The 126,791-nt window shown below is 42.0% G+C and overlaps 8 protein-coding genes, 1 long non-coding RNA gene and 1 other non-coding gene across 16 annotated transcripts; 5 read left to right on the forward strand and 5 right to left on the reverse strand.

Annotated features, from left to right (window-relative positions):
• The first annotated feature begins 2,060 nt into the window (after positions 1–2,060).
• On the forward strand, positions 2,061–2,796 carry LOC117184147 (uncharacterized). The gene is made up of 3 exons (XR_004469385.1): positions 2,061–2,241; positions 2,325–2,608; positions 2,667–2,796. It is a non-coding gene; the product is annotated as an uncharacterized lncRNA (long non-coding RNA).
• LOC26532522 (uncharacterized) lies at positions 2,740–3,679 on the reverse strand. Of its 2 annotated transcripts, none has more exons than XR_001451441.2 (4): positions 3,473–3,677; positions 3,194–3,392; positions 3,017–3,125; positions 2,740–2,970 (listed from the first exon to the last, which is right to left on the reverse strand). XR_001451441.2 is itself a non-coding variant. In XM_033380545.1 (4 exons), exons 2-4 carry the CDS (start codon positions 3,295–3,297, stop codon positions 2,815–2,817), a joined length of 357 nt encoding a protein of 118 aa, XP_033236436.1. In that variant the 5' UTR covers positions 3,298–3,392; positions 3,473–3,679; the 3' UTR covers positions 2,740–2,814. The 2 variants fall into 2 exon arrangements, 1 of the variants encoding a protein (XP_033236436.1); XM_033380545.1 differs by having other exon boundaries at positions 2,740–2,958; positions 3,473–3,679.
• Positions 3,680–6,247: 2,568 nt separating this feature from the next.
• TRNAQ-CUG (transfer RNA glutamine (anticodon CUG)) lies at positions 6,248–6,319 on the reverse strand. Its single transcript has one exon. It is a non-coding gene; the product is annotated as a tRNA-Gln (tRNA).
• A 3,997-nt stretch (positions 6,320–10,316) lies between these two features.
• On the forward strand, positions 10,317–16,022 carry bgm (acyl-CoA synthetase bubblegum family member 1). Its single transcript, XM_001356182.4, has 6 exons — positions 10,317–10,492; positions 12,628–12,878; positions 12,984–13,329; positions 13,398–13,897; positions 14,659–15,250; positions 15,310–16,022. The coding sequence occupies exons 2-6, from the start codon at positions 12,640–12,642 to the stop codon at positions 15,631–15,633; spliced, it is 2,001 nt and encodes a 666-aa protein (XP_001356218.2). The 5' UTR covers positions 10,317–10,492; positions 12,628–12,639; the 3' UTR covers positions 15,634–16,022.
• A 441-nt stretch (positions 16,023–16,463) lies between these two features.
• Positions 16,464–17,514, reverse strand: NimC3 (Nimrod C3). Its single transcript, XM_001356179.4, has one exon. The coding sequence runs from the start codon at positions 17,391–17,393 to the stop codon at positions 16,722–16,724; it is 672 nt and encodes a 223-aa protein (XP_001356215.3). The 5' UTR covers positions 17,394–17,514; the 3' UTR covers positions 16,464–16,721.
• A 7,273-nt stretch (positions 17,515–24,787) lies between these two features.
• On the forward strand, positions 24,788–27,236 carry hll (heimdall). The gene is made up of 2 exons (XM_001356178.4): positions 24,788–26,073; positions 26,137–27,236. Exons 1-2 carry the CDS (start codon positions 24,980–24,982, stop codon positions 27,110–27,112), a joined length of 2,070 nt encoding a protein of 689 aa, XP_001356214.3. The 5' UTR covers positions 24,788–24,979; the 3' UTR covers positions 27,113–27,236.
• LOC4816300 (leucine-rich repeats and immunoglobulin-like domains protein 2) lies at positions 27,174–29,712 on the reverse strand. Its single transcript, XM_001356177.4, has 4 exons — positions 28,364–29,712; positions 27,634–28,218; positions 27,374–27,571; positions 27,174–27,316 (listed from the first exon to the last, which is right to left on the reverse strand). Exons 1-4 carry the CDS (start codon positions 29,216–29,218, stop codon positions 27,263–27,265), a joined length of 1,692 nt encoding a protein of 563 aa, XP_001356213.4. The 5' UTR covers positions 29,219–29,712; the 3' UTR covers positions 27,174–27,262.
• Positions 29,713–37,571: 7,859 nt separating this feature from the next.
• Positions 37,572–40,803, reverse strand: LOC6902699 (uncharacterized). Of its 2 annotated transcripts, XM_015181311.2 has the most exons (2): positions 40,082–40,803; positions 37,572–37,692 (listed from the first exon to the last, which is right to left on the reverse strand). In XM_015181311.2, exons 1-2 carry the CDS (start codon positions 40,737–40,739, stop codon positions 37,646–37,648), a joined length of 705 nt encoding a protein of 234 aa, XP_015036797.2. In that variant the 5' UTR covers positions 40,740–40,803; the 3' UTR covers positions 37,572–37,645. The 2 variants fall into 2 exon arrangements, with proteins under 2 accessions (XP_015036797.2, XP_033236173.1); XM_033380282.1 differs by lacking the exon at positions 40,082–40,803 and having other exon boundaries at positions 37,620–38,315.
• A 10,679-nt stretch (positions 40,804–51,482) lies between these two features.
• nAChRalpha5 (nicotinic Acetylcholine Receptor alpha5) lies at positions 51,483–113,780 on the forward strand. 5 transcript variants are annotated; one of them, XM_001356174.4, is made up of 13 exons: positions 51,488–51,944; positions 52,816–53,745; positions 77,474–79,183; positions 85,928–86,067; positions 95,692–96,027; positions 96,244–96,319; positions 99,805–99,999; positions 101,029–101,115; positions 102,945–103,054; positions 108,057–108,208; positions 108,462–108,584; positions 108,711–108,849; positions 109,161–113,780. In XM_001356174.4, exons 3-13 carry the CDS (start codon positions 78,238–78,240, stop codon positions 109,311–109,313), a joined length of 2,457 nt encoding a protein of 818 aa, XP_001356210.3. In that variant the 5' UTR covers positions 51,488–51,944; positions 52,816–53,745; positions 77,474–78,237; the 3' UTR covers positions 109,314–113,780. The 5 variants fall into 5 exon arrangements, with proteins under 5 accessions (XP_033235303.1, XP_015036793.2, XP_033235302.1 ...); XM_033379412.1 differs by lacking the exon at positions 109,161–113,780 and having other exon boundaries at positions 51,483–51,564; positions 108,711–109,143; XM_015181307.2 differs by lacking the exon at positions 109,161–113,780 and having other exon boundaries at positions 51,487–51,944; positions 108,711–109,143.
• On the forward strand, positions 59,877–61,195 carry NimC4 (Nimrod C4). Its single transcript, XM_001356175.4, has one exon. It carries the CDS (start codon positions 59,933–59,935, stop codon positions 61,082–61,084), a length of 1,152 nt encoding a protein of 383 aa, XP_001356211.2. The 5' UTR covers positions 59,877–59,932; the 3' UTR covers positions 61,085–61,195.
• Positions 113,781–126,791: the final 13,011 nt, after the last annotated feature.

Consider the following 126,791-nt stretch of genomic DNA (forward strand, 5'->3'; position numbering starts at 1 on the left):
CGGAGAGCATGTGCCATGGTGCTCACTGACACTCGGCGGAGTGGTGTCCTTGTGTCGTGTCGCTCTTCCTCCGCATTCCGGGGGCAATTAAAGCGTCAAAAATGCTGTGACAGGACTCGTCCTCTGTATCACTTTACTGCTTTTAATTGTCCCTGGCAATTCAGCTTGTTTATCTTATACTCGAGAGCAAAAACAGCGAAGAATGTGAGTGTGCGAGGAGCAATAAGTTCACTGGCCAGCAGGATGTGACTGATGGGGGGACACAGTGCGGTTTTTTCCAGGAGGGCGCACACTTTAGATAAACAACAACAGTTTTCAAGTTTTACTTAAGACATACTTTGGCATAAGAATTGAATAAGATCCAAGTACATTCAAGATGAAAGGCCCCCTGAGGAGCTAAAATTGTTAACAGCAACATCGCAGTGCTTTGGATAATATCAATCTACTAATACATCCATGTATTTCATATATTAGACATGTGGGAATCATGTAGGTTAAATCAAACCCCTGAATATTAATTATCAATTAGCTTGGGTATCTAACAATTTCCTAATGGTTCATTAGCATCGTCAAAAACTGACTTTTGCATTGCAACTCTTCAAATTTATTTCCGCTGAAGCAATATATGTTTCGCTCTATTGTTGCTGTTGCTGCAAGATCATAAAGTATTTGTCAAATAAAAGCGGAATCCATTTGAAAGTCGATTCTTTGCGGTCCCCATTCCCCGCCACCGCTCTGACCCGAGCTCCCCTCCGCCTCGTGTTAAGACCTTTTTCGTTGGCCAACGATATCCACAAATTTGCTGTAATTCGAGTTTTATGCAGCACTCGACATGCAATTCTGTGTGCGCCATGCTCATCGTGGTCGTCGTCTTTGGTTACAGCTCTCGGCTACCCAAGCCCCATTCTTCCTTCCTGCCTTCGCAGTCCCTGCATAGTCCTCAGTCAGCTGTCGCACAGACATAACGAATGGGAGCTAAATGCTGCTCTCTTGGATATTTTTCCTGGCCATCAATATGCCAAGGTTCCTAAGTAGGTCGATGTGCGGTAGGACATGCAGAGACATGCCGAGGGGCGTGGGATAGAAAGCTGGCTGCTGCTTTCTGCGGCATGTTTATTGTTTAGACATGGATCCCATACCCCCAAATGAACATGAAGCAAACGAGTGTGGACAGTAATGTCTCCTCTACACCACCATTGGGGGCTAGTGACGAGAGATAGCATCCGAAGTCTAAACTTGTTCACTATAGGCAGCTCTCCGCACAAGTGCCACGTGAGTAAGCATCCAGCTCATGGACCCTAGAGCTTTTTTTTCATAATCAACTAACGCCAATCCTCCCGTAACAGTGACACTGGTGATCGATATCAGAATACTTTGAAAAAAGGCACTCCGCGAGTGAGTTTTCTGGGTGAAGGAGCAGTGGACCAAAATCACAAATTAGCCGCTGCGATCCCCAATAGTCAGCATAAAATAAAATTACTACGATATGCATATTCAACCAGGCTCCGTTTTTCGCAATAACAAAAGTTTTCCGATTTACTTTTGAATACACATTTATTGGGGCTACCGCTTTCACATTCCGCAAGATTTATTCGTTTGCAAAAAGAAAACATTTCCGTTGACGAATTGAAAAGTAAACGGCATTTTATACAACGAAACGAACCTTGAATGAAAAAGGAAAAAAATAGAAAACAATTTTCGTTTTGGTGCAAACAGCAAAAATATGTGAAAACTGGAGAACCTTAAAACGAAAACGAAACGTTTTGGCTGAAAACGTAATCCGCAAAAAATAATGAAAAACGGAGCCTGTCTGTTATATTTTAAAATATACTGCTTCTAGTCTGGGACTTGAGTACGTCGCTCGATCCATAACTAAACTAAATCTTATTCTATACGCTCTCTGCAAGGAGAGTATATTGACATATGTGTAGGTACTGAGAGTTCTGCGCAGTGGGCTTAAGAAGCAATTACAGCAGTCTTGAGAACTAATAGTATATGTACAGTGGTACCTGTACATATGTACAGTGTTATTAGGGGATAGTACATGCTACAATATCAATGATTGTAGTTGGTCATGGCGTATGGCTCAAAAGAATTGCTTTTCCGAAATAAAAAACTACTATCAAACCCTAGAGCTAAGGAGTGTGCCCAGGCCCAGGAGCTGCATGCTGGCAGGTGCGATGCCTTGAAGATATGGACGGGTGGGTTCCATCGCAGGCAACACCAGCAAGGCCATACAGGGTAAGAAATTGAACAGCGATTACTCCTTTTCGGATTAAGTCCTCTACACCACTGGATTCGCATGTTTGAATTTATTTTACAAGACGGATACAAGCTCAATCTTAAAATGTGAAATATGCAAGCAAAAGAGAAGTCTATGAAGCCAATTTACTCGAAGGGATTGTAGTCCGGAATCTGGCAGATTTGACAGTACAAATGATGACAGTACAGCTCGTCGTACGTTTTGTGAGCCAAAAATATTTTCTAAAATCAGTAACATTGAAGAGCTGCTCATTGAAACAATTTAGCAATTCTGCTGTCCTCTTCTGCCTGTCAGCCCTGGAATCCTCCTAATTTTGTGCACTGTTGCACTCATTGTAAACCAAGAGTATTTGTCATTGAATGGTATTTATATTGATCGCATATTCACTTATTGCCACCACCAGGCCCTGTGCTTATCATACGTAAAAACAGCTGAGCACTTGTGATGTGCCACAAAATAACCACAAGAAACACTCATTAGTGGGGAAATATGTTTAGGTTTATTATTTAATATACATATGTAGTAATATGTCCACCAATAATTTGTTGTCGCTACCTTGGCCTGCTCAACAAGCGGCCCAAGTCGTACTCCAGCGATCTTCTAGTAAATATTATTCTGAAGTAATCTGTTTTCGATGTCGGAGGTGGTGTTATAAATGAAGGAAGTATACGAAGAGGAAGATCTTCTGGCAGTATCTAAGTAATAGACTATACGGAGGAGGATTGAAGAGAAGAACAAAAACCAAATACAAACCGACAGTAAAGTAAGTGAACTGTTGGCCTGATATAATCCGTTCATGATGTCCGTGGTGGTTTTGCAGTTGAAGGAAGTTCTGACGCAGAGGAAGATCTTCTGGCGGTATCTAAGTAGTAGACGAGAACGAATGATTCGAGGGAGGATTGAAGAGGAGAACAACAACCAAATACAAACCGATAGTAAAACATGGAATCTGCATAGCAACAAAATGTGTATGGATAGTGTCGACACTGTGCTGCATAAAGGGTGGCGGGTGGCGGGTGGCCGCCCCTTGCCATCTTCGTCGATTCTAGCACGGTTTCTTGCACTGCATCATACCTGCAGCACAGTATCCGGGAAACTGGACGCACTTCAGGAAAAATTCAGCAATACCCTGGAATGGATTGTGAAGTTGAATTTTCTGGTTATAGCAAGACTGCAGCTGTGGCTGTGCCTGTGCCTGGATGTACTCACTTCGCAGCAGTCACTGCATTGAGAGAACATATAAGACCAGATATAGAAGAAGGCCCCGAAAAAGGCCACAAAGAACGACAGCCAGAGCAAGACAATGAGCCAGAAAAGGAAATACAGGGGATTCTTCATTCTCAATTTTGTGGGTATATTTGCTTTTGATTTTTGATTTGCTATTTTGATTGTTTCGATTACTGAATTACTGAAATTCTGACACAAGTAATTTGTAACAGATCAAACAAGAGCTACTTGATTGGATAACTTGGAAAAATTAGTTATTTACATTTTATTTTAAAATATTGTAGCCTGGAAAAACTAATCTCGCTCTCGATTTTATTCCTTGTTTTTCCTCTTTGTTATTCTACGCGCTCTTTGCAAGGAGAGTAAATTTACATACACACAGTGGGCTTAAGAACTAATAGAATACATATACAGTGGTATTAGGGGATAACACTTCCGCAGTCTTCAAATGTTTGACAAATCTTTTGTTTCATTCGACTTCCATAAGGGTCTGCTATATATTTCATTATATATTCAATAATTCCTTACAGAATTTAGCAGCAGTTTAAGAAGTGCAAGAACAAAGGCTTGCCTTTAATAACCTTTTTGCTCTACAACTATTAAATTTGTTTATTGAAAAGCCCGAAATGGTTCGTGGTGTATATAGAACAGGATAACTTCCACGGCTCCAACCTTAACCTAACAGAACGAAGGTCCCGCTTTGAAGACTGGTGCGTCTTACTGCATTTTGTGCTAAGAGGACTCCCCATTCCAGGTCCCATAAAACTCCGTAAACTGGAGAATCAATCTCATTCCCCCGCCGATTAGCCCCCGCCGATTAGCCCCCGCCTTCGTACTCGTAAATCCGTTCGAACATTATGTGCAACTGTCGCGCTGAGACATTAGCGATTAAATTTAATAATCCATGTGATGCTCGACCTATCCTGGCTTTAATGGGGACCGCGAATGTGCGTTTTCATTGCATAATCCTCCTCATGGGGAGAAGGGGAAGGAGAAGGCGGAGGGCCATAACAGTCCCACCTCGCCACATTAAGTGCAATCAACAACATTTTCGGGGGAATTTTTATGGGAGCAAACCAACGGAGCGCATTAAATAAACGCCACGAGACGAATCTCGTTTAGTTTTACTCCAGCAGTTTTCCACCTAGCACCAGTACCCAGCACCCATCCCCCGAGCCCCCGAGCTCCCGAGCCCCCCTCCAGCTCCCATCGTGAGCAACGATATCTGGCAGAACAAGTCCGCTTCAGTTGTTGGTGCTGTGGCCGGCCAAGGGGTTAAGAAAATTTGTTGGGAAATGTTCGTCTTTGTTGGTTGTCGTCGTCGTCTGGCTTATCGTTGACAGCCACTGTCTGTCTGGGACAGTTCTAGTGCTAAATTATTGAAATTTGACAAGAGAACCCATGGCTGGAGGGGTCAGGCGGAGAGCAGTGATGGCTGCTGGTCAAGTGGCTGCTGTTCACGGAGCCGGACCGGACAGTGTCCGAGGGGCCACTTCTCAAGTTTAACAAATCCAATTAATTAGCTTCTGACGTTGCGACACTCGAGGACTGAAATTAAAGCCAGGCATGTTGCAATTGCTGCTCAATTTGTCAAATATCGATTATTGATTGTAGCAGCCCGTTGCGGAATTGCGTCGCCTGTTCTATTATTAGCTCGTGACGAGGACGTCCGCCCATTCATATTGCTCGACGATGCCTTGATTGCTTGTAGGGGTTCTGTTTTGATGGAGCCCAAGGCCAAAGGTCGATTGAGGGGGTGAAATGATAAAAGGTTCAATTAAATTGGTCGCAGCTTAAGGTGTCCCAAATTGTCTTCAGTGTCCCTTATATGTACCAACCAGTTCCAACCCATGCTTGTATCTATTAGTCCGTATATCCCTCTCTAAATATATCAACTCCCTACGAAAATCGACTATCTCCTCGTGCACATTAATCGCCCCAAAGCTATCCAAATCTCCCCAACTGCATCCCACAGATACGCATTTGTCGGGCTGGCTTACTGGCGACTGGCGACTGCCTTCTGGTTAAACACTCATAACGGTCAGATTAGTGTCGGCCATAGTCGACTTGCCTGCTTGTATCTGGCAGATGGACTCTCCCGCCGCTGCCACTGCTCGTCTATGCGTCCATGTATCCAAGAGATGGCTCTGATGTTTGCAAAAACTTTAAGCGGACGAATTAATCAAAACAATGTTGCGGGGCAAAGTTTCCAGCCAAAGTGGCTAATGAAAAAGCACAGAGTTTCCAATTGTTTGGCTTTGGTGCATTTCGTATCTTTCAGCGCGAAATGAGTTGCTGCTTTTTATGGCCAATGCCGCCGTTTTATTGGAGACCCAAAACTATTTTCTGCAGTTAAAGTTGTAGGAAATAACTGAAACTGTGGCTCAAACTGAAATCAGACGCTCCTCTCATACATATGCAAATGCAGCTGTCTGTCTGTCTATCTGTCTTCCTGTCCGTCTGTATCTGTGTTTGTTTGCTGGATTTTGCGTTGAATGAAAGCCGAGCCGTGCTGGAAAATTGAAAAAGGAAATTGAAAGAGCCAAACACAACAATACGAGTCGAGTCGAGTAGCAATCTGTAGCCAAGGGCTGGCTGATTGGAAGGATAATACAAAAGGATAACTGCCCTTTCGGCAACAGAGGCGCTCCAACTATATAATTGCGCAGGAGAAATTCTTTGGTGAGAGTGAGAAATAACATCAGGGTAAACAGAAAGCAAAAAAAAAAGAAAAACTAAAAAGTTTGCATCGACATCAGGTTCTACCGAGATTTGAACTCGGATCGCTGGATTCAGAGTCCAAAGTGCTAACCATTACACCATAGAACCAGTTGAGTGGCGCCCAGAAAATGGCCCAAAAGACAGCTTGTCGGTGTGTGTGTGCGTGAGAAAGCCAAAGAGAAAGGCGTGCTCGTTCGGGCTAAAAATAGAACGATTAACAATAAATATGTATCTACATATGTATGTGTGCATGCTCTCCAGTGTGCGTGCGTTTTCTTTGGTACATTTCAGAAACTGTTGGAATATTTTGATTACTATTTATTCAATATGGAATTTAAATTAAATCAATCTTTATCTAAATGGTATTCAATACAATTAATTTAATATATCATAAAATGTAGCACTTATTTTGTGAGAATAAGCTAATAATAATAAAAAAAAACCATTAAGAATTGTTCTATTTATGAGCATTACCTATCTTTAATCTGAGTTTAATTATTATTGTATATTATACAAATTTTCTATTACATTACAAACAAAAAAATATATATATATTGCATATCTACTCGCAGTTTATAAAATCTACGAAACATGCAAAAGTTTCTGAATTTTTCGCGAGATTTAAGTACTCTTCATTCCGGCCAAGCCATCCCCATAAGCACTGCCATTTCAGCTGCCATTATCAACGCAATGACTGCACTGCATTCGAATAGCCAAATATTAGCCCTGGCCCATTCTTCTGGGATTTCTTTGGAGATTCTTTGTTTGGCTCTCTGGGGGCGTGACGTGTCAATTAAATGCAGCTCTGCTCACTTTCATTCGTCCGACTGTGTCTCTCACTTTGTGTTTGTGTCGCACAATTAAACTGAGCTAATTAGCCAAACACTTGTTATCCTTGCCCCCTCGTTGTCCTCCCCCGACCCAGGGAGACTTGTTGGAATGCCAGGACACGTTCATTGCTTTGCTTACCTCCAGTTTAGATGGGTTTAATCGTTTATTTTTATACTTACCGGTGGGATACAAGTATACAATTATACGTACATACTTACGTACCCATGTACATATATGTTTGTACATACATATATATGTATATACTCATTCTCCTACAGACATTATTATCACATCATTTGCATGCGTTTAGCGGGGGTCGGGTCGGGTGGTGGCAAATAAGTGGAACTTTTTGCAGCTCAGGCGAACGTAATTCGATGCCAACTTTGACGATGACAATCTCATTAACATGGCATCGAAATCAGAGCATCCCAGCAGGGTAATGGTGTCATATAAATTGGAGTAAAATCCAACAGACAATGCAATGATAGATGCTCGCTTTATGTTCGATTCCTGTCTGCTGACAATATGAAAAACATTTGCAGGCGAATTGCATTTGTCCATTTGCGGAGCTCGAATCTGTGGCTTTGGATTCAGATTCGAGCATGTAGATAGATCCACGATACAGTAATTCTACATCTTCTTGTGTCATTTACATGTCGAGCAGCAAAAGCTTTTGGATTTCCTTGGAAAGCTTTCAGGTGGTTGCAATCTTCGCTTCGGAATTTGTGAATAGCTTTTACAGTCTGAATGAAATGTATTCGTCTTTTGCTAATTCATAGACTTATTTTAACTAGAATAATCCTACTTATACTATGACTAACTTTTCTTAATTGGAGGCTGGGTGAATATTGCTATTACGACGTAGTAGAATGCAGGCTTTTAAAATTTTAACTGTGTTTCCGCTTATCTCTTTTTGCGTATTTATAAACGAGCCAGCATTTTTTTCAATCACCAGGGGAGGGGATGCGACTAAGCACTGCGCGATTCGGAATGGAATCTGGAAGTAGGTTGACCAATAGGTGAAAGCCTGATCTCGGTAACACGGGAATCTGTGGACACGCTTTAGCTGGCTGATAAGAGAAAATATGTAGCAGCGACCACATACAGGAATTCACATCATTATTCCCAACGTTCGTTTTGGGAATGTTTTAAAAATAATTCATAAATACTATCGCCCAAGCAATTACGGCCCATTGCGGGAGCATGTTTACAGATAAGGCTGCACTCAAGAGTCAATTTTTCAGATAATCTATGGGAGTACGCTCCCGTTAATCGACTGGGATTATATGTATTATTTGGAACTGCATTTTGCGATTAGCTGGAATTGATTTGTGTGCAGATAATCGGAACAGCTATGGACATTTTAATCGCAGAGATCATGGCAAATTGTGATTTATTCGAAACATGGACTATCTTATCTAATCGGACCTTCGAAGATACGCTGCCGCCAATCGAATGGGATAATCGCTGTATTCCATGGCGGGCACGGGCCCGAACACATTCTTGAATCGCAGTTGAACCCATGGACATGCGGAACTGTGTTCATACATCTGCGGCATAAATTTTAAAAGAAATTGCCGAACTATATACAGTAAGCATTTTTATTGGCCTTGTGGTCAAGTGTTCGATGTTTATCAGATCATAAAGTGTTGGCAACTTGTACTTAGATAAGCGGCGAAACAGCCCAAAACTGCTAACCAGACTAAGAAATAATAAGAAATAAACGATTGGCAACAGTGCAAATCGACTGGAGAATAGCCAACATTTTTGTCTACTTTAAGGTGATGATAGGGCTTATCAATCGCCAAAATATTTCCATAATATTTGGATAGTATTTGTGAATCATAGGGCTATTATCATTCCATGGTTCATAGAAATTCTGCTTACTTTTCGACCACCAGGTGTCCTGAACAACTTTTCTTATTTGCTGTTTTAATTTAATTAATTTCCATAAATAAATCATATTTATTTTTATTGATTTGTGCTTCCCGGAATGTCGTTTATCTCTTTTTACTCCACCTATAACGCTGGGCTTGGATGAATATTTAATCAGACGCCTTTTGTTCGTATACTTGCTCGGAGTAATATTTAACTTTTGACAGTGAATCTTTGAGTGGTAGTCCTCCAAAGGATCTCAAGCTAATCCCGCATATCCCGCGTAATTAATTATACAAATTAAAAATGGTCGCAGCGGTAAGTGTTAATCAGCATTTGTTTTAGCTGATAATATAGTTTGTCTCGAGGTCTCGGCTGTGAGTAACAATCGAAACGCTTGATCAAACGAGTGCATTCACCAGATCGAAATCGCACTAGAACTCACCATAGAAGCTTGTAGTTTGAGACGTTATCAGTATATTCGTTGCAAAATTAAACTGATTTTTCTAATGATTCAGATGCTAATCAGATTCAATCTTTTCCTGCCTTTGGAACATGAACAATGGTGCATATTTATTTTGATTTTTGTGTCCGCTTGATGCACACCTTAAACATCCCTAGGTCCTTGGAGTTCCTTGGAGTACTGAGACTTTGCCCTGAATTATTATCTGATTCTACTTCAAATTTTTGAAGATTCTTTTCAGAAAATCCCCATATACAAATACAAAGATTAATTTCAGTATATCTTACATACATATGTGTATAAAGAGCATATGTACATATCTATTTCATCTATATCAGTCAAAATTTTAGTTTTTTCCAAAATAAAATAGAATATGTTGTAGCAAAAATATCATTCGATATTAATATCATTTATATGTATTTAAGAACAAATTTAACAACAATCCTTATAAATACTCGTACATACATACATACATACATATGTACATATGTATGTGCTTGTATATACATACATATATACAGAAAATATGAATATGGAATCCCCGTCCATTGCATTGATGCGATAATACTTTTTACTGCCACTTCCCCTCACTGCACTCCCGCATCCGTTTCAGGACGCCCGACCCAATCCCAATAGAAGGCACTGCCACAAATAATGCCGGTACCGATCCCCTCCTCACGGCTCCCACTGATAAGAGCCCATACAGTTATTTCAGTGTCATGCAAAGAGCAAATATTTTGTTGTAGCGGAGCGTGCGTAACATCGCTTGGGTTCTAATCCGACGCATGGGTGCGAGCGAGCGCGGGGATCGAGTTTCAGCCAGAGCTGATAAGAGCGACCCAGCGCGAGCAGGTAGCAGCCCCCATATCGACATCGACGTCGACATTGACTCTCTAACATCGGCGTCGACGTTGAACCAGAAGCGGCAACTTTTCTATAGCATCAGATCCTGAACGGCGTTCATTTCTCGCTTTGCCTTCGCTGTCTGCGGTCGTGTGTGCTGTCTGTCGCGTCTCAAAAAAGAGTGTGAGAATCGAAAGCGTTTTTGCGTGCTTCGAGAATTCCGAAAGAATCAATATTATCAACTCCAAAAAACCACAAAAGTGAATTATGTAAGTTTAGCAACTCAAAAGCGAATGAAATATTGAATTTGAGTGCGTGACTTCCTCGTAACACGTGCGAGAGATCCGATCCGTGGTGTTTGTTTGATTTGCCTCCATCGTAGCCTTGCCAACATTTGTTTCGTCTAATTCTGCTTAGTGGGTCAGTGCACTGCTGGCGAGAGTTCATTGTCACCTCGGAGAAGATCGCTCTCCGAAATCGTCCATATCCTCCATTCCCCACTTCGCTCGCCCTCTCTTTCGGCCCATTGCTTTGATCGAGCCTCCTTTACATCAGACGACGGAACTCTTTCCTTGGTCTCTAGTTTCGGATACCCTACATTTATTCCTTTTGCACAAGGGTATATTTAGATTAGTGGCTGACTATAAATAGAATATATAAAACATTAATACATATCGTCAATACCGATTGGCAATATTCGTCTCATTGTCTCATTGTTTTTCTCGCTTCTATTGGGATGTAAATCGCAGTAGAGGGTATCCTACGTACCACCACGGCCAGAACATCTTGTTGTTGCTCTTTGCGCCTACCTCTCATTCTCGTTCCACGCTTTCGGAATGTCTTCGGGTTGTGCGTTGTCATTGGTGGTGGGAATCGAAGAACGGAATAGTTGCCAAATATTTTTAGATGCTGGCCTATTATCAGTTTTGTTTTCATACGCAGCTTCTTGCTCTTCTCTTACATTTGTCGCTCTCCCCGGCGAAACACTCGCTGCGGGAAACATTCTCGATCACAAATGCGTAATTCTGCTTGAGTCTCAAACATTCGCACATAACAATCGCCTGGCGACAAAGGTTTCGACGTTCCCCTTATCGGAAAGCCGGTTTCCCCTACATACTCGTATTTGTAGTTCTTACAGTTGCTGTAGGCTGCGGCTCAAAATGTTCTATAAAATATGTATTATTTCTTATGTACCGACAAACAAACATGCCTTGCCCGCGTGCCACTTTCATTACTATTCATTTTTATGATTTGCGAGTCAACTGCCATAATCTCAGGGCACGGAGCACCTAACCTAAGCAGGTTTTCCATCATATGGGCCAAAAACAGAAGAGACACTTCCATTAGCCTGATAGTAGGGTGCCTTTGGGGCATTTAACTTGCAACAATTTCAACTGCCAATCATTCAATGTGTGGAATGTGTACTTCGAAGCCCGCCAATCAATCTTAAATAATCGCAGGCGGAACTCGGTAAAAACCTTACATATAAAATATAGCCAATAATAATGGGGTTTTCACTCATCGGAAATTCATACATACATATGTATGTATTCATACTATGTCTATGCCTATGAATGCGCTGACCCTTTGGACTCTCCTGATTGCCGAGTCAGCTGTTTTAGCTGTTTCATTCTGGACTGAATTCTTCATTAGCTTGTTATTTATTTTGGGTCTTATCTCCCCTTAGTTTTTCGTATGCACCGCTAACTGGCCAACATTTATTGATTAATAAAGGAAAAACAAAACCTGGAAATAGACTTGTAGGTGGTTTTGGTATGCTTTGCAGATACCACCAATTACGAGTCTTGGCCTTTGTACCGGGCCAAATAAAACCCATTGAAAAAAACTTACCACTGTCGGGGCCAATGCCTTCGTGCCACCATATTCCGATTTGATAACTCTCAACGAGATAAGTGGTGTGCATAATAGCCGAAATTCTGTAAGATTGAAGCGATTGTGCGAAAGCGTTTCCTTTGATATTTAATACGAGTATTCCTTTATCGAGCAGTAACTCCTAGTCAATCCACAATACCAGTTTTAACATTCAAATATGTACATAAATATACATATGTATGACACGTTAAAGTTTTGATATGAGTACCACCCCATAATCAGGTGTTAAGTCATATTATTCGAGCGAATGATAAGAGGCTTCATATGAAACGGAAGCCTTGACATTGGCCAACCCAAAGAACAGCTCGAGTGGTGGTCTTATCGGGGATGGAAGAAAAGGCAAGAACCAAGAACCTGTGTACATTCGCACTTTAGTCATAGATCGTATGATTTCTCGAGCCGCCGCTCTATTTCCACCCACCTGCAAGTCAATTTGCTTAAAACTAAATTAGCCGCGCAGGTGAAAGTGAAAAACTAATCTCGCTTTTGCTTAACTCAAACTCGATTTCAGACCGCCAACGTCATGTCCGCCAACGAAGCGCTCTTTAATCGTCCCGGCCCCAATCGCCTGAGGCAGGCGGAGGTCTATCGCACCACCAATCCGAAGGATGCCGTGAAGATACGCATGCAGAAGGAGGGAATTGGCGCCGAGGAGCCCATCTCCATTCCCGGCCTGCTCAAGCGTACGGTCAACAACTTCCCCGACTACCCCGCCCTGCGTACCAAGACCGGAAAGACTGGCTATCAGACAGTCACCTACAAGTGAGTACAGTACGGAGGACGCTGGCTGGCTAATCCGATTCCGAATTTTTGCAATTTACTTACCTCCGCTAATTGCATTACCACGCCACGCCATCCCCCACCCAGACAATATGAGGAGAAGGTGCACCAGGTGGCCAAGGCGTTCATTAAGATCGGCCTGGAGGAGCACCACTCGGTGGGAGTGCTGGCCTTCAACTGCGCCGAGTGGTTCTACTCGGCGATGGGCGCCATCCACGCCCGTGGCATCATCGCCGGCATCTACACCACGAACTCCGCCGACGCAGTGCTCCACGTGCTGGAGAACTCCCAGGCCCAGATCGTGGTCGTTGACGATTCCAAGCAGATGGACAAGATTCACTCCATCCGGGATAAGTTGCCCCACCTCAAGGCGGCCATACAGATCCAGGAGCCCTACGCGCCGTACCTCAAGAAGGAGGATGGCTACTATCGGGTGAGTGGGGCTTACTATACCTACTGTAATTCGATTTAATTAACAGCTCTCCCCTCCTCTCGTTCCAGTGGTCGGAAATTGAGTCGATGAACGTGAGCGACGTGGAGGATCAGTACAAGACCCGCTTGGAGAACATTGCGATCAACGAGTGCTGCTGTCTGGTGTACACTTCCGGCACCGTCGGCATGCCCAAAGGCGTGATGCTATCCCACGACAACATCAGCTTCGACACCCGGGGCATCGCCAAGTCGATGGAGCGCGTTGTGGCCGGCTCGGAGTCGATTGTCTCCTATCTGCCCCTCTCCCACGTGGCCGCCCAGACGGTGGACATCTACACGTGCGCCTCGATCGCCGGCTGCATTTGGTTCGCCGACAAGGACGCGCTGAAGGGCACTCTGGTAAAGACGCTGCAGGATGCAAGGCCCACGCGGTTCATGGGCGTTCCGCGCGTCTACGAGAAGTTCCAGGAGCGCATGGTGGCCGTGGCCAGCTCCAGCGGTAGCTTCAAGAAGATGATCGCCGGCTGGGCCAAGGGCATCACTCTGAAGCACTACATGGCGAGTCAAGGGTAAGTATTCCCCAAACCGGACGAAACGGCGGCCACCAAATACTTCAACTTCTGCTTTGTGTGCCCATAATGCAAAAAGGATGCACAGTTAAAGTGGCTGCAGCGCCGACCCGACCCTTTCCTATCCTCCACTTATAAACTCCATTCCATGCCTGCATTTTTCATGCCCCAGCCTCCTGGCCAGCCAGCTCAAGGGCCGAGGAGCAGAGTGTCCTGGCTGCCCGGGAAGACGTGTTTCGGTTCTGCTAAATTATGCAAGCCGAGCGCCAACGCTCTGTGCCTGGGCCGTGCACTGGTTTAAGCGAGAATCACTGACAACAACATTACTCATACGTCTCGTGCAGCACGCGGGCACGGCTCCCTCCTGCTGCCGGCAATCGCCAGGACATGCCATGCGGGCACGTCCTCGAAAGCGGGGACAGAGCCGGCAACCAGCCACCAGCAGATATTTCGGCCATCGTGAGAAGCTTCCACCTGAAAATACTTGAGCAGTGATTGGAGCATTAGAAAACCCATCATCCCTGCCCTTTAAGAGCAAAGGAACATCCGCAACGAGAATGAAGGCTTTCTAAGCAACAGCTTAAATATATATTTTCCTAATAGTTTTTCTGTCTATAAAGAGGAGCAGGCTTCTATTAAAAATTCAAAAGCCGACTGTAGGAGTATGAAGACCCCTCTTAGCTCCCTGTTGTATTGGTGGCAGCCTCGAAAAACTCATCAGCAAACAATACTAATTAAAGTTTTGTCCAACGTTCTTGCAGTAAGAGCTCCGGAGGCTTCCGCTACAAGATTGCCAAGTCGCTCATTATGTCCAAGGTGAAGCAGGCCCTGGGTTTCGATCGGGTGATTACCCTGGTCAGTGCAGCGGCCCCCATGTCGCCGGAGACGAAGAAGTACTTCCTCAGTCTGGATCTGAAGATCCTTGATGCCTTTGGCATGTCGGAGACAGCCGGTTGCCACACCATTTGCCTTCCCGACTCGCTCTCGCTGAACTCCATTGGCAAGACCCTGCCCGGCTGCGAGTCGAAGTTCATCAACAAGGACAGCAACGGCCATGGCGAGCTGTGCATCCGCGGACGCCACGTGTTCATGGGATACATTGACAACAAGGAGAAAACTGAGGAATCGCTGGACGATGACTGCTGGCTGCACTCTGGAGATTTGGGCTTTGTTGACGATAGGGGCTACGTCAGCTTAACTGGCCGCTCTAAGGAGATCATCATTACGGCTGGCGGCGAGAACATTCCGCCCGTTCACATCGAGAATATGATCAAGAAGGAGCTTGATGGCATCTCCAATGCCTTCCTGGTGGGAGAGCAGCGCAAGTATCTGACAGTTCTGGTCACTATTAAGGTGGGTTCATCCTAAGAATTTGCTGAATGTACTGCATACTAACTCCTTCTTTCCTTCAGACCGAAATGGACAAGGACTCTGGCGAACCTTTGGACGAGTTGAGCCACGAGTCTTCTGTGTGGGTGAAGTCGCTGGGAGTGGAGCACAAAACAGTCTCGGACATCCTCAAGGCCGGTCCCTGCCCCAAGGTGTGGAAGTCCATCGAGGATGGCATCAAGCGAGCCAACAAAGTCTCCATCTCCAATGCCCAAAAGGTCCAGAAATTCAGCATTTTACCGCATGACTTCTCCATACCCACCGGCGAGCTGGGACCCACACTGAAGGTCAAGCGCAACGTGGTGTCCAAGATGTATGCCGATGAGATCGAGAAACTCTATGCATAGACCATTAATCCCAATCCCAAGGAACACACTAAAAAACAAAGAAAAAGAGAGCTATGAAAGAGCGGAACCTGAGCTTTAATGTGAAATTGAATTTAACGGACTTTCAAGCCAACAGAGTGCCACTTTATATAGATAGGATATAGGCTGATGTTAACTATTGGATATTATACTTAACCTACACACGCGCTCTAGAAGAATGCAGTTGGGACCACTACTCGTATGCCTGCTGTCCTGGGCTCTAGCCCAACTTCCGCCAACTGGATCCACAGATCTTCTATTTAGTACCTAAGTTTTAAATTTGTATATGCTAACTTGTTTTACCAACTGAAACGCAATGAATTGATTATTGTCTGAAGTGCCAAAATAAATTTATATAAATATGTACGTAACTCTTGCTTTGGCAATCAGCATATCGCACTTAAAGGATGGATAAGGTGCCAAAGCTGAGGAACAAGCAGCAGGAATGACAATTTCAAACATAATGCAGAACAGAGAAGAGAGCGACAGTTCAAAATATACAGAACACAACATGGAAATGAAACCCGCACGTTGGTCACCAAAGTAATGGAAGCTGACGAGCTTTTTCGACAAGTCTGTCTTCACATTTGGGAATAAGATTTCTCCGTTGTTCGATTGTCATCCATGGTTTTATTGTTCCATGTTTAAGTGTACAAAGTAATGTATAAGTTTATTGGATGGCCGTGAACGAAGTAGTGTTTAAAACTGTACATAAGGCAATGAGGATGAGGCAGTATATTTGTGCGTGTTCAAGTTGCAAGTTGTACCTCTGCTTGTAGTGCTCTCCCTTCTCTAGAAGATGGAATGACAAATAAACCAAAATGTATCTGCATTTTATTCAACATTTTCATATTACATCTGCATGTCGGTTAGACTATACATAGGTTCAATCTCGTAATCTCTATAAAAAGAGTCGAAACCGAATAGTTATGTTTATTCGTAGATTTAGAAAATTTACAATCGATTTCCATCACATTTTATGGTACTGTTTTCAAGATTGTCATTTTCGTATGTTACTTGATTTGCTTCAGGCAGCGTCTTACTCTCATTGAGAGCATGGAGCAACCAAACTAAGGCTCACTGTTGTCCTCTCCATCTGACTGGGTGGTCGACTCTAGGCCCTGGGCTAGGCGCTCGGCCACGCGCTGCATTAGCTCCTCCATGCTCATCTCGATCTTGACGCAGGTGTGACGGGCGGGGTCATAGCGCTGCTCCTGTCCGCACTGGACCCGCTCGCAGATGAGGCTGAGGCTGAACCACCTGCTCACGTCCTTGTAGCCGGCCCGGCACTCGCACTCGTTGTGCGCCACGCAGTGGCTGTGCTCCGGACAGCCCCCCTGGCAGATGGGGCGGCAGATGAGCTGGTGCTGCTTGTTCGGGTGGTGGGAGTGCTCGTAACCACGCATGCAGTGACACTTGTTGGGCTCCACGCAGTAGCTGTAGGCGGGGCAGGCCTCTAGGCAGATGGGCTCGCAGAAGCCAAACAAAATGGCGCGATACCCGGGGCAGCACACCTGCACGTTGTCCCAGCGGATCCGCTCCTCGTAGACCACGTACTGCTCCGCGTGCGACTCCGCGCTGGCGTTGGCGGGCATGCGTGTCCTGGTCACCGGCACCTGGTACTTGACGCTGATGTTCTTCTGGCAATGCCCGTTGGTGATGGTCAGGGCCAATACCTGCAGCTGCTCTTCCGCCAGCAGCAGCATCAGCCCCAGGCCGAGGGTCAGCAGTTGGACCAGCATCTTTTTGGGCGTGGAAGATTGTACGCATGTACGGTACGTCGCTCCGAGTGCACTAAACGCAGCCAGTCTTTCCGATTAAAGTGAAGTCCGCCGAGCCGATGCAGTTGCTGCCGCTGTGCATCAGGCTCTTCGGGTCTGCCTATATGTAGGCTTCTGTCGTACGATAACTGACTGTCGGTCTCTTATTATTATTCATATTATTTTCGCAGCCCTTATCGGCAGCGTTCAGTACCATGGAGTCGCGCCACAGCATTGGAAATGTACCGATACGGCCGTTGGAGAGTGGAGACCTTTCCAATTCGATTGAATCTTTTCGAAGCCGAGCGTGAGGAGAGTAAGGTCTTGAGGTTGTTGAGGAACTCATTTCGAAATGATCGGATCAATATTTTTCATTTTATTCTGTTACACCTTTTTTATGAACTCGATTTATCACAACTCCATAAAATCCATAAAATAAAAAAAAACCCCTAATTCATTAAATATTTATTTAATTTCCACCTAAAAAAAAGTTTTCAATTTTGTTGTCTTGTAACTAGACTGGTATCTGGAATCTAGACTGGAAACTAAAATCATTTACTCTCTGAAAACTTTCAGAAAATATACAATTGATGCAATATGCACTAAAATAGAACGAATCAGTAATTCAAGACCTAAAGTGTCAAAGCAAACGTTAGAACTGAATGATGTGTATAATAATTCTAAGTTGATATAAGGCTCGGGATTACAAGATATAAAATCAGTTTTTATCTTTCATAAAAGGTTTTCCATTTTATCCATCAGGAAGGGGAAATTTGTACAACTTATGTCTCCAAATGTGCCATTCAACTCAAGTCGTGTTTAGCTAAAGTTGAGTGTTGTTAGTGATAATATTTCCCAGTTTTACTGGTCTTTTATAAGATAAGCGTGTGACTATCTATACGGGGACTATTATCTGAGTCATCGTAATAACCTACATAAAGCCAACTGAGCAATTATGTTTGACTGTCCCTATCTACCGAGTCACATTGTTCCACAGGGATCTTCTCATCGATATCCTATCATCGTGAATCAAAATCAAATGTGGAAACATTCTTCTTTGATTTTTCAATAAACATTTATCAGGTTTCAGATTATTCCAAGCTATTAGTTAATATATAGATTTAAGAAGATCATGCTGGCATGAAGGTGATTTTGTATTATTGCAGGAAGGAATGTGATCCTTTATTAATATTCCCTCTCTATAACATACATATATCCTTCAAGGTCATCAGCGCCTTATTCATCCCTTCCACTGGTTTGTCGTTCTTCAACCTTTCCACCTTTAAAGCTACATTCATACATAAATACTCCTCTGTGCGCTAACATGTGTTGGGTATGTTACAGCTATCTGCATAAATACAGACACAGATGTTCAAATGCTGGCTGTGACGGATACTCGGGAGGGTATTGTAGTATCGTCGTATAGTCGTATCGTTGTATGTACGCGAAGAGCGGGGGCTTTGCATATGAGTCGCCGAGTGCGTTTGTGTGCTCGATATATACAAATAAACATAAGCAGTGAGCAGGCGAGCAGGAATGATTAGCAGAGGCTGGCAGAAAAACGTAGAGTCATCGACATAGGCAGCGGCAGAAGCAGAAGCAGCGGCAGCGGAGTGTGTGTGTGTGTGTATATGTGGAGACGGGTGGAGTGTGCGACGGATGTTAATGTTACCCCATGAAAGCTAAAAACGGTAACAGACGACGCGACTGCGACGTTCTCACAAATTTGTACGTACATATGTTTGTATGTACAAACGTTCGTACGTACGAGTATGTAACATGTAGACATCTACATCTACAGATGTACATATGTAATCTTGTCTGTAATGAGCAATAACAGAAAAAAGGCAGTGACGCTGGCAGAGCGAAAGCCAAAACCAGAAATGGTATGAAAATGAAATGTAATAGGCAGCAGCAGCAGCACCAACGTCAACAGCGGAGGCCAGAGGGAAACGATATTTAAATATGTACAGGTACAAGCAACACACATATGTACATACATATTTACAAACATAGATACGTACGTTTCTCTCGCGTGCATGAAAACATATGTAACCGTAAGTATGCTGTCTGACGACTCGTTCATACACGTAAATATATACATACATACATAAGTTTGGTTGTATGAAAATAGCATGTGCATGATGATGACGACGTACCAACAACAACAGCAACAACTTAATTTTTTGTGACTATCAACATCATTCGGGCGGCGTTTAGTGATTTACCTACACTGGCCGCCAATAAAGTTGGGAAGGCAGTGTATTGGTTTCACAGGCGAGGTCAAAAATGTGGTTACGTACGAAGAAGATTGCGTAGGGTAATTCTCCTAGACTCATGGACGTACACTGGTCTCACAAAAAGTTAGGCAGCCCGCGTACTGATTTTACAGGCGAGGTCAGAAAAAATGGTCATGTCGACAGAGATTTCTTATAAAATTTAAGGCTATACTATACGTGCATACATTGTTTTTCATCCCTTCTTAAACACATCGTTAAATATATTCAAAGAAATGCACTCCGTTTTGTTTACTTGATCTAGGGATTATCAGTTACGAGTCTGAAATCAAAAATCAAATGACGGGACCAATCAGAGACCCATTTAAACTAATCTCTCACGTCGTGGAAGTTTTGTTTTGATTCGGCGACTGTTGTTTTCCATTGTCTTAAAATCTTACCCATATCCCGTATTATCGTGAAAAAGTCTGTTAGCAATGAGACGATCCGGTTGGAAATATCGGGGTAGTCCTGGTCATGTTATCGTGACGAGGCACAATTCACGGACAATCGCATTCATTTAATCTGGAAATGTTTCCAGAATTTTCCACTGATCAGCGGTGGCAGTAGAGAAAATTGCAGCATCATTGAAAACAAGCACTGTCAGACGTGTGAAGAACGAGAGGGGGAAACCACTATCGGGGTACGTGCGTGGCCAAAAGCTGATAAGTGAGTGCGACAAGGACTATGGAAAGCTGTCACCGATGACAGCGACAGTAATGACAATCACGAGTGCTGCACAGATGCAACAGTCGAGTCAAACGAACCGATTAAGTTATGAAAATGATCAGTTTCACTGACGCTGTGCCGACGTCAGAATTGAAAAAAGGGGTACAATTTGCCTTGTATTTTTCCGTCAGTCTCTCTCCCCGTCCTGTGATTTCAATAGCCTACATATAGTGTACACCCGACAATTGTGTCAATAGTGAGTTGGTCAAAGTGAATTAAAACTGGTTTTTTTTAGCTATGTTCACATTTGCTGAAGTTTCATCTGAAGCATACATAAAAAAAACCGTGTACAGCATAACTTTTTGGAATATTCTGTCACCTGCACAACTGAATTTCAGTACGCTCCGTTCTCTTACCCTTGTAATAAAGTAGGTATTAAACAGCTTTAAATTCAGGTTATTATTGTACTAGTAATTGTTATTTATGCGGCCAACAACTGGCCACAGAGACTGAGAGAAGAACACACTTTCTTATCCGCTGATTCTGAGAGAACCACAAGTTAGGCTAACATACATATGCACCGACATTCATTCCCCTCTGACCGTGCTAGTGTTGATGTACATACGAGTATGCTGTGTGAGTGTGTAGAAATGAGTTTGAATGAGTTGCTGCAAGTGTTTCGTTTTGAATGAACGGGTGTATCGGGAGGGAGAACTGCATGAACATACATATGTACATATGTATGTACTTGTATGTAAGTACGGTTGTATGTCGCTTGTTTGTCGATATGTACGTACACGTGTTATTTGATTTTCGTTTCGCTTTTTATGTCCGTCTCTATCTCTGTCGGTGGTGTCTCTGCTGTGCTATTGGCGTTGTTGTTGGTACATGAATATAAAATGTTGTTTATCTGTCCCCGCCACCCCACATCTCCCCCTTTCGATTGGAACATTGCTTCGTGCCCGCCCCGCCTCTGCTCTGCCTCTTTTAGTAGTTTTCTGTGAGCGAGAGTGCGAGTGTGTGTGCGTGTGTGGGTTTTGTATCGTTTTTGTATGTCGTGTGTGTATGTTTCCTTATTGTTGTGTGTACTTGTTTGCTGGCTCTGCTTTCCCTCTGCCTCTGCCACTGCCTCTGCCACTGCCACTGCCACTGTTTCTGCCGCTGCCTGGTTGTCTGGCTCACTTCTCACTTGTTCGCATGAACTTTTTGCTTTGGCTCTGTGCTGACGCCTGCTAATCAATGCTGAGCGCCGGGTTATTTCGCTATATCTATATGTACACAAACAAATCTACAAAAGTCACCGACGACATGCACATGCTCATGCTCTTTTGTTGCTCTCTCCCCCACCCCGTTCTCGAACAATCAGTGAGAACACACATTAGGTCATGCATACACACATACGTTGTGGTGCGTGTAAATATGTACAAAACATATTGTTACACATGCCGAAACCGATGTACCCTGTCTGGTGTGGCAGCAGTGTGGGTATGCATATTAGGATTCTTATGACCACAGCCCAACATATGGCAAATCGCATTTTACACGTATCAGACTCTTCTAGTGCGTGTCAATTGGGTTTATCATGTGAACATGTACAGTGGAAGACCAAAGTTTAAACAAAGACACTCATTTGACTACCGAGCAAAGAAGCATTATGAAAATATTGATGTGAGGATCTGATGACTCGTATAATGGGTAGCAGGTTGGTTCATATGTTTCTTGCATTGTTATTATGGCATGGACACTTGGAACGAATTGGTGTAGTATTTATTCCGTTATTATACATGATAAATTGTGTCCCACTCACACTTGACACCACTTGAAGTCTTTTGATCTCAGCCCTTTCAGTAAGGTGTCGTATTTAGACTTCAGTCGTCCACTGTAATTGCATGACGTGTGCTTTCTTAGTGGCCGACCATTCATTGAGAGCCAGATCAAACAAGCCCCAACAATGTAGGTCTTTAGGGTGGACCTTTATAGTTCTTGTGGTGTGAATGAGCCGTGGGATGATGGGCGGTAGTAGACTTGAGTTGCTTTCAAATTATATTGGTGGGTAATACATCCACACAATTGGTCTTTGCTATGTAATAATAATTCCCTCCAGTATCAAAAAATTATCATATATGTATACTATGTGAATAATAAACTTATATTTTAAGAACCACCCTAACCTTATTCGATGCAGGTTCAATGTCCATTTTATTGTTAGCTTTATTGCTAGTTCGCATTTGAGGTGAGCTCTTCTTTTCCACATGCCTATGTGTTCCACATGTATTTCGAATTTTTATATGCTTTCTTTACGCTACCCGATATAATTCTCATGTACCGTTACACTTGTCGCACTCACACTCGCCCGAGCAGCAGAACATACAACAACTTAAAGTATATGTACATACGTGCACATATTCATATGTATATATTATGTGTAGCTACATAGTTACATATGTATTTATAGTTGAGGAAGTGAGAAAAAAAAGAAAGCTCAATATTGCAACTATTTGTGTTGTAGTTTTGATGCAATAAAAGCCCCATTCCACTCGGAACCGCACGCCGTACACCAGTCGACCCATAGACAAGGTTTACACTTGTTACCGATTCATGAGCTGCTGTTCTTTGGTAAATAATTTCATAATAATGTTGTTGTTGCGCGCATAACAAAAGATAAGCTGCAAAATACAAATTGCAACAATTACAATTGGGTTAATAATATATCGTTTTATCGCTTATCAGAAGGCGGTCCCCAACATATGAGTATGTAAGCTCCCCACTGCGCCCCAGCCCAGCTCGCTCGAAAGCAACACACAAACGCAGTTCTAACTGCTGCACGCACACGCAGAAATACACTCACACACACACAGTGTGGCGAGAGGCAGGAACGCTTTTGACATTTTGCAATAAAATAAATTAAACAATAAATTATAAATTTGTACAAAAAATGACTGTTGGAGGACCAGGCGCACAGCAAGGCGCAGCCGAATGAAAACGAACAAACGTACGGCCGACAGCAGCTGAGACGCTGACGGCGACTGAGACTGCGACTGCTACTGCTACTGCGATTTGTTGCTGGCCTGTGTGAAAGTTTTTTTCTCTGTCCTCTCTCTCTCTGCTCCGCCTATTTCCAATTCTCTTTATGCGACGCCGAAGTGCGTGCCCATGTGTGCGGGCTCCGGCCCCCGCGCCTAATCCGCCCGACTGCGAGTGAGTGACCAACTGGGAAGCCCGGTTCGGCTAAGGTGGGGTTAAAACCCTCATGTACGATGTTTTATGAGCTACAAAGAGCACACATGTCCCGGTATGCGCTACCTGGAAGGTATCTCGGCTGCATGGGGTTTATCTGTATATGGGCGGGAATGTCCACTGCCATTCGATCGATTCGATCTCCCAGCTGCTTGTCTAAGGTCAGTTTCGGATTAAATGAAAGAACTTACTATTAAGAACGCAGCAATTGATTGTAATTGTTTTGAAGAAGACACCAGACTATGCTTGGAGTCTGAATACAAAAGTAGATTAAATATACTTAATAATATTATTATATTTCTTAATTGATATCTCCTGGACCACGTCGGTAATAAACATTTGCCAGATACATGAATACATACATACATACATACATATGTGTGCATATGTACATTTAAAGTACATATTTATACCACCAATTATTTGTATATGTGCCAATCTTATACCCTCAGATCAAGGCAATAAATTGAATTGGTTTGTTGTTAGGTTAGGTTCAGGCGGTAGCCTGGGAGAGTGATGAAACCCTCCCAAGCTCACTTGGACCTATAGAAGGTCCGTTGTGGTGTGGTTTGTTGTTGCTCTGAAAAAATAATAATATTCAAGTTACGTATTATTTGGCTTGGCAAAATGATATTGTTTTTTTAATCTCCTCTTGAGAATTTCTATCACTTTAAAAGTTTGATATTATTTTTATTATATTATTCTTAAAGTGAAAAACGGAGTATTTTCATTATAAAAGGGGTTATAAAGATACATATGTAATGTTATCTTAATATATGAATTTAAATGAATAATAAAAAATAATGATTAAATTAAAAAATATCCTTGACTGGGGTTCTATTATGTTTGAAAGTCTTTAATGAATCTTTTAATCAATGAAACATATTCCTTGTTTTATTCTGTTTTTTTTGAGGTTAGCTCATTAAACGCTGCCTGACATCAGAAAATACATATGGAAACAAGACAATTTTGTTTAACCTATGACACTTATAATCTGCAACAGAATTTTGGTCTGTTGGCAAAGACGCGTGTGTCCCGCCTAGACGGAACCAAGATCATACACACCAAGACGCAATACTACATTTTAGGCTTATCTGCCAGAACAAACCGGAGCAAACATGTGTCTAAAGGTCAGTCAATGAAATCGAAGAACATACCAGATCAAAGACCGAGTTGTTGACTAATCGTCGGCTTGGCTTCTCGAGAGATTACTGGAGCCGGTAACCTATTTATTGCCCTTGTTCGCCCGATGTTCGAAACCACAACGTCATTGCCTGCTAAGCGATCCGAACCGATGCTGGGCAGTCTTATCAACGTCATGGACCGATGCTTTAAATAGCGGCCGCTCTAGGAGCCCGGAGTTTATTTGACGAGCACGCCTTCAGGATGAACGACATGGACTTGGAGCGGAGAAACCTTAAGCCTGCCACCAGCTACACCAGTACCTCGCTTCATGGGGCTGTCAAGCTGTGTCTGGATGTGGGTGGGACCAGTGCCTTGTCCCAGCTGCCACCACAGACCATACCCCGACGCTTCCAGGATGTGTGTCAGCAGTACGCGCAGCATCCAGCCCTTGTCTGGGAGACGCCCGGAACGGGGGAGGACGGGTGGACCACCTTAACCTATGCCGATTATCAGCGGAGAGTGGAACAGACTGCTCTGATGCTGATTAATGTCGGATTGGAGGAACGCAGCTCGCTTGGCGTCTTGGCTTTCAATTGCCCCGAGTGGTTCTTTGCCGAGCTGGGAGCCCTGCGAGCTGGTGCCGTGGTGGCTGGTATCTATCCCAGCAACTCGGCGGAGGCTGTGCGTCATGTGCTGGCCACCAGCGAGGCCACGGTCTGTGTTGTGGACGATTCCCAGCAGATGGCCAAGCTGAGAGCCATCAAGGACACACTGCCACGCCTGAAGACAGTCATTCAACTGCACGGACCTTATGAAGCCTTCGTCGACAAAGAGGAGGGCTACTACAGCTGGAAGCAGCTTGAGGAGAAGACTTACTCGAACGATCTAAAGAAGGAGCTACTAGAAAGAGAGAGTCGGGTGTATGCCAACGAATGCGCCATGCTGATCTTCACCTCCGGGACTGTGGGTCTCCCCAAGGCGGTGATGCTCACCCACGACAGCATTGTCTTCAATGCGAAGTCCGCATCTGCCAGCATGAAGGACGTACAAGATGGCGAGGAGCGCATGGTCAGCTTTCTACCCCTCAGTCACATCGCTGCCCAAATATTCGATGTCTTCCTTGGCCTCGAACACGGAGGTTGTGTGACATTTGCCGACAAGGATGCGCTCAAGGGAACTCTGGTGCGAACGTTCCAGAAGGCCAAGCCGACGCGTATGTTCGGTGTGCCGCGGGTCTTCGAAAAGTTCCAGGAGCGTCTGGTGGCCGCGGAGGCCAAGGCCAAGCCCTATTCGAGACTGCTGCTGTCCAAGGCCCGTGCGGCGGTGGCTGAATACCAATTGGCCGTGATGGCTGGGTGAGTTTTGGAACTTCAATTCGAAGTGGATCCGAAGGGTTACTAACTTTCGCCATTTTGCAGAGAGAAGCCTTCGATCTACGCCATTACCAAATACTGGTTAGCCTCACGCATGATCCGACCCATTCGGCAGATGATGGGCTTGGATCACTGCCGAAGCTTTTTGACTGGCGGGGCCCCCACCTCCGATGAGATGAAGAACTTCTTCCTGGGCCTGGACATAGCGCTGGGCGAGTGCTACGGAATGTCAGAGAGCGGCGGAGCCATCACCCTGAACACGGAGATCTCGAATCTTTTCAGCTCAGGTCAGCCGATTGCTGGGGTGGCGGTGAAGGTCCAAGAGCCCGATGCTAGTGGGAAGGGGGAGATTATCATACGGGGACGCAGTACCTTCATGGGCTACCTGGGCCAGCCGGAGAAGACCAAGGAAACCATCAATGCGGACGGTTGGCTGCTCTCTGGTGATCTCGGCTACTTCGATCAGCATGGCAATTTGGTGATCTCTGGCCGACTCAAGGAACTGATCATCACGGCTGGCGGCGAGAACATTCCGCCCGTGCACATCGAAGAGCTGATTAAAAAGGAGCTGCCCTGCGTAAGTAATGCCCTGCTGGTCGGCGACCATCGCAAGTATCTCACAGTTCTGCTCTCGCTGAAAACGAAATCTGATCCCACGACGGGCATCCCGCTGGACGACCTACGGGAGGAGACTATCGAGTGGCTGCAAGAATTGGGCCTCAATCAGACCCGTCTCTCTGAGCTTCTGAGCATTCCTGCGGACCTGCAATTGCCCAACGACACGGCTGCCATGTCGGCGGCTCTGCAGATAACGGCGGAGCCAAAGCTCCTGGAGGCCATCGAGGCGGGCATCAAGCGGGCAAACAAGAATTCCATTTCGAGTGCCCAACGGGTGCAGAAGTTCGCCCTCATGCCGCACGAGTTCTCCCTGGCCACCGGCGAGCTGGGACCCACACTCAAGATTAGGCGCAACATAGTCCATGCCAAGTACGCCCAGATTATTGAGCGTTTGTATAACTGAAAGTTCGCTTTTAAGACGATTTCTTAGTTTAGGTTTATATATATTAATGAACTTTGGCACATGTAGTTGTGTAGACTGTGTCTTCTAGACACTAATATTTATATTATATATTGGCTTTGTTGAATTGAAGTTGTTGCTACGGACTGTGGACTATGATCTCTCGCGATCATGTCTGATGGGCTGCGATTCCATTTTGCTGATGTACTGAAGTATAGAAGCGGTTAAGTGTGGGCTCAAAAGAGATCCGGTATATCAACTGACCACTTCATTGATGGCCTTCAGTTTCCGTTTACTCTGCTCCTTGCGATCCACAAAGCGCCTAAGCCAACGCAGACAGGCAAAGGTGATTGCTATGGCCACCAGCATCCAAATGATCACCGATCGCGAGTCAAAGCGGTCTGTGGGAATCTTGGGCCATGTCAGTGGCGGTGGCGCTGGATTTAGCTCGTCAAACGATTTCTATTCACCCAAAGTAATTTTTTATAGATGTGATCTACTTATGGGATCTCGATTGGACTTACCGCACACTGAACTTTGCTATGGATAACCTCGCCGATACTCAGGAGTACAATCGAACGGTTGCGTGCGTCTTCGATACAGTCTATGCCCTGAACCTTAGTCAAGTCCTCGCTCCAATCGCTCAAGAGGCTCCAGTTCCGAGCAAAGTTGAGGGAAGGAGGAGCTCTAAGTAGCAAATTCTTCACCAACCAGGCACAACTCCAGTGGTTATCCGCCAGATTGATGTGCCCGAAATGAAGCAGACTGTTCAAATTGACCGATTGAAGGCGATTCGAGCTGAGATCCACAATCAGGGACAGACGGTTTAGGGCTGGCGGCAGTCTTTGAAGAAAAGAGGCTTCGATAAGAGCATTTCCGTCCAGTTTTAGATGCCTCAAATGCGTCTGATATTGCATCAGCTTGGGCGATATATCTCTGATTCGATTGTGGGAGAGAATTATCTCCTCCAGTTGGGTGTTGGCATGGAACAAACTTTCCGATACGGATGTCAGTTGATTAAAGCTGGCGTCGACTTGGAGCAGGCTGGCAAGCGATTCCAGACTGCCATCCTCGATATGGGAGAGAATATTGTGGCTGATGTTGAGTCGCTGTGGATGGAGGATCAGGCATAAAGGATGTACAAGATTTTTACAATCGGACAGAGGCTTAGAGGTAATAACAAGTTTTACAACTTTCGTACTGGAACAAAGAACAATCTGTAGTCTATTTTATTGACCGTTCATAACCACTCACCTCTAGGGAATCCAATCCCACTAAGCTTTCCTTCGTTAGTTCAGTAAAATTGTTGCGACTCAAGTCCAGGACCTGGAGCTCAACGTTTGTCACAAATCCCTGCGGCTCCAACTTATTCAGTAGGTTGTTCGCTAGATTCAGATGAACCAACCGAGCAAGACCGCTTTGGGTGAGGAACTGAAGACAGTTTAATAAATTCCCGTCCAGACGGAGACTTCGTAGATGTGTATTGCTCTCAAAGGCGCCTGGATCTACGCCTTCGATCAGATTATGTTGAAGCGTCAGACTAGAAAGACGATGCAGGCCGTGAAACTGGCTGCCATCGATGAGCATCATTCGATTTCCATTGAGCTGGAGATGCTTCAAGTGCGAGAGGCCATAGAAGGCATCATCTGCGATCTGATTGATCTGATTGGAGCCCAAGTCGAGCATTTGCAGTTGGGGGTAGAGCACGAAGCTGTGGGCGTCCAGGCTGGACAGCCTGTTGTGACTGAGATCCAGGGATACAAGTGCTTCCAAGGGCTCGCTGGACCATGATCTCAGTTTGCTCAGGCTGTTGTGGGCGAACGAGAGGGACTGCAGCCGCGGCAGACCATGCAGGGAGAAGTCCTCCAAGCTACTCAGACCACTATGTTGCAGCTCCAGGTGCAGGAGGTGGCCGAATCGCATGAAGAAAGCGTTCTCAAGGTGCGGCAGGCTGCAGTTGCTGAGAGTCAGTGATGTCAGGAGCTCCATTCCCCGGATCATCGTCACCTCTGTTTTGTTGCAATTACTCATTTGCAGGCAGCTGACCCTGGAGCCGCTGTAAAGCAGCATCCAGAGCCAGAATAATATTTGGTACACCGCGTGGCACATTTCGCTGGAGACTAACCCAATGGCTCGGCGCTTCTGTAACTACAGGGCCTTATCTCATTGCAGCTGCTTGTGGAGCCAGTTGACAACCCGTCAAGATAGTGAATCTGTTGATCAACTACCCGACGTTTGCCCGAAGACAATATTTACTCCGCTTCCAGTAAAAAAGAAAAACATACATGAGTACCGTCTCAAGATCTCGCCAAATGCATCAGGTCGGAAAATGTGGGTTATGGCAATGAACTAAAGAACTTCTAGGGAAACTCAGATTGTGTAGAGCAATGTAATATCTAAGTTCAAAGATAAGGATCCAGGTAAAAAAAAGAGATTTACTACATAAAAGATATCATGTTTTTGTCATATCATAGGTCTCGTAGCTCCCAACTCTTCGTATAGTATTTATACTCGCACACTCATATAATGCTTTAGAAGTAAAAGTGTGTAGACGTAACTAGATCAATACTATCGCTACTATCCTTTACTTCAATTCCAGCTTATTAAGGTAAATTATTTTTATAAATTGTCCAATGTATGTATTTGGAAGTAATTTTTGCGAAATTGAATATATGCATTTTACTCTAATACATAAGTGTGGTAAGAATATACCATATACTTGTCTTTGAAACGTATGGATGGATGTGCTCAGGCATGCGTAGGTGTATTGCATGTACGAGTATTCTTTGCAATGACACCTGCATTTATTATTAAACAAAACAACAACATTTACAAACCAAATATAAATACTCAAAATTAATGCAGACTCATAGTGCTTCCTACAGACCTATGAATATTTCAATTAAAATATGCAATTTCCACAATTGAAATCTCCTCCACTGCCAGCCCCCAGGCCCACTCTTGGCTCTGTTTCTGTCTCTTTCATGCCGTCCTGTCCTATGTCGGTTTGGTTTATTTGTATATTTGCTTTTCACCTGCATTTCAACTTTTACTTTATCCTATTTGCCTGCGGATTTTGACGGCATTACGAGAATGTCTGTGTGGCAGCACCAGTAGCAGCTTCGAGCTGTCCAAGAGAGAGAGAGAGAGAGAAATAGCAAGAGATTTAAAGAGTGAGAGGGCTGTAGCGGAAAAGCCGCAACAAGCAATGCACTTAACCAATGGACAGGACAGAGGCATCCACACAAAGCCCGGACAGAACCACCAAAACCACCTGGCAAGTAAAACGATTATGACTGTACAAATTTTCCCGTTGCCACAATTGTTGTTATGTATCATATTAATTTGAGTTTTGAGCCTCGGCCAAAAAATGTTGTTGCTGTGGCACGAGCTACAAATTGATATTGAAGTGTGGCAAGTACTGGATCCAGGGCAGCGAACCCAAAGGCTTACCATTGGCACATACTTGTTACTGCATTAGCGCTGCTATCGGATAATGTTTGCATTGTGGTAGACCCGATGAGCCCGAACAAACCGTCGACGATTGCAACAAAAGAGTGGGAACGTATCGATAGGTCCTGGTTGCCGTATATGACTGCGAGTCACGCAATTGCGACATGCTCACACGCACATTTTTGCATCATTTTTGGATTCTTTGGATTGTTCGCCTCTTCTTTCTGCTCTACAATTTTGAATATTTGTTGGTTTATACGTTGGACGGTACAACTGGGTTGCCTTGCATGTTACTACTGCTTACTGTTGCTTACTGTTACACTTGCACAAAAATTGATCCAAGCAATTATTCAGAAAAGATTATTCATATTCATTAGGAAATGTTCGACGGAAATGTGGGACGGAAGCAACTCCACTCTTATCTGTAATACATTTCACATGCTTATATGTACATAAATATGTGCATTTCAAGTGAATGTTTAGTGGAAATCCTTATGTAATTCACACAGCCTGAGCATTATTTTTTATATTTTCATCCATTCATCTGATCAGCAATTCAAAAATGTTTAATATCATATGGAGATAATTTGCAAGCGTGCGGGCTATTATTTGTTTAATCGAACCTTAAATTGTATTCGTATTTCTTCTATCTATAACGATGTGGTATTCAATAGAATAATTAAATATCAAGCTCTGATTTGGGGCCTCTTTCATCTTTTATAGTTAACTTAAGACTCTTAAGTCTAAAGACTTTTACACATGATTTGACTGCTCCGAAAGGTTCCGAACAGTTGATCACAATTGGTATCTATTGCATAATTTTATTCGTACTTTTTCATCATACTAAATATAGGTTATTGTGTTGATTAGGTGATGGAAAGGCAATAATTAAATATCAAAATAGTACCTCAGTCCTCCAACGCTGATAGCAACTTTAAAAACTAATATGGTATTAATATTTGGTTGATTTTTAATACTAATGACCAGCTTCAAGAAGGTTTCCGTTGCACACTTTCGCGCTGTAAGTGATATTGATTAATTGATAGCCCTGTGACACCTTCACTAGCAGACCGATTAAAAATGTTCCCTCTCCTTTGTAGTCGAAGCTTAATTCGATTTCCATGGGCAAATGCGCTTTTCAACTGCCACTGCCACTGCAACGACTGCAATTGAGTTGAACTTTGGCTGGCGCGCCCCCGCGGCCGGACCCAGCCACTGTGCTAAAATGACAAATTTAATATGTACTTCTTGTCTGCCCTGCCGCTTGCTTGTTTGCCTTCCCGACGCTTTAGCTGCGCTCCAGTTTCCTTTGGCCAATAGACAAAAAAGCTGAAATTACGAAGACTTGGCCCAATGCCAGCGGAGCCGTAGTCGTGGAGGAAGGCAGAACAGAACAGAACAGCCAACATATTTGCCAGAAGCACTGCAGATGGTCTGGAGGAATAGTTGGGAAAGGCAAAACTGTTTTTATTTGCAAGCAAGTCTGGGACGGTACTCTCGGCTCCATTTCAGGGACTCCATCTCCTTCCATCTTTGTGTGTGTGCCTGGTATTAAAATATTTTTGTACACATTTCAGCTGCCAAAATTATTTCAATTTAGTTCCGCAAAATAAATTTTCCTCCATATTTTTGCTCTAGTCTTTTTTGGAGCTTCTCTGATTTGCTTCGTTTTTATGCTGGAGCTCGCCCATTTGGCTCGCGTAATGAACAGGAAAGTGCCATATGATTTACTTATACGATATGAGTGATAGTTACGCGAAATGAAGTTGCAGGATTGCCGGAGATTTGGCTCAAGTCGGATGCAGGACATGATAAATGGAATATATCATCTAACAGTAGTTCAACGTGAACTTGAAGTGCAATTTGAGAGGAAACTGTGGCAGGTACAGGGGCTGGGGCTGATTGATATAGAGCATCGCTCAAGTTAAGGAAGGCATACGTTTTACAGCTTTAAAGAAACTGTTTCGAGGAGATACATACATACTATTATTTTACAGTTATTAAGTACCTTTCTTTTCGCTCTAATTATTTTGGCCATTTCACAATAATTTCCCTTGAAATCAGCTTCATTTGAAACTCCTCGCCTTCTTTGCTATCACTATAAATATTTCAATAGGTGCATTGTCCGTCCTCTATACGGTTTATTCTTGTTCCAGCCCTCATCCGGCATGAATGGCCCTTGGCCCGTGGATCCCTCTTCACAGCTCCTTCTGCGCTACCCTTGCCTCATTGTAATTGCAATTCTGACCGGTGGCGAAGTCCAAACAACGGCCAGAAAAATACTCGTAGAGGCTAAGCTCGCTTCGTGACTGTTTGTTGCCGAATCCCTGCCCTTTCAATTTTAATAGAATTTTTACTTTATTTGCTGGAGCAACAATTGCACTGCAACACAATGCGAATTTCTCAATCTCTTTTTTCCTCTTTTTTAAGCCAAAACAAAACTAAAGAAGACAAGAAACCAAGTAGGATTGCTTTTTTTTGGGCCCGAATCGTAAGATACTCTGGAGATCTATTGGTTCAAAAACGTAATGGTCTGTAAACTAAGGTCTGCAAGGGTATGAAAAAGTGACAGAAGAGCAAAAGTTCTAAAGTTTTCATTACAGGAAACACAGGACTGCATTTAGCTTGGGTTTCCTTTTTCGCCTTTGATGTTGCAACCATTCCTTCTGCACATGTGTGCGTGTGTATCTATGTGTTTATTTATTTTGTGTGCAGTTAAAATTTTGGCATGCGGACAATAAACGAGGGAAACGACACGGACACGAATGCGGATGCGGATGCGGATACGGACAAGGACAGGACCTGAAATAGCTCTGCCACGGACTGACTTTCAGGCAAATTCCGCTTTATATGTACAGCCTGCTTGCTGGTCGGCTGACGCTTTTCCGCCCTCATGCTTTTCCGTATTTAATTTCATTTTCCCTTCGCTTCCCCGACCACGCCCACTTCCACTCCCAGTCCCAGTTCTTCGTCCAGCCATAGGTCAGTCTAGTTTCAGTCTCAGTCCCAGTCGTAGGTCTAGTCCCAGGGCCAGTCGAACATATTCCATCGGTGGTGTGGGAAGCCAGGCTTCAATTTGGTTTTTGTTTGCAGTTTTCCGTTTTTGTGTTGGCTTTTAGTGCTGCACAACTCTCGTAATTTCTGTGCATTTTTTAGTGGGCTTCCTGGGAGTGGGAGCAGGGGGCGGGCGTAGGCGTTGTTGTTTTAATTGCTGCTGACAACGAAACTTTCAACAAATCAGAGTCATGTCTGTCTGCATTTGCAGCCCCCGGTGGCTGCGCCAACTGCTGAAAGCGAATTGCAAAAAGGATGATAGCAAAATGATTGAATAATCGACGTAATTTTCTGGGGATTTGTGGTGTGGGGCTTAACAAAAACCAGAAACCAAACAAAATGAAAATAAAGTGAGTGAAAAGTTTTGCATGTGCATCATTTCCATTCCAAATGAAGTTACGATTAAAAGCTCTAAATGAATTTTGAGAGATGCTCGAATCACGTGGAATTTAATAATTTATTAAGGGCTATAATAAAAGGTGGAAAATGGTTTCTAAAATTTTCGAATCAGTAAGAAACTCACGCTTAAGAGTTTGAGTAGTGAATAGTTTATCATCTAACAATAGATTTAATCTTTCGTGCGTTTGGAATTGAATAGAAAGTTTCGATAAAGAAAGATGCATAGATATCATATGTAGGTCCAAAAATCTATAATGTATATCTGGTAAACTTTTAGCTTTATTCTAGCTACTCGTTTGGGCTAATTAGTATCCAATGGCTGGTATTTGGCATTGTATTTTCATATTTTGAATATTAATATTTTATAGGGCAGTAAATTACTTCTGCCCCTCAAAACACACCGTTCAGCCATGACAGAAAACTTCCTTCCAATCTCCATGACGACCGTTCGTTCAGCAATTAACCCAACACAGACGCCAACGGGGAATGCTTCCTAGTGTGGCATTGCAGATGGATGGAGATGCAAATTTGTTGACAGTCGTTTGCAAAGGCAATCCGTACCGTACCGAACCAAACCGAGTGGTATCTGAGCTCATGGTTGCAACAGCGACAACTGGCTGCTACAGTGCCTCCGGGCTGCCGCAGTCAACCCTCTTTCGCATCAAAATGGCTGACTGCACACACATTTCCGGGAGAGAGCTCCGTGTTGCATGCCAATAAATCATAACGCTCCAGCTGCAGACTGCAGGCCAAAATATATACATACGTACATATATATCAAAACGAGTCAAATTGCAATAGTCGAGGGTTCCGAATGTATGATACCCCTAAGAGTTTGTTTTTTTTTATAGTGAGTGTATACACCATGGATCAGCACAACGATATATATGCTTCTTGATCTTATAATTATCGATAAGTGCAGATCATGCTGAAGAACACAGTATACCCTTGACATCCACGAGTACCAGGTGTAAATGGATGAAATATAAGGACAAAGGAGCAGAGCTGCAGAGGGACTCGAGAGTGTTCGTAGCGGTAATGGTGCAATCGGCCATGTTATTATTATTGCAGTTGTTGCAGTTGTTGCATTTGTTGCACCTTTTGCAGTTGCAGTTGCTGGTGTTGTTGTTGTTGCCATTATTCTTATTCTCCGCCATTGGCACGATTGAGCCCTTTTCGTTTGGCCGCTATGTTGCTGGCGGCTGGAAAGGTTGACTTGTCATAAAAATTGAAATTCTTATCAACTCGTTCGTGCGTCCGACATTCAAGGATTATTGCATTAAAGCAACCAGAACGCCACAGACAGAGCAGTTCCCGGGTATGGGTAAACGAGAGTCGGAGCGAGTGAGAAGGACCTTTCCGAGCGTAATGGAAAATTCGCGTAAAGGTGCCATGTCCCTGCCCCTGTAGTTGCAGTTGGTCAAACTTCCGCTGACCAGTGCGCCTGCCATTGCCTTCCTTTGAAGCCATCGAAGGGAATAAAATTCCGATAAAGTGTTTGTCCTTGTTGGGCCTGGTTCTGCCAGACTGCTTCGGTCTTCTCCCCATCGCCTGATAAGCCCTTATCCACGTGCCCTGAATTAAAATGGCAGCCTCGGCCATCGCGGGTCCAATAGCATAAGTCCCTTCAGTCGCATATCATTTATCATATTTACTCGATTCGCTATGAGTAATGTGACCGTCAAGTGCGAGTGCAATTGCGACACTCATGTTCTCGTATGTATGCCACAAGGATTTCATTTCCATTCCATTTTCTCGGAGTCGAGGAATGTGTATTGCAATGGCACGACTGTCGACTATCGACAAAAAATAGAACATTCTTGGCTTCCATGCAATAATATGCAGTGCAGATAACTTCAAAAATCACATTTTTCTTGATTTACTCGTATACTAAAATTCTTTCTCACTTGATCAATTACAATCTAATATTGTTGAGCCGAAATTACAAACACCCGAAACAGCCGCTAGAATAAGCTCACAGCGTCAGGGATTTGCTGCTCATGAAAGAGCATCTTTTCTTTAGAGAACTGACCAAATTCATTTATGGAGCCAATTTGGAATTTTGAATCAAAACACAGGAAAGAAATTTGATTATCCGGAACTGGGTGCCATCGGAAGTCGTCTGGATGAGCAACCTTTTGTCGTTCCTACTTTCTGGTGCAGTCTTCTGTTGGTTCCTTTTGAAGGGTACCTTCTGTTATTTAAATACTTTGTAAAACAAAAGCACACAACCACACTAGACTTCTCTTGTCAACTTTATTGTATAAATAACACAACATCGATACACCTTCCTAATGTACATTGTAAAACAGCTCTCCACAACTATAACAAAACTAACCAGAAACTAAAGAAAGGTCTCCCAAGTTGTCACCGTCATCCAAATCATCGTCACTCGAATTATTTATGGCATACAGCATTTTTATACCCGATACTCAAAATGGGTATTGGGGTATATTAGATTTGTGGTAAAAGTGGATGTGTGTAACGTCCAGAAGGAATCGTTTCCGACCCCATAAAGTATATATATTCTTGATCAGCATCAATAGCCGAGTCGATTGAGCCTGTCTGTCTGTCCGTCCCCTTCAGCGCCTAGTGCTCAAAGACTATAAGAGCTAGAGCAACGATGTTTTGGATTCAGACTTCTGTGATATGTCACTGCTACAAGAATATTTCAAAACTTTGCCCCGCCCACTTCCGCCCTCACAAAGACCGAAAATCTGTGGCATCCACAATTTCGACGATACGCAGAATCGTAGAAGATGACTATATCTTCTCGAGTGCAAAATCTGAACCAGATCGTATAATTATTATAGCCAGAATCAAGAAAACAATTTCATTCTTTCTCGCTCTGTCTCTCTCTAACACATAGGTTTCATGGTCGGTTTTGCCAATTGCAAAATATGAGTTCAAGGATCTCAATACCCATAAGAGCTAGAGCAACCAAATTTGGTATCCACACTCCTGTGTTATCGGATCTAGACCGTTTTGTGTAAAAATTTCGACACACTCCCTTCCGCCCCCGCAAAGGACGAAAATCTGGGGCAACCACAAATCTCAGAGACTATTAACGCTAGAGTAACCAAATTTGGTATCCGCACTTCTGTAAGATCTTTTAGTACATCTCGCCCCACCCCCATCCGCCCCCACCAAGGACGAAAATCTTTTGCATCCACAATATTGAGGATACGAGAAAACTAAAAACGCAGAATCATAGATAACGACCATATCTATCAGATTGCTGAATCTGGATCAGATCAGATCATTTTTATAGCCAAAAGGAACAAATCAATTTGCAGTGGTTACGCAGCGCCCGACGTCACGCTCAGAGTGATTTTCTGTCTCTATCGCACGCACTCTTTGTCGTTTCGTTTAATATTAGCGGCGTCTGCCGGAGGAGAGCCATACTGACTTAGTATCGGGTATAAATGTAGAGTTGCGGTGTCCGCAGCAACTCATAACGTTCCCCCTCTTTTAGTTTGATTAGCTGTTTCTCATTACTGACAATGGCCTGTTAGACGCGGTTGACCAACCGCTCGTAGATTCTCAGACACGTCAGTATTCATATAGTATTCATATTCATATTCCAAACTTCTTTGTGGTGGAATAAATGTATAAGCCTCTCAAGTTTAATTAGTCTTTATATATATCTGTAATAATTGCTTGTATTTCCTCGCAATCTTTATCCTTTTTCTTGTTATGCGATGGTCTCCTACAATTAAAATTTGAGAATGAACAGCACAATGCATCAATCTTCTTTTTGAGCTTTCTTGCTTTTACCCTATCACAGAGTAGGGCATTCCAAACGCGACTGGCTAAACTACCGAATAAACCCAGTCCCGAGAAGATCGAAAAAATGCTCGTCTCGAATAGTAATGTAAATATTGTGCGTTTCTGCACAGGAAACTTTTCTGTCAACTCGGTGGTGCTGTCGGCGTCTGATTCCAGCTCTGGGTTCTGCCGAACACCATAGACCTTCTCGTAGTTGTTGTAAGCCATGATTTTTTCATCCAGCTGGAGGAATGGCAGCTCGGAAGCCTCCTTGAGACTCAGGTAGCTTTCCTTAGCCTTTAAAATGCTGGAATCTTCAAGCTCCTCCATCGACCTTTTGATCTTTTTTGTCACAACGTCGTTTAGATTCGTGAGAAACTCTAAGCCCCACACTGGATCGGAGCTGGACGGGACTGGAAGTCCTTGAAAAACTAGTAGGATTACTGGTAAAACCGCCATTAGATTCCACATGGTGACGGAGATCTTTTTGGGGCTTCTTACTTGCTGGCACTCGTGAATAGAAATGATTGATGGCTGTGTCTGACAGGCATTTAATATTTAATAGAGAGTGTTCAAGGTCAGAGTTTAATGTTTGATTAGTCACAGAATATCTTTAATGAGTTGTGCAATGTTTTCAACTTGGATTTCAAATTGATTATCCACAGTTTTCGTTCCTATAAAGCAAAGGTGGTCAACGTCATAGCTCTCATCAATCTTATAAGTCATATTCAGGCTTGACTCGAGATGCACAAACGCATGATGGAAAAGAAAATGAACGAGAATTGCAAAAAGGCAATACATGTCGTGTGCAGGATTTCGCTGATAAGGGTTGTAATACCCTATACTCAAAAGGAGTATAGAGGTGAGATGAGATTTGTGGATAGAGCACTGTACATATATCTGCCTGTCGGTTTGTCCGTCTGTCCGTCCGTCCGTCCGTCTTGTTTGACGCCTCGGTCTCAAAGCAACGAAATGTTGTATCCAGACACCTGTGATATCACACTGAATCAAATTTATTTCAAAATTTTTCTGCTCCCCTCTCCGAAAAATACGGAAAAAACCAAAACCATAGAATCGTGGAGAATGACCATATCTAGCAGACCGCCGAATCTGGATCTAATCGGACTATTATTATAGCCAGAAGGAACAAATCAATTTGCAGTGGCTACGGGACGCCGTCCACTGGGTAACCTGTTTTCTGGCTTTCTCTCGCACACGCTTTGTCGTGCATTATATTAGCTCTCAGGCGCAGGGGAGCCATACTCACTGAGTGTCGGGTATAAATGTAGAGTCGCGGCCGTAGCAGCGACTCACAACGTTCCTCCTCGTTTTGTTAGTGTTCTTGGAGTGCTCAAAATTCCAAAAGCGGCTGTTTTTGAGTTTGCTTTCTTTTAAGTTTACTTATCGAATATATACTCTGATAATGCAGAAATTTCCTTTTTTCTAAATACATAAAGTTTTTGCGGTTCCTCAAGTTCTATCTGTTCAGCTTTTTGTTTCTGGAAAAAAAGAAACAAACCTTTAAAACTTCAATCCTTCAATAAATACCACCCAAACACAAAGCTTTTTTTTGTTCGAGGGTAGTCAATATTCAGGCCAGGAAAAATTTCTCTGCCTAGATTATATGCACAATTGGTTATATGGGAACTGGGTGCCATCGGAATTCGTCTGGAGGAGCAACCTTCTGTTGTTTCCACTTTCTGGTGAAGTCTTTTGAAGGGTACCTTCTGTTATTAAAATACTTTGTAAAACGCATGCACACAACCACACTATACTTCTCTTGTCAACTTTAATGTATAAATAACACAACATCGATACACCTTCCTAATGTACATTATAGAGCACACCTTGCAAGCCCTCCCCACAACTATAAAAAAAAATCGATCGCAACAGTTACATCAACCATTTAATCAGTCCATCAACAATAAAATCCTGCATAAAAGCCCTGCAATTATCTGGGCATTCCAGCTTCATCGTCTTGCGACCACTCAATTCGCTCGAAAAGCGGTCAAATACAAAAAAAGAAAACAAAATAATTATATAGAAATGTTTAGAAATTTACGCTAGAAACTAAAGAAAGGTCTCCCAAGTTGTCACCGTCATTCAAATCATCAAACCGCTCGTAGAGTCTCAGACACGGTCAAATGATTATCTTTAATGGATTGCGAATTGATTGAATGGATTGAATTTTCCACAGTGTTTTACCAAACTTCTTTGTAGTGAAATAAATGAAAAAGTCTCTCAAGTTTAATTAGTCTTTATATATATCTGTAATAATTGCTTGTATTTCCTCGCAATCTTTATCCTTTTTCTTCTTACCTTTCTTCTTTTTCTTATAAGAAGGAGAAGAAGAAGAATAGAAAAAAATATCAAAAATACCATAGTAAGAAGAAGAAGAAGAAGAAGAAGACTTATGCGATGGTCTCTTACACGTAAACTTTGAGAGCGAACAGGACAATGCTTCAATCTTCTTTTTGAGCTTTCTTGCTTTTTTCTTATCACAGAGTAGGGCATTCCAAACGCGACTGGCTAAACTACCGAATATACCCAGTCCCGAGAAGATCGCAAAAACGCTCGTCTCGAATAGTAATGTAAATATTGTGCGTTTCTTCACAGGAAACTTTTCTGTCAACTCGGTGGTGCTGTCGGCGTCTGATTCCAGCTCTGGGTTCTGCCGAACACCATAGACCTTCTCGTAGTTGTTGTAAGCCATGATTTTTTCATCCAGCTGGAGGAATGGCAGCTCGGCAGCCTCCTTGAGAGTCAGGTAGCTTTCCTTAGCCTCTAAAATGCTTGAATCTTCAAGCTCCTCCATCGACCTTTTGATCTTTTTTGTCACAACATCGTTTAGATTCGTGAGAAACTCTAAGCCCCACACTGGATCGGAGCTGGACGGGACTGGAAGTCCTTGAAAAACTAGTAGGATTACTGGTAGAACCGCCAATAGATTCCACATGGCGACGGAGATCTTTTGGGGGCTTCTTACTTGCTGGCACTCGTGAATAGAAATGATTGATGGCTGTGTCTGACAGGCATTTAATATTTAATAGAGTGTTCAAGGTCAGAGTTTAATGTTTAATTAGTCACGGAATATCTTTAATGAGTTGTGCAATGTTTTCAACTTGGATTTCAAATTGATTGTCCACAGTTTTCCTTCCTGTAAGGCAAAGGTACCCAGATAAGGGTTGTAATACCCGATACTCAAAAGGAGTATAGAGGTGAGATGAGATTTGTGGATAGAGCACTGTACATATATCTGCCTGTCGGTTTGTCCGTCTGTCCGTCCGTCCGTCCGTCCGTCTTGTTTGACGCCTCGGTCTCAAAGCAACGAAATGTTGTATCCAGACACCTGTGATATCACACTGAATCAAATTTATTTCAAAATTTTTCTGCTCCCCTCTCCGAAAAATACGGAAAAAACCAAAACCATAGAATCGTGGAGAATGACCATATCTAGCAGACCGCCGAATCTGGATCTAATCGGACTATTATTATAGCCAGAAGGAACAAATCAATTTGCAGTGGCTACGGGACGCCGTCCACTGGGTAACCTGTTTTCTGGCTTTCTCTCGCACACGCTTTGTCGTGCATTATATTAGCTCTCAGGCGCAGGGGAGCCATACTCACTGAGTGTCGGGTATAAATGTAGAGTCGCGGCCGTAGCAGCGACTCACAACGTTCCTCCTCGTTTTGTTAGTGTTCTTGGAGTGCTCAAAATTCCAAAAGCGGCTGTTTTTGAGTTTGCTTTCTTTTAAGTTTACTTATCGAATATATACTCTGATAATGCAGAAATTTCCTTTTTTCTAAATACATAAAGTTTTTGCGGTTCCTCAAGTTCCATCTGTTCAGCTTTTTGTTTCTGGAAAAAAAAGAAACAAACCTTTAAAACTTCAATCCTTCAATAAATACCACCAAAACACAAAGCTTTTTTTGTTCGAGGGTAGTCAATATTCAGGCATGAACAACACCTAGAGGCCAGGAAAAATGTCTCTGCCTAGATTATATGCACAATTGATTATATGGGAACTGGGTGCCATCGGAATTCGTCTGGAGGAGCAACCTTCTGTTGTTTCCACTTTCTGGTGAAGTCTTTTGAAGGGTACCTTCTGTTATTAAAATACTTTGTAAAACGCATGCACACAACCACACTAGACTTCTCTTGTCAACTTTATTGTATAAATAACACAACATCGATACACCTTCCTAATGTACATTATAGAGCACACCTTGCAAGCCCTCCACAACTATAAAAAAACATCGATCGCAACAGTTACATCAATCAATTAATCAGTCCACCTTTCTACAACAACAAAATAATGCAGCATTAACCAATCTTACCCCGAGCACTTCTGGTACTATTGAAGCACCTTAAAAATATAAAACAATAAATAATAATACAAATAAATAAACTCAGTGCGGTCACAGGGAAAGCATAATTTGAGTGTTTTAAAATCGATAGCGAATAGCGCTAATCGAGTTAATTTGGATAATTTTCATTTATGAGAGTTTTTGCGTTTTGCACCTGATAATATCAATAGTTTGGTCAGTTTCGCAGTTTTTTTACGTTTTAAGATTATTATTTTCTTTATTCCTCACCAACCTGTCCCTCTTGTCGATACAGCAAAAGTGGCTCTTGAACCCAACTCCGATCTCTAGTTCTCTTCCGATCTAGTTTTCGCATAGTTCTAGGTCGCAGAACTAGAACTATCGGACGATAATTCATGTCGATACTTATTCGGATACTTTCGATATTCCGTACAACATTCAAATAAATACAATTGTAGATTAACTCTAATAATCATAAGCTAGCAGCAAGATAAATACAAATGTAGGGTTATAATACTAAAACAACCTAACAGCTCGACCATCCTGACAATTAGATCGCCCTCGATCGTAAATATGTAATTAAGAGTAATTGTAATTATATGTGTGTATATATAAATTGTTAACTATTTAAGTAGGAGCCACTTTCAGACTGATTACGCCAATCTGCCCATTTCCTTAATCGGCATGCCTCTATAATACCCTTATACGGGTTGGCCTTATTTGGAAATTTTCAATAACACATACACACTTGATCATAATAATACATAGGTACATCTACGTACACTTTAACATAACAAAAAGCAGTTGTATTCAATATTTGAAACTTAAAATTAGTTCTCAATTATACCAACAGTATTTGTTTTCAATAAAATAAACTTTATTATATTATAGGATAATGTTATAAAAGAAAAGCGATCAATTTGTACTTCAGAGTCAATGTCAGGCTGCTCAAAATAATAGGTACTCTTCAAATTTTGTTATGAAAAAAGTTTGTTAACTGATTATTATCATTTTTTTTGTTGCCTAAATGGGATTTAATAGTTAATATCCGATGTATCCACCTTTATTTTTTGTCACCTTTATAATTATTTTTGGCGTACTTGTAATAAGCGTCTGGCAGGTGTCTCATACCACAATTTTTGGACGCCCTCGCATAATTTTGGATTATTTGAAAATGAAAACTTAGCTAATTTTGTTTCGTAAATCTCCCCACAAGTTTTCGATTGGATTTAAGTCGGAAAATTTAGGAAGCCACTTTAAAACGTCTATTGTTTGGTCCTCAAAAAAGTTGGTCAAAAGCTTAGATGTGTGCCTTGGGTCGTTATATTACTTAAATACCCAATGGAAACTCATGTTTTCTTCAGCATGAGGTAGCATAACTGTCTGCAATCTGGGTTTGTATTGCTCAGCGTCCATTCTGTTCGTTGTCAGGAAAAATTGACCTACGCCGTACCAGGATGAGCAGCCCCATATCTTTAACTGGCACCTCCATGTTTGAGAAATTTTTTTTTTAAACATGGATCAAAATTCTTTCGTTTAGGGCTTCCTACCTTACTTTCACATTGATTCCCTAATAAATTTATTTTAGTTTCGTCGCTCCATAAAAGGCTTCTCCACTTTTTCTCTCCGGCGCATCCTGCGCAGTATTTATGATCTTTAGCAAAAGTTTGCCCCATGGCTAAATTTTTTTTACGCGTAAGTGGGACCTTTCTTTCTATTCTCCTTGGAAGGCTGGCTTGTTGTAGCCGTCTGTCGTTCGGCAATACCTTTTTGATGATGTACGGACCCCTGTATTTGTCAATGTGTTGTCAATGTTTCGCATTACATTGAAATCGCCTTCCAAGAACTCAATCAGCCAGGCTCCGTTTTTCACATTCACAAAAGTTTTCCGATTTACTTTTGAAATCACATAAATTGGGGCTCTCTTTTTCCCATTCCGCAAGATTTCTTCGTTTTCAAAACGAAAACATTTTCGTTGACGAAATGAAAAGTAAACGGCTTTTTATACAACAAAACGAACCTTAATTGCAAAAGGAAAAAAATAGATGACTTATTGATGCATTAACATAAACTTGATACCTATATCAGGGTAATTTAACTTGTGCTTTCTTTATAAATAATTTTATTTTAACCCAACCTAAAATTTGACTCGGAAAAAATTGGCCACAGCAACAACAAATTTCGTTTTGGTGTAAGCAGCTGACGCATTCCGATTTGGTTATCGGAACGTTGGCAATAAATAAATTTTTGCGTATAACAGCACAAATGTGCTTGTAACATGCGCTCAACAGAAAATCTGGGTGAGCACAGCTGTTTCCCGCCCAATTTAATTCGGACTTCAAAATGTAACATATCGATAAAAAAAATATGTGAAAAATGGAACACCTTAAAACGAAAACGAAACGTTTTGGCTGAAAACGTAATCCGCAAAAGTAAATGAAAAACGGAGCCTGCCTGAATATGATTTTTGTGATTCCTTTCAAAATAATTTTCACTCTTCTGCTGACAATGCTCGATTTTATCCAAAGATTTCTTTCGTACTGATTCTAACTCGCTTTGAGTTCGCTCTTGTTTATCATCTAAGTATTCTGTTAACGCGTCAATATTACAACCCCTCTGTTGGACTCCGGATAACAGAACTGAAGGCAATTCTTTCGTGGTCGAATGGACTGAGTTATTAATTGCATATTCAGCCTTTATTAAAAGTTTGCTCCAATCTTCGTGATTTATTGGCTCAGTTATTTTGGCGAGCATAGCTTTCATGGTTCTACCTGACCATTCGCTTGGGGTGAAGCAGTTGCCACTTTCACATGTTCTATATTATTTTCTAACAAAAATGTACTAAATTCGAATGATGTAAAACACGTTCCTCTAACGCTAATAATTCTACGTGGACGACTATAAAATTGAAAATACTTTGAAAAAGATGTGTTGACTTCTTTAGTGCTTGTCGTATTTACAGAAAGAAATTTTACAAATTTCGTAAAGGCGTCAATGATAACTAATACATACATGCTTCTTCTTTGATATAACAGCGGGAAGTGGTCGATTATTCGCATGTGTGGGGACTGAAAACATGATACAATTTAAACAATTTCTTATAAACGAATCGATTTTAGATCTTATATTCGGGAACCAATAATGTCTTAAGATTTCTTTCATACATTTCTCAGTTCCGAAGTGACATAAGTTTTCGTGAACTCTTCTGATTATTTGCGTTTCCATTTCAGCTGGGACATAAAACAACTCAACGTCACTCTCACCTATTTTATAAACAATTCTATCACTGAATGAAAATTTCTTAACAGGTCCATGCTAAAATTGTTCTTTTAATTTTCCTATATAGTTGTCCCTGTTTTGTGCTATCTGAAGCTGAAGATTAATGTCGTCACACTCAATCACGGAAACTATTCGGTCTTTGTTATCACTTTCCTGAATTGTCACTATTGGTTCATATTCAAAATCTTGATTAAGCGCTGAAGGATATCTACTTAAGGTGTCAACATGGGGTATATATTTTCCACTACGATGTTTTAAAGTATAATTATAATTTGCTAGTTCTATGGCCCATCTGGCGATATTTGAATGAAGACGTCCCTTTCCTAAACATAAAACTTCTGAGTTACAATCTGTTATAATTCTAAACGGGATCCCTTCTAAATAAATTCGAAATTTCCTCAATTAATAGATCACAGCCAACGTTTCCAATTTGAAACTTTCGTATCTTGCCTCTACTTTTGTCGATCTCTGTGAAAAATATGCTGTTGGGTGAAACTTATTGTCATCTTATTTCTGCAAAAAAATTCCACCAAAGCCTTCACTACTTGCATCACAATGCAATTCTGTTTGGGTTTGGATTATACAGAGCTAATACTGGGAACGAAATCAGTTTTTCTCGAAGATATTCAAAAACTTGTATGCATTTGTCTTGAAGCTCAAACTTCGTTCCAGGTTTTGTAAGTTCTTGTAATGGTTTTGCTATTTTCGAGTAAGCAGGAATGAAACGCCTAAAATAAGAGACTAATCCTAAAACCTTTTCCATTTCATGGCGATCTTTTGGGAATGGCAGATGCTTAATGGTTGCTGTGTGTTCACAGTTTGGGCTTATTCCTTTACCAGAAATGGTATATCCCAAGAACTTAATACTTTCATAACCAAATTGACATTTACTAACCTTAATTTCCAGTCGATATTCTGCGAAAATTCTTAAAAGTCTACCTACTGTTATAAGATGTTCGTTCAACGACCTGGAACCTATAGCGATATCGCACCATATAAACTACTACATTACCTTCGCGAATTAATGATTGTAAAATGAAATTAATAAATCCCATAAATACTGCTGGTGCATTCATAAGTCCAAAAGGCATTCTTGTGTATTCATATTGTCCGCTAGGTATGACAAATGCTGTATACTGCACCGAACTTTCTGCTACTTTTACTTGGTGATAACTGTGTTTCAAATCTAAAAGTGTTAAAATTGTGTTCCCTTCTAATCTCTCTAAGCAGTCGTCTATTAGTGGCATTGGATATCCATCTCGAATGCAAATCTTATTAAGCTGTTTGTAGTCTACAAAAATTATTTTTTCACCTGATTTTTTTTTAAATAATACTATTGCAGAGCTGTAAGGCGATTTACTTTCTCTTATGAATCCTTTTTTCAAAAGTTCATCTATTTGGGTATCTACTTCTTTTTTCTCTGATATGAAAGTCTTCTCGGAGCAGTGCGTACAGGTTCTTCTGATTTAAGTTTGAGATTCATTTCGTAGTTATGTTGAATTGCTGGAATGTTAGTTAAGTCTGAATAGTTAAGTTTTATCAATGCCATGAACTTACTACGTTCTTTATCCGTTCGCTTTGGATCGATATTAAAGCTGTTATTTCAATACTATATACATATATACGGTATATCTATGTCGGTTCTTTCTAATGATTCACTTGCCATATGCTTTTGCTTGTTATCTTTCAATAAATAGTCAATGTTATTACAATTCAATTGGTCACTAATCTTATTCTCATAATTTTCATCCTTCAATAATCCATTATTATTGATATCTGATAACATCATCTCACTATCTTTATTTGTCAATACTACATTTTCAATTTGGTCACTGTCAATGTTCACTTTTCAATTGAGACAATATTGCTTTGCGTCACTCGCTTTCCATTTTCAAAAACTAATTTTATTCCATAATTTTCAAGGAAAAAGTCCCTATACTTTAGCAAAACTTAAACAGAACAGAATACCCTCTTCCCTTCCCCTTGCAGTTTCGAAGTGAATCAGCGTGGCTTTCGACTTGGGTTTGTTCTGCCGCTTCCTGCCGCTCTTATCGATGCCAACTAGGAGAGAATACCAAATTCCCCGAGTATCGGAACGCCTAATTTTCAACGCCAATGTCCTCGAAACAGTTTTCGGATAGGAGTAGAGTGCTGCCTTTGCCTGGCGACAATTCATTTGACAGTCACGAAATCAATTGGAAAAGTGAACAAGCAGAAAGTGAGAGGTGAAATCAAGCTGCATAAATTATCGGCAAATCAGAGAGGAAAATTGAAACAATGAAGTGCCCGAGGACGAGGACTGAAACTGCCAATTTGGCAGGGCCACAAATGCAGTTCCTGTTCGGCCTTGCCGGCAAGACTCTGCTCTCCATAAAATTTGTCGCCTCTTGTTGCCAATTTCTTAACAAGGAAATGCAACCAAAAACTGGCTTGTGTTGTCTGAGGAAAGGAGTCTTGCGGATGGTTTGAGCAAGAGACCTATACGCCTGCCTCTGCGTGGTGCGGTGCGGTGCGGTGCGGTGCGGCGTTTGTCGTATATAAGGGTGCAATGAAAAGCCTTTTCCTTCTGCTTTCCGTTTTTCCTTTTTTCCGTTTGCTGCCTTTCGTAGTCTCTGCTCTAAATTGCACTTTATTTGCGGTTTGTTGATTTTATTGCAGAACTTTGTTTGCGAATCTGCTTAAATTTCATTACCCGATCCCAACCGAAGCGAACTGGGACACGGGCCAGTGGGTTCGGGTTCGAGTTCGTTTTGGGGTTGGGGTTGGGGTTGGGGCTTGGGTTGAGGATGTTGGATTGAAAATGAATGCCAAAACCTTGATATGAATTAATATTTGAGCAGGCTGCCAAGTGGAGCAGACATCCAATGGACATCCAATGGGGGGAGCAAAAGTGTAAGAGTTTTGGAATGGGCATGGAATGGACATTGGTTAAATGGGTCAATACAACGCGATTGATGGTTCGGTTTTGGTTTGGATCGTATAATATACAAATATTAGATGACAGCTTTAAGTGGGGAAGCTTATGCCACTGCTAGAAGGCCACTGCCAAAGAACGAGTCCCTACTCAAAGCAAAGTTCGCTGAACTCTCGCGTCGTATGTCTGATACTTCCATTATCTGATCTCTCTGATACCTCTCGAAGGACTGACAGACCAGACTCTCCATCGAAGCCGATGCCGAAACCGAAGCGGAGGCCAAAGCCAAGTCAAAGCCAAGGCAAAGGTTAACATAACTAAAAATCAACTACAAACCCTGGGAAAACAGAACTGAACTGAAAAACGAAACATGAAAAATCAAAACAAATAAGCAAACAGGCAGACAAACAAAGTGCCAGGAAAATTAAATAAAATCCGCACAAACAAAGAGCTGTGGTCGGGCAGGAGAGAGAGCCAACAGGGGGCGAGGCTGTGGGCCGGCGGAATCATCTGAAAAGCTTCGCACGGAAAAGAGATATACAAAGATACTGGAGCAGGCCACTTAGATTGCGGCTGGGACAGCCACAACAAATGTGTATCTTTGTGTGAGAGAGTATCTGTGTGTGGGCTTTGTGTTTGTGATAAAAATAAAGCAATTGAAGGAGCAGGCGACAAAGGCCAACAGCAAAAAGATACAGAAACAAGAGAGAGGGATAGAGCGATAGAGATTGAGATGGTGCAAGGATGAAGCGTGGCAGTGAAAACGGAGTGGGAAAATTAATTACCCTTCCTTTTGGCTTCAGTTTTGTTTTGTTTACCATTTTCATTTAATTACCGCCAGCGCACTAATCTGAATGCTTTAGTTCTACGTAACTTACAACTGTCATTTGCGAAGCCTACACTTTTCGTAGAACAATTGCTATAAATGCTTTGACAGACTCAATTTGTATGAGTCTCAAGTGCGACAAATAAGCTGATTTTTATCCGGTGTAAATGTTAATAGGAATGGGAAAAGTAGCACACAAGGAAAATATTTCGACGATTCAGATCTTGTATCGAACTCTTGTATTCAGTAGTATCAATAGTCAATAGTATATACATACGTGTCTTTAAACCATCCAATGGTTTCTCAGATTCTGTGTATTGAAAAAAGCATTGGAAAAGTATGTGAACAAAATCATTAATATCTAATAAAATAAAAAAATACTGAAGAAATTAGTCTAAAAACAAAAATGAAAAAATCCTTCTTTAAGCTTATCGAACTCCCCAACAAATTCGAACGGAGAAATGCGGCGCTGGAAAGTATGCAACAAAAGACGACAACCATTTTGTGTATACGTGTGCGTATACGCAATCAAGGACGGCCAGCAACTGCTGCTATGGGCTATGTTGGATAATCAAAAATGTTAATTCACCAACCCGAAACATTCAGCAGTCTAAAGATCCTGGATGGATGCCGATGGCATTTGCATGTCCTGCAGTCTCGGCCTGTCTGCACCTCGCTGCGTGCCAGGCGCGAATGCCTCGACTGTCGGCCAGTCTGCCTGCCTGCCTGCCTGGCTGACATTATCAGAAGCCTTCATTCATGGATACCACACGAGGGAAAAACAAAAAGGAATACAAAACAAGCAAAAAAAGCCGAGCAGGAGCAGCTCCTACTTTTTGATTCGTGCAGCTGCGCGTCGGGTGCGCGAGGTAGAGAGGTTTGGAAGCCACTGGAAGGACAAACAGGGATAACTGCAATGGAAGGCAGGTATTCTGGCAAGCCAAAGTAATTTGAGAGTGAGTTAAAAGCTCTCAAAGAGAGACTCTTAAGAGAAAACTGTCTACAAGTGTCCAAAACCAAAGAGAACACCGAAAGGACAGGACACAGGACTCTCTGCAGCATCTCTCTCACTCTCTCTCTTTCCCTATGGGTTTCTTTAAGGGCGCTCTCGCCCTCGCTCTCGCTCTGAGGGAGCCTTGTAGTTTTTTGTTTGTGAAAGCCATTTTTCATTCATGCGAATTTACTTTAAATTAATTTTTTTGTGGGGTCATAAATCATTTTTGGCTCTGGACCTTACGCATGCTGAGTCTCTATGTGCGAGGGAGTATTGAAGTGTCCGTGTGTGAGCTCATGTTAGTGTGCGTGTAAGGTCTTGAAACCTGTATTCGTGGTGAGTGCATGAATGAATGTGTCATGTGTACTTTAAATACTTTCAAATTAGTTTCGATTGCACTGAATGATCGCGTTTGCAGTAGAGTAGGTCAAGTAATGCGGTGTACAGCGGAAAAAGGGGTACATGAAAATAGTTGACCTTTGTGAAGCATGATTAGAGCTGGCTATCAGTACGGATCGTATAATATTAATAATCTATACATAAGTAAATATGTACATATATTGGCGTTCGGCTTAAGTTGGGAAATTAATGTTGGTGTTCCTTGTGGTTTCTTTACCTGTTGTATGTCTTCTCATTATCTAAGCTATCTATTTGTATTTGTTGGTTTAACAATTAACATTTATTACATACATATGTATTTGTGAATAGCGCTCTCAGCTCGGTGGGAGTATGCACTTGATCGAATGGATCGTGTTGCACTGACATAGCAATCAATACGTTTACTGTCCTTTAGTTATCTCAACTGAATAACCTATTTCTCATGGAAAGTGCCCAACATCTGGAGGTGACCATACACAACTACCAACGCAATGCGAATCGACAGGAGCACGTCTCTATTGACAGCACCCCCACTCCCACCGCTACCCTCTCTAGAAGCATTTATCTTTAGGTTAACTAACACCATGAAAGCTCGGCTCAGCATTCAGAGAGAGAGGTTCAGGGAGTTGAGGAGATTCTCTCTTGAGAGAGAGAGAGAGAGAGAGAGAGAGAGAGTGGGACTATTTGCGCACCTCCAGCACTCTCTTACAGCCTCCACAAGGTAAGCGACAGGAACGAGCTTTGAGGGAAGAGCTTTTAAGCTTCTTCCAGGCACAGGAGTCACGAGTCCTGACGACTCGCTAGGACTCGTGTATGGTCACATCTTCCAGCCTTGGCTCTAGCAAAAAATCACCTCCCCCCACCAATCGCCGAGCCCCGAACCCCGAGCAGGAGCCAGAGCCAGAGCAAGAGCCATCGCTCGTTTTCTGCACAAGGATGTTTCGTTGGATGCTCGGGCAGGGCTCGCTGGCATTCGTCGCCTCTGCAGTCACTTCCAGGGTTGCCTGGCTGGCACTGTTGGACGAGCATCGGATTCAGTTGGTGTTCCGGTTTCGGGTTGTGCTGTCAGTTGCCTTTTTCTCTGTGCACAGCCACCGAGAGATTGAGTTCCATCAGCGTAGTGTCGCGTCGCGTTGGTTGTGGTCTGTGTCCGTGTCAGTGTCCGTATCTGTGTGTGCTGCTCGAGCGTGTGCGTGAGTGCGTGCGAGCGTGTGTGTGTGTGCCTCTGCCTGTGCCTGTTGTCTGTCGCTAACGGTGCGCGCGCGTGTATCGGCGAGAGTGTGTGCGTGCGTGTACTGTGCACTAAAATGCCATGTACATAGATACTAATACATGCCTACCACACACATACAGACATGGGAATAAATTAGAAAACGTTGCTCGAATACTCCTGTGTACCACCAGACCATCAGACCATCAGACCATCATACCATCAGACAAGCAGGTAAAACAGCCAAACTGTTCATGAATATATATGGTATATATCGTTTACACGCGTGCGTGTCTGTATGTAATCTAGAGATGGAACTGCGTGAGCGAGTGTGTGCGTAGAAACTCAACGTGCGTGAGTGAGTTCGTATGTGTGTGTGTGCCTTCCAAGAGGAGGAAATTGATATTCTTATTTCTTCTTGGGCAAAATATATAGACTTTGCTTATTTGTATGTGTGAGCTTGCGAAAATTCCATCAGCAGCAGCATCAAAATCATCGTTATCATAATCATCATCAGCATCAGGATGATTGTCACCGTCGCAACATTGTTGTACACACACATTTTGCATTCCCATCCCATTCCACATCCTTCCTTCATCTATTTTTTATTTTTATTTTTCCCTATCTTCCATTTTGATTTTTATTATTATTTCGATTCAATTCGATTCGATTTGATGGCGCCCGCAAATGTTCTGCCAAATTTCTAATTGACCATCAAGGCGATGCTGTTTCAAAATGGAAAGTATCTTGCGGATACATGTCAAGTGCAACTCTCTCTCTGTCTCTCTTCCTTTTGTTCGCTCTTTCACTCCTTGTGTGCAGGTGTATGTATGTGTGCGTGTATGTCTGTGTGTGTATAACAGGTGCCAAAAAATAAATGGCAATGGTTACTTTTATGTTCAAATTGTGTATTGTGTGTGGGAGGATGTCGGGATGGTGGATGGTGGATGGAGGATGGTGGGAGTAAAAGCGAAAGATATTCTGGGGCATTGGCATTGTCAACAAGTGAGAAACTCGTGATGATTGCCTGCTGAATAATTGGTGGCTTTTGAAATTAACTAAATTCCAATTCGTTTCCTTTCTTTCCCTTTTTTCCGCTTTGCAGCCTCGAGCTATGGATGACAGAACTAAAACAAACCGAAAACTATATAAATAAAATGAAAAATATACACATAATTTAAGGCTAAGCAATATTTATTCTGATTGAGTGAGAGGAATTACAAAAATCCAACAGTGCGCGCACAAAACCGAAAATCGAAAACTGCGTGAAAAATCTTTTATCGTTCGACACTAAAAACCCGAAACCAATATTACCGAAGCAATGGAAAAAGGCTTAACATATAGACTAAAACAAAGAAAACTGCACAAAACCTAAACAAAAGAAACCATAAGCATTAAACATTAACGATGACAAAGAGAGATATTTTAAACATATTGTATATACTGTAAAATTTATTCGAACAATATACAAAAAAAGAAGAAGTATTTGTGCACACAAGGAGGCGACAAATGGATTTTAATACCTATCATTTGTACTCAGCAACAACCGAAACAAGAAGAAATCACTTTGAATGCAAATTTTCTGTTATATAGAAAATTGTTATAAAAACGCAGAGATTGCTGCTTTAATTTTCAATAAGCAGGCGAAACACGCACAAGATTGATAAAGTAAATACCAAAGAAAACATAAGATCTACTGTGGAAATTTGTTCACTTTAAATTGAATTAAATCATTCGATCCACTCGATACATAGTCGTACATATGCATATTCCGATAATCGCATATAACTCGCATCTAAGATATAATCATTATTGAGATAAAATTACTGGCATTACACTCATGAAATCTCAAGAGGTCGCGGCAGACAAATTTGATAAAGTATTTGTAAACAAAAAAATAAAACAAATTTAATGAATAAAACAATAAATGGAGCATTTCTAATAACAACTATTCACCTAAATCAACTAAATATTTATATACCAATCGGATCGCCTAGTTATATTGATTGCAAAATCAAACAGGAACACAGAAGAGGTGAGTGCTAAGTGCAAGTATATGGCTTGTTGTGCGAGTATTTATTCAAAAGAGATAAACCATCACCTCCAATGCTTTTAATTTGAAATAAAAATAATTCGAAATATTAAGTAGAGCCAAGTTTTAAATTATTTATTTAAAATTGCGGGCCAAATAATTCTTTGAACTAATTAAGTTTGAACGTATATGAATATACCAACAAATATGTAAAGTTATTTCCAAGAAAAATTAAATATATCTCCAGCTCTTTGAAAACTCTAATATGTCTTCGCATATTTTTTCTTTATCAAATTTTGTACTAAACAAATTTAATATGAATAATTTGGTTGAATTATTTGTGTCGAACTAAATTTCAAGTCGTCAGGCGAATGCATAAATTGTAAAAGAAAGATACATTCCTTACTCAATGATTCGAAATATTTTATATTTATTGTACAAAATTTAGTTCTGACATTAGCTGCTGTTAATTTAGATAGATACATTTTCGAACATTGTTGCCAAAGAAGAGTATAACGAAAATGAAGTTTGTGAAAAAAAGACTGATCCACGCCCTAAAAACTCATCACACTCGAAAGCTGCAAGGAGCAGCTCTCTCACACAGCAACGGCCATAACCACAGGCATAATTTAGGTATTTTTTCTGCTCAGGCTATGGCTCCCTGGCTCTGGATGCTCCCCTCCGTCAAGCTCCGTTCCGGATACCCTTGAGGTTGCAGTGCCTGTCCCCGTATACGGATTCCAGCTTGATTTTCTTTTGGTTTATTTCTCGGGCAAGCATTTTAAAATTGTTCCATTGACCTTTGAAGACCACACAGACACATTTAAATACACAGCTGGCACAGCTGGTGGGTGGTTGGATGGTTCGGTGGTGCTGAGTGGGTGTTCCGAGAGCCAACAGAGAGTGTCGCAGCAGCAGCGGTGTCGGAGGGGGCAGTGGCAGTGGCTGTGGCAGCCTCTCCGAGGACAATAAAAGCCAGCGAACAATTGCCAAATAAATAACTTGACGCACGCTCCGCTCCGCTCCGTCCGTCCGTTTGTTTGCTCTAGTGCCGTGGTTTTTGGGCTTTGCTTGATTTTCATTTTCATTCTCATTTTCATTTCGCAGAGAACACACACAAACGCACGCACATGGACACATTTGCTATCATGTTGCATATTAAAAGTGCTCCGGCATCCTGTTTTTGTTTCCATCTTCTACAGGCGCTGCTCATTTTGGCCAGCCGCCGTCTAGTACATCCCTGCACTTGGCTCTTTTTCATTAATAACATGACACAATTCGTGCTGCATTGTTCTAAGCCGACTGCGCCTGAGAGCACTTTTGGCTTCGTCGCCTTCTTATGCTCATTATGCTCATTTGAGGCTTTGTCTTTTGGCCAGACCCAGACCCAGACCCACCATACAGGCTGCCGTTCGTGCTTCAAGCTTGTGTTAACGGCTCGCTCTCTCTCTGGCTCCAGCTCCGGCTCCTGCTCCGTCTCCGGCTCGGGCTCGGGCCCTGGCAGCTTTTTTAGTCATTTCTTTTCATCATTCATTCAGGCAGACTCCGGCATTCCCTCACTATACCCACACCCACACCTACAGCCACACGCCAGGTGTGCGGGGCGTACACCATAGCACCCCAGCACTCATCAGAAAATTCAAATGCAAACAGCCAGGCGGCAGAGAGAAGACAGCAGAAACAAAAGTGCAACTGTGAGTGTGTTTATAGATATGTATACGCCTATACGCATACCCTTGAAAGCTCGTCGGGGCATACGAAGTGCGTAGGGTTGTTTGTTAAGCCAGTGCAAATCTTTTTAATGTCAGTCAATAATTATGTGCAAAAGAAGATTAAGGGAGGAAGTATAGTTAGTAGTTAGTGACTGCAGTGCTTTAGCTAAATAAATTTAGTTATCAAGAGGAATAATTTAGGAATAAAGATTTATTATCCCACTCTCTGAAAATTATGCATTCTCCTTAATATTTTAGATATAGTACTTATGATTGAGCTCTTAGAATATAATTATAATGATTAAAAACCTAAAATGTATAGATTCTAGTAATTTATTTGATTATTTGCATCTTTAAAAAATTCCATTCAGTAAGAGTATCTCAAAATGTAATTCCATTCCCGTTGTTGTTCACGTTGCCTTCGCTTTGGCCGACGATGTCCTTAATTATGTGCCAGCAGCCCTGACTGACTGCCACAGTGCCACAGTGCCACACTGCCACACTGCCACACTGACTGCTGAAAGGACACTCGCACACATACTGCCAAACGTCTGCCACACGTTGGCGTTGGCATAGGCGTTGTCAGGCTCGGTACTCGCGGCTGTTCGGCTCGTGGCGGACTCGCGGCTGAGGACGATGTGTCGTGATGCTCCTGTCGCGCTTCTTCTCATGTTGCAGAGTTCTTGTTGCGCTTGTTTTATCGCTCTTGTTGGGCCGTTGTTGATGAGTGTCGCTGTTGCTGTTGTTGCTGTTATTGCTGTTGTTGTTGTTGTTGTTGGTCCTCTCTGAAGTGCGCTCTTGTGGAGGGTGTCATGTCCGCTTAGTTGTTGCCGCACTGTCGTGCCCTCTGCTGTTTGCCGCTGTTCTTTGAGGCGACACCGCCGACGCCGTCGCCGCTTACTTACTGCTTATTTATGTATGAAGGACCTTAAACTTTCTAGCAAATGAAAATGGCCGTAGCTAACCTGAAGAGACACCAGAGATGGTGGAGGGGCGTACGAAAAATACGAGTATATCTACAACAAATGGCGTAGCTGCTTTTTAATCACAGTCGGCGACGCAGTTTTCAGTTTTCACCTTTCAGTTTCTCTTTTCCATTTGCAAAGTTTCTCACGTGTGTCCTCCTGCCCTACTCCTCCACAGCATCAGCATCCTTGTAGTCCGACACACAAAGGATGACACACAATGCTCACTTTTTTCTACTCTGCTCTACCTTCCCCTTCCCTTCAGCTGACTGCGCTTCTTCTATTAACCTTCCCTTCGCGAATGAAAAATGAATTTAAGGTTAACAGTTCTCAGAGTTCTGTTCTTTTCTTTGCTTTGTTTTGTTTAGGCCACTTAATTTAAGTCGAAACTAGGCCAGGTCAGAGGTGGTCCTGGTAAATATATGCGGATAGTGGGCACAGCTGAATGGTCAGCCAGGCTGACGGAAGTTGAAAAATCTTTTTTCTTGCAAGCTTATAGCCAACAGGATCAGATCTTTGAGATGAGTTTACGGATGACTATGTCAGGTGGATGGCAGAATGGTTATAAACGAAAGAACCTCGGAATAAATACTAGTTATTAATTCAATTTTGAATACAAGTTAGCATAATTTAAAAAGTAGGAATGATAAAAAAGAATTGGAAAAACCTAATGACCTTTGCAGCAAAAAAGCTGAAAAATGTGCGAATCTTAACTTGTATTTTCAAGGAATATAAAAAAGGAGGAATACTTAATACGAGGAAACGAGGAACGAGGAAAACATAACATGTACCTGCAGTGCAACTCCTGGGGGAAAACTGAAAGTTTGTTGGAAAATTGTATTTCAACAGAAAGTCAATTTACTTCGTACTGAGCACGAGAACAAATTTTGTTGTAGGGTTGAAGCACTGCTGTAACTCGATTTGAAAGTCATCCAACGCATATCTAACGAAAACTATTGCCTCATTGGATCACGGTGTATAATCCATGCTGTGCCTAGTACTGGTACTGGTATACAAAGTCCACGGTCGTGTCAGCAGACAGCATCACGACGCAGAGGCACCCCTTGCTCCGACGCCATAATTTAGGCAATTTTATTGCTCATTCGAGGCTGTGTCTGCTAATCTATAATTAAAATTATTGTCATATCATTTGGGAACTGAAAACTTTTGCGTGGCCGAAACTTTTCGCTGCACAAGCGAGGGGAGGGAGTGAAGGCTAAGCCATGAAACAGCTTAACATGCTACCAGTTAACCTGTCCATGACCAAGCTCTCTACCTCTGCCTCCGACTTCCATCCAATCAAATCCGATTCCGGGGCGTAGCAGAAGCGGCTACGTGCCTGTGCATTTGAGCAGCAGATGTCACATGGCCAGGCCCAGGCCGAAACTTTTTGGCCGAAAGCAACTTAGATAATTTAACAGAGTGGGGAGCAAAGAAAGGTGCAAAGGACTTCCTTAACCGACTTTTTGGGGTCTCGGGGCCGGTTCCCTACGTGAGATAATGCAAATTTATAGCTGGCAATTAGCGGGTCGCGAATCGCAACCTCAGTCGAGGCCATAACTTAGGCACAAGAACTTTGACTAGTCCCCAACACCGAGCCTAATTGCAGTTGGCAACATGAGAAATCTCGGGCAGAGCTGCGAGTGGATGGATTTTTCGACTGCGTGGAGGAGCGCTGCACGGGGTGCTGTGACAAACCAAAATCCAGTTAGCGTAACCCTCTAAACCATTAATTATCTTGGGAGGCGCTGCGCATACATACGTGCTGTATATGTATATGTCTGATGTGGGCTGCCAAATAGATACAGATACAAGCAAAGGGGCCTGCAGATACAGATACAAATACAGATACGGGCTGCTGCTGACTGTCACTGGCACTGGCACAGGCACAGGCACATGCCGAGCAGCGACGAGTTTGCCGTTTATCTGTTATCCAACAGTTACACTTTTCACACACCAACAAGCACCCACAAAAGATGCCCGTCGTGCCGTATCTGTATCTGGGAGATACACACACACACACACACACACACATACACACACGCGCTCGGAGCGAGAACAAGGCATCAGTTGCAATCTGACTTCAATTCAATTATTTTAGATTAGAATGTGACTGTGTCACACACACTTTTGTCTCTCTGTCAGCTGTCATTCATCCGTTCATATGTTCCATAAAGGGAGGACCAGACCGGGACGCAGTCCGGGAGCCCGAAGCTGGTAAAAGGGGGAGGGGACTTCTGGGTGCCAGGATACGTGCCCTATACGACGCCTGTTCTGTCTTGCATTGACAGTTGCGTACTACACATGTGTGGGCGTGCGCCCCTTTTGGGTTCACAGTGAATGTTCTCTACAAAACATTGTCCCAGGGATCCTGACTTGAAACGAGCGTGACAAAAGTTACAAATGCCACAGGCCCAATGACGTCAGACCTACTGTGGCTAGAAAATACTCAATTCATCTAAAAAGAAGCATACAAAAACCAAGAGAATTGATTTGTTTGAGGGAAGAGTTGGGCTTTCATTATTGACCTTCAACATCTTTGGAGAATATTTCTCCATCCAGATGATTGTCTAGTGTTTTCTGGGCAGTTACTGGGCACTATCGCTATTTCAAAAACCATACATAAAGATGTCCTTAATTTCAATATACATACACACCGAACATTTAACATTGATCCCTTACATACACGAATTAAATATATTCCACTACTCTTTGCGTATCGAGCGACAATCATTAATCCCTTATTAGCATAGTTTCTGTCATATATTTTCTGCCCAAAAGAAGGACGTTGTATCTCAAAGATTCCCTGGTTCGATTTCCAAAGTTAAAAGGTTACCAAAAGGCAGGTAAGATCGCAGAATCAGGTAGAAGACCAGACATGTTGATAAAAGTAAGATGAAAAGTGAGAATATTAACCGGTTTTAGGCTTGGAAAATTTGACCTGCCCTTCCATGAGAGCCAAAGAGTATTGAAAATACTCGTAGATTGTGATAAAACGTCTGGTCTTAGACTGGAGGTTAGCTAAAAAGGAAATCCTATCGCACTTGCCATAGTTCCGCTCTTTCTGACTCATGTATTCAATGAACAACAAATGTATCTTAACGATATTTCCACCTTATCAGTGTCAGTAAGCGAATGCGGGCGACTTATTAAGCGGGCATTATGATAGCAACATAAAAGAGGAATTCTGAAAGAGAGATATAGCTATGAGAGAGTGAGAGCCATCAAAGCCATTGTCTGCCAGTCGGGGGTGACCTTTGGCAGCGCCTCCGATATGCAGCAACCCTCTGAGATTGCCAGAACAAACTTATCTATAGCTATGGCTATTGCTACGGCAGCGGCTGCGGCTGCGGATGTTGTTGTTTCCCTCAGCCTCAGCCTGCGTCTGGCTGCCTGCTCTCCCTCCGTACCATCGTCCCGCAGTCCCGTCGTTCCGCCCGGCTTAGGTCTCAAGCGATCGGCCATTGTCAGGCCAATTTAGTTCTGAGCCGAACGTCGACGCGATCAGTAATAATGAAGATCATCTGGGGCCTCGTACTGTTGCTGAGTACCGTGCTCACAATGGGCACCTCCCTGCGGGAGAACTACTGCGAACGGAATGTGACCGTGCGGTCCGTGCAGCCCGTGACCAAGCAGCGAACCATTGTCAAGCCACCGTCCAAGTGGAAGTTCTGGAAGAAGCCCGAGAAGAAGACCGAGTTCTACAACGCCGAGGAGGAGCAGGTCACCTACAAGCTGGTCAGCGAGTGCTGCCAGGGCTTCATCCAGGTCGAATCGGGTCTCTGCGAACCCGTCTGCGATCGCGGCTGTCCCGCCCATGCCAGTTGCGTAGCGCCGCAACGGTGTCAGTGCATTAGCGGTTACATCTCCGCCCTGAACCACCAGGACGGAACCCACTACTGCGAGCCCATCTGCGAGAGGGGCTGTGCCAGTGGCTCCCAATGCGTGTCGCCCAACACTTGTGCCTGTCGCGAGGGTTACCAGCAGCTGGCCCCCTCTGGCGACGGAGTCAGTGGCGACTGCGTGCCCACCTGTCAGCTGGGCGACGGATGTTCCAACGGCAAGTGCGTCGACGTGGAGCGCTGCTCCTGCAATCCAGGCTATTTGTGGGACAAGGAGGAGGACAGATGCACGGAGGTCAGTGCCGAGTCGATCGCCGATGAGCTGGAAACAACTGAATACAGTGCAATGGAAGCAGCCACCGCAACTGCCACCGCTACTGCCGCCACCGACTGCCCGGAGGACTTTATACTCTTCCGCGGCGAGTGTCGGGAGAAGCAGTTCAACAGCAACGAGTCGGGCTGTCTCCAGGGCGGCTGCGGTCCACACCAGACCTGCAACGAGTCGGGCCTCTGCCAGTGCGCGGACGGCTATGTTCCGGAGGAGGGCGCCGATCAGAACGCCAATCTCAGCTGTCGCCGCACCCTGCTCGATCAGATACTCAGCCTCGACGCAGCTACCGATGACGAGGACGAGTTGAATCCCTGGACCATTCCCATCATCGGTGTGGCCAGCGGTGCGCTCTTCGTGCTGCTGCTGGTTGGTCTGCTCGGCGGAATGCGCCTCCGCCAGAGACGATCTGGTCCCAATCCCAAGCCCAAGGAGGGGGAGCTGCAGTGTCAGTTCTCGCAGAAGAGCTACGACGTGGACGAGTGGGTGCCATGAGGTGAATCTGGTCAGGTGGGTCTCATGAGTTCGGCTGTGTTAGATCATCTTTGATTTGTTTTATATTATAAATATTATTTGAGAATAAAGCTTACGGATTTTAATTGTGAATGTTTGAATGTAGTCTGAAATGATTTTTACCTTTTAGGGTGGTAGTTATTTCAGACAGAATCTTTTCTGTATATGTACATAAGTCGGAGCCTGGAGGATTGGTTTACGAATTACAATTAATTAAGCTTTCATTGAGAAACAATAATTTAAAATGTTGTACATTTTTTCTTCCTAATAACTAAGTACAATGTCACTGGCTAATCACTTTCCACGTACTATATTTAGATTTATGATAAAAGAAACTCCCCTCCACCCGCAGAAACTCATCAATGACTAAGGCTCTTATTTCGTCTCATTCATTTATTATGTGTCTAAATGATTAATGAATGTTCAACTGAGTGCATTTCTTGCACTTTGGCTGCTTCTTATCAGCCTGAGCTTCTGTTCAGGGAAACTCAATAGAATAAATGCCCAAATTGTACGAATTACTTCAAAGAGCATTGAAAATAACTCTGAATGCATTTTCAAGGGGACTGACGTTCAGCAAACAGATAAACTGATTGAGAAAATGCTCGTGGAATCTTTTAATCGTTCGAAGTTAGTATCTGTTAGTATGCTGTGTTTTGTGTGTTTTGCTAGTGGATTCAAACTGTTTACAGCGCCATTCCGCCATTAGGTTGCTCATACTGATTGTAAGTCCCTCAGCTGCCATGTGCGCTCATATGCCGATTACACGGATATATAAATAAAAAATTCATAAATACGGGCATGTGAGGAAGGAGAGCCACAAGCGAGGCAACAAAATGTCTAAAAATACTCATACATACATGTACATACATATAGTACCTACATACATATATACACAAATACCCCTAATACTTGGCGCTGGGAGAGTGCGGAAAAGCAGCGGAAACATAATATACAATATATATGTACAATAGAAGTGAAAAATATTGGGGTTTTGTTTTACTCTACATATTTTTGAATCTTAAAAGTAAATTTTCGTCCATTGCTTACACATCCGCATCAATGGACCAGCATTTTTGTGTATCTGTGTCTGTATCTGTATAAATGTATCTCGCAGCGGCACAAAGATCTTTTAGCCATAATCGCTGCACATTTGTATATATTTCGCATAGAACTAACACACAGAGAGCTGAGCTTTAAGGTAAACAGGGAGAGAAGAGAGAGTTATCACAGAGAGACGACTCTCAAACGGATAAAAAGAGTGGGAGTGTATGTGTGTGTACAGCAGAGAGAGACAGGGAGAGAGACACAGAGAGAGGGACCAAAGTGCGTGAGAGCGCATAAACATTGACAGCGTGCAAATTCTTAGAAAAATTCTCGTATAGCAGGAACAACCGACGCACAAAAGACCGCTCTCTCTAGCCCCCCTCTCCACTTCTAAACGCTTCACCCCCAGGACCTCGACCAGGACCAGGACCCTCTGACAGGAGCAGCATCAGAGGCAGAAGGAGAAACACCAACGACAACAACAGCAACGAGAATACTTAAAGCTTCTTTAATTTTTATGTTGTTTTTTCTTCTCTTTGTCGGTGCCTTGAGTGCGTCCGCGTCTGTGTGTGTGTGTGTGTTTGTGTGTGAATATCTGTGTGGGCCTCAGCCATTCTCTTTGATTGCTTTTGTGCGTGCCTCTGTGTGTGTGTGTGTTGGTGTAACCTTTGCTGGTGAACATTTTTGCGTGGGAAGTTGCCCAAGGACATGGACTCGGCTCAACTCAACTTGACTCGACTCGACTCGTTGCTCGCTTTTGCCTTTGCCTTTGCCTTTGCCTTGGCTCTTGCTCTGTTTCCTCCCCATCGCCTTTTCCTCCTCCTCCTTCCTGTCTTGGTCTTCCTCGAGCTCGGCAGTTTTCCTGCTCATTTTTCTACTCTCTGGTTTTTGCCCAGCTTGCTCTTTTGCTGCTTAGTTATTTATTTATTATTTGTTGTTTGCAAAATTTATTTTAGTCCAGCAAACGAACAAAATGTGCCAAGTACTCTGCGAAATTTTTAACTAAAATTCAGAGCAACTATATATGTACGTACATATGTACGTATGTACATGTATGTATGTGATTTATAAGTGAAAAGTAAAAATAGTTACCATAAAGATTCCGCGCTGCTGGTTGACTTTTCCCTAGTTTTGAGCAAAGCATTTTCACGGCTCGTTTGGCCACAAAATGACAGCGTTATGGTGCGGGGCATTAGGATGGGGGAGGGGCAGTAGGCGGCTGGAAGTAAAAGTTGCCGCAGTTCAAGCTTTAACCTTGGCAGCGAGTCAAGGTATTCATTCATGGGATAGGGCTGGGCGCTTATATTTTCATACAATACTCGCATATGGACAGTTCCACGGGTCGCGACGTACTTTCGCACGCTTTGATGTACAAAAAAAAAATATAATACAAAAAAGTACGTACGCGAGCAAGAACTTAACTTTGGCTTGAACTAGTAAAATAGAAATATCTGAAAAACGAAACAGAATATTCTAAGGCAGTTAATATATTTTAAAAGAGGATTAATGTTGGTTTCTATCGAGAATTTATACAATTAATAATCTGTATTTGTGTGTTTTTAAATTAATTTAAGTTCCGTTTTTCCATGTGTTTTTTTTAAACTTTATCGCCTTACATTTCTTCCTAAATCATTTCATATTTCCTTAACAACCAACTTAGTTGGCTTTTTAGAGAAAATTTACGGAAAAACTTTCATCAAGAATCATCTTTCTTATAGGAGAAAATAAAAATACCAAAAAAACCGAAAACTTACCGCACTTTTGATTATTTTAATAGGCTTTTCAGATCAAAGTTAATGGAATTATATGCCATTTGGTTAAAATAATTAGTTAAATTTATGTAAATTTGGAAAATAATATCGTGGTAAAAGTTTATGGGAATGGGCTTATATTAGCTTTTGGTTATTTGATCTCTGTGGACTTTTCCACGGTAATGCCAATTTACGACGTTGAGGAGATTAAATTGGGAAAGAGAAAAAAGGGAAATGAGGATTCTGTAGAATCCATTTTATCTTAAATAAAAATATTCAATAATATATATAAAATAGTATTTAAACAAAATGTGGCTTACAGAAATTATAGACTGATGCTCTGTCATACACTTTTTAGTCAAAGTTTAGTAACTATCCTATTAGAATGATAATAGAAAGAACCCACTATTTTGTGACTTTTCCATTAAAAATTCACATCTTCCTCGTTTCTTCGTCTTGCATATTCCGCTCATCTGAAAGTACTGATTGGTGCTATGGAGAAAGTATGTCCGCATTGTCCTGCGCTCGAATTTGAAGCTGAGTTGGATGGTATGAATCATTAGGAAAAGTGCAGCTGGCTATAATTGAGAATAATATAATAGTATAGGAAAAACTTTTCACATTTTCACAACAACATTTTTTGTACATACCTCGTAAAGATTTGTCCAATCAGTCCAATATATCTTACGATTATATCTACCGAAGTTGCAAAATATGTTATAGATGGTTGGGGGTTGCATCGGGTCCTGCTGGCAGTCTAGATTTATTGGTCGTTTATCTTCAAGGTTAAATATATTACTTATATGGATCCATGAGTTGGGAAAATCGACTGGAAGCCCCTTTCGTATGCATATCTTGTGCTGTATTTTACGGCTTATTTTCATGCGCATTCAACAGATTGATTTACAATGGTACAGGGAGTGGGGGGATAAATTCCCTCAAGTAAAACTGGTGATTCCTCACTGCCTGCCGAGAGAGTTGGAGTTGCTATCCTTGCAGTACGAGAGTTCCATTTATTATCGTTTCCCTCTTAATGGGGAACTTCAATTCTTCCACCAAAGATGCAGAAATAAAGTAAAATCAAGCAGCCACTCCTCTCTTCTCTGCTCACTTTCCCGTTCTTCCCTCTCGACTGTGCGGGAAATTATTCAGTGTGTACTTGTTGATGCAGCCCTCGAATAACACTTACTACCGATGGCCCCAGCCCCAGCCCCAGCCCCAGACCCACCATCTGCCATCTTCCAGCTTCCATCACTTTCTTTCTCTTTCTCTCTCTGCTTACCCCTGCGTGGCTGTGGCCCACTGCAGCTTCTGCAAAAATGCATTGTCGGAAAGTAGGTCGCTGCAGTTAAGCCAGCTCTGTGTGAGTGGCAGTGGCAGGTGGCAGGTGGCTGGTGGCAGGAGGGACCCACTGCAGCTGCAATGGGAAATACCAGTGGCAGCCATCAAATATTAACCACCAGTTGATCCTGTGCAACATGCTTATATAAGTATATCCCTCTGACACGCCCACTCCCACGCCCACGCCCTCCTGCAGCCCAATTAACTTGTAGAAGGCTGAGAAATATGTATGTGGAAATTCGGCGCTTTTTTGTGGGCCGGCCACTTTATGGTCGAAAGCTTCTAAGCCCCGGTCGAGGGGGGGTGGGGGGAGGATGAGGGCTTAGGGGAGAGTTGAAGATCTAGGGGCGTGGCAAATGCAACTTCAGCTTGCCACTTTTGCCGTCACGCCCAGTTAAATAGCAGCTGCAGCAGCGCCAGCAGTGGCAGCAACAAACACAGTTGACCTATTTTTGCGAACGTACGCAGACTTTGAAATTATTTACAGCACCAAAGAGAGAGGCACGCAAAGCGAAAGAGAGAGGGAGTGAGAGAGAGAGAGAGAGAGAGAGGGAGAGAGGGAGAGAGTGAGAGGTGCCACAGTGCGTGGCACATATGCATGGTGCAAGAGCAGGGCGGGGGGTAATGGGTTTCAATAATAACAGAACGTCGCCTGCTTCCTCCTTATTCTGCACCAATTTTGCTTCTTCATAATTTTGCAAGCCGATGTTTGCTGCATGTTTATTGTCAAGCTGTAGCAAGGCCACGCCCTACTAGCAGTACACTAAACAAAACATTATGGCGGCAAGGACTGGAAGCGTAGCTCAGCGAAAATTCTATACCTTATTCTCAAACAACAAATAATTTACCCACAGACTTTCAGCTCTAATCAGGAATCTAATGTTTTCTCTCAATTCATACGTTTTTCAGGCAGTGCTTCTTGGATATTTTTCTGAGTGCAGCCGCTGCAATTAGAGAGCTCACGAACACACGTAAACACACAGAGACATACTCCTAATGCACATCCTGAAGTATGTTAATAAGTTTCGCATTACAAGAAGCGAAGTTCCAAGAGGATATCCTCATAAACTGCACTCTATATTGAAGGGTTTCTATGTGTGTGTGTGTCTGACATTCATGGAGTTGAGCTAAGGGAAAAAGTTATGCATTCTCGTACGTACACGCACACATCCCTGTAAATATTTGTTTGTATATTCGTATTTTTATGCTAAAATATTTGTGCTCGTGGCTGACCTAAAAAATCGTTAAATGTTTGAAAAAGCGTTTTTTACCCGTCTCAACATCCCACTCTGGCTGCTCCTCCACCTCCTCCGCCTCCGCCTCCTCCTCCACTTTCTTTCTGGTCTTCGCATTTTTTTATATTATTTTACTTTATTTTATTTTTGCCTTTTAGAAAGCAAAGTGCCCAGCCCGCAAAGCATTTAAGTTAATGCACATGGAATCACTTACAAACTCGTACATATGGATATGGATGTGCATGTACATACCATACACATATGTACGTATTCATCGGTTGTTCTCATATACCTCAGACGGGTGTACATACATATACGGCTATACCTATGTATGTTCTGCTGAAATGCGGCTTGACAGCTCTGCCATAGGAACCAGAGGGTTCGCAGGCGAGCTGCGAAACTTTGTGGCTGGCTTTAACTTTATGCGGGGTTCATACATCGCTCCATTGAAAATATAATTAGGTCTGCCACAGGCCAAAGGAAATTAGAAGTCGCTGACCCAATTCACTGGGGCTATGCATATTCCCAGAAAGGTTCTTTGCTTAATCTAAATTTTTGCAATTACTTGCAAAGGACTATCTTTTAAAACCAGTATTCCAGAAACTATTCCAGAAACTCTGAGAAAGCTTTTCAAATATTTCTAGATCTACCATCATTGAATTCCCAAGTGAAAGGAAAACTATCATGAAAGAGTTTTATTTCTGGTTAAGTGAAATTCTGAAATTATCAACTATCTAGCTAATTGTGAGTGGGCTGTGGGTTGATTATATGTACCTGTCATAAAGCTCCTGGAAAGGAGCCCAGATGTGTGATCCCATCTCTTTAGTCGTCAAATCCACAGGACTAGGACTCCATGGTTTTGTCTTTGGGTAGCTGCCTTCAATTAAAATTATAAGATAAATTTCGTAGCAGCTGATCGGAGGGTTATGGCAAAAAAAAGGTTAACGAGTTGCCATATATAAACTTTTACTGCAATATTTTGTGGCACGATTCTCCCTCTGCCACACTAGGGCCACACTTCAGAGGGGGCTGGGTTGCCTTTGGCCGACAGCTGCGCTTCGAATAACTCAACTGTGCGTTAAGGCCGGGCCCAAGAGAAGTTTAGCCGGTGGAATATCAGCCAGGGGGTATGTAAAGTGTTTGAGGTGGGGGTCGCGGGGGAAAATGGGTGGAGCACGGCGACACTGACACAAGCCTCCCTCCAACTGGCAGTGGCAGCGTCGCCGTCGTCGTCGTCGTCGTCGCCGCCACGTAACGTTAGGCAGCCTGATTATTGGAGCAAGAATTAATTGAAAATGTTGGTCAATTGCCTTGTAGGCAGCGGCACGGCAGTCCGGGGGAGGCGGCTGTACGCAATCTGCTTTGGCTTTGGCTGTGGTGCGACTGCACTACCGCCCGCTGTGCAATTTATGGCGATGATAATGATGATAATGATGGCAATGATCATCTGCGCCAGCATTAGTAATTATTATTTACTCCATGGTGCAGCGAACTTCGCTGCAGCTCCTGGCCCATCCTCATGGCAACTATTTTTAAATGCCCCAACATTAATTAGTTTTAATGGAGTTTGGGGTTAGTTCCCGTTTCCTCAGACTGAGTGAAGGATATTGGAAAACGGTCTGGCCACGAACAAAGGACTAAGCAGGGCCGGCAGCTGCTTGCTTCTGGCTGCTTGTCCAACAGCTTAAATAATCTTAAATGCATTTAAGATGCGCAGCGATCGACCATCATCAGATTGTGAAAGATGAGCTTCTTAAGTACTTACTCGTGCTTGCTTTTGTTCCGAGTACTCGGAGCCAGAGTTAATTGTTTTCTTCCAAGTGCTGGAGGGGCGAATTGGCGAATGGGCGAATGTGGCTCAGAGATTTATGACTTTCATAATTTTGGCTCGCTGTAGGGAAGGTTTTTTCTCAAATTGATTGATTTCGTTTTAAGTATTGGTGGGGCTTGTCTAGATAATGCAGATGTAACAAGAACTGATAAATTAAGCTTAATTGGGATGTTGTTCAAAGCTGTTAGTTATGGCTCCCTGTGCACCATATAAAGATGTTAATATCATCGACATTTAATTAATTTCAACGGCAATAGTGGTATTGTCGCCGGCGTACATTCAGGAAATATACATAGTTGTTGGACTAATGTTCAAGATAAATTATAACTAATTTGACTGAAAGAACTAAGCATGCAATCAAAGTACAAATACAAATATAGTGGGGAATACCGAACAGTTTAAGATTGCTGACACTCTTGGGCGTTGAAACACTTCAAGATATTCGTAAACGGATAGAAATTCCATAGCTGGATTCCATTTAATTTGCAACGCTGTGGTTCAATAATTCGAATTGCCTCTGGCAAGGCCTCAAATTAAGTTGTCATCCTCGTAGTTTTGCTTCACTCCAGATCCCCTGGAACTGGACACCCCGACCACGAGCTGAAGAGACAAACACGTACATGGGTAGAATCCTTTGGCAGACAATCGACCAATCGTGATTACAATTGCCACAAATTAAAGTCGGTTTTGCATTACTTCCCCACTCCATGCCCATTCCGAGACGACGGTATTGCATTCGAGAGCAGAGCTATCTAAGGCATTCTATCTACATATATGCATTTTACCGGAGAACAACTGCCCAAGCAGTGAAAATCAAAATGAAATTGCGTGCAGCCTTCCGCCTCGCATGGCCCAGCCCCAGCCAGCTGCTGGCCCACCCCCTCTGCCCATCTTCGCATTCACCGTCTTTCCATCTTTCCGTCTCTCCCTTTGTCCCGCTATGCCTATTTCTTTTACTGTGGCACGAGGATAACATTAAGAAGGAAACAGCATTCTTCCAGCAGCATCCAGGGATACCATTTCAGCAGAAACGAGCTTAAGAGAGTGGCCAGCGCGAAAGAGCAAGCGTGTGGCTCCTCTCTTGACTGCGTGAGCTGGTGTGCGTGTGTGTGCCGGACTTAATTTGATTTTGAGACCGAAGCACCCTGTATACGCTCTTTAAGTGTTTGTTTATGCGTGGCTTGGGAGTGGAGGCTTAGAGAGGGTGGAACGTGAACGAGGAGCCCCAAGGAAATGGAGAAGCCGAGGGCAGCCTGCACATCTGCCTAATAAAATTCATTAAAAAGGCAAAGGAAACGTTGAGAGTTCTCAATGCTCTCAATACTCTTGTTATCGTTGGTGTTGCTGGTGTGACATTAATTTTTACTTAATTTATTTTTGCGCCGTCGCAGGACTAGCTCTTCATCCCCTCCGCCCCTCCGCCCCACATCCCACATCCCCTTCGGCTCCTTCTGCTGCTGTTTCCGCTCTTGCCCCTTCTCTACAGATTTCTATTGCCTGTGAGTCAGTTTTCGCTCTTGCTTTCGTTTTTCGTTTATTTGTAATACACACACACAAACACACACACACCCGAATATATATACGTATATATGTATAAACATATATTTATATCTACACCTATACAAATATATATTTTTCGCATTCACCGACATTGCTCCGGCTCCTGCCCCTGCCTTTTGCCCATCTTCCAGCTCATTTGCCGCTTCGACGACAAAATTTCAGTTTTCAGTACGTTAATGTGCAGTGGGTTAGGATAAGGTGACTGAGGGGTTGAGGAGGTTGGGAGGTTGGGTGGTGTTAGAGGACGGATGGGAGGTATGAGGTGGATGTGCTTTAAGTGCCACTGAGATTGTGTGTGGGAGGACAGGCGGAGGGCCTGAGCGGGGTGTCAGCTCATTGGAAATATGGGTCAAGTTGTTGCCGTCTGTGCTAAAAATGCAGTCGCCGTCGCAGTCAGCGTCCGGGTGAGCGTGAGCGTCGTCCAAATGGCAATAATTGCTGTGGCGCATTAAGGGTTAATCCTATCGCCTCGTTCCGGGCAGGATATCGTATATTGGAATGGAATGCTCGTACAGCTCCTTTGTTCTGTTTGCTCTGGAGTGGCCCCCAAGTTAATCGCCCCAAAATGATTCTTATTTATTGTTGAAGCTCATTGGAATTTATATTGTATTAAAAATGTTTAATGGCTGCTGTGTTCTATAAGCGACCGTCTGAGTATGTGTGCGTATAAGTGTTGGTCAGTGGGTCGGTCTTTAATCCGCATACAGCCACAAATAAAATAGCTCTATTTATGCCGATGCGATTGCTGCTCAGTTTCGGTTTACAATTTGATTGCTTATTAAACGAACCGATGAAAAAATGTGGGAAAATTGCAAAATGTAATTACCTAAATAAATAATTCTCTGTTCCAATTGAAAAATTAATTAGCTATTTAATTTGGGTTAATTTTGATCAGGCTGGTTTTTTATTTAATTAAATCAATTCAGATCAAATATTTCACTATGGACGGTTACAAAATAGTTTATTTGTTCTTTAAAAAAAATTTAAATTTGGTTAAAAATGTTTGTTGTTTTGTTTTTTTTTTGTTAATAAATATTGTTCATGTAAATAATAAAATATAGCTAGAAACTTACTTTTTGAGATATACGTTTTATAGTGAGGTTACTCTAGCGTTAATAGTCTCTGAGATTTGTGGATGCCCCAGATTTTCGTCCTTTGCGGGGGCGGAAAGGGGTGTGGCGAAATTTTGAAACAAAACGGTCAAGGTCCGATATCACAGGAGTGTGGATAAAAAATTTGGTTGCTCTAGTTCTTATGGGTTCTGAGATCCTTGAACTCATATTTTGCAATTGGCAAATCCGACCATGAAACCTGTGTGTTAGAGAGAGACAGAGCGAGAACGAATGAAATTGTTTTCTTGATTCTATAATAATTATACGATCTGGCTTAGAGTTTGCGGACAGACAGACAGGGCTCAATCGACTCGGCTATTGATGCTGATCAAAAATATATATACCTTATGGGGTCGGAAACGACTCCTTCTGGACGTTACACACATCCATTTTCACCACAAATCTAATATACCCCAATACTCATTTTGAGTATCGGGTATAAAAAAACGAGGGGAACGTTGTGAGTTGCTGCGGAGACCGCAACTCTACATTGATTTTCTGTCGACTCTTTGTCGTGTCGTTTAATATTCGCGGCGTCTGCCGGAGGAGAGCCATACTGACTACGTATCGGGAATAAATGCAGAGTAACTCACAACGATCCCCCTCGTTCTATCTGCATTTATGTATATCTCAACCCATCCATGGTCTACAATTATCTTTTTAAAGCTGGCCAAGTGATGGGTGAGAAATGGGAACCTCCTCTTTTGATTTTGTCGGGCTATCGAATGGACTATTAAGGATTGTATTAGCCATATTTTATGGGGATTCGGTTACGGCAAACGCCGTTGGACCTGCAGCAACACTAATTTGGTAAATCACAATCTGGCGAAGTGTTTCTTGGGGGTTGCTGTGATGAAAGGGGTGGAAGAGCTAACCGTTTCGTAGTCGTGGCCGTCTTTGTATGTGAGAACGAGTATGAGTGTGCGTGTTGTGTTGTACGGACTTCTGGCCATAATGGGCATGTAATTTATTTTTGGTTCTGGACATTCTATATTTCGTCGAATGGGCCATGTTAAATGCCAAGCTGTGTTGTTGTTCACGCAGTTTCCGAACGCTCCAAAAGGGATGTTGAGACAACCTTTTGTTGGTCTTTTCTTTTATTTTATTGTTAAAAAATCGCTTGCTTTATTATATTTCGGTCGCCTTTTTCTATTTTTCTGGCCTGTCCGTGGTCGTGTTGGTCAGAAAAGTTGGGCTTTTATGATTTTTATGTAGTTTCATCTGAGATGCCCTGGTGCGTGGAAAGGGTGCTGTGCTCTGCTGTAGTTGCTCCTGCTCCTGTTCATCCAGTGATGTGTCCTGTGGAATGGGTTAGTTGTCTTCGGGTCGGGTTCGCTAGGTTCATACTACTATGGTATGGTATGGCCCATTAAATTGGCCATATTTTCTGCTCATAAGCAGACGCTGGCATAGCATAGTTTATGTTTCGATTGCAGATCCTTTGGGTCCTTCCCCTCCTCCTCATTCCAACATATACATTCTGTTATGTTGAAAATTCTTGCTCAATGAGTTGGAAGCATATATGTACTAGGGTGTGGCTTTCTTTTGGGTGGAACTTCTTTTGTGGAAGGGTTAAAGGAACTTTAACAAATGAAAGAGATATTCGCATCATATCCAGAAACATACAATTTTTGTTTACCTATTTATAAGAGTTGTTAATCTTGATTAAGACGTCAAAAATAACGTTACTTATATTTTAGCTGCTCCGTCTGCGATACCACATTTCTGTAATTTCTTTATCGATTACTTTGGAGTCTCTTGAAAGTGGGACTAACCCTGTTTTAATCTTTTAGCCCCACCATTTTTCGACTTGCTTTAAGTTAATCCTTCTGTATTGCCGCTTGGCATGCCTGCTCCCAAAAGATTCCTGATTCTTTTTTAACACTCAGGGAGTCCAGGGACTTGCTCTGCATCTGCTTCGATTCCAATTCAATTTCCTTTCCGAAGAGGAACATTTTAAAGTGATGAATTGCATTGCCAGTCCCAGTGGCAGTTGCAAGTGCTGGCCGCTTGGAAAAGAAATAGTCTATTGAACTTTGACTTCGGCCCATGGTAATGTGGCGATGGTAAAGGGGATGGAGATCGGTATGGCATTTCTAGCGATCCTGGTCATGTTTGGCTTCGGTTTGCATTGTAAGTGCATATAAATTATTGTTTGAGCGGCAGGCAAAGGAAGTATGTTACAGTCGGGGCGGGATGCCGATGCCCCAACCAAGGCGTGGCACAACACGAGTGGGGCACCGGCATGTTCGAACGCCCTTACATGAACATATCTCGCATCTCCTAGCAACCTCATGAATATTTGTTGTTGTCGTTGTCGTTGTCGTTGTCGATGGTGTTCCCTGTCGTTGTTTGGTCCTCCCTTGTTGGTCCTCGCCCTCGCCTGGACAGCTCTCCCTATATGGTTCCCTATATGGCATTGTTGGTTGCATATTTATACATATATATTAAAAACTGGTAAACACTTTTGCCAAGCACATGCAGAGTGCCTTTGTCTGTGCTCCTCTGTCTCTCTCCATGTGTCGCCTGTCGGCAGGCAAACATAAATCATCCGTAGCCGGCGCATAAATAATAAATGCACACAGGCACTCTTATGCGTGGGATTCTCTATACATAGGTACTCGAGCATGCATATACATATGTGTATAAGTGTCTGGTGTAAGTTTATAATTATTTTCATTTTTGGCTTTAAAGTTTTATTCGCTCTCAGCGTTGTTCAACCATTATTCATTGGAAGGGACAAGTGATTTCCTAAGAAATTAAATACAAATTGGTCAGAAAATTCCCCAAACTTCGTAAATGGAGCTCAGAATCAATAAACTTGGGCATAGCCTTTTCTTTGCCAATTAATTATTGACTCCTGTGGTGGAAGATAAATCTTGCTCAAACAAAGGATTTTCAAATTAAAATATTATTGATAAAACGGACAATAAAGGTTAGGTCCCAGCTTACATTCAAATAATTTGCTTGTTACTTAAGCCATGTCAGTGGTTATGTGAGTTATTTCTGCATTGAAGGGTTTTAAATCTTGTAATCATTTAACGTTGGAATACTCTTTTGTGTTCATGGGAAAGCCTGTGAAAGCTGTTTTAAGACTTTGCGAAAAACATTGTCATGCCCGAGAATCCTTTATCGAAAATAAATACGGCCACTTCACAGTCGCTGGCTTAGCCGAGCGAAATGGGCACTAAATTCTTGTCACATGCAAAAGAAACCACTTGCAAACTCCTTCTCTCATCTCCTTGTTCCCTCAGAAAGAGCTCGCAGTTTGTCCTCAACTTTCAGCGGTTAGCCGGGAACGGGAAAAAAGAAAAGAGAATGCTGAAAAATGTTTCTCAAAATCCACTTGTACAAATATTAATTTTCCGGCATGGCGAAAACTGTCGCCAGCTCTCTCTCGGTCGCTGGCTCTGAAACAACACCAAACAGCATCCGAGGCAATGGCAGAGGAAGAGGCAGCCGAGAAAAAGTCTGGCCGAAACATGGCTGGGAACATTTTAGCACATTATTCTTATTTCCAGCCGCAGAATAAAAACTGCAATGGAATGGCTAGGAAGAGGGCAGCCAAGGCCGGGCAATGCTGGAAAAAAACAAATTCTTCTTTTCGCAAAACGAATTCATAATTCATTGAGCCAGCTGTGGGGCGATTTGGGGAGATGTGGGGAGGAGCTCGCTAGACCAAACCACACCAGGCGTTTGGTATCATTTACACCATTTCCATCTCTGGGCTCTTGCCCCAAACCCAAACGCAAGCCTAGCTCCACCTCCCTCCCTCCCGCTAGCAGGCAAAAACCATTTTTTGCTCTGTGCGCTGAAAATTAATTTGCTCACGCGCCAAACGGAAAAACTCCCCGGAACGGAATGGAACAGTCTCTCGAGTCCGAAAAAATGGTTTCATCTGCAATGCGACGCAAACAGTTGCCCATTTTCGCCCGTCCACCATTCGGCCACGCTTTGCCTCCATTTAAGCTGAACCCGCGTCTGAACTCGCTGGTCGTTCATTTTATGCGACGACCATCGCATAAATTTCATAAAATTTCATACATCAATACTGGCGGATGGCGTGTCGGATGGTGAGCGATGGGAAACGAGTGGGAAGCGGCCAAAATTGGTAAGGAAAATGCGAGAGAATTCTGCGGCTGGCTGGCACTTCAGATGATTAGACGGACCACAACTCGTCGAATATTTTACTGCGATTGCAATAAAAATCATTCGTTTGCCGTTGCCATTGTCCAAGTGGCGTACGCCCAATATTTCCATCAGGCAGCGAGCCAAGAAATAAACTTTCACCTACACTTGTACATTTGGGACCCTCGCCTTGCACCTCCTCGCATGTTGCAAGCATCATTTTTGAGTGGATTCGTTGTTGTGGCTGAAGCAAGTGACCCATAAAATGCCCCCCAATGCGCCGCCGACAACAGGCGCAACCTTCCTGTTGCTCCAGTCCCAGCATCTGTCCCTCGTCATCGCTTTATGCACACCATTTCTACATTTCTATACATTTTCCGGGCAGGGCTGGTTCAATTGCAGCTTAAACGCTGTTTTGTGCACTCCCTCGGACATTTTTGACAGCGATTTGTTTCAATGGGGAGCTATTTTTACCGACTGCTTTCTTGCCGAGAAATAGAAATTCAAATGGTGCATTTGCAGGAGTTGATAAAATAAACAAGAAAGGACATCCCTACATCTGGAAAAATATCATGCTACATGTACATGTATTGATATTACCATTTCAATTATTTTCTGAGTCAACAAATATTTTTGGAATGAAGGGATAAGATTTCTTGTTTAGCAAACGAATTTATGTGGCGTACTCGTGTGTTGGCAATGCTTTAAATGCAAAACATTTTTCCCGATTACATGTCAAAACAGCAAACCCTTGCCAGCAGCCAGGACAAAATGCAGAAAAACTATTTCAATTTTTTCACTTCAAATGGCACTGACAGCTGAGAACTGAACTTTGACAGGAAAGCAAACAAACCCAGAGGGAAGCAGCGCACAGAGGCAGGGCTTGAATGGGGATCAGATATGGGAATGGTTCCATTCGAATTCTCGTATTCTGTGCATTTATTGTCTCCCTCTCGGACAGGCAGGAGGCCAGGCAGGCAGGCAGACAGGCGTATTTTTAGAGAGTTACCAAAAACGGTTGCAATATCAAAGGCAGCAAAACCAATTGACATTCGGACTGCTCTCAGACTTGGTCCTCTGCCACTTGTGCCCGGAGCTTGGCAAAAGTAATTGCGTGGCACCAGTTTGATTGTCTTTTTCTGAGGGACACTTTTCTTATGCAAAAACTTTCGAATGCAAAATGCACAGAACCAGAATCGAACAACTTTTGACATAAATATGCATAACCCTCTTTGGTCTGGTCTGAGGTCTCGTCTGTGGTCCGAAACTTAACAGGACATGCCATAAATGTCCCGCACATGTCCGTCAACGTCAGAAGTGGAGGCTCAAACCCTGTCTTTCTTGGCATTTGCATTTTGCATCCTGTAGTCCTGCAGCTGCTCGGCCACAAGCAGGGATACACTTGTGTATTTATCGTTTTGCATACGCATTACTTATTAAGGCTGCCAGAGAGCGTTGGCCGGGGAACTTGCTGCGGAGTGGAGAGGGAGAGGCTGTGGAATCACTGCAGCATTGTGTCTGGCATTAAGTAGGCCTCTCGGCCATTCAGGACTTCGAACAACAGAACGGAACAACGGCAGGAGCAACAGCCTCCTCACTGTTCCGGCAGCTGGGCAAATTCCTACGAGTGATTAGCATGCAAAATGTTTGGGGTTTACTGTTGCAGCAAAACTAATTAGTTTGAGTAATTGAAACTTGAATTCGTACAGTTGCCTTGTGGATCTTCCTCCTTTTCGCCCATATACTTCCAGTGGCTTACTGCAGTTGCATTTCGTAATTGTTGATTCAGACTTTGGTTTCCTTCCTTGTGATGGTGGGATGGCGATATAATCTGATGGAGATAAATTGAGATAGCAGATGCTCGGGGGCAAATGCTCGATGAGAGAAGTTAAAGAGCTGCAGAAAATGACAATAGAGATTGAACTGCTAATGAAGCTGGGCCTGGGATTAAACATTCAATAAATATTCATATTGAATGTCTGTAATCTGTGAATCTTCCACGATGTGGGATGCTTTAAGGTCCATTTAATTGAATTTTGTCAGACTGAGAGATGAAACACGTAGTTAAAGTTTGATTAATGTTACTAACTATTTCTGTTTGTCTGCTTTTAAATTTAAAAAGGAAGGAGTAACTAATAAATAGGGATGTGAATTGAGTTAAGAGACATTTCGGTAGCAGATAATCACTTCTGGCACACTAAGAAAAGATAATAAAGATATCGATGGGTATATCAACAGGGTTCAATTTAAAATAACACAATAAATAATAAGAGCCTATGCTGAATTGCTTTTGATTATAAATGAATATATATTCCTGAAGAAGCAATGGTTTTAACATTTCACCTTTCATCTTTTGCTCGTTGCAGCCACAAATTTTGGGACACAGCACAGAGGAGCAACAGAGGAATAAAAGCAGTAAACCAAATGCTACGAAGCACTGCCATATACAAATACAAATACAAATACAACTGCAAGTGATTGCACGGCGAGGACTACCATTTGAATCGCTCGTCATTTATAACTAAGGACATACACAACTGTAGAATAAGAAGCAAATGAAGGAGAGGAAATTTTACAAAATCAGAGACTACAGACAAATGAGACGGAAAAAGTAACATTGGAAGAATAGAAACGGAAACAGCAACAAATTAGGAACTTGTTTTTAGAAAAATTCACAAAAAACACGAACAGATATGAAATAATAATAAACAAGACTCTCTGTCTACCACTTTTCCAGCCAAAGGAAAAGCAGAAGCACAAGCAAAAGCAAAAGCACGAAAACCGAAGCTGAAGTGTAAACTTTTATTATAGGCAAACAAAAGAAAAGAAAAGCAAAGAAAACGCTCTTAGGGTTGTAAAGGAAACGAGCAAACAAAAGGAGAGCCGTAATAAAATTGCAGTGGATGGCAAACAATAAAACGCATACTCGCCATATTGATAAAAGTGAAACGTTGAAAATCTCATAGTATTAGGTAGTGTTAAGGACAACCAAAGCGAACAAAGTCGGGGAAAATGTAAGCTGCAGCAGCTGGATAAGGCAGAAAATCCTAAAATTTAATTATTACAATCTAGCAGAAGGCAGTGGAAGGCAGACACATATCCGCTGGCAACAACCAACACGAGAGAGACTATGAAAAATGCACAACTGAAGCTGAGTGACGTTGACGATGACGAGCTGTGGCTGGCAGTTAGATTAGCACAGTGCAGCAGCAGCAGCACCACCAGCAGCAGCAGCAGCACCAGCAGCAGCAGCAGCACCAGCAGCAGCAGCAGCAGTAGCAGCATCAGCAGAAGCAGCAAGAACAACCAGCAACTTTCCCAACTGCAACTAAGGAGCTTAAGTACAAAACACTACAGCAATATTGCAGAGCAGCAGACGCGAGCAGCAGCACGGCAGCAGCAAAATGTAGCCTGCAACGCGAGCAACAATGGACAGCAACAGTCGCTAGGCAGCAACATGTTGTCGCCACAGGCAGCAGCTGCAGCGCCAGCAGTGGCAGCAGCATCAGGAGCATCAACAAAAGAAACAGTTTCTAGCGGCAATCATGCAACAACACAACAACAGACAAACATAAGACTGTGCGCACGCAAGCGACAAAGGATGCGTCGGCGACGAAAAAGAAAACCAGAAACAGCAGCAGCAGCGTCAGCAGCAGCAGTTGCAACGGAATTCGAAACAGAAATAGTAGAAACATCTAGCAATATCAATATTAGCAACAATCTATGGCCGACAGAGACCTATATGCAGTACCGAAGCAGCAACAATCCATCAATAATACAGGACTTCTCGCCAGCAACATTCAGCTGCCTGCTGCAAGTGTGGCTCATGTCGCTGCAACAGAGAGCAGATGTGCTGCTCAGAGGGATCGTGACCAGCACCACCGCCATCATTTCCTACTTAAGCAGGATTGCACCACTGTTGAGAAGAAGAGGCAGACAGGGCAGCAACCAAAGCACCAGCACCAGCAGCAGCAGTAGCAGCAGCCACAGCCACAGCAGCAGCACGCAAATAATTAACGGACTTAATAAACACTCATGGATATTTTTATTGATATATTTGAATTTATCTGCTAAAGGTGAGTGCACTGGAAAAACCTATTCAATTTACAACAAGTGCTAGCACTTAAGTGAGTGGCATGCAACAGCAACATACCCACCCGTTCACCCGCCTGCAGTGGCAAGCAACAGTTGCCTCACAAGTCATTAACGTCGTCATTGTTTGGCAGCAGGAGCAACAGAGGCAGGCCCATAATGCACGCCGGCAACATATTGTCACTTTGACACATAAAACCACTCATGAGTGGGATGTGGGATATTTTGCGGGCCTACGAAGCTGTTGTCGCTGTCGTTGTCGTTGTCGTTGTCGTTCCTCTTGTTGATGCCATTGTTGCTTGTTAGTTGTGACATTTACGACAGCCTCAAGTGAAGCAACAACAGCCATCTCAGACCAGTCTATGCCACTTGAAAGCATTGAAGCGTCGTCTGTGCCTTAGGATGTTGTCGCTTTTTTGTCTCCCCCACTTTTGAAGTCCTTGTTCGGGGTTACCGCGTGGCGGTCCGTATTTGAAATGCTTCAAAGACCGTGTTGAACAAATGGGTTTGCATAAATGGTTTATGAAAAAGTAAACTCTCATTGACGCCAACGCCTACCACTTCAAATGTAAAACTAGCAACATAAAGCCTTAAATTGCCATCCATGTCATTTCCTGGCTAATTGAATAATATTTCTATTGTTAGTCGACCTACATTTTCAAGCCAAAACTATTTTTGATAACCAAGCAAAGCCATATTCCACAATGTGTGGCTGGGGCAAATGTTGCCATGCCATAAATACTTCCAGCAGGCATTTGATCCCCAGAAATTTCCCATCTCAAGTATCTGCAGTGCACCGCTCCGTGCATGCATGTGTGTGGCTTGGAAAATCTTTTCAATGGTTTCGTGTTTTTCCCTGCTCCAGGAGCTTACAAATTCTTTGTCACGGCAACAATACTTTAAGCAAGACAAGGACCAAGTTTGGCTACCGGCTCGAATGACTGCCATGCCATTAGAGAAACCAGCACCTGCCGAGGCTAGAGAGAGTTGTGAGAAGAGTGACTGCCACTTACACATATTGAGGTTATTAATGGCTGCCCATATGACTGGGGGAGAGAGAACGAGATTGAAAGTGTTGCCAATGTTTCAGCGCCTGCTTGGCACAAAGGCTGGCACCAAATAGCCGCTTGTGCGTGTCACGGCTTGCGTGCCAAGCTATGAAATCATAAATGCATACTGGCCACAGTGACTCCAGTGACAGCGACATGTGATTTACCCTATTCAGAGAGACGTTCTGTTAGGTTTTCAAATACATTTCGTTTTCTCTCCTTAGCGGCCAAAGTTTTTCTATCAGAAAGTATTTTTTGAACCACTGTGCTGAATGCATGTGGGGTCTTTGTGTGCGGTCTGGCAACGTCTTTGTCTTTACAGTCGAAGTCGTTTCATTCCCCCTCCTTTGGCTGTCTGTCGCTTTGGCTTTGAGTTCATGTTTCATGCAGCACTAACAGCCATAGCCACAGCAACAGCAAAAGCAACAGAAGTTTCAACAACAATTGCCGTCGGTCCGAATGCGTGTGCATGTTTATGATTTTATGGCAGCACTTCCGTTTCCGCCCTGGCAATATTGTACAGACTGCTTTTCCCTCTCTCCCCCCATGGCTGCCATCGCTAATCAGATTTAAACTTTGAACAACGTCAACGTTGCTTACACCAGCAGCATGTGTGACTGTGTGTCCGTACCGTATCCGTGTGGTTGTTAGTGTACTTGTATTCATGAGTGTGTTGAGTATGCGCTTGGTCCTATGACATCGTTCATACGCCCGGTTGGCCAGCCAAGTGCCCCTCTGCATTCCCTTGTTTCCCCCGCTCTCTCCCTCTCTGATTCTCTTTTTTGCTCTCTGGTCATGTTTTGTAAGTATGACATTTATTGCTACGGAAAGGCTTTTGGCATGCTTCAAGAATTCAAGACTTTTGCGTATTTGACAGGGTTTCGGCCCCACTCCTTGGCCCCATGCCATACGTTGCCATCCCATCAACGGGAGATGACTAAGTTGATTTTATTTCTGTTTCGATAACGAACAAGGGCATGATGAAGTCGGCGAAAGTAGTCAGTTTATAAAAAGAAAATATTAATAATCCCAAACGTACTCATACGTTAAAGGTAAAAAGTCGTATTTTCAGGTTGTGTGCTCAACGAAAATAGACAAAGAGTCCACACCCACTTCAGGCGATTTATATTTATATGTTTGCAGGGGCCCTCAGTGCCTCTATCGAGGACTAGGAAAAGCCTACGACGAACCCACTCCGTGAGATATTCTCATGGATTATTGAAAAACTTTCGCAAATGTCAACTCCCCCTCAGATCTATCAATCTATATATCCAGACATGTCGGCTCGCATACGATAAATGTCACAAGTTCCCTTCCATCATTAGCTAAAGGGTTGTACAAGAAAGAAAAACACAATGTCATGCCTGCCATTTGCATTATGGAGCACACGCACTCGGCCACACGAGCCCGAGCGTGAGACAGATGATGGGCCCATCATCCAAATACAAATAATCCCCCAGCCCATCCCCACTCCACCTCAAACGCATTACAAAGGATCCGGATCAGGGGTGGGATGATAAAGGGGGAGGAATGTTGCCTGGACTAAAATCAATCATCAAATACGATAGCATTCATAATTTTCAATAGTGGACACAAGGAATTTTGATTGATGGCTCTGCCGGAGTTGCCGGCAATGCCAGGGCCTGTTGGAAAGCTTCTCTATGTGAGAAGTATCCACTCTCCTATCCGTCCATCTCTTCATCGATTTGTTTCATTTTTTAAGCCTACTCTTGTCTCAGGTTATACTCCATCTTCTTCATCCCTATAGCAAAATAAAAAAAAAAAGAAAAACTGGAAAGAGGAAAGAGGAAAACAAGAAAGTCATAAGCAATTAAATGCTTTCCCAGCAGCCAGACCCCATCCAATTAAGGGCAGCTATACCGGTACGGGTGTGGGTTATGGGGATGTATAGGATGGAATGCTGTAGAGCGAGAGATTTGTGGGGGAGGGTTAGAGCAGTAACCCGTTTCCCTTGTTGTTGTTGGAATTTTTATTGCATAATTTAAGCTTTGAATGGTTAGGCGTCACCTTGGAGCTATTAAAATGTTCGCTTCTCCGGTTTCTGGTCCGTGCCCTCTGTCTCGTGCTCTATACTCCCTCTACGGCCATTAGCAGGTGCGGCGCCCCAACCAAAGTGGGTTCCAGCAGGAATAAAAGTCAGGGCAGACAGCCGTCAGGCTTCATATTTTTCCCCATCTCTTTATCTCTTTGGCTGCTTTTCTCCGAGCATCATTTTGTATTGGCTTTTGCGGGCTTAAGTGGTTTGGCGCCGCGTCAGTTTCCGTTTTGCTTTCAATTTTTAATATCGGCGGCCAGCCCGAGCCGAAATATTTCTCCAGTAGGTATATACTCGTATGCCTACTCTCACGTGGTATGCTTCGGATATGGCTTATGAGGAGAATACTGATATAGAGTAGAGTAGAGAAGGGAAATGGGCGAAGGGATGCCTATACGTCCGTTTGGTTGCCATTCGATGTTGTGGTCGTTCAAAGGAGAGTGTATGCCTTTTGAAAACGTGAAAAACTCTCATACAAATTTTTAGGAAATAGTTTTGTACAGAGTGTGTAATTTTTCAGTTTGCTCTTATACAAAGATTACCTATAACTTAAGAAATTTCTTGGCATTTACGAGGGGTTTTTTTTGCTCAATTCGATTTGGAATAAAACTCACTCTTTAGCGATTCCAAATATAAACTTTGTATAGACAGCTGCTTATGCTAAAAATATGTACATATACCACAAGTTATTCACGATTAGGAAGAATAACAATCTTTATGCTATAAAGATGGGGTTCAATGCGCTGTAATATGTCGGTTATCCCTAAGTTGAAGTCCGAATTGGAGAGTATCAGCATTTCTGATATCTACGAAGCCAAGAAATAACACACTACTTATTTCTCTCTTTCGGCAATTTGAACTTTTCTTCGTTTCGTGGAGAAGTCGGCCAATTTCAGGTCCTTGTTATTGCTATTTTCGTTGCTGACGTTGCTGTTGCTCTGCGTGTGTATTCGGGCAGCTGCATTTTCTAACCAATTTTGGTCGGTTTTTATTTTGAACATTAAATTTCACGCCACCCCATGCCATGCGGTGGCTTTGGCATAGTCCGCGTCGACGTCGGAGTCCAAAGCTTCAGCTGTTGCCGTGCTTCCCACTAGCTGTTTCTCTCTGTCGTCCCTGCGGCTGTCTCTGTCTGGCCCAGGACTTGACTTGGCTTTGTGAAATAGCAATTACTTTTTCATGCTCCACTGCAATAAAATTGCAATTTTATGCGGCCTGCCGACAACAACAGCAGCAGCACCACCAGCGGCAGCGGCAGCGGCAACGGCAACGGTAAAAAAGCGAAGAAAAATAACGAAACGGAAGTGCAGCCATTGAAAAGGCATTTCGAAATGTCAGAAGTCTACCCCGAAACGGAGGGAGGTAGATAGAGAGACAGAGAGAAGCGAGAATGATAGGTTGAGGTGGAGGCCAAGTTGAAGATGATGGCCACAAAAATGGAAAGTTAATGACTCCCGACATTGTCCATGTGAGCTATTAACGAGCGTCCTTCAGAGGAGGCGGTAAGGAGGCACACTTTAAGGGACCATTTTCGGGTGACTTCGGTATGTTTATTTATCAACGAAGTTTCCTGAAAACTGTGGCAGTACGAAAAAGTTAGTCCGTTTGCTTTTGGATGGTCCATGGGATGTTTCTAGATTTTTTTTATGGTTTTCGATGGTGCACACAACAAAGAAATATTGAAACAAAAGTCTCGTCTTGGGCTGACGCAACCAAAAGTCGGCAAAAGTGTCCTTTGTGCTCAGCTACAATGAAAGTGCCCCAGAGCTCCTGATTCTCTATCCGTATCTTCCCCGCCTTCCTCGCCTTCCTCGCCTTCCTCGCCTTCCTCGCCTTCCTCGCCTTCCCCGCTTTCCTCGCTTTCCCCGCTTTCTCTGTTCTCTCGCTCATCCTCATATTTGTTTTATTATCACATTCATTTTGACACTTCATCAGACGTTGCCCTGTTTTTTTGTGTGTGTTCTGTTTTTTTGTCTCTTTCTGGGTCCTCTGTTGCACTCCTGTTGCTTTGTGCTCGCATCTCATTCATTTTTCCTTTCGCTATGCGTTGGTGTCAATGCTTTGCCTTCAAGGCCCAGTTAGGTGCCCTGCCCCTGTCCCTGCCGCTGCCCCTCCCCCTACCTCATTGTTGGCCCGTGCTCGTTAGCTGCAGTTTTTCTCTACTTTTCCTTTTGCCTGCAGGCTCGTCATTTTGTTTTAATATTAAATGAACAAGGAAGAGAGCGTGAAAAGCGAATGAAATATGCAAAAACGTAGAAGAAAGTAGGCAAGCAGTAACAGAAGCAGCAGGGAGAGGGGGAGATAGAGAGAGAGAGAAAAGACTAAAGACAAATTAAAACTAAAAAATTCATGTGCATAATTCTTAAATGCTGCTCATTTTGTATGCAAATCTTTTGGGTTAAGCGAGGTTAAGCTTCTAAAAAAAAGGGAAAAGTTTTCCATGTAAAACAGAAACTTTGCTGTCAGCAGAAAGGAAGCCCCTGGAAGACAAGAGCACCCCACCAAAAGCTGGAATTGAATTAAACCTCACTTCAGTTTAATGAAATGTTCTATGCAGGAGAGTAAATCAATCTGCGATCAATTCAATTTTCAAGAACTTCCAGAATTGCAATTGTCCGAGACTATTTTCCCATCGGAAGCTATTTTCACATGAACTGCATTCGTGCATTCCCAATCGCACAGTTCAATAAATCCTCGAACTTATAGCTACTTAGTGTCTGCTTATTGTGTGGGCTGAAAGGGAGGTGGCAGGATGGCAGCATTGGTGGGGATGGGGAGCACCCTTAAGAAATTATTAAATTGAGAGGCAAAGAGCAAGCAAGCAAGCAAGTTTGCTCCTTCTTCTCATCTACTTTCATGTGTTGTTGTAGTTGGCGTTGTAGTTTCTTCTGTAGTCCACATTCATGCATAAATAATTCTCCGATAACGATGCGCATATGTCTTTCTCTACTCCTACAATTGTGCATATACATACATATGAATATATGTGTATATGTATTCCTCTATGTGCGTATCTGTGTGAGGCAATCTATTATCGCCAGGGAAAAACGCTCCAAGAAAATTTGTATGTGAAAAACTTTTGCTCAATAAAAGTTTCCTTTTGTTATGCGACTGCCAGAGAACAATAGAGTCACATAGAGAGAAAAATAGGGGACAGGGACATGACCTGGCAAAGGGAGAGAGAAGGACATCTTACATATGTATGTCTGCTGGCAAAAAGGACAACCGAAACGCAAACTTTCTGCCATCCTTTCAGAATTCTGGTTCTACTGTTGCCTTTCCAATTCAACGCCGAATGCGCAACCCGCATGCACACACAAGACCAGAATCCACACTCAAGCCCAGGACCAATACCAGAACCATGAACGGGTCCGAGACACAGACGTCAAGCGATCCAAGACCATGGATCCAGACCAAGGAACAAGTTGCAAAAACCAAGAACTCGTAAACTTTCGCATATCAATAAATTTAGTTTCTGCAACTCCTGCCCTGCCGTGGCCTCCCCCACATGAATTATTGATGTTGATTTGCGGCGCTTCTATGAAATGGCAAACATTTGCAGTGATCCTTTTTCCTTGTCCTGAAAAGTTTCATATACTAATTCCTTTTTTATTTACTTACAGTTTGCCTAGCAGGATATCATGAAAAGAGACTGTTACATGATCTTTTGGATCCTTATAATACACTAGAACGTCCCGTTCTCAATGAATCGGACCCGTTACAATTAAGCTTTGGTTTAACTTTAATGCAAATTATTGATGTGGTAAGTAGCAAATATAATTGTCTATATCTATAACATGTTTTAAATGTTTGTTCGAGTATAACTAACTCATTCATAAATATAATTCCGAAGGAAACCGCACCAAGTACGAGTTATCTGCCCCGGGCAATATGCTTTGGCATCATTATTTGAAACTCGTCTGAACGCTAACAATATTCGGTTCGTTCTGTGAAACCTAAGGGTACACAAGACCTGTCAAGATGTTATCATTCAGTGTTGTCTGCACAAAGTAATATGATTGAATTGAGTAAGAAATAATTATTCTTTAAAAACTTTAACTCGGCACGGGAAGGACTGTGTACATAACTCGTATATGTTCCCATCCAAAGTACAAATATCCAGAGGAATTGCTACAGTATAGCAGCAGGACGTTTAAATTACTCAATGCATTTTAGGACTTAATTTCCACTCTCAGTTTCAGTGTGTACCCGCTTTTTAAGAATACGCCTTAAAGTATGCACCAAGTTTTCACAAAACAGAATCCCTGATGACACAATTTCTTTTTGTATAAAAAGTGAATTGCCAAGAAAGTGAAATTTTAATTATTTGCCCGAGAGAAACCCACACCACCCACAGGCACACACTGCCACACAGCCACACATTGCCACATGCACCTGCACCTGCACCTGCATATACGCTTGCACCTGTGTCCTGTCTGTTGGCTGTTCCTTGAATGGCAGCTGGCGTTTCTTTCCGCAGCACCTCTGGCCTATATACAAACAGGACATACATATCCTGCCTGACTGGCACTGTCGAGAAAATTACATGCAACGTCATGTGGCACGTGCGGTGTTTGACTCATTCTCACCTTTAAGGGGGTGGCCGCCGCCGCCTGCATTCATCAGTTGAAAAAACTTTTCTGCAACTCACAATTGCGGAGAGGCCAACAAGAGAGCGGTGGAAAACGGACAACTCCGGGAGAGAAAGAGAGTAGGCAATGGGTGGGAGGGAAAAAGGTGAACACTGTTAGAAAAGTCCAAGCGAGGCGTTTGCCTTTGTTAGCGAGACAACCTCAATTCATATTAGATCTGCATTGCATTTGGATGTTGGATGGTGTGTATCTGAGTGAGAGTTGTTTGTTTGGCTCTGCCTCTGCCAGGGCCTGCGAGTCCGCACAAAGTTTGGATCCAGCGAAATGGAGCGCACAAACAAAAGACTCTCACTCCCACTCACACCCACTCACACCCACTCATATGAGGCATGAAAAGAAACACAGCAACCAGCTGAAAGCTGAACGACTGCTTCTGGCATACGTAGCAGAAGTAAAAAAGCAGCGGGAATGAAATAAAAATGAAAACCATCCCAGACGCTAGAACACTGCGCATTCAGTGACGCGCTAAAAGTCACACAACAAATGCAAACAGCGAAAGAGCATTTGCGAGTACGCTGAGAGAAATCAGGATACTTCGCAGCGGTCACTGAGCCTCTAATCCATGTTTAAGGACTATTCTGTGACTGTTTATACACAGCACTAAATTCGAATATTACTTGCAAGTGTTTGATGTTGCTTTTAGTAAATTGCTTTAAGTAAATTTATGTTTGACATAATTTTTCTGTCCCAATTAACAAATGAGGTATTAACATGACCAACTTCCTCCGAGTACAATTTGACTTTTTGCTCCGATAGATTGTGAAATAAGGGTGTTTTTCTGATTTAATAAAACGACAAGTTAGGTTTTGGGAGAACACGAGCACGAATATCCTCTGATTTCTTTCAGTGCATTTACAATACTCTGAGCCCAGCACACTCGCACACACTTGGCATGCAAATAAAATGAATAAATAAAATTTGCACATGTGTTGTTCACACCTTCTGCCAAAACATATAAACCAGAGGGCTGGGGTGGGGACTCGTTTGGCAGAGTCGTGGGGCAGGGTGTGGGTAAAGCAATGAAGTACGACTGGCGCTGTGGCTGCTGCAAAATGAAGTTGAAAGAACAAACGGGCACAATGCGTCGCCAGTGCCAGCGCCACCGCCAGCGCCACCGCCACCGCCATCGCCACTGTCGTTTGTTGTTGCCACTGCTGGTGGCAGTAAAACTGCAGCACGCACACTTAAAGCGCAGTCGCAATTACATGAAACACCGGGACTGGGAACTGGGATCTGGAAACTGGCAACAGGGGGAGCATAAAAACCAGAATCGGGTCATTTGGGGAGCAAGTTGGGGAGGAAGTGGGCATTGGGTAGCAGTTATCACCTTTCGACGCAAGAAACGCGGTTTATGGGAACCGCAGTGAGCTGGGACATACTCAAATTTTTATTCGACTGTATAACTCGCGGGCTTAGATGTCGTGGCAATCAAATGTTGCTAATGCCTGACGGGAGCTCGTTATCGAGCGAAATTAGCTGCATATGGCGCGACAATGTGAGAGTCGCTATAATAAATGGTGAGAACTCCACCCTCTGCCAAGTCTGCGTCTGCCCGTTCAAGGATAATAGGGCAGAAAAGAGCGATTTCTCTCGGCCGCCGCTTAGCACACTTGGCAGCGTGGCGCAGTCAGTTGCAGGTTACTAATGCCATTAGTTTTCCTTTGGGAAATCGAAGCCTTTGACACTGGCAATATTTTAGCTGTTAAATGCAGGGGCTGCAGCTGCATTTGCATATTTTTTGTGACCTGCCGCAGCAGCAGCTGGGTCCCCAAGCAATTTAAAGATTTGGCACCTGCCATGACAGTCCATTCCCATTCCTAGTCCGCCCCCGAGTCCGGCAGCAGGATTCAATTCAGCTTCAATTCAATTTAAAATGGCGCAGGACACGCACACCGAGCAGAGGATGGAGAGCCCTTCGGCTTTCATCAATTTTACTTATCTACCAACGTCAACGTCAACTTCTTCGTCAGCCCCAGCTCCACCTGCAGCGAATTGAGAGGACCTTCTCCTCCATTACGGTTATCTGTCATGTTGCCAAATGAATCTGGCGACTAGGAGGGAAGCTGTTCAATCATGGACTCGAGCAACAATAGCAGGCTCATCTTAATCTAAACTTGGCATCTGAAATGCACTTTTATCGCATGTGATTTACATAGAGCCTCCCTCATAATTGCTCAGAGAGGAGGTCAACTGTGAAAAGGACTCCTTTTGCTTACACGAGTACTTCTATTCCAGAGTGTGGAAATTGCAGTTGAATATGTTTGAACTTATATGGTGTGACGGGTCTGGTTGGGCTCTTTGTTACGGGTATGGGTATGTGCCACGCCTGGCACCGAGATTAGAATGCAATCATGTTGCACTCTGCTTTAGCTTCTATTTTCTATTTCTGTTGGCGGAGCCATCAATGCTACCTGCGGCTGCATGCATTTTGTCTGCACAAACAGGACCCACACGCGGAGGAGATGGTTATGGACATGCTTGGCATACTTTTCAACGATTTCAATGCATTTTCGGCTGTGGTCTGTCGTTGGGTGGGAAACGGGGAATGGGGAATGAGAACTGGGGAAAGCTTCACAAACTTTCCCTTTGATTGATGTTGTTGCATGTTCAAATGACTCGACAAGAGTGTCTCTCCTCTTCCCGCTCTGTGGATAGAACTTTGTCAAATGGGAACACACTCACATATGCAAAGGAGGGCTGGCCGGAAGCTTTTCCTGTCCAATCCAGTGGATTGCTCGCTGGCTTGTGGTCGGCTTGTGGTAGAGCAGCACTTTGACCCACTAATGACTAACACTGTACCTTGGATGGAGTTCTAATTAACGGGAAAATGCTTCTGCTTAATTAATGGAAGAATGTTCCTCAATTCAAATTCAATTTTCTTTGGATATTAATTTGACAGCTTCATCAATTGATTAATGCTAAAGTTTTTATTATGAGTAGATTTCTTCAAACTTGAAACTAAATTTCTCCATGTTTTCCCTCTATGTTTCTATGAAAGTGCCTAATTATTTCTTGAATGGCTTTCCGTAATAACTTTAGACTGAATTCCTGCCAAATATAAATTGATGGGATTGCCTGCAAACTAAATGCAAGCTTAGAACGTATAATAACGTAAAATCGAAATTAATTAACTCGATGCGAGCCCTGAGTGCTCCGATACCGATGCAGACACACGTTCCCTTCGTTTGGTCAAAAGTGTTCGATTGGGCTTATGTATTCGAAGGATATACATATGTAAATTGCATATACTCGGGTGCGAGTAGATGTGGTCGTGGTCTCGGGGTAATGCCTTGTAAATATTTGCCGTCAGCTATCATTTTGATAATGGAGTTTCAAATGTTTGCCATTCATGCTCATAAACACATGTTGACGTGATGGAAAAGCCAACTTCGCCGAAAAGTCTGTTGCCGTGCTGGGGGGCGTCGATAAGCCGAGCCGAGCCGCCTTTAAAATGTGCAAACAGACACGCCCACACGCCCACACGCCAGCTTAATTGCACTTTGCGAGTGCGAGCAAGGCACGCACGGCCCCGAAAGCAAAATAACTTCTTGCACTCAGTTTCAATTAATTCCTGGTCTGCCAGCGAAGCGGAAGGAATGAATATAAAAGTGTTTTTTTTTTTAAATTAAATGCGCCGACTGAATGCAATCCCCACACTGAAGTATACTCCAGACTCCATACTCCATGGAGTGGAATGCATATTGAATGGCGCACAAAGATGGAAATAATGAGCACAATGATCGGGCCACTTAAGGGGTTCAAAGGGAAAGCTCTCTGCGAGTCAATACGAATATTTCGTAAGTATACAATTGCACAAATGCCATAAAGAACCTGAAGAAGGAGTGATAGTAAAGAATGTTACTTACCCTAAAATGAAATTTATTTTCCCCGAGGATAAAATGAAAATATGCTTTATCTGTTTGCATGGAGAGAAGGAGAATCTCTCGATTGGTAGTAAGAGGATCGATGCTGATCGATGATAAAAAAACATTTAGATAAGCGTTTGTACTGATATTCAGTTGCTTAACAAATAAACCAACTTTAAGGAGAGTCGCCGTACAATTTTTATAGATTGGATAGATTGGATCCAGTTGCAGGCTCTGGCTTCGAAATCGATTTGCTGGGTACGAAAATCTTCTTCATCGCAGTAACCGAATGAGCATACCTATGGCCTTCGCTGTAATCAGGCAGAATGACAAATGAAATGGGAATAATCGAAAGCCATGTTGAAAAAATGTGAAAGCAAAGAGGAGGAAAGCAATGGAAAACAAAGAGAGGATAGAGCAGCAGAAAGAAGCACTGAAGTTTCCCTTCGTGACCTCTGCTGAAGAAACCCCTAGAGTGGGAAGCTTCCGAGAGCCTCGGGTCGGGTCGGGTCGGGGAAAGTAAGAGTACAAATAAAACAACTCCCGGGCGCATTAATTAAAAAGGCGCAGACAAAGCGAGGCGTAGATTAATTGGCGTCAATGGGAGCCGAGCCGGCAAAAGAAGCGGCACAACAAGGAAACCGGCCCAGATACAGATAAGGGCCAAGACGCTAGGAGCAAGGAGCATGGAGCAACCGAAGGATGCGGTTGGGGGCTGGGTGGGTTGGGGCTCAGCCGTGGGGAAGTGATTAAGTAGATGCAGGCCGAGAGGGGGCTGGATATCAACGGATATCAGCGGAAAATGAGTAATGAAGTCGAGCTGGGGCAGCCATTTTTAATGCACACAGGACAATGAGAAACTAGGCCTCTGTCTGCGTCTGTGTATCACTGCATGTGTGTTTATGTATGTGTGGTGGGTCTGTGCGGAGTGTGCGAGTTTTGCGTGGGGAATGAGTTCAGTTTTATATAGCCGGTACTCGTAGAGTTTCACGGTGCATCAAATTCCTGCCCGTTTTAGAATCTCGGAGACCATGAAACGTATAGAGACAAAAACTGTTGGCACAGCCAGAGTAATCATAATTCCATTGGGTATATTCGTATGAGGGCTGCCTATATCTTTCCCGAGTAACGGGTATCTTATAGTCGAAGCTAGTCCAACATTGCCGCTCCGACTCGTTCTGTTTGGAGTTGCTTTTTTGAATTCCCCGAACTCTGCTGCTGTTGCTGTGGCTTCCCATGTCAATGAACTGACTCTGCCTCTGCCTCTGCCTCTGCCTATGGCTCTGTATCTGGATCTGTGTCTCTCTCTGTGCCTGCCTGTGCGTGTTTACGTACCACACATACACATGCTCGTATGAACGCCTCTCCTCTGTTGGTATGCATGAAAATATCCGCGTGCCGAAACTTGTCTTTGGCCTGGTCGAAGGCAGCACGGAGCAGCGCCAAAAATAAAAATTCTGCCGTTTGCTTTTTCTGCTCATTTAAAATTCAACAACTGCCGCTCATAGCTGCCATTTATTTATACTTCTCCTTTACCACAGACACAGATACTCATGCACAGACCGTCAGACACATACATATGGACAAATACTCACAACTCACAACTTGAATGCGAATAAGCTTCGTTATGTTCCTCTAAGAAAAAAACCAAAGGCAGCAAGCAACCACGCCTCTCCCTCCAGGCCATTCATCTCCTGACTTGGCCTGCAGGAGCACGCTGCAGGCTGCAACAGGAAGACAGCTAGACAGTTATGCAGCGACCGCCACAAAAAGGAGCCACCTTTTTCCTACTTCCGTATGCATTCGTCTGGCTCCGGCCCCCGTCTGCTCCGGCTCATGTCATAATTATGTACTTCCTCTAGAGGCATCACTGATTTGCTTAGACGTTTGCTCATCTTACATCTACATACATCACCACTAATTCTCTTCCTCTTATTCAATTACTAATCCTTACACACCTTTCTAGTAATTAGTACTAGTTCTCTTAGTAATTTTAGTGCTAATTTTCCTCGAATATTAGTCTAAAAGCTATTTTTCGTGAGAATATGTGCATGTATGTATGTGCATATGTACACCACGATTATATCACGCTTTTTGGAAACTTTGATACAAAATGGACAACCCCTTTAAGATTGTCCATTGTTTAATAACAATACATAAAGATGCATTTTAAAATATTTAAATTAAAATTAGAATATTTAAAATTAGAATAATTTGTTGTAAATTTGATTTTTAAGTGCATTTTAACCATTTTTGCGTTTATGTTAAACGATAGTCAGCAGCAAACCATTTTTGTTTATTAAACCAATCTAATAAGATATTTAAGGGCTAACTTTCAAATATTATAGTAATTTAAATTTGGGATCAGACCTTTATGAATACATTAGAGTATGATTAATTCGTTTTATCCTGCCCCAGGTCTCGTGCATTTTTATTTTTCATTTTAATTAAATTTTGTTCATTTTTGCTAGCACAGTTTTTTGCGGTTTCACCATTATAATTGTATGGAACATTTTTGTATTGCTGCAAATGAACATTCGCATATAAAATGCAAATTGGAATTGCAATTCAGGCTAGAGTGGGAGTGGGAGTGGGACTGGGAGTGACCGAAAAAGGAGCCCTACCTAACTAAGGATAAATTGTAAAGAGAAGCCATCGTACCGTTCCGCAGAGAGGAAGAGTCACCAGTTGATTGGGAGTGAATTCTTCGTCGCAGGCTTAAATATGAAATGAAAACGTACACTATATCTAAAATCAATCTACATGAAAAAGCAGGAAGTAGATTACAGCAAGCGAATTATTCTGCTTTTTCGCCTAACGAAACCCGAAGACCTAAGCACTCATTTCGTTTTCGTGGCCCGCTAAATGAATTACGGTGCTGGAAACCACCCGAAAATGCACTCCACGTGTAAGCCGACAAAATTAGTGCGCGTTAACAAAAACTCAATTTGTAAAAACGGAATTTTATTAGTCCCCTCTCGCTCAGTGCTCCGCCCTCGGCCCTCCAGGAGTACGAGCAGGAGCAGCAAATCCATGGCATACTTTTGGTCGTCCGGTATTTGTGTGTGTCAGTCGCAAAGTGCACCGCAGAAAAATATAAGTCTGTGTGTGAGTGTGGGCGAGGGGGCGGAGGAGGGGGGGGGGGGTGGGAGCAGAGGCAGCTGGCTGAAATGGACTCTGCTGCAGTCAAGTGCAATAATGTAATGGCTATATTTAGCCAGCCCAGAACAGAGACACGTCCCGTGTTTGCTCTTGCACTGCGTTATGACCACAATATTACCAAGTCCTGCCACGTCCCTCCTTTACAATGTTCTATTTGCCGCTGCTTCGATTTCCCCCTCCCCCACCCTTCCACAGTGCGGGTATCCACCAAAAAACATATTGACTCTGCTACGGCCCTGTGTCAGTGTGTGTGTCCTGTGTCCTGTTCCCTGTGTGTGCTTGGAGCAGTTGCTGTGGGTCGTGCAGCTAGCAATCGGTGGCTCCATTTCATCTCTACCGCATTTCTGTCGCACATTTGAGCCCATTTTGTGATTGCACTTGCACACTGACTAACGGAAATTGCTCGGCCAAAATATTTGTGCAATGTGATGCCGGTGCTCATCCCGAATATTCTCTGTTCTGCTCCGTTCCATTACACTCCGCTCCGCTCCGCTTCGTTTCGTTTCGTCCCTACGGCTCTCGACGCTCTTTGTTGGTTAAGCGCCAGAGATTTTGTTTTTCGCAGTTGTTTTCATTTCATTTTCATTTTAGCCAGCTTTTTGGAGTTGCTTTCCGTTGCTTTTGTTGTTGCCCGAGTGGACCATGAATATTTCAGGCATTTAATTGTAAATTACACAAACGCCTTGTGTGCAGTTGGTGAATTTTTTAAGAGCAGTTGGCCTGCTCCTGTTGTTGCCGCTGCTGGTTTTGTTGTAATGCGCGGATTTGGTTATTGGGGCGCATCCCAGGCGGCAGGTTGGTTAGATTGCATTTAAAAATGTAGCTCTCTGGATTAAAGTTCGCGAACAATTTGTCAGGCTTTTAGGCTTTTCATTTTCACGGCTCTACTGTTTGATGGAGCTTTGCAAAGAGATAGTTACATAATGGCAGACATAACGAAACAGGGTTTTATGGATACACATAAAAACAGCATACTTAAATAATCCAGAAGAAATGTATCTTAAATCATCCGTGACAGCCCATATAAATAAGTTTTTGGCGCAAGCGAAGCGAGTGAGCCGGGGGTTGCCGCACGATCGAAGCCAGCTCGAAGTTAGTTATTTATATATATACTAGAAAAAATTGTTCTCATAAGGAGTCTCAGTCCTATCAAGCCAAAAAAAGCCGCGAGTACCGCTCTCGTTGGTAGATATGGCGCAAAGTCCCAAAAGACAAGAGCGGGTCACATTTTTTTGTGGTTACCACATTATTTTTGGCATTAAATTAGACAAAAAAAAAATAAATACTCCAAAATATGTTAGGTAATCTTTTAACAATTGAACAGCGAAAACTTTCTTAATTATAGACAGTAAATAGTTTATTTTTGTTCAATCTGGACAGCTGTTACGGCTTCTACACTTTCCAATCAGTTCGAATCAACCTCAGATGTTGTTCCAGCTTTCATTTGCCATTTTACATGCATGAGTGGGCAACCGACCAATTCCCACCTCAGGTCGCATCCGCTGTGGCCGGAAATACGTTATAAAAATGATAAAAATGAAAAAATGGCTGTGCAAACTTTCCGCTGAATAAAGTTATATGAGAGTTTGTTCATACTCGGACATACATATATACATACATACTCATACAATTTTGTGTGTTAATTAATTATATTTGATTGCGAGCGACGTGTGTAATGAACTTGCTGTTTGGCATGCCTTTTTGCAGGACGAGAAAAATCAATTGCTTGTCACGAATGTGTGGCTGAAACTGGAGTGGAACGACATGAACCTCCGCTGGAACACCTCCGACTACGGGGGAGTGAAGGATCTTCGCATACCGCCGCATCGCATCTGGAAGCCGGACGTGCTGATGTACAACAGCGCCGACGAGGGATTCGACGGCACCTACCAGACTAATGTCGTGGTGAGGAACAACGGGTCGTGTCTGTATGTGCCGCCGGGAATCTTTAAGTCGACATGCAAGATAGATATCACGTGGTTTCCCTTTGACGATCAGCGTTGCGAGATGAAGTTCGGCAGCTGGACCTATGATGGATTTCAGGTTTGGTTCAGTCTCCAACAATGCACAAGCAGGGCAACCAGGAAGTACTCACAAGACTCGTAGTTGTTTTGCTTACTTAATTACAAATTACACTCAATTACGACAGAACTTTTGATTTCCTCAGTACTTTTTCGTTTTTTTTGCTGTATTCGTTTGAAGCGAGCGAAAATATTTATATTATTCTACCCTCTCCCCGAATATCATATATATAAAAAGCTGGATTTACAATTACAAGATGAAACTGGCGGTGATATCAGCAGTTACGTGCTCAACGGCGAGTGGGAACTACTGGGTGAGTAAGCCAACGTCGTTCGGAGCGAAAGCGACATCCTCTACATATCCGACATAAGAACCAGATTCACAATCCAAACCTCCAAAACTCTCAGCAGCCGTTGCTTCTTTGGCGAGTGACTCACGTTCTTCAGATACAGATACAGATACAGATACAAATTGAGAAATTAATTCATATACTACTCTCCCCAATCTCCGTGTGTGGAAGTTCATCTTGCCGCCTGTCTGTTGGCAAAACGAACCACAGTTCTCTTCTCATCTCATCTCTCCAGAGGAGATGACGGTCTTGCGGCCGATTACTTTTGTGTACCCAAAGCGCACACAAAAACACACACACTATACTTGTAACTTTCTCTCACTCACTCTCTCTCTCTCTGTTTCTATCTTACTTACTCTCTCTCACAAAAGTCTGAAAGCTGCAAGCAGGGTTCAAACTGCGAACTAAAGTTCCGAACTCGTTCCGTTCGAAACTCCGACTGCGTCTGCTCATCGGAAGCCGATTGAACCAGTGCTGGGGCAGTGGAAAGCACTGCCGGGCACCTTCAATCAGCTAAAGATGAGAGCGTTTATTATCATATCACTGCTTCGATACTCGTATTTCTTACACTTCTCAGTCCCCATCATCCCATTCGAGGTCAATGAATACGGAATGAAGTAGGGCACTTCATGAACCCTGTTAACCTGTAAACCTGTTAACCCCGTACTACATTACTCTATACTCTATTACTTTCGTACTTCACTAAAAACCCACACGCTTATCCAGTGTTCTCCCACTCACTCTACTCTTTCAAAACATCAAAGAAACCAAAAACTCTGTTTTCAATTAGACTATCACAAAACTATCTTTGGGCGCATTAACTTTTAAAGTCCGAAATAGCCGCGTAAACGTTTCGATTGCCCTTTGTAAGAGCTCTGATTGGTGTGGCATAAGGTTAGACCGTTACACAACAGCCTAACTATGCAACTCCAATCGCAGGTGCTAATTATTAGGAGCTATTAACATTACCATTAAATTAATCAAGAGGTAAGGCCTGGCCCGTGTATGCACTCCACTTAGAACATTTTATCCTGGAATCTATTTTATAGTTTTCTTTATCGAAGCTAACGGCATGTACAACGATTACGAATGAATGCTGAATAGAATGTATTTACATATACTCGTAACCAAAATACAAACCAACTATCTGCAGATACAGAGACAGTCGTAGACCCAAACCTTTTGAAGTTTGCATATATAGTATGTACTGTAGATGACCTGGGTTCGATAGGTCCTTGATGAAATTATGCTTCTGGATACATCTCCTATCTTAACTCTATCCCTCTCTAATCATCTAATTGAATACTCTGCTCCTCATTCAGTGAGGCTTATAAATTATAAATAGCAAAGCGAATAAATAAACTTTCTGGACTTTCTGGAAACACAAGAGAAACACAAATTACAGAAGCACAGAATGAAAGAAATTTAAATTAAATACGAACTCTGAACCCCCCACACACACACCAGCACGCTACCACTCACAGACAGAGTTTAAATTGCACTTTTCCGCATAGAATGCTGAGCTGGCAGAAAGTCTAGCCACGCCCTCGATCCGTAAGCGTTTTCCCAGTCAGCGAAAACTGCCACCCAGGGGGGCGGTGGCGGTGGGGAAAATGAAAAAGAGCTTTGGTCTTTAGTCCTCTGCAGAAGCCACGCACCAGAACCAATTAAGAAATTAAAGGACAAATACGTCTGCATTTTCTCCCACTCATACACACACACACACACATATATGTATGTATATATATATGTGTATATATGTATATGTGCACTATAAATTAGCGCTACCACAAATACAGACACTCCGTATAGCCGAAAAGTTTTCCGCTCCACACTAGCCACAAAACTGCAAAAGAAAAGTTTGTGCAACAAATTTTATTTTCGTTTGTCGACTGCTTTTATTGTGCTCTCCTTTCATTTCAGTTGCTTTCCGTTTTTTTTTCTTGATTTCGTTTTGGTTTTTGTTTTTTACTTTGTGCGTAATATTTCGGGAGTTTCCCAAAGTTTTTCCGCGGGCTCTCTTTCCTCTCCGCCATTGTTTTCAGTGCGCACTTGCGGCCGATTTCCCTCTACCTTGCCCTTCCCTAGCCAGTTTATGCAAATTATTTTGTGTCGGAAAAGTGCTCCCGATATGGGCGGTGCAGGGACTGTGGTCGGGTCCCAAAGCAGAATGGTAGCTGGGTCATTTTTAAATACTCGACCAAGGCGATTTGCTCGCCGCTCTTGTAATCCCTTTGGTAATCTTGGAGTAAGTTGGGCAGATAATTTAGTCTGAAGTTTGAGGCATTGGGCCAGCCATAGACGGCATATGGATCAGGCTTTCTGCCAAATGTTTTTACTGCGAATATGTTTGCAAAAAGATGGGGGCAGAATAGCAATTCACAGCTTGTAGATTCCATCAGAAAGGGCTCTGCATATCTGGATGAATGTGCCTTAGAATCGATCAGAGAAAATGGGACAAGACATTTTCTAAGACTTTATAAATTATTAGACACAAAAAACCCTATTCCCCGACTCTGGCTTGGGGAATTATGTACATACTTTATCGCATTCAATACCTCAGTTGTTCATGGAAGATCAAGGAGAGCTTTAGTTTCTGTATCATACCTATAAACACATTGAGTATCTATTAGCATCTAGCAACCGTTGAAAGGGTACAGCCCGAAAGTGAACTTAAGATTTACAATCATGAAATCAAACCCCGTTTACACCACTCTACTCTCTACTTACTTTCTCCGCTTATATACATATATAACCCGCAACGAAATTTCCCATCTCCACATAACTTTTCTCGTATTTACATTTGAAGCAAAGTGCATAAAAACTTTTCCCCATAGTAAATTGCTCGGCTCTACTCTGCTCTGCTCTTACTTAACTTTACTTACAATTAGTTGCCTAGACAAATAAAACTCTTTCCGAAACTAAGTTTACACTCAACTACACCCACTCCCGTTCCCACTCCCACTCCACGGCATGCACAACACATTTCTCATTTTACATTCCACCCTCCATACTGGAGTATCACTCCCTAATCCTTGCCATGTCATAGCCCACATATCGCATATACATTGGTATATTTTAAAGAATATTGCAAATTATGTACACAGACTTTAAACTTTAAATGGCAAGATTACCTCTAATCTAATTACACTTACCAGCAACTCTAGTCTTTGCTCTGCTCTGCTCTATGCCCAAGAACGCTATCGTAACTCTTATCCAATGCTTACTCTCCTATCATAATCGTATTCGTACTTCTATTTAACTTGTATTATGCCAAGAAATGCTCGAAACAAATGCTCAGATCAAGTCCTAAGTAAAAGCTGCCACAGATACATACTCGTATACGTATACTCGTACGTTTCGTAGGAAACGAAACAAAGAAACAGAGATGCCTTCCCACCACGAATATATCTTGTAGTAATGCCCTTTGTACAATTGAACCACCGTAGGTGTTCCAGGCAAGCGTAACGAGATCTATTACAACTGCTGCCCGGAACCGTATATAGATATAACCTTCGCCATCATCATCCGCCGAAGAACGCTCTACTACTTCTTCAATCTGATTATACCCTGTGTGCTGATTGCTTCAATGGCTCTGCTGGGATTCACTCTGCCACCGGATTCGGGTGAAAAATTATCGCTGGGTAAGTTCTAGTGTTATAGTTAGGGGGGACTGGGACAGTGGAGGAGGTACATTAATTTGAAACCACTTAGGCAACATAAATACTTATGAATATACGTACTGGAGAAGAGGAACCGCGACCGCCCACACATGCAAACAGCTCGAGAGCCGCTTCAAAAGTATTTGCCAAGTACTTTTTAAATAATGACAGACTCGTCGGCAGCGCGGGCCAATTTAAAATTAGATGCCCTCCATAATGCTGTTGATGAGCGCTCGACGAGAGCCCACTGAGAACCGAAGCGAGCCACTCACCCGCCGACCGACTGACTGACACGGCGCATTACTCGCTATTGCCATCGCTCCCCTTCCTGTTGTTGATGTCGCTGAAGATGACGATGACGATGACGGCACAGTCGCAGTCGCAGTCCCAATCCTAGTCCCAGCAGAACCCAGCCCAGATCCTTGCCAGCGTTGGCAAACAAACTATTGAACTTTTAATGTTGCTATGACTGAGCTGAGTAGTAAAAAGTGTTCAACGAGCCGGGCGTAAGGAATGTTCCGGCTGGCTGTTAAGCACTCGCCTCAAATGTGCTGTCGATTGGTCGGGACAGGGGCAGAGCATTAGTGGGGCGGAAAATCAGTAGGGACTCGACGAAAGTTGAGGACTTTTACTTCAGCCAAAGTTGAGTGCTCAAAACAGAAATAGATGGGTAGCAAGTGGGTGTCGGAAAGTACCTAAAACTACTTAAAGATACCTAGTGGCAGTGTTCTGGATCAAGGGGAGGGTTACACAAGTGAGAGTAAAGCTTCTGGCTGTATTAGCCAGAAGTATGAGCAAATCTACTGTTGGAAACAGGGAAAATGGATACAGGAATACCTTTAGAGGGCCGTAGATTACCAGGTCACAAGGAACGGACAGACACCAAAGCAAAGACCGACTGTTAATGAACAAATAATTGAAAAAGTCCGACATCAAATATCACACCAGACACCCGTGCTATATGAAATAAGAGCATGCGTCACTTAATCGTCTTCCTCATCCGATATCTAGGTGTTACCATCCTGCTCTCGCTGACCGTGTTTCTCAATATGGTTGCCGAGACAATGCCGGCCACATCCGACGCGGTGCCTCTGTTAGGTAAGACCATTTTGTTTACCGAAACTAGTCGATGGTAATGCTTCTTGTAAATGCAAATGCAAATTTAAATGTAAATGTAAATGTAAACGTAACAGTAAATCATATTATCGATGTTTTTTACCTTTGGTTTGAGTTTGTGTGTTCTTCTTTTGGAAGTGTTTTCTTTCCTTATTCAATCCATATACATTATATCGTTACATAACTACATACACGTATACATATGTATACAGTATATATAGTAAATATATATACATATAATCCTCTAAAGTTATTGCAGTTGCATATTCATTACATATATCCATGCATTTCTAAAATGATTTTAAAGTCCAAGTAAAATCCGATGATTTTATAATATTAAAACTTTGACACACAATTAAACAATCCTGTGAAATCCGATTCCACTCCAAGCATCAGTCGCCATGACTCGTTTCAAAACGTTTCCTTTGGCTCAAAAGTCAAATGGTATACTCTATCGATGACTTTGGGGTCCTTAAGGAAATCAAACTGATGCCAAAAAACCAAGAGAATAGTTTCTAAAATTCGTTGAAAAAGAAAACAGACTAAAAATAACAAAAGGGCATTTAAATGTTGCTATCAAGATTTAAATATGTGCTTATAACGTATAAATACAAATACCCGTATATATATTAACTTTAACAGCCCAAAAATGATCAGTACTTATATATACATATATATATATATACAGAAAATATGAACTGGTTTGAATAATGCACACACATTTGACGAGTTTCCTGCACGCTATAAATATACTTTGTTTCGGTTTTCAAGAAATCTATAAAAAAATACAAATTAAAGTATAGTTGGGTTGTTCCCGATTCAATAGCAGTTTGAATTATCTGTCTTTTGACTCTGCGTCTGACACAATGTGTTCTTATCTCATTAAAAATAAATTATTCAACTTGTGTTACACCATATTCCAGTCTGCCTAGAGATTTCGTATATGAGTTACGATTACTATTTTAAAAATAATAATCCGTTTGGCTTACTATAGGGATTCGTTGAGCGAATAGCTTATTGTATATCTTTATATTAATTTTAATTAAAACAAGATTTGAAGATTAGAGCAAGGAACAACCCCACCATATGACCAATGAATCAATAAATCCGAAGACAACCCATGAAAAAATTTATTAAATTTTCAAATTCGACCTCTATCTCTAAAAAAGGTTTCAAAACTTTAATATTAAATTTATATTTTTAAAAATATATCTAATTCCGTTCTTGGCGTACGATTTCGGTGTCTAACTGCTATGTATACCTACCTAATATTTTTCTAAAGTATTCCGACTAAAGTTACCTAAGTGTGTGTGTATGTTAAAGAAAAGAGCATAAACCTATACTTATTTTTCTTTAATGCCAATTCATTTGTTATGTCGTTAAAAGAATTGAGAAACTCAGAAGTTAACAGACAAAAATTCTTGCATTTAATGTACTAACTAAATTTTTGTATATATCTCTTGCCTTTTTTCCTTTCTTTCAAACAAACTGTGTACCTTTGACAAAACTATGAAAAAACTACATATGTGCGCTCTCAAATGCCAAATATTAACCATACCAAAATCAAACACTATGAATGATTCCGAACTATGAAATATGCGCTACCCTGAACAATGCTCCAAAACTATCGAACTAACATAAAAAACCACAATCCAACATCTGAAACAAAAAAACAAATCAATATTCACATGCACCACAACAACAATTACTCGTACATTATCTAACACACACCCAACGATATACTATATATACGTAATATATATATACATATATATATATATATATTGACAACACGCCCAACCAACCAACAGGTACATATTTCAATTGCATAATGTTTATGGTAGCTTCATCCGTTGTGTCAACGATTTTAATATTAAATTATCATCATCGAAATGCTGATACGCACGAAATGTCCGAATGGGTAAGTCACAAATAGGTCAACCCACCAACCATCCCAAACAACTACAACTACAACTACTCGTACAAGTAAAACTACAACCAAACCAACTCTCCAAACTCTCCAACAAAAAGAAAATCAAAATAAAACCACTGCAAAAGCGACCATCACTCATCATATACTCGTACGATATAGCCCCAGTCAGTACACAGTGGCCACGGGACCGCAACTGTCTGTTGGGGATAGATCTGCCCTCCTGCATCATCTGGCACGAGGCACTCCCTCCAGCCATCTACGGATTGCGCGGATGGGCAGATCCCAATCCCCCAGATCCCATAGCCGCTACCGCTACCGTTACCTCTGCCACTGTCGCTGTTGCTGTCGTTGCCGGTCCCGTGTCCACTGTCGCATAGCATTAGCATTTTTTGATATGATTTATCTCAACCAAAAAAGAGAAAAAGTGCTAAATTTATACGAGAGCCATGCAAAAATAATTTATGTGCTAGCTAGAGAAATGTTTTTGTGTTTCCTCTTTTCACGTTATTTACTTACTTGTTGTACTGTGTTACTTTGTGTTGTTTCCATTCTTGAAAAGCCCAAAGCCCAAAAACCAAACCTTAAAAATATTAATAAAACACCATAAAGAAATAAAGTAAGCTTTTGTGACCGCACACTGAACGGAAAAGTATCTTTCAACGGACTGGTGTAGTTTCAGAAAGAATTCCACTAAAATTTGAATAGTTTACGGTACGAAGCGTAACGGAAAGCGGCTTCAAGAAGGGTACAAAATCTTGCCAGAGACTTTAGCCAATACAAAATATGAATGAGTTTTAAGACTCGTTTCAGAAAATGGCAATACTAGCGTTTACCAAATGATTACTTAATATTTTTATCGATATATTTGTCCGTTTGTATCAAATGATACAAAAAGAGATAATTTGAAAATAGTAATCTAATAATTCTTGTGTTTTCTTTCTGGTCTGAATAGACACCCATTGGGGATTAGATTCTTTGGTAATTATCAGCGGTATTCGCTTATGAGCAAGTACCATCTTGTGATTATGACAGCCCTGACCTACACTTTTCATCTATTCTTACAGTTTCGAGGATAAATTATCGATCATTATATTAAATAGTTCTGCACCAACTAATTGAAAGAAATAAACTCCTCATCAGTGACAGTTAAAAACTCTTGAAGCTCCTTTTAAAAATAAAAATATATACATAGAATTTAAATGCAAGAGAAATCAGCAAATAGTTGCACAAATAAATATGTATACATATGTTGCTGTTTGTTATCATTATAATTTTTATTGTTGTCATTGTTGTTGTTGTTGTGTTGTCTTAACAGCATTTCTGTTTCATACACAACCAGCCCGTTTATGTTGTTTGCAATTTTTCGGTTGTGTTAGTTGTGATGCCTACATAGAGGCGCTTTTGCAAGCTGAACTTGGTGTTTTGTCAATTTGATTTCGTTAGTATACGCAAATGTATCTACAATATAGTGGAATCCCAGACAAAAAAAATGTCAGTTGAGTTCAGTTTTAGTCAATGTGTGTGTGACCCGAAAATCAAAAGAGCCCAATGAGGCCAATGAGGGCAGTGAAACGATGTGAAGCGAACGCCGAGCTGAGCCGAGCCGAGCAAAATGTGACGGACGGATGTACAGAGTACGAAATGAATGTTGTAACCATCCAACATGTCTAGCTACTATACGTGTCTACTATAAAATAATTTATGTAATGAAAAATATCGTAATGTTGATGTTGGGCCCATAATTTCTACTTATGTGTATGTAAGCCACAACCCCAATCCCAGCAAGAAACCAAGTATCCCGAGTCCCAACTACCCAGTACATCCAACCTTACACCCATCCTAAATCCTAACCACGTTGAGCCCTTTTTTGCTCGTACCTCCTCACCAGTTGCACACACTCTTTTGTATCTGCATCTCTGTACTCGTACACTCGTACTCGTACTCATACCTATATACTCGTATACTCATATGTATGTATGTATGTATGTGTAAAGAACCTACAAGAACCAGATGACAAAGTCGAAACTGCAGTCAAATGATATATTATGCAATATGATGCACTCCTCCGTCTGTCTTTCACTCTAACCCCGTCCCAACACATATACTCGTTCATTTATATTGTATATATTATCTATTTTCCTGTACATAGACCCTCTGTGTGACAAAAAATTGTTTGATGTTGTATGTGCCTGAATGAGCAGCGAATGGTTTGTAAGGCTGTGGATAGCCGACTGTTTTGATGGTTTGCGTAATTAGAGAAAAAGGATATAAGGCAGCGGCTCAAAGAGTATCCGCAGCCCGAGTGCGGTCTTATAAAGATAGATGTTTGTTGGGGAACTAGAGAGTTAAGGAGTGTCTGCAATACAACGTTGAGCTATAAATATTGAGGGGAGAATATAATGTCATTTTAGGAATTACCTCAACAAAGTAAATCGTAAATACTCATAGAACCGAATTTCATAACTTGTACAATTTTCTGAAAGAGTAAAAATGCTTGAAGGAACCACTTAGGGAATCAAGTGTATCTAGTAATATTATTAAATAGCAAACAAGACCACCGCCGGAAGAGTATCCACCTTTACCGCAAATTGTAATATCAATAACGGGAAACATCAGAGCGCTTTCATCATGATTCTGTTACAGGACATCCAAGTGGAAAGCAATTTCTGCGCATTATTGCAATTGCCACAAAGTGCATAATGAAAAGTTGCGCTGGACGAGACCCGGAGAGGGAATGAGCGAAAAGATAAGGATGAAGGAGAAAAGAATAAGGGAAACTCAGTGGAAGTCGATTGGCTTTTAAGAAGTCACTCACATGAAAAGTTTTGTATGGTTTTCGCGCAAGAATGTGGACTTGTCCCTGTCCCTGTCCCTCCATCCATCCAAGCTCGCAGACCTTTCGACATACAATTGAATTTGGAGCACATGAAGGAAAAACCAAATCCTCGATTTTCGAGCACACAAAGTAACCGAAAGCCAATAGTAGGGGCTGGGTGGAACGCGAATAGGTACGGGTATGGGTATGGGCATGGGTAGGGACAAGGTAGGTACGGCTTGCGTCGGGCTTGACAGTTGCCCCAGTTGTGAGTTGTCCTGACACGAGAACGAAAATTGAGCCAATTGGCGAGGCAGGTGCATTAGAAATGTGCATGCACAAAAAGTCCTTTTGGCCCGCAACTTCTTCTGCTCCTCGAGCTCTTCGCTTGTCGTCTGTTGCCTGTCGCCTGTCTCCTGGCACTTGAATTGGCTCCGTTTTTGTGTGATAACAACAAATCAATTTGCACAAAATTTGCACAAAAAGAAAAGATGGTAGAGCAGAGGGGTTGGTTGGCTGGAGTGGGCGTTATATACGTCCTTATATAGGTACGTACGAGCACGTATTGATATGGATATGGCAAATGCCAGTTGCTCCATTGCAATGGTTAACTTTGCATTTAGTTTGCATGCCACGTCCTGAAGCGCATTTCCATGTAAGCTTCTCGCTTGTTAGCCAAAAAAGAAAAATCGCCAACAAGGAAACGATAGGGCAGGACACAGGGACTAGCAGGAGCAGTATCAGTATCGGGTAAAGTGCAAGAGAGGTTGTCAGCTGAGAGCGTGGGTATTTCAGCAGCTCAACTCTAATATTGTTAAGGGGACAGCGACAAGGGGACAGAGCGACAGAGCGACAGAAGAGCGGGTACTGTGCATGAGATCTGGCGAGGCACAATGCATGTCGCGACTATCGATTCGGTTCTTGTTTCTGTGGCTTTTTCGCGCGGTATTTGAATTCACTTCAACCATGCCACCAGCCAACCAGAGGGGGAGGCAATGGATGTTCAATGTGATTGGAAAGGGAACTGGGGTGTCGTTTCTGAACTTGCCTTTGATCCAACTTTGCCGAAAGGAAACAATAATTGAGTATCTTATAAATATGATTATGAATAGTTAGGCCCGGAGTTCACCCAAAAAAAGAGTATAAATGATCTATCTTCGATGTAGCCATGAAGGTCTGCGTATAGGCAGACTAAGGCCCAGTTTCAAAAGATGTAAACTCATAGCTATAGAATCACATTTTCACAATTACTACAGCCATCTGGCTGTAATCTCAATCTTCAGGAAGCTAGTGGGACATGCATTGTAGGCATTGAATATTTATAAATAATAAGTATATTCGAAAAGTGTGAGTGTATGGACACTCAAAAATTAGACACGATTAGAAAGTGTAATTTAAATCGGAACCCGATTTCGGTGTGAATGTCTTTAAAGCTCAACGGCTCACTTCAATCGCCTCTGATTTGGAACTAGGGGATTCTCTCGGATGTACATATGTGTGTAGTTGTTGCCACCATTATTGCTTGTGTTGTATCTGTGCGCTTGTGTTTCGTGTTTAATATCTGTGTATCCACATATCTGTGTTTGTGTTGTAAATCATGATTTTTGCATGCATCATAGCTATAAATAAGCAGAGAACTTTGCGAACAGCGAGCCCCCACCTTGCCAGTCTCCCACGTGCACTGGCACTGGGCACACTCGCCGACACACACATACATACAAAGAAATATTACTATATTTAAGTGTAATAACAAATCACTAGCCATACATACAGACATACAAACATCCTGCATGGGAACCGCACCCGAAATGGGGAACAGAACACCAACATGTTGCTCTCCAAATAATCGACTCCACAACTTTGTTGCTTTAGTTGTAATCAAATCAAATATAAATCATACTTGTGGCCATCTGTCTGCGGGTGTGTTTGTGTGAGTGTGGGTCTGGGCGTGTGAGTCTGTTCATGCAAAGTAGCCATAAATCGCGGCGTGCCGGGTTGAGCCACACACCGCACTCTCGACCAGAGACACAAGCCATCATCATCCTCCCAACACGAACTGTACGAGTAACACACGCAATTGGAACCTATATATGAATATAATAATAATTTTGAGTGGGGTTATCGTTGGGCTCGTTCCACTAAACGTTTCAATTTCCACCTGCCACCTGCCGTTAGATACGCATCGTATTTTTATGCTGGTTGCCTTGGATACTACGAATGAGTCGCCCGGGACGACCACTGATCCTGGAGTTCCCGACCACGCCCTGCTCGGACACGTCGTCTGAGCGCAAGCATCAGATACTCTCTGATGTCGAGCTGAAAGAGCGGTATTTAGCAATAGTTTTATGCTGTTCTTGCTTTTTCTTTCGTCTGATAGTCGCAGCATATTCCTCGGCAATCGTTAAGGGGCATTCAGTGTACGAATGTATCGAATGCACATATGAACCTAACTAAAGTAGGCTCTGGATAAACTTGGCAAGCGTACAGCGAAACCAAAAGCGAAAGCAAGAACAGGGCAAAATATTCATAGACCTATAGAGTGTACTTACCAAATTGTTTGTCCTCCTTCCCCGAACGAAGCTCCTCGAAATCGCTGCTGGCCAATGTTCTGGACATCGATGATGATTTTCGCCACAATTGTCGCCCCATGACGCCAGGCGGAACACTGCCACACAACCCAGCCTTCTATCGCACGGTTTATGGGTAATGAATCCAAACATACTCGTACCATAAGCATAATACTTTGCTGCTCTGGCCCCTGGGTCAGCATTCGGCTAAGTGGAATAACCAACTCACGTCCCATGTTTCTGGCCTTGTGCCAATTTGCAGACAAGGCGACGATGGGAGCATTGGGCCAATTGGCAGCACTCGAATGCCAGATGCGGTCAGTCATCACACGTGCATCAAATCATCAACAGAATATGAATTAGGTTTAATCTTAAAGGAAATTCGCTTTATAACTGATCAGGTAAGTTGGCTGAGAATTATTCGTGACCATAGGGTGGAATATCTTGGGAAACTATCCCTATTTGTTATTGGATTCAAAGTATCTTATTCACAAATGCATGCTCCAGACCCAGACTGCACCGAACATCCATTGCATCTATCACTCCCCATCATTGTTACAGATGAAAGTTAATAGTTTTGCCTCTTCTTTTCTCTCCAATTCAACACACACTCTCTCTCTCTCTCTCTCTCTCTGAATACGAATACGATTACGAATACTCATACCAACCCCACCATGAAACAAAATCCACAAAAACCACAAACCAAACACAGCTACGTAAAGATGACGAGTCAAATGACATTGCCAATGATTGGAAATTTGCAGCTATGGTCGTTGACAGACTGTGCCTTATCATATTCACAATGTTCACAATATTAGCCACAATAGCTGTACTACTATCAGCACCACATATTATTGTCTCGTAGCCATATGGGCGAGGTGGTTATTGTTATTGGTTTTATTATAAAATCAATTTGTTAATTATTAAATTAATAACGAAACTTTTTAAGTAAATTAAAACCAAAAGGAAAACTCTAAAAACCACAAAAAAAGAGAAAAACACTTGATATAAATACCATTGACTAAATAATACACACAGAAAAAAAACTAAAAAAAAAAATAAACAAAATCTTGTCTTTAAAATACAATAATTTAAATATAAACAAGAGAACTCGTTTAAAGAAAGTCTTTCGTAAAAACCACATACACAAAAAGAGACTTAAAAAAATCATGTCCTAAAATTGTTTACAAATTTTTAATTCCAATTTTCCTAATTCTTTACAAAACAAAAAAAGTACCAAAAAACTGATTAAAAATTAAGTTTAAAAAGAGTATCCCAAACCTCACCGCCATACCCAACAGACATTCTCTTTCATTCTTCCACTGACTATACTATACAGATACATATGTATACATATACTTGTATATGTAGTTAATTACAATCAAAACGGGTATATTTTCTTTTATATTTTTTATATTTTAAAAAGCAAGACAAATTTTCGGAATTTTTTTTTTGGATACACTTGAAAATATTATGCAGTTGTTCGAAAGTCTCCAGAAGGGCAAGACCCCAAGATACCCTTTTTGGAAGACTTCATTTTGTGAGCTTTATAGTGAAAAATTGTAGATGAAAATAAATTCCAATATATATTACTATGTGAATGTATGTACATGAGATCGGAGCCCAACGTTTTTGGATCCACTGAAGAATAATAACTAACCAGAATATTAATCTTCGCAAGCGGCATTGAGGTCAGTCCATGGAAGTCAATTCCAAGAAACCTTTCTGCTAACTATGTAGACACTTAGGGAAAATACAAAACTCAGCCACCCTTCTCCTCTCTAGATAAAACTGCATTTCCAAAACAGAACCAATTAACCTAACATATCCACTACTACGTAAATTTAGATCCCTCCCCATTTTACTTTTATGTTGAACAGAACACGATAGGATAATAAACACAAGAACCCAAAACCCAACACCTAAAATCCCCTAAAAACCAAACCTCTTAAAGCAAACCAAAACCAATAGAATAACCCATCCAAATTGGAATTAGAAAAGAATTCACAAAAGTTTAACTACGAAAAAAAACGAAAGCGAGATATATGACAAAAAAGAAAATGAAAACAAGATTTATCCAGTGATTTTGAGTGAACCAGCCCATTGCGCTCAGCAGATGGAATGTGTCCCATAGATGGCATTCCATCTCGACTGGCGTTTCATCGAGGCACATTTGATTAAATTTAATGGTTGCGAGCAATAATATCTGCGTGTTGATGAATTGCATGATTTTTTGGTGATGCAAACGATGATCGAGCGAATTATTGCGTGGACCCAGGTATCGGGCAAGAGCTCGCTCCTTTATCGCAGTGAGAACAGCGAAACATCGTACACAGTCTAACTTTTGGTATTGATATGAGTTGTCTATGATTTATGATTTTTATTTTTGTGATTTGAAATTGAATACTAAAAGTTTATACACTGTACAAACACCAGAGGCAATTCATTACAAACAAAAAGCTGAACAATGAAAAGGATAGCGAGGCAAGTCGGACAAATACGACAAATACAAAAATATATATACCAATAACAATGAACATCACAAGACCATAGAACTCAGAACATGCCGGTGCATGGGTAATTATGTGCTTCGCTTCAGTATTGAGCGCACAAAACATACAAATACATACTTGAAAACGAAAATAAGAACAAAAAACGAACAACTACAAAAGGACAACCAACACATATACTCGTAACCCAAGGAGCTTTATACAATTATATACATACTCGTATGATAGAGTCGATCTCTGCGATCGGGAGTCAGTCTGCCCAAATCCAAAATCTCTCATACATTTGATACATAAATCCACTGGCAAATACTCGACTGTCGGATGACTCTTATATTCCTAGAGTATGATCTTACAGTATGTTACTGTCCGCTATCTAGCCAAGCACACAATTTCCACAACTAAACTAAATAAATAACACAGGCAAGAAAATCTTAAAAATTAACAGGGCATGGGAGTCGGTTGAGCAAATGCTAGGACCAAGACGGGGGAGAAACTCTGACAGATCTTCCTTTACAGACCCGAAGAAGGTCCCAGGCCAGAGACTTTTCCTTCCTTGACTCCTTGCCATTTTCTCGACTCGAGAGCCCATGACCAAATCGAACGAATGAAATGAAAAATTGAGTTTGACTAATTTCACACAGCATTTTCTTTCCACACAAAAGAAAACGTTCAACATGGAATTAATTTTTTAATTTTTAAGTTACAGTTATTCTGCTTCTAATTGTAAATCTTGTGCAATGAAAACAATCAGAATTTTTCTTTGAATATAAAATAAACTAAGCGAAATATTATCAGAAACTGATACAAGCAAAAAAAAAGGCAACAGCAACAGCAGAGAAAAAAACAAACAACAAAAACAATAATTTGCAAGAATAAATAATGGAAAATATGATAAGATGATAAGTAACTAAACGAAGTAACAGAACTTAGTCTAAGCAACACAGATTACACAGAAACAGATGCAGACACAGACCGAGGAACTCGTGCGAGTAGCTGTAGCTGTAATTAAGATTCTATCCAAAGAGCTGAAAGAAACAGAGATTCGAGTACAACCACAACAGAACAGCTAGCAATAGTTTTAAGACAAAGACAAAGACAAACCAAACGAGGATATTGAGAAATGGTTCTACTCGTATTCGGATTATTTTTAATTTTAAATCAGTTTGGGTTTTAGACAATTTTGAAGCAATTTTATATCGAATTTTGTATGCCAGCCATTTTATAGCTATATAAACATTTGATTAAACCTTTCCATTTCTGGATTAACGTTTTTTTCGGGACAGTTTGAATTTGTATGTATAAATAAGGATTAGCTTTTGATAAACGATAAATGGGGTAACCGAAAATGTATGTGGAATGGAGATATTTTGATGAAAGGTGAAATTCGATGTATATTTTGTTAGATTCCTACCAGATCAGCGCGAATACAAATAGATCAGAGACAGAAACAGATAGACAGGTTTTGTGGGGATTTTTGTTCGTCTTTTTGATATGGATATACGTTTATTTTGTATGCTTTTCCAACGTGAACGTCAGTGAGAACAATTAACGATAGATTTCAATCCTACGCATAAGAATATCTACAAATAGAGAACATAGCAACAAGCTGCCAGCATGAGAAATAAAAACAATAACTAATTTTAAATATTTTATACATTTCCATCATTTGTGCTCATTTCAAAAAACAAACAAAAAAGCGAGTCAGAAAGGAGGAAACAAAACACTCAAACAGCCCTGGACAGATTTCAGCCAGCAGTCGATACGGGATTATGTTCAACATTCAATTAGCTGAAGTTGAAGAAGAGTCTACACATAAGCAATTTTTAAACGAAATGTCACCCAAGTAAAAAATAGATTTAGAAAATAGTGAGGCCCCACCATGTGGTGGTGGAGGTGGAGATGGAGGCAGAGATGGTGGTGGAGGAACCTAATCGAACATATTATTCACATCCAGACAACTGGGAAAAGTTGGCTGGGATTAATACTCGTACTAATACATTTCTAGGGCGTAAAAAGGACAGTTGGAACGGACAGTGGAAAGTGTTTCTTTCATCATACATACATAGGTACACTAAAATGATATTCATATATGTGTGTATGTGTGAGTGCAGACATATATATACTTCTTTTTTACACTGGCAAACAAGTATAGAGTATACATACATACATATAGCATACATGGTAATACATAATACAAGAAAATATTTGAAAGCAAATGAAACTTTTTCCTACAACTAGTTGCATTTAAATGAATTTTAAAAAATATACATAAAAGTATATATTTATTAAAACCAAAACAAAAACCAATGAAACACAAAACCAACTCTTTCTCTACTAAAAACAAAACCAACATACAGAAAAAGAAACGCAAAGAAAATAAAATAAAACTTTAATATAAAATTTAATTAGACATTTAATAAGGGTTCAATGAAAACCGAGTCAAAAGAGAAGCATCGTAAACTAGTAAATATTTAAATTAAATTAATTTTAAAAAGTGAAAAACAAAACATAAAACTAAAAAAATACAAAAACAAAAGAGAAGCGCTGATTTTTTATGTCGTTATTAGTAATTAAATTTAAATAATTGCATATAAAGAAAACATACAGAATTAAATGAAAAAACCAAAAATATATGATAATAAAAATTAGAAGGAAATTGACAAATTGGTCATTTTGACCTAGTAAATTATAGAAAAAAATAAAACCAAAATTGAAAGTAAACCAAAACAAAAAAAAAAAAACCAAAAAAGAACATAAGATGGAACCCCGAGAAAACGATTGTAAAATTTTAATTATTATTATTCAATAATAAATACAAAAAAGGAAAGATTTGACAGAAATACAAACATATACAATTAGGTTTTATTTCAATCCATATTCCAACTTCAACACGTAATTACCCGTAATTGGATCCCGGAGAGAGGATCCTGATGCTCAAGACCAAAACGAAAACGAAAACGAAGACCAAGATGAAGCCGCCTTCAAAAGTCGGAAAGGTAAATTGAGTCTCGTGCTAGACATAAGCTGATAATTAAGATATAGGCAATGTACAATAGAACGAGTACACAATTACGCTAATGCTGACACCAAGCACATATCTGACCAATGTAAATATGTACAGATGTTCAGTCGATCAATATTCATAAAATCCTATTCCTAGCATCATGAATTCATTGCAAAGCGACACTTGACACATTGTACAAACCAAAGCTTAGTTTACTTAGTCATAGAAAACAAGCGAACATTATAACCTGAAGCAAAAACAGGGCAGCACATTGCTCTGATATCATAACATATATTCAAAGTGTTAAAATTTCCCGTCTGACTATCAAGAAATAGAAGCTTGCAAATTTTACTAACGAAAAATTCTGATTCCCTGCGCAGTTTGTCAACAACCAGCTGAAAGTTAAATTCAAATCCAGTCGTTCCTTTACGATCTCCTTATAACAGAAATAACTATAAAACAAAAACATATGTATATCCAGCTAGCAAATGCCAATCAACAGATCTTACCCTCGAATATCGAAAAGCAGAAGGGATGCTGCGTGTATGTATGACCAGTGTTTTACCAAATCTCATTTTTATTAAACAACAACCAACAATGGGAAGTTGACATACTGTTTTCGCAAGAAATACTTTCCTATTTAATCGAAGCTTTCGGCATGATTTCTTTATATCCCACCGCTATTTATCCAAAAACTTCACTCTAATTAGACCACATTTTCTCAAAAATTGTACAAGATTCCCCTATAATCAAGTCAGATTTTCCAATACTCCTGCATTGTTTTTGAATTAGTTTTTGGCATGTTCAAATCCCCCTTTAGTTGTTACTATGATTACATTTATTAACGTATTGACGTCTAATTTTCCCCTTGACTGCTAACTTATTTGCGAGTATCTCGGAGACCTGGAAGCGGTGAGTGTACGAAAATTAAACAAAATGGAATATTTGATTCATTTTTCGTATATTTTTGTATAGAATATATCGTGGACAACGTTGGACACGTGCAATTGCAGTATACTGGAATATGGAACATCATTTATAATTAATCTAGAGTATAAAAATGTGTGTTTTAATTTTATCTTTGTTAAGATGTTTTTGTACATCGTATTCGAGTACAGAAATGTATATTTCTAATTTTGTTTAAAATAAAATTTGTAACGTTTTGAAAAACAATGTGTATCACATAGACAATCATGACACACTACAATTCTCTTTAGTTCTTTATTACAAGTAAGACCACATGTCTCCCAGTCAGTTCCCATCGGGATATATGAACCAGACTACTCTTCAAGCTTTGACTGATCTATTCCATATATTTATATTTCATAAAAAATCAATCAATCTATGTAAAAATAAAAAGGGAGGGTACATACACACATACTAAATGCGATTACGAATCATCCTTCACATATTCACCAATTTCTATGTGTTGAAATTTCAGGAATTTCTATATGACTGGGGACTGCTATTGTGTCCGTTATTATTACTTAAGATTATGTATATGTATTAGTTTTAAGACCTCAAGAGACAATCACTTATCAAAAGAAAACTGCATTGGATCTACTTTGGATGGAGCAACTATGGAGAAAGTTAATTACGAGTCTGGTACAGCCCACGCCTAAAGAACTCTGCCCGGTATGCAGAAACGGATAACTTCACGGCCAGACTGACGAAATGTGGGCAGGAGTGTTTGCGGTAGTTCCAGATTAGTTATTTGGATATAATACCAGACGGAAACTTTAATACCATATCACCTCTGGCGTAAATTGCTGACTGGTGATAAAATTAATATAATATGTTGATTGAGCACAAACATTTATTGATTTCGATAAGAATAAATCTCTTTGTAAGATATTTGCAAAAAGTACTTTCATTCAAATTGGATCAATTTAAAAATATAAATCGTGTTCCCCTGCTACGTACACCTATATCGTATTAGCTGGATATGGAATATGGAAAAATTAATATTAGTTAATTTATTTTATAGCTCTAAATTAGTCCTAAACTTGATGCTTAAGTTGGTTTTGGCAAGTCTTCGTCTTCAAGATGGTTGATAAAAGTCGTAGTCATTTTCAGGGAACATAAAGTGGTTTTCACTGAGAAATATTCCAACGCCGTTACCCCGAGACCTGAGTAAAAACTCCAACGCTCACATGGAAGCTTCGTTTTAAATTTTTTTTTTTATAAATTAACGTAGTGCTAGTTAAATTTTTGTAACGCTTTAGAACAACAATATACATATATCCATGTTGCTTGTTGGCAATATTGTTATCCACCACGACCACGACCGTTCAAATTCCGCTCCCAAAATAATTGTTCTATCCAACTTGGTTATCATTTCTTTTAGGGCGCCGTTGATCTCTCTCACTTTCTCTCTCTCTATCTCTCTTAGATGCTGATTGCATCATATGGAGGAAGATGAATACGAGCCTGACCGTGAAGATGATTTTGAAGGAATATTTAGATATTCAAAGAGTGGACAGAACATTCAACTTTAAACTCAATATTTCTTAGAAATTAGAAATTTAGTAAAAGCTTAAGAAAAAACATCAACATCGAAAACGAAGAACACTTAATCATTATAACGCCAGAAAAAGACTGGAAAAAATAGCATAGCTAATGCTATAGTAGAATATTATCGGAAAAGAATTTGATCCAGCTGCTGCCGCAATTGAAGTAGACAGCGCTCCTTGGCGGATCAAGTCCAGATTGTCCAGAGGAGATACATAGATTTTCAATTTAATTTAATCATTTTAATAAAATCGTATATATTGTATGTATGTAACATTTTTTAAGCGAAACAAGTTATGAAATTAACCGAGCCAAATTATTGGCACACTTAGCATATAGCACACATAACATACAGCTATGTTCTTGTAATTTGGCCATATGGTAATTGTTTTTTGCAATGGTTCACACTTAGTTCTAGTTTTCTGTAAAAAAATATCTCTAATTTAGAAAAACGAGAGGTAAGGAAGAGGAAACCACAGAATATTAGGGGATACTACATTTTTTGTGTGGTTTCTTGGGTGATAACGTGGAATCGTGTGTGTGTGTAAAGAATCGTGTGGGTCGACTACCATCTCAAGACCTCACGCCGGCTGCCATTTTGGAACCGAAAGACGAAAGCCCCTGGTACCTTCTGGTACGTCCTATGTGCATATGATTAAGCCGTTTATTTTTCGTGTGTACTAGGAATAAGAATATTGTTGTTTTCGGAGTAGAGTAGAGTAGAGTGTAGAGTCACGGAATTTTATTTTTTAAGTTTATGAAGTAGGAGTCGAGACGGCTTCCGCTCCTTCACATACGTATTGCGTGGTTTCTAGACAACACCAGCAATGCCATCCAAATCAGTTTGCCCCTAGTCGTTCGGCTCTCAATAATCTGAGCTGTTCTGACGGTCCGTCAACATTTCAAATGGCCCGCCAACGGCTTGGGTAGCGGAGTGCTGCCATATCATTCAAAATGGTTGAAAGTAAGCCTTGCAGATTGTAGTACTACCACATCAATAAAAATCGATTCCCGAGTAAAAAGTTGGGGGCGCCAGTGAGCAGATGTAATGTAAAGTCTAATTACATGTATAACAAAGTTTTTGGTGTTGCCATACTATGAACGGAAAGTAACAGTTTTTTAACCTAACTTACCCAAACCAGAGGCACAAGACGCAAAGCTAGAAATTCTAAATAACTCCAAATGAATCCCAATCAATGCAGTACGCCGACTCCGTAAGTAAGAAATGTAGTTATTCACCCAAATTTAATGATTAAATGACTATAATTTCTTTATTATTGATGCTATAAATTGTGGTGGTAAAATTGAAACCTTAATGGGTATGCAAATAATTTTGCTGCATTGCCTACACAACCACCACAACAATGCAAGCTCTTTAATATACCTATACATATAACATACCTAAAATTTGTAGCAGTATACCTTTAATTATATCTTTTGGCGATCGGCCAACGTCGTTTTCACCGGCGGAATATAATCAACGGCTGCTGAATATGGTGACGACGATCCGTCACATTAAAGTAGAACCAGAAGAGACAGACGGCGACGATTATCGTCAAGAATTCATCAATTCACCAAGCAAAAGGTTATGCCCAACAACACGCCCACCAACTGTCCCGCAGACAAGGCAGCACTTTTGAGTGGTTCTGTAGAAATAGCAGAAGCGATCGCGAGGTCCGCATCGTAATCGGTATCAAAATTTCCGCATAAGAAATGAACACCGCAAATCAACACCGTGTTCGGAGCAGAGGTGTTGTTCAAGAGCTGCTTTCCAAAGACCAGCCAATTATTGGCCTTCAGCCAAGTATTTTTTTGTTTCAAATTCTTGTGGTTACTCTTTTGTTAGTTTAAGTTTTGAACTTACTCGGCCTGCCACGAGTTCTCTAAGCTTACTCCTCGTTATCTACAGTATCTAATGTTTTCTTATCTATGCCGACCGAAGCTGCGCTCAGCAGGGGGGATTGCGATAGGAAAAGCAAGCTTTACTGTTGGTCGTGCAATTGTTTAATCGCAATAATTATTCAGCTGACTGAAGCAATTGAACCTTTGTGAGTTCACTCGTTAATTTGTGCGTTAACTTATTAGGCTTCTGTCTTACCGTCTTTCCTAAGAGGTTGGACATTGCACTGCCAACTGCGCTAACAGTTCTTAAATATGTTTGAATTATTTTTTGGTTTTCACATTTTGTTTTTCTTTTTTATTCATGTTATTTTTGTAGCTTTCTCTAAAATCAAACAAACCCGGTGAGAAGCACACAGGCATATGGATATATGCACAAATTCAGCAGGCCCTTCGCATTTAAGTGGCTTGTACATCAAAGGGTAGGGAAGGGAAAATCAACTGTAATTCGCCTGCACCACCAACACCCACCATTAAGGGGGCTGTGTTGTTGTTACTGTTGCGGCATGTTGCGAAAAATTGCATTGCAAATACTCAAACCCTGGCCATCATAATGATAAGGGCCGGCAAGGCTCCATCTCCCCATCTATGCCTATGGTTGTTTCGCCCTTCCATCGTTTTTTCGGTCTACATTACACACTTTTGTGCGTTAAAAAAAAAAATGAATTAAAATATTTTTTTTTTTGATTTTTTTTTTTGTACATAAATGATGAACAAAAGCGGTTTAAATTTGTATATAACTATGCTGCAATCTGTACCTGTAAGTGTGTGTGTGGATATATAGGGTGCTCCCATATTGTAGTTGTTGTCTATGTATATAGAGAGGTGAGGTGAGGTGAGGTGCCTCCTCCTGCTCCTATGTACCCGCACACAATCCCGCACAGCGGTGGCAACAACAACAATGCACTTTTGTTGTACATTAAAACTGCCGCCTGTCCCCGCCGTCCATCTGAGTATCTGTGTTCGTAAGCGCTTGTGTGCGTGGGCTTGTGTCGTGTAAAGTATATAATTAACGGCATTTCACATATGTATGTATGTGCAAATGTGCGTTTCGCGTACATAGGCCTGGCCGCCTGGTGCCTGCCGCGGCACCCCTTGCATCTCACTTACCTCATTACATGCGAAGAATACATAAAGTAAATGTCAAAAGCGACACACAGATACTCGCAAGCACGCACACTGATGTTCACATTTGCATCGCGAGCTGTTGTCGCTGCGATTGCTTTTGTTGTTGTTGTTGCTGCCGATTGAGTTTGAGTTTGAGATGATGATGAGTGCAAGTTGCGCCCCCATCGAAGCCTCGTTCCGACGACCATCGACCAAACTCCCACATCTCAACCAATACCACCTCGCCATTGGCAGGGCCTACCTCAATATTAGCACTCACACACATACACTCGTATGACCCATACAAATGGAGTCCTCCTGCTTGTGTGTGGGAGGTGAGGTCACCCGTTGTCCGCTTCTTTTGTGGCTCCGTGCGCATCTTGGCACAGTCTCCATCGCCCCTTACCCGTCACCCCCCACCGCCACAATCTCACCCAATCTCTGTCCCCTTCCGCTCTCTTGGCCAGTCGGCCAGGACTGCACAATAAGCACAAATTACGAGTACGCAAGGAGAGTGGGGGTGCTCCTAGGAGCACAAGCAAGTCATGGTTACTTAGAAGTTTAAGGGGTTGTCCATGGGGGTCATCGTCATCGCCGTCGTCTGACTCGTACTCGTACTCGTACACATCCTCCCCCTCGTCCTTGCTGCTGCAGTCGCTGTTCTGGGGTCTTCTTGGGTGTCGTTTCTTATGGTAGAATTTATGTGCAGTTTTAATTTATGCATTTGCCGTCACATTCTGGACAGTGTGTGCTGAATTTAACGAGGTTTAAGAAACGGGGGCTTAAATGGAGTGGATGGGTGGACATCTAATGCATACGCACGGGTAAGACAGGCCATTCTGATGAGCTATAGAATCGGGAGGGAATGCACTTGAAAGGAGAAATCGGGACTAGGTAGGTGTGTATTCGAATTATTCTTGACAGGACAGAAAACACAACGATAAAGAAAGAATTCCATCTGGAATATGCTTTAGATATCATTCCCATAGATATCAAAGTTCAATCAAATTCAAGCGTGTCACGCAGATTGAATGCGTATAATAATATAGCCTTAATGTATTCGCTTTTTCGGAAGATCAAAAGCCGGAAAAAGTGTGACTTTCTCAGCCAGAGAGTGAAATATGTATTCTGTAGAGTTCCAACCCACCGAATTGCAAGTATAGTGCATACCGATCTCATGGATCGGACCCACCCACTAGTTCTGGGTGGGAGTGGCTTTCTTAGGCTGTTTGCCCTGTTGTGCTTTTGTGAGTTTTCGATCATTCGATAGCCCGATAAACTACATTTAAAACTGTTAATATTGGAACAGATTTCTGACTGAATCGGAAACCTTACAATTAAAATTTAGACAATAGGTAAAATTATTTTGGTTGGAAGAAGAACAGACACAAATTTACTTTTTTGTATTTGGTATATTATACTTTTTATGTTCTCCTAAATCATAAAAATTATAAAAGCGTTTTAGCGTATTCTACGACTGAAAAATGTCTAGTTAACATCAGAAAATTTGTGCAAACATAATTTTAAAGTGCTAATGAAATATTATAAATCCTTGAAGCGAGACAAACAAACAAAAAAAACCTGAAATCATGCATTTGCTAATGGCAGATGCCCAATGCATTTGTTTTAATGCACATCAACACGTACTTACACGCACACTGACACGCACATATATGTATGTTTATATGCACACACATTCAGACAAAGCTTATATACTGCAGGGCACTTTATAGTACATAGAAAACTGTACCCGACACATGGCACATCCTAATTATGTACAGAGCAATTGAAGAAGAAACTTATGTGTGCCTTACGAGCATGTGGCCAAGCCATTGCAATGGAGCGGCGAAAAACCAAATGAAAATGCCTCCCTCTTTAGCCCAACACCCCCTCACGCAGACACGCACACACGTACAGCCAGAAAGGAGGCAAGTGAAACTTCTAAGCATATACAATATATTTTCACAAATTGCTAAGACAATGCCGGGCAGAGTGGGGTAGCTGGTAGGTAGGCTTAAGATTTTCTTCGAGTGGACAATGCAAGAGGCAAGACAAACACAATGAAACATTTTTGGACAAGATGCAGCAAGCACACATACACGCACACGCACCCACTCTATCATCATGCTCAAATGTCTAGAGATGCAGCTGCGTTGTGTGTATCTGTGTGCGTATGCGTGTTTGTGTTCGGTTTACTTTACTCATTTGCAATGTTTTTGGTAAAATGTAAAATTGAATTATTTAAAATTTAATAGAAAATCTTTGACTTGCTCAAAAATAAACGCACACTCGCATACTCGTGTACACAGAAACAGATGCATATATTGCCGTAGTATATGTGAATATTTATAGAGAGGCATTGGAATATCACAGTCAGTGGTCAGAGCAGAGCAGGCTACGCAGACATTCTGAAGACGTTTGTAACCCATAAGGAGGTCATTTTCTACCATCTTATATTCCAGCGAGCACTTTCTCTAATTCCTTACAGAATGAACAGCCTCATTAGGAGTATATGAATCAAGGGAATAAGAAGATCAACGAACAAACGGTATCGCAAGATCATAGAAAACGGGTCATTCTTGACTTTTAATAAATTTTTTTAGGAAATCGCATTTTGGATTACAGTTAAATTATTGAAACTTCAATGAAATGTATGATCTTTATATTTTTGATAAAGTCTGCTCAGAATGCAAGTACATATGCAAAAGTGTGTTAAGAAATACCAAACCAGTCAAATATCCATTATATGTACATTGTTCAGGGCATCCACATACCGGAATGAGAATATATTTCTTTTACTTTGGTATATATTAATATATATTTTATGCTTCACTTCACTCGCACACTCACACACAGACACAAACACACACACACACACACACACACCGGAATAACCTTAGCAACATCTTGAGCTTGAAAGCAAAGACCAAGAAGAAGGACTTCGTCCCTCGTATCCTTATGTGTTCGTAGGCCTTGTTATCATTTTGGTAATTGCATTTTTGTGCTCGACGTTGTTGTTGTCAATGCACTTTGCTGCAGTTTTTGTTTCTGCTCTCAATATTCTCTCAGGGGTTATTTTGGTAAATGTCTCAAGAAAACCCAAACCAGCTCTGCAGTGGACCAGAAATACTTGACTCGGCAGTGGAGCTACCGTTGGGCTGTGCACTATGTACCCCCCTTAAATACATACAATGTACTTCGTACTTTTGTGCGTCACTGTATCTAATTTCAAGGAAGACATAGAATATTATTAACAAATATGCACAGCATGCATATGCATTGTGAGGCTAGGCTGTCTAGGAGCAGCTTTGTAATTTATATTATGGTAAAATTTTATATTTTGTTTCTCGATTTTCTCTGGCTTCGGCATTTGTGCAGCTGCTGGAGCCGCAAACGACTGAATCTATTCACAAACATCCATAATTGGACTTTGCATTTGTTTATCTACATCCACACGGACGATCTCCTCCATTTGTACGTCGGTGATTTTGTTTCTCTGCGAACTTTGCTCTTTTTGTGTGGATTTCATGACAAACAGCTCTTTTGAGAAGCTTTGAAGCCAGCAGCTTATAGTGTCGTGCCAAAATGTCAATAAATACTGCAATTATAAATAAGAAGTTATGGGAACACTCCAATTAGTTTAGCTACATAATTTCCATTTAAAAAAGTTCGGAATCTAATGACTAAAAGTTAGTCATTTATTAAAACATTACTTTATCTGTTAAAAACACATTACACAATTGACACAAATAATTTCAAATCGGATATTACGATACAAGATTCCTTGCAGAATATTTATTTTTGCTGTACCTTTCAAAGAGAGTGATTTGTTTGCAACGCACGGAAGAAAGAATCTCCGGCTGCCGATCGAAAATCCATCATTCGGAACTATTTCTTGTTACCTATAATATTCCCATATAATTAAGTATTCAAATTCTTAATTCAGTCATTCAGTCATAGGCAGAAGGAACAAATCGACTTGCAGTATCTATGCTACCCATCCTCTCACTCTCTCTCTCTCTCTCTCTCTCTCTCTAACGGCTTGTTGGTGTAAATAGAGATAGAGAGATGGAATGTGCGCAGTATGGAAACAGAGAAAATATACTAAAATTCCTATCAAATAGGTCTTTAGTTTGAAAGAGGATAAACGAAGGGCAGGAGTTGCCATTATAACATAAATGTAGGTCCTGGTCCCTCTCTTTCTCTCCATGCCTTTCCCAACTAAGTGAGATCGCGGTATTCGTTGGCTATTACATCAATATCACCAATTCGTCCATTTTGTGAAAAGCGATGCCAAATATGTACATACATATATATACTGTACGGTTAGATAATAAGATTACATAAATACGGAAACAGGGCGCAGGGGATAATTATGAGACTGTATAGGACTGGTCAAAAAAACGATCATTTTTAACTTTTGGTTTTTAATCTTTTCTGCTTTCAGACATATTTCTATCCAATGATGAATACGTTCAACAGCTGCATACATTTCAAATTGAATTTTCCTGCTGGGACGGACACTCAAATAAGGCAGAAATCTCAAATATCTCAAATGCCGGAAAAAATCGAAATATTTTTTAGTGTTGTTGTTTTTTTATCTTAATTTTGTATACCGTTTCGCTGTACTGGCATTGTTCCTCGTGTATTTGAATTCATTTGGCGCTTTGTGTGTGCGATTGGTCTCTCAGGTCGAGGCCCGGTGCGTGGAAGACTCTCGATAAATTTCAATTACTAACCCAATTAAAAAATGTTGTGCGCTTTTAGGCGCACAAACAATAAAAAAGAAACAAAAAACGAAATAAAATAATAAATGTGGCCATAAAAAAGGAAATATTTTCAATATATTTGCAAAAAGCTTAAAAAGAAACGACAATGCGAGTGGAAAATGCAGCTCTGAAGCGGCATTGCCGACGACAGCGACAGCGGCGGCAGTGGCTCAAACCATTTTTAATTTATTTTTCCTCCTCCACCGTCCCGTCCCGTACCGCCCTGTCCCGCCCTGTCCCGCCCCGTCCCGTCCTTACCCAACATTTGCCGACGTCACACATACGCACCATTGGCCCCAGCGGCTGTCGTGGGGTTTTTTATGGCCACCGCTGCAGCAGCCGTTGCTCCTCTGCTCAACCTCTCGTGGATTTCCCCTCCCGATGGTGGCAATCAGTGCACCTATGTACGTAGTACGTACCCTGATCCTGGGGCCGGGACAGCGTTGGGACAGCGTTGTGCAATCGCTCCGGCCCGTTTGCTTGCACGCGTTTCCACATTTGGGCATCTCTCTTGCTTTTTGTTCATTTTTTGAGCGGTCGCCGCGCCGGCACGAGGCCAATGGTGGAGGGCAGCACAATGTGTGCGTGCTGTCGGCGTAGTCGTCGTCGTCGTCGTCGGAGTCGACATCGACATCGACATCGGCGTTGGCGCTGGCGTCGACATCGGCTATAGCATCGGCGACGTGTTGGAGCGGTACCGGTATATATTTTTATATATTTTATTTTTCATTCGCGCACGCATGCAATAAAACTTGTAAAAAACACAGCCATGGAAAAAACGAACAAGAGGTAAATAATGTACAGCAACAGGAGTTGCAGGCTGCGGAGTGGAGTCAGCTCTGTATGTGTGTTTGTGGGTGGGTGGGCGATTGGGTGGCATGTTGGGTTGCAGGGGCAGTCAGACAGATGGGCAGCCAATGCGTTGCATACTTTTAGGCGCATCGATGCATCTTTACAGGAGTTTGGGTGATTTTTTTCAGCATTTGGGGCGTTGTCTGTTTTACTCGTTTTTTGTGCGTGCAACAGCAACAGCAGCAGCAGCAGCAGCAGCGGCAGCAACGACGGCGATGGCAGCGGCAATAATGCGCTGTGCTGGCACTTTTGACAACAACAAAAATGTTAATGATAGCAAAAACAGCAACAACAATTGAAAGAACCGCTAGCAGCAAAGCCAGCGTCATCATCGCCGCCGATGTCCGCAGCAGTTCCGTTCGCTTTGTGCGCTTTTTAAATTGCAACTGAAATATGCGTTAATTTATGTTGCGTTGTTAAGCCCACACCCCCAGCAACCTTCTGTTCGACCAGCTACAACCTACAACCTCCTTCCCAAGACCAACACCAACCACCCGCTTATCCCCATCGTCAGGCATCCATCTCTCTTTTTTTGTGCGTAAAATTGCGCCTTCCTTCGCCACTCCACCTCCGCTGCCGCCTCATTATCAGCCCGCCTTCCTGCCACGAGGCTGCAACGAATCAGTTTTCCCTATTGAAACTCCCTGCCCAATCCCCCTCGGAATCCCTCTCTGTATTGGTTTCAGTAAAAAGTATTATAAAATTTCCCCTTTTTTTACCATTTTAAATCTCTAGTACTCACAACGAATTTAATAGTTTAAAAAATATTTCCTTTATTTCAATATCGATTATTATTAATTGAGTGAAAATGGGAAACGAATTCCCGAAGGAAGTCCTCGTTACGGTGAATATGAATATTCTCGTATTTGAAGGGGGTATTTTGGTGGGGTCGATCAGGGTTTTTTTTAGCTGAAGCAAAAGTTTTCATCGATTGTACAAAATACAAAAATATATCTGAATAATTAACTTAAATATATTGATATAAAAAAAACATATGGGGAGTTTATTTTATATTTAACATTTTTTGCCTAATCTAATTAATCTAGTTACTAATATTCGATCCATTTGAGCTCATTCAAGATCTTACTGTACTTACTTTTCTTCTACAGTATTATTTTTCTGTAGACTCTGCCGCATACAATTTTGAGGTCAATTCCCATAGTTCAATCAGCAAAGAAAAAACCTTAAGAACACCCAATAAGCACAGCACGGAAACAGGCCATCGGAAACATAACCGGTTTGAGTTCTTGGCTTTTATCTAAAAATTTCAAATAAAGACTCTCATAGATGCAAAATGTGTGGAGTTTTTATTGGTGTCCTTTGGCACAGCATTTTCGGGGAGATGGAGATCAGCGCAAATGCCAAGCAATTCAGCGGCAGACAAAGAAATAACCAAAACTGGACATTATCTTTGCCGAAAAACAGTGAAAAAACAGTCATGCGGGCCAAATCATATACAGATCAGAAGAGGAAGCCAGAAGAAACCCACCCCGAGGATCTGAAACCCAAATCCCGAACTGAGCCCGAGACCAAGTGACCAGCGGAGGCTGGGGAATGACCAGCAGAGAAAACTGGTTACTCACAAGAAGGCAGGGAAGGGAAGGGTTGATGCTCATCTTGGCCGGAATGGGTGTCAAAGTTCAGCGTCAGTTGATGCTGTTGTCCAGTTTGGAAAACCGGCCTGGATCGGT

The sequence above is a fragment of the Drosophila pseudoobscura genome, chromosome 4, assembly GCF_009870125.1.
Source record: "Drosophila pseudoobscura strain MV-25-SWS-2005 chromosome 4, UCI_Dpse_MV25, whole genome shotgun sequence".
NCBI lineage: Eukaryota > Metazoa > Arthropoda > Insecta > Diptera > Drosophilidae > Drosophila > Drosophila pseudoobscura.

Coding starts and splice junctions, on each gene's coding strand:
- LOC26532522 (XM_033380545.1), bottom strand. CDS start 3,297: ATGGCAAGGGGCGGCCACCCGCCACCCGCCACCCTTTATGCAGCACAG. Junction 3,126..3,193: donor GATTCCATGTTTTACTATCG/GTTTGTATTTGG, acceptor TCTACTACTTAG/ATACCGCCAGAAGATCTTCC. Junction 2,959..3,016: donor GTTCACTTACTTTACTGTCG/GTTTGTATTTGG, acceptor TCTATTACTTAG/ATACTGCCAGAAGATCTTCC.
- bgm (XM_001356182.4), top strand. CDS start 12,640: ATGTCCGCCAACGAAGCGCTCTTTAATCGTCCCGGCCCCAATCGCCTG. Junction 13,898..14,658: donor CACTACATGGCGAGTCAAGG/GTAAGTATTCCC, acceptor ACGTTCTTGCAG/TAAGAGCTCCGGAGGCTTCC. Junction 15,251..15,309: donor CAGTTCTGGTCACTATTAAG/GTGGGTTCATCC, acceptor TCTTTCCTTCAG/ACCGAAATGGACAAGGACTC.
- NimC3 (XM_001356179.4), bottom strand. CDS start 17,393: ATGCTGGTCCAACTGCTGACCCTCGGCCTGGGGCTGATGCTGCTGCTG.
- hll (XM_001356178.4), top strand. CDS start 24,980: ATGAACGACATGGACTTGGAGCGGAGAAACCTTAAGCCTGCCACCAGC. Junction 26,074..26,136: donor CAATTGGCCGTGATGGCTGG/GTGAGTTTTGGA, acceptor GCCATTTTGCAG/AGAGAAGCCTTCGATCTACG.
- LOC4816300 (XM_001356177.4), bottom strand. CDS start 29,218: ATGTGCCACGCGGTGTACCAAATATTATTCTGGCTCTGGATGCTGCTT. Junction 28,219..28,363: donor TGGGATTGGATTCCCTAGAG/GTGAGTGGTTAT, acceptor CTCCATCCACAG/CGACTCAACATCAGCCACAA. Junction 27,572..27,633: donor ATAGCAAAGTTCAGTGTGCG/GTAAGTCCAATC, acceptor TTGGGTGAATAG/AAATCGTTTGACGAGCTAAA.
- LOC6902699 (XM_015181311.2), bottom strand. CDS start 40,739: ATGTGGAATCTATTGGCGGTTCTACCAGTAATCCTACTAGTTTTTCAA. Junction 37,693..40,081: donor TAAGAAGAAAAAGGATAAAG/ATTGCGAGGAAA, acceptor AAAAGGATAAAG/ATTGCGAGGAAATACAAGCA.
- NimC4 (XM_001356175.4), top strand. CDS start 59,933: ATGAAGATCATCTGGGGCCTCGTACTGTTGCTGAGTACCGTGCTCACA.
- nAChRalpha5 (XM_033379412.1), top strand. CDS start 78,238: ATGAAAAATGCACAACTGAAGCTGAGTGACGTTGACGATGACGAGCTG. Junction 86,068..95,691: donor TAATGCAAATTATTGATGTG/GTAAGTAGCAAA, acceptor GCCTTTTTGCAG/GACGAGAAAAATCAATTGCT. Junction 103,055..108,056: donor CGCACGAAATGTCCGAATGG/GTAAGTCACAAA, acceptor ACCTGCCGTTAG/ATACGCATCGTATTTTTATG.